Source organism: Apodemus sylvaticus, chromosome 2, assembly GCF_947179515.1.
Source record: "Apodemus sylvaticus chromosome 2, mApoSyl1.1, whole genome shotgun sequence".
Classification (NCBI taxonomy): Eukaryota; Metazoa; Chordata; class Mammalia; order Rodentia; family Muridae; genus Apodemus; species Apodemus sylvaticus.
This window is the reverse complement of record NC_067473.1, coordinates 67,254,514-67,398,692: the sequence shown is the minus strand read 5'-3', so window position 1 is coordinate 67,398,692 and position 144,179 is coordinate 67,254,514. Positions and strand designations below refer to the sequence as shown.

The 144,179-nt window shown below is 40.9% G+C and overlaps 3 protein-coding genes across 6 annotated transcripts; all 3 read left to right on the top strand.

Moving 5' to 3' along the window:
- Positions 1-17,245: 17,245 nt before the first annotated feature.
- On the top strand, positions 17,246-56,534 carry LOC127678557 (TRPM8 channel-associated factor 1). Of its 3 annotated transcripts, none has more exons than XM_052173578.1 (9): positions 17,246-17,364; positions 39,493-40,132; positions 45,747-46,741; positions 47,002-47,099; positions 47,618-47,831; positions 48,131-48,370; positions 49,611-49,948; positions 51,122-51,375; positions 54,213-56,534. In XM_052173578.1, the coding sequence occupies exons 2-9, from the start codon at positions 39,507-39,509 to the stop codon at positions 54,226-54,228; spliced, it is 2,781 nt and encodes a 926-aa protein (XP_052029538.1). In that variant the 5' UTR covers positions 17,246-17,364; positions 39,493-39,506; the 3' UTR covers positions 54,229-56,534. The 3 variants fall into 3 exon arrangements, with proteins under 3 accessions (XP_052029538.1, XP_052029537.1, XP_052029539.1); XM_052173577.1 differs by lacking the exon at positions 17,246-17,364 and adding an exon at positions 33,332-33,463; XM_052173579.1 differs by lacking the exon at positions 17,246-17,364 and adding an exon at positions 33,332-33,463 and having other exon boundaries at positions 51,122-51,401.
- Positions 56,535-72,057: 15,523 nt separating this feature from the next.
- On the top strand, positions 72,058-94,127 carry LOC127678554 (TRPM8 channel-associated factor 2). Of its 2 annotated transcripts, none has more exons than XM_052173574.1 (8): positions 72,058-72,148; positions 73,951-74,577; positions 86,243-87,234; positions 87,526-87,623; positions 88,632-88,845; positions 89,200-89,439; positions 90,270-90,607; positions 91,861-94,127. In XM_052173574.1, the coding sequence occupies exons 2-8, from the start codon at positions 73,955-73,957 to the stop codon at positions 92,104-92,106; spliced, it is 2,751 nt and encodes a 916-aa protein (XP_052029534.1). In that variant the 5' UTR covers positions 72,058-72,148; positions 73,951-73,954; the 3' UTR covers positions 92,107-94,127. The 2 variants fall into 2 exon arrangements, with proteins under 2 accessions (XP_052029534.1, XP_052029535.1); XM_052173575.1 differs by having other exon boundaries at positions 72,059-72,134.
- LOC127678556 (TRPM8 channel-associated factor 3) lies at positions 72,059-142,345 on the top strand. The gene is made up of 8 exons (XM_052173576.1): positions 72,059-72,134; positions 133,020-133,646; positions 136,044-137,008; positions 137,279-137,376; positions 138,196-138,409; positions 138,700-138,939; positions 140,231-140,568; positions 142,079-142,345. Exons 2-8 carry the CDS (start codon positions 133,024-133,026, stop codon positions 142,343-142,345), a joined length of 2,745 nt encoding a protein of 914 aa, XP_052029536.1. The 5' UTR covers positions 72,059-72,134; positions 133,020-133,023.
- The last annotated feature ends 1,834 nt before the right edge of the window (positions 142,346-144,179 follow it).

Here is a 144,179-nt window from a genome sequence, read left to right as displayed (position 1 = left end):
ACATCAAACTAAATGGAGAGAAACTTGAAGCAATCCCACTAAAATCAGGGACTAGACAAGGCTGTCTTCTATCTCCATATCTTTTCAATATAGTACTTGAAGTTCTAGCTAGAGCAATTAGACAACATAAGGAGGTCAAGGGGATACAAATTGGAAAGGAAGAAGTCAAATTATCACTATTTACAGATGACATGATAGTCTACTTAAGTGACCCGAAAACCTCCACCAGAGAACTCCTACAGCTGATAAACAACTTCAGCAAAGTGGCTGGTTATAAAATCAACTCAAGCAAATCAGTTGCCTTCCTATGCTCAAAGGATAAGCAGGCTGAGAAAGAAGTTAGGGAAACGACACCCTTCAAAATAGCCACAAACAATATAAAGTATCTTGGTGTGACTCTAACCAAACAAATGAAAGATCTATATGACAAGAACTTCAGGTCTCTGAAGAAGGAAATCGAAGAAGATCTCAGAAAATGGAAAAATCTGCCATGCTCGTGGATCGGCAGGATTAATATAGTTAAAATGGCCATCTTGCCAAAAGCGATGTACTTCAATGATTCAGTGCAATCCCCATCAAAATCCCAACTCAGTTCTTCACAGAGTTAGAAAAAGCAATTCTCGAATTCATCTGGAATAACAAGAAACCCAGGATAGCTAAAACTATTCTCAACAACAAAAGAAATTCCGGGGGAATCAGTATCCCTGACTTCAAGCAATACTACAGAACAATAGTGTTAAAAACTGCATGGTATTGGCACAGTGACAGACAAGTGGACCAATGGAATAGAAGTGATGATCCAGAAATGAATCCACACACCTATGGTGACTTGTTCTTCGACAAAGGAGCCAAAAACTTCCAGTGTAAAAAAGATAGCCTTTCTGCCCCCTTTCTCCTTATCTTTTCAATATTGTACTTGAGGTACTAGCTCGAAGGAGGTCAAAGGGATACAAATTGGAAAGGAAGAAGTCAAACTATCATTATATGCAGACGACATGATCGTCTACCTAAGTGACCCAAAGAACTCCACTAGAGAGCTCCTACAGCTGATAAACAACTTCAGCAAAGTGGCAGGTTATAAAATCAACTCAAGCAAATCAGTGGCCTTCCTATACTCAAAGGATAAGCAGGCTGAGAAAGAAATTAGGGAAATGACCCCCTTCACAATAGCCTCAAACAGTATAAAGTATCTTGGGGTGACTCTTACCAAACATGTGAAAGATCTGTATGACAAGAACTTCAAGACTCTGAAGAAGGAAATGGAAGAAGACCTCAAAAAATGGGAAAACCTCCCATGCTCATGGATCGGTAGAATCAATATAGTTAAAATGGCCATTTTGCCTAAAGCACTATACAGATTCAATGCAATACCCATCAAAATCCCAACTCAATTCTTCACAGAGTTAGAAAGAGCAATTATCAAATTCATCTGGAACAACAAAAAACCCAGGATAGCTAAAACTATTCTCAGCAACAAAAGAAAATCTGGGGGAATCAGTATCCCTGACCTCAAGCAATACTACAGAGCAATAGTGTTAAAAACTGCATGGTATTGGTACAGTGACAGACAGGAGGATCAATGGAACAGGATTGAAGATCCAGAAATGAACCCACACACCTATGGCCACTTGATCCTCGACAAAGAGGCTGAAAACATCCAATGGAAAAAAGATAGCCTTTTCAACAAATGGTGCTGGTTCAACTGGAGGTCAGCATGCAGAAGAATGCGAATTGATCCATCCTTGTCTCCTTGTACTAAGCTCAACTCCAAATGGATCAAGGACCTCCACATAAAGCCAGACACTCTGAAGCTAATAGAAAAGAAACTGGGGAAGACCCTTGAGGACATCGGTACAGGGAGAAAGTTTCTGAACAGAACACCAATAGCGTATGCTCTAAGAGCAAGATTTGACAAATGGGACCTCATAAGGTTACAGAGTTTCTGTAAGGCAAAGGACACCATCAAGAGGACAGATCGGCAACCAACAAATTGGGAAAAGATCTTCACCAATCCTACATCAGATAGAGGGCTAATATCCAATATATATAAAGAACTCAAGAAGTTAGACTCCAGAAAACCAAACAACCCTATTAAAAAATGGGGTACAGAGTTAAACAAAGAATTCTCACCTGAAGAACTTCGGATGGCGGAGAAGCATCTTAAAAAATGCTCAACTTCATTAGTCATTAGGGAAATGCAAATCAAAACAACACTAAGTTTTCATCTTACACCAGTCAGAATGGCTAAGATTAAAAATTCAGGAGACAGCAGGTGTTGGAGAGGGTGTGGAGAGAGAGGAACACTCCTCCACTGCTGGTGGGGTTGCAAATTGGTACAACCACTTTGGAAATCAGTCTGGCGGTTCCTCCGAAAACTGGGCACCTCACTTCCAGAAGATCCTGCTATACCACTCCTGGGCATATACCCAGAAGACTCCCCACCATGTAATAAGGATACATGTTCTACTATGTTCATAGCAGCCCTATTTGTAATTGCCAGATGTTGGAAAGAACCCAGGTATCCCTCAACAGAAGAGTGGATGCAAAAAATGTGGTATATCTACACAATGGAGTACTATTCAGCCATTAGAAACAACGAATTCATGAAATTCTTAGGCAAATGGATGGAGCTAGAGAATATCATACTCAGTGAGGTAACCCAGACTCAAAAGGTGAATCATGGTATGCACTCACTAATAAGTGGATATTAACCTAGAAAACTGGAATACCCAAAACATAATCCACACATCAAATGAGGTGCAAGAAGAAAGGAGGAGTGGCCCCTGGTTCTGGAAAGACTCAGTGAAACAGTATTCAGCAAAACCAGAACGGGGAAGTGGGAAGGGGTGGGTGGGAGGACAGGGGAAGAGAAGGGGGCTTACGGGACTTTCGGGGAGTGGGGGGGCTAGAAAAGGGGAAATCATTTGAAATGTAAATAAATTATATCGAATAAAAAAAATTAAAAAAAAAAAGATAGCCTTTTCAACAAATGGTGCTGGATCAATTGGAGGTCAGCATGCAGAAGAATGAGAATTGATCCATTCTTATCTCCATGTACTAAACGTCACTCCAAGTGGATCAAGGACCTCCATGCAAAACCAGACATACTGAAACTAATAGAAAAGAAACTGGGGAAGACCCTTGAGGACATGGGCATGGGAGAAAAGTTCCTGAACAGATCACCAATAGCTTATGCTTTAAGATCAAGAATTGACAAATGGGACCTCATAAAATTACAAAGTTTCTGTAAGGCAAAGGACACTGTTAAAAGGACAAAACGGCAACCATCAAATTGGGAAAGAATATTCACCAACACCACATCTGATAGAGGACTAATATCCAATATGTACAAAGAACTCAAGAAGTTAGACCCCAGGGAACCAAATAACCCTATTAAAAAATGGGGTACAGATCTTAACAAAGAATTTTCACCTGAAGAAATTCGGATGGCCTAGAGGCACCTTAAGAAGTGCTCAACATCATTAGTCATTAGGGAAATGCAGATCAAAACAACCCTGAGATTTCACCTTACACCAGTCAGAATGGCTAAGGTCAAAAACTCAGGATACAGCAGGTGTTGGTGAGGATGTGGAGAAAGAGGAACACTCCTCCACTGCTTGTGGGGCTGTAAGATGGTACAACCACTTTGGAAATCAGTCTGGCGGTTCCTCAGAAAACTGGACATAACACTTCCGGAGGACCCTGCTATACCTCTCCTGGGCATATACCCAAAGGACTCCCTGGCATGCAATAAAGACACATGCTCCATTATGTTCATAGCAGCCTTATTTATAATAGCCAGAAGCTGGAAAGAACCCAGATGCCCCTCAAAGGAGGAATGGATACAGAAAATGTGGTATATTTACACAATGGAATACTACTCAGCAATTAGAAACAATGAATTCACAAAATTTTTAGGCAAATGGTTTGATCTGAAAAATATCATCCTAAGTGAGTGAGGTAACCCAATCACAAAAGAATATACATGGAATGCAATCTCTGATAAGTGGATATTAATTAGCCCAGAAGCCCTGAATACCCAAGGCACAAATTGCATAACAAATGACACCCATGAAGAAGTATGGAGAGTGTCCTGATCCTGGAAAGTATTGATCTAGCATGGGAAGGGATTATAAGGACAGAGAAAAAGGAGGGAGGTGATTGGAGAAGGGATGGAGAGAAGAAGGTTTATGGGACATATGGGGAGGGGGGATCCAGGAAAGGGGAAATCATTTGGAATGTAAACAAAGAATATAGAAAATAAAAATATTTAAAAAAAAAAAAAGAAATCATCAAACTCAGGGCTGAAATCAATCAAGTAGAAACTGAGAGAACCATACAAAGAATCAACAAAACCAGAAGCTGGTTCTTTAAGAAAATCAGCAAGATAGATAAACCCTTAGCCAGAGTAACCAAAGGGCACAGAGACAGTATCCAGATTAACAAAATTATAAATGAAAAGGGAGATATAACAACAGAAACTGAGGAAATTCAAAAAATCATCAGATCTTACTACCAAAGCCTATACTCAACACAACTGGAGAATCTGGAGGAAATGGACAATTTCCTAGACAGATACCAAACACCAAAATTAAATCAGGATCAAATAGATCATCAAAATAGTCCCATAACCCCTAAAGAAATAAAAGGGGTCATAGAAAGTCTCCCATGCAAAAAAAGCATGGGACCAGATGGCTTCAGTGCAGCATTCTATCAGACCTTCATAGAAGACCTAACACCAATTCTCTTCAAACTGGTCCACAAAGGAAGCCACAGTTACACTGATACCAACTCTACACAAAGATCCAACAAAGAAAGAGAACTTCAGGCCAATTTCCCTTATGAATATCAATGCAAAAATACTCAATAAAATTCTTGCCAACCGAATCCAAGAACATACCAAAACTATCATCCACCATGATCAAGTGGGCTTCATCCCAAGGATGCAGGGATGGTTCAATATATGGAAATCCATCAATGCAATCCACTACATAAACAAACTCAAAGAAAAAAAACATATGATCATTTCATTAGATGCTTAAAAGGCATTTGACAAAATTCAGCATCCTTTCATGCTAAAAGTCTTGGAAAGAACAGAAATTCAAGGCCCATACCTAAACATAATTAAAGCAATATACAGCAAACCAGTAGCCAACTTCAAACTACATGGAGAGAAACTTGAAGCAATCCCACTAAAATCAGGGACTAGACAAGGCTGCCCTCTCTCTCCATATCTTTTCAATATAGTACTTGAAGTCCTGGCTAGAGCAATTAGACAACATAAGGAGGTCAAAGGTATACAAAATGGAAAGGAAGACGTAAAATTATCTCTATTTGCAGATGACATGATAGTCTACTTAAGTGACCCAAAAACCTCCACCAGAGAACTCCTACAGCTGATAAACAACTTCAGCAAAGTGGCTGGTTATAAAATCAACTCAAGCAAATCAGTTGCCTTCCTATACTTAAAGGATAAGCAGGCTGAGAAAGAAGTTAGGGAAATGACACCCTTCACAATAGCCACAAACAATATAAAGTATCTTGGTGTGACTCTAACCAAACAAGTGAAAGATCTATACAAGAACTTCAGGTCTCTGAAGAAGGAAATCGAAGAAGACCTCAGAAAATGGAAAAATATGCCATGCTTGTGGATTGGCAGGATTATGTAGTTAAAATGGCCATCTTGTCAAAAGCAATATACAGATTCAATGCAATCCCCTTCAATATCCCAACTCAGTTCTTCACAGAGTTGGAAAGAACAATTCTCAAATTTATCTGGAATAACAAAAAACCCAAGATAGCTAAAACTATTCTCAACAGTAAAAGAAAGTCTGGGAGTATTAGTATCCCAGACCTCAAGCAATACTACCGAGCAATAGTTTTAAAAACTGCATGGTATTGACACAATGACAGGCAAGTGGACCAATGGAATAGAATTGAAGACCCAGAAATGAATCCACACACCTATGGTGACTTGATCTTTGACAAAGGAGCTGAAAACATCCAGTGGAAAAAAGATAGACTTTTCAACAAATGGTGCTGGCTCAACTGGAGGTCAGCATGCAGGAGAATGCGAATTGATCCATTTTTATGTCCTTGTACTAAGCTCAACTCCAAGTGAATCAAGGACCTCCACATAAAACCAGACACACTAAAACTAATAGAAAAGAAACTGGGGAAAACCCTTGAGGACATAGGCACAAGGGAAAATTCCCTGAACAGAACACCAATAGCTTATGGTCTAAGATCAAGAATTGACAAATGGGACCTCATAAGATTACAAAGTTTCTGTAAGGCAAAGCACACTGTCAAAAGGACAAATCGGCAACCAACAAATTGGGAAAAGATCTTCACCAACCCTACATCTGATAGAGGGCTAATATCCAATATATACAAAGAACTCAAGAAGTTAGACCCCAGGGAACCAATAACTCTATTAAAAAATGCGGTATAGACCTAAACAAAGAATTTTCACCTGAAGAAATTCAGATGGCCCAGAAGCACCTTAAGAAATTCTCAACATCATTAGCCATTAGGGAAATGCAGATCAAAACAACCCTGAGATTTCACCTTACACCAGTCAGAATGGCTAAGATTAAAAACTCAGGAGACAGCAGGTGTTGGCGAGGATGTGGAGAAAGAGGAACACTCCTTTACTGCTGGTGGGATTGTAAGATGGTACCACCACTCTGGAAATCATTCTGGTGGTCCCTAAGAAAACTGGGCATGACACTTCCGGAGGACCCTGCTATACCTCTCCTGGGCATATACCCAGAGGATTCCCCAGCATGCAATAAGGACACATGCTCCACTATGTTTGTAGCAGCCTTATTTATAATAGCCAGAAGCTGGAAAGAGCCCAGATATCTCTCAATGGAGGAATGGATACCGAAAATGTTGTATATATACAGAATGAAGTACTATTCAGCAATTAAAAACAATGAATTCATGAATTTTTTAGGCAAATTGATGGAACTGGAAAATATCATCCTAAAGGAGGTAACGCAATCACAAAAGAATACACATGGAATGCAAATATTGATAAGTGAATATTAATTAGCCCTGAAGCTCTGAATACTGAAGATACAATTAGCATATCAAATGATTCCCATGAAGAAGGAAGAAGAGGGCCCTAATCCTGGAAAGGCTTGATCCAGCATTGTAGGGGAGCACCAGGACAGAGAAAAGGGAGGGGGGGAAGGCAGGAGAATGGATGGAGAGAAGAGGACTTATGGAACATATGGGTGGAGGGGACTGGGAAATAGGAAGGCTTTTCGAATGTAAACAAAGAATATAGAAAATAAATAAAAACATAAAAAATAAATAAAACAAGTAAAAAAAAAATCTAACACCCCATTCTTGCCCTGAGCTTTGTAGCAGACCAGCTGCTATAGCCTCACCTTCCTCTCCAGAAGATCACACGGATCTTCTCCTCCAACTTCACTTTCCACTTGCTGAGGCTCGCACCAGAAGAAGCAGACAGTTCAGTTTTCAGATTTGGTAAGTATTCTAGGTCTATTCTAGGCCAGGGTAGCAAGGGGGCTTCATTGCATTATGAAGTCTAGAGGACTACAATGATGTCTCCATAGAATCAATAGAACCAAATCAATTTTGAACGTTTTTCCAATATCGATCAACTCAGAGGCTAATTCTCAGAGATTACATAGGCTTTTTAGTACCTGTTAAAAATGTATGTTCTGCTCAGATTAGCCCATGTTTACTTCTGTGGCTCATCCCCAGGGATAGTAGAGGATAACGATGAGTGATGGAAACATGGGGTGTAAGCCACTGAGACTTTCATTTAACATATTTTTATGTGAACTATCAAACTAAAAGTTAAAAAGGAGAACTTTTGTTTAGTTTACTTTTCATTTGTTCATCTGAACTGTATTTAAAAGTGTGGTCCAATAAGGTTAAAGACTCAGGAGAAAGCAGGTGTTGATGAGGATGTGGAGAAAGAGGAACACCCCTCCACTGCTGGTGGGGTTGTAAGATGGTACAACCACTTTAGAAATCAGTCTGGTGGTTCCTCAGAAAACTGGACATGACACTTCTGGAGGACCCTGCTATACCTCTCCTGGGCATATACCCAAAGGATTCCCCAGCATGCAGTAAAGACACATGCTCCATTATGTTCATAGCACCCTTATTTATAATAGCCAGAAGCTGGAAAGAACCGAGATGTCCCTCAATGGAGGAATGGATACAGAAAATGTGGTATATTTACACAATGGAATACTACTCAGCAATTAAAAACAATGAATTCATGAAATTTTTAGGCAAATGGTTGGATCTGGAAAATATCATCCTAAGTGAGGTAACCCAATCACAAAAGAATACACAAGGAATGCAATCTCTGATAAGTGGATATTAATTAACCCAGAAGCTCTGAATACCCAAGGCACAATTAGCATAACAAATGACTCCCATGAAGAAGTAAGGAGAGGGTCCTGATCATGGAAAGGCTTGATCTAGCATGGGAAGGGAATATAAGGACAGAGAAAAAGGAGAGAGGTGATTGGAGAATGGATGGAGAGAAGGTTTATGGGACATATGGGGAGGGAGGAACTGGGAAAGGGGAAATCATTTGGAATGTAAACAAATAATATAGAAAAAGTGTGGCCCAAGCTATACCCACAAGGAAAAGGCCTTCAAATGATGATTGCAAAACAACCCTTGAGCCCGGGTCAGTCTGAGCTTTTTGCTGATGCAACTGCTAGATTCCATCACCCTTGCCCTAGAGATGATGACTCAGCCCAGATAAGGTGCACAAGGCCTCTCAGGCTGTCAGCAGTGGCCTCTCTGGACAGCTTTCCAAATCAGTCTTCTATTCCTAATCTAAGCACTCAGCAACAACTTAGAGAGATCCATTTAGATTTCTTTTATAGCTGTCTATGTTCCTTGGAAAACCCTCTAACACCCAGCTTTCTAAATTGCCTCAACTTTCCCCCTTTGTTTCCATAGGGAAGTTTTCTAGTTTTGTAAAATTATGTAATTCCTTAACACACTAAAGCACTGCCCAATTCCTTCCCAATGTAAAGTCTGGCATTTTTTTCTCTTTATTTCTTTCTTTTTAACCACAAACTCATAGATCTTGACAAAAAAGAATGGAAGAAAGATTTGTAGAAGACCATCCAAGACCAATGGGAGGTAGAATAGCTGCTGGAGAAAGTAGGTATAACTCCGTTGAGGCTGTTTTAAATACACAATAACTTCTTCATTGTTTTAATTTTCATATGCATAAAGTAAAAAATTTCCAAATTTGTCTTTCTTTCTGTTGTCTTATGTCATTGCAAGGCAAAGGGATGTATTGTAGTGCTGTGGTAGACAATTCTCTTATTAGGCTCAAGACCTAGGTTTCAACCGCTGGCACCTATAAAAAGCAAAAGCAAAATGAACAACAAACAGAACACACTCAAATGAAAATCACTGTAATCCTTGGTTATCTATTGGGAACTAGTTACCAGACTAGATCACTAAACATGAACAGGACAGCATAGCAGGTCACATGACCCATGTCTACCCATTCTCTGCCAGGAACTCCGTGTCACCTCTACAGTCCTTACAAGATGCAAGGCCCATGCTAACTAAATTCAGGGAGCAAAGGCAAGGAAGAAAGTCAGAAAATATTTGTACAGATGTACTTTTTCCCAAATATTTTCAAGCCTCCTGGGTTGAGATGCATGTTTATAGAAGCTTGTGGACAGAGAAGGATGGCTCACAGTAAAGGACCAGAAGACAGCTCTTGAGCCACTGTGTAGAGTGGCTCAATTTTCTTTCATAATATTGAATTATCAGGCTAATAAGCAAGCATAATAAATGCTATGTTGGATTTACCTAACAAATCTAAAAAGAAAGATCCAAAATGATCAAAGTAATTCCCAGGAATTTAACTGCAAGCCAGAACATTGCTCACAGCAATATAATGGATGTCAAAAAATATGCAGCACTGAAATCAATAAATATCACAGTGACATAGCAACTGTATATACACATGGGGCCAGATAATATGACCAATTTTGTGGGAGGAAATAAAAGAGAGAATAATGAAAGTCTTAGAACTCATAGAATAGCAGTACAGGTTTTGCCATAACCTACAAGACAAGAATTATTTTTTTAAAGTATTACCTTGTTTAGCTTGTGTCCTGGAAAGTCAACACAAATTACTGTGCAGAAATTAAAAGTAACATTTAAAAACAGCTAGTAATAGCCTGAACATAGATTATTTTTGCTGTAATGTTTATAAAATTAGGAACTTGCATATATAGTTTCTTTGTTTTACAGCCCCCAAGGAAACCATTTAATCACTATAAACCTTTATTCATATAAAATGCAGACAATAATATCTTCCTTATCTGACTATGTGAGAAAAAGTGGCACCTGTGTGTATACTCAATTCTTTGCCACCATTGTAAAAACTACTGCTTCCTGTGATGCTCATCTCTTAACATATACTATCCACATTTTAAATGATTTATTTATTTATCTACTTAGACGAGGACTTAGTCACTAACATACTTATAGTATCCAGAACAGTGTCTGGCATAACCATGTTCAGCCATTATATTTGTAGGGATGCATGAACTATAAGGAAATGTTCAAAAGAGTCTTGTTATGAACCAGTTCTGATGCACACAAACTTATTCACATAATAAAATGACATAAAATGATATAGGTATGTGTATAAAGGAGCACACTCAAAAGTGGGGAAGCTCCAATCAGCTATGCAAAATATGCTGACTCTGCTTGCTGTTTGCAATATATGAAGCTACACCCAGCATGGTTCTTTTTGCAGCTTCTTCTGAATCTCTACTCAAAATTTAATATCATGAATATTTTAAAATACATTTTATTTGTTGTATATGCACATACATGTGCCACCGTGTCCATTCTGACGTCAGAGGTCAACCTGTGATTGGGTCTTCTCCTATTACCATGGCCATCCCTGGGATTGAATCTAGTTGTCAGATTAGAGGAAAGAATTCTCTGAGCCATTTTGCCAACTCTAAAAGTCTTGAAAAGTTTAAAAGTTTAAATTAACCAGTAAGGTAAAGCTTAAAACTGTTTTGGGGGTTTTTGTTTTGTTTAGGTTTTTTTTTGTTGTTGTTGTTGTTGTTTTTTAAGAAAAATTAAAGGTTGAGTAACTTTCTTTTACAATGAAGATTTATCTTTCTATTTAAATTCTTAGTGGAAAAATGTAAGGAACTCTGATTTTTATTTGTTCTTTGATTTTTTTCTTTAACTATTCAGCCCATCTTCTTAACGAGAAGAACACTGAGATAATCCTTGACCTTTAAAGACATATCTACTCTCCCCAGCTCCAGCTCCTGAAGTCAAACTCCTAATTTTGACTAAGGTCAGGGTAACTGTACAGCATACCAAACCTCATGGATTGTTAGAAAAATGGCCTTGAAATTTTCTGATGTAAATATTCTTTCTAAAAAATGTTGCTCTTTTCCCTTCTGCCTTTCCTACAATCTGTTTGCCCAGAGTTTAAACATCACTGTAAGATCATAATTGCTTATTCCTGGCTACTTTGCCAAAAGGAAAATTTTCTCCTTCTCCCACCCACCTGAACATGAACACTGTCATTCAATCCTATCCTTGCAACATCAGGTTTCATGATTAACAGTCACATTCAAGGAAAGCAGCTCATTTTTTGACATTGTGTTTATTTATTTTAGTGGGCAGTGTCATGGACAGCCCTGGTGCTGTTTGTATTTTGACTCTAATTCTGCTTCCCCAAGAGGGGCTGCCTGGGTTGAGGAGTGAATCACATTCTCAGGACCTCATGTGACCCTTCTAATGAATAAAGAAACCAATCACTGGGGAGAGTAGGCAGGACTTCCGGGTCAGTCAGAGAGGGACCTCAGAAGAGGAGAGAAGGACAGGCCTTGGGGCAGGAGCCTGGAGGCAAAAGTGTAGGTAGCAAAGGTCCGGGTTTTAGGTGGTAGATCTGTTTATATCCGCTACCAGAGGGTTTAACTTAAAATGGCTTATAAATTAGGATGTTAGTTGCTCTATCCAGTGATTGTGTTGCTTTTTTATTCTAAACTAAGATTGTGTGGTGGTTTCCTTCACGACACTCGACTGAGTTCCAGGGAAAAGGTATGATGGCGGGGCATCCCAGCCAGCCACGGGAATTTGGAAGTGTAAGGCTCATGTGGCAGTGACCCACCATGGGAACTTAGTGAGCTGGATGGAGAGATTTTGGAGCTCTCAGTCAGAGAATCTCCACGAGGTGAAAACAAGGCCTGCGGTTCCTTGCTGGAGTTAGCGTGGATTACATTTTTTAATATGTCACACTACAGGCAATATCCTGCCTTTCTTTTTCTCTGTGTACTTCTTTATCTAATATCCACCTGTTGATCATTTTTGACAGCCTGACAGATGGAGAAGCTTCTAAGCATGCATTTAAAAAGTGCTTCCAAGAGAAAACTGTCAGATTCGGTATCTCAGACAGAACTTAATATTTTGAAAAACTAATTTAAGGAGGTCAATAGGACGTTAAGCACTTTTATTTAAACAAAACAAAAGAGAACAGGTAATGAAAAACAGCACTGCTCTGTGAATTCCCTTCACATTAAAAGCTCCTGTAAACTTCCTGTAGTCAGAAACACATCCACCCCAAGTGGCGATCCCTTCACCCACCCCATCCTGGCTCTGAAGATGTATCTCATCATGTAGCTCCTGTCGTGACAATGAAGCAGAAGCCTCACTTCTAGGCTAATAAGTAATGATCCTTCACTGAGGCTATGTAGAATCTTCAAAAGTGCCAAGGTTATCAAAGCCAAGGAAAGACTGAATGCTGAAGATATAGGATATCCAAACGTCTGAGACCCTGCAGCCATTAAGTGCCATTTTGTGGACAACTGGCCAACCTCAAATTGGATCTGAAAATTTGATATTGGTAATTTAACAGTGGTAGGCATTTTGTTGGTCTGTATTACTTATGAAAAGGGATTTCCTTAATACTCAGAGGGGATTGGAACATCATTTTAAATAAATTGATCTCAAATGCTTAGGTGTAAGTATTCTCTGCTCTTTACACTGCGCTACAATGTGGGTGATTTTCACAGCAATGGTGGCTTCCATCAGGAGCAGTTTCAAATAATCCTTTTTCCTCTCTAATAAAATGGAGTTGATTTTCTCTGCATTCAAAAGCATCTATTACTAGACTGTATCTCATAATCAGTGTTTAAAGAAGTAACTGCAGGCCATTGATTCTGTGTCTCCCTGGAACAGCCTGTCTTCTAGGTACATCACATTGTAATGTCATGGGGAGCAAGGGTTACTGTTCCTGCCCTTGTGTGAGATTATGGAGAAAGCCTGCCTTTTATTATCTTGTCTTTCAAGTTGAATTATTCACAAAGACAAAAACATGGATAAGTTTTTTGTTTTTTTTTTTCATTAAAATCCAATTTGGAAGCTTAAATGTACCAAAATTCCTAGAGATGTTGATTTTAAATAACAATTTTAATTGAAGTATATTTTCAATTTAAAAATTAATACAAATTCAGAAGTATTTGGTAGCTATTGTTTCCAAGGGGTATCCTAAAATGGAGATGGAGGAGTTGTCTTTAAGATTGTCATAGTTATACAATATAAAGAGTCACATGTGTAGACATGTGGGTCATATGCATGTATGTGTGCATGTGTGTGTGGTGTGTATGTGTGTGTGTACATGCATACATAGAAATCACCATGAAGAAACTAGTTATAAGTAATCTACTCTTACAGTTGTGAAGGCTAACCAGTTCTGAGGTCTTCAAGACTTGTTGATAAGCTTGAGACCTAGAAGTTCAATGGTTTGGTTCAGAAGTCCAAAGGCCTGAATCAGGGAAGCTGAAGTCCAACAGGGTCTGACCCAAGAAAGCATTTGTTTCTGTCCACATCCAAAGAGAAGAAAGAAACTAATGTCTCAGACTGAGTGTATCAGGCTTTGATTCCAGTACAGGGAGGCAGAGGCAAGTGATTCTCTGTAAGTCCTGAGGCTAACCCAAGCAAGACCTGTCTCAAAAAAGAAAGAAGAGAGGGAAAGGCAGTATTCCAGTAAAAAGGCAGATGGATATGAAGAATCTATTAGTTGTGGGAAATCTATTGGTTGTTTCCTTCCTTTCAGACTATCATTAGGAAGGACAATATTCTTTCATTACTCTCATAGAAACATATATAACTATGCCCATCCAAATAACCAGGTAGTACATGTCCCAGCTACATTGACCTACAGCATTATAGCAATGATACTGCAGAAAGAATCATGCTATGAAGCTATTAAAAGCATAAAGTACCATGACTTCCTTGTCAAATGCCAGAAAACATCATTGCTACAAATAACTCTAAATGTAAGATGCTGGTGCCCTAGGACACATCTAATTACCACTTGCTCCCTTGTCCTAGGGTGCAGTATTTGTCTGGTGACAGTCATCGGATCCTCAGTGTGAGGTGGGAACCAAATGAACAACTGTGTCTCCTACTCTCAGAATTGGGGACTGTAGTAGGAGTCCTTGCTACTTACTACTTCTAGTGTTAAAAGCCTAGGGATTCCACTAGATGCCTTATCCTTAGTTTTTCTTTTGGAGACCCTCAAGCATTTTGCATTTATGTGTCCCTTTCTCAACTCAAGTTGCCACATTGTTGGGATTGCCCTTTACCCACCAAGGAGAACGTCATGCAGTGAACCAACAGAAATGGAATTACAAACCTTCCTTCAAACGTCAGATACTAATTTAAATGGCCACTGCAGTGAGAGCTGCAGGGGTCTGGTGTGTCTGTGGTTCAGAATTGTGTGAGAGGAGCTGTGGAGATAGGTGTTTGCAGATTACCGACTATTTCCAGCAGACCAGGGCCCCTTGCAGCTGAGCTGGTGCTCAGCTGCCAGGACGGTTGCATTGCTCTCTTGCCTAAGCCTCCTTCTCTCAAAGGAGACAACCAACAGAATGCACGCCTGTAGGCCTCTCCTCACACACACAGCGGGCAAGGGCCCATTTTCAGTTTGGGTTGTCCCTCTGTGGACCAAAAAACTCCAAAATACAGTCAGCAGAGAGGATTTGTAAAGATAGAAATAGAGGGTGACAATGAAACCTAGGTGTGTGTGTGTGTGTGTTCATGTCTGTGTGTGTGTTCATGTGTATGTGTGTTCATGTGTGCATGTGTGTGTGTTCATGTGTGTGTGTTCATGTGTGTGTGTTGGTGGAGGCCAAAAGGTAACTTGGGTATACATATTCAGGAGCCATCCATCTTAGCTTTGCTGCTGTTTTGGTTCATTTTGTGTTGTGACAGTGGCCCCAAGCTCACCAAGTAGATTAGGCTGGTTGTCCGTTAGCCCACGGGGATTCATCTGATCCTGCCTCCTCGGTGCTGGGATTACATCCAGGTTTTTACTTACGCTCAAACTCAGCCCCTTATTCATGTGCGGCAAATAGACTGAACTAGGTCCTCTTCTCTCTAGCCAACAGATCACTGGGAAGCCACCCTCCTTCCCCCCATTTCTTCCCCATTTTCTTGGGGGGTCACACAGATACATTATTAGTCCACAGAGCTCCTCCCTGCTCGGTATGGAGAAAGCATAGCTTATACTGTCCTCCACCACTGAGGTCTTTGTCATGGCCTATCCTCTCCCAGCTCCAGTGCTTCTCCTGTTCTTCTGAGTGTCACATGCTCTTTTCTAAGAAGTGCTGGGCTCTGGAAAAAAAGAGGGAAGAGGGAGGCCTGGTAATTCTAGAGAACCTTTCTCACACATTATCACAGTAAGTTCCAATTCTTAAAGCAGCAGAATTTGAAGTGGTAATAAGTGGTTCTTAGAGACCAAGGCAAGTGTTCTGTTGATATGATCTGCCCTCTATAAATTCTGCCTATGGAAACTGCACTATCTCAGGGAGGAAACTGAACAATCCAGGGGAGAAAAGAGGACTGAATGGTATGAGAGACATGGCCTCAGAAAGAAGGTCAAAGAAGAGAGGCCAGCTAGAATTGGGGTAGAACAGGACCAGGCTACAGTCAATCAGGTTACAACCGATGCATGCTGTGTCAATGTGTGCAAAATATCTCCTCAAATTCCCAGAGGCTGTCAGAAACATGCTGGGAGCCTCATCCGAGCTCCCCTCTTTTCTCTTATTCTCCAGGGCCCAGCAGTATTTGGCAAAGAACATGTAAGTAACAGTCAGAGAAGAATGGGCACCTGGGCTGGGTGAATGGCGCTGTGCAAAGACCCCTGGAGAATGATTTGATATTGAGTTAGGTACCAGTGAGCTGAAGGTCAGTGATGAAGGGACCCACATTGCAAGGAGGACATCCTAGTTACAATAGAGTGAAGTCAATCAACGTGACAGTATGATGCAATCACCCATGTCTGGAGTTACCTGTCCCCTTTCAGGTTAAAGCAGACATTTGCATGATCTTTGTCACATGCACTCGTAAAGTCCCATTTTAACCCTGATAGAGACAAATATCACAGAACAGGAGAAAACGTCCTAACATACCTTTTCTGAAAGACACATGACCCCATAGAAACCATATATCATTCTAGAGCTTGTTAGGATGCAATGCTACAGGACCAAGAAGCTGTAGTCCAGATGGAATTAGGCTTAGTAGTTATCTGACCTTGAGCTGAGAAGTCATTTGGATAGAGTCAGTGGAATGCATACCAGGGTCCCCTAAGGAACTGAGGGCATCAGAAAGCTGAGACGATGCCATAGCGGAAGTATAGGGTGGAGTGATGAGCCCACCTCCTCTGCAGACAGGGCAGGTCCCTGAGCAGGGAAAGCAGCTAATGTGAGGCATTCTCTGGAACCTGGAGAAGGGAGGAAAATGAATCCTCCCATTGATTTTTCCTTACCATTCCTTCTAATGGTAGCTTTGCCCAGTGGGACTTGGGCCAGATTCTTGACTCTTTCGTTAAATTTAGTATAGGACCCATAGATTTAATTCTTCCCTGAATTATGTATAATTTCTGTTCTATCAATGTTCTATTTGTTCAGTGTTAAGCTGTATGTATGTATGTATGTATGTATGTGTGTGTGTATGTATGTGTGTATTTTACAAAGTGGCCAGCTGCACATCCAAGCGGTTGGTACTTCATCTCCATCTCAGATAAAGGATGGCATCTTGGAACAGAAATTGACACAAAGGAGAGCCTCTGAGATCTGGGGGCAGCGAGCCGAGCACCGCCCATATTCCCGTGTAGCCAATCAGTTCTCAGGAAGGCCCATTGCTTGCTCCCCCTTCTCGCCAGTGACTTTCCACGTCCCCCAGCTACTGGTCCACCGCCCATTCCCTTGCAGGCCTGAAGCTTCTTCCCCTTGGGAAGCTTCCTCCGGTGCGGTTGTGCGTCCGAATCAGCACTTCTGGGAACTGCAAGGCAGAGTGAGTCGGGGTCCGAGACCGGGTCTGCACTAGGAGAGGCCTGCGATGACAAAGGCCTCTGTCAGAAGGGTGGGATGCTTCCCGGGTAAGGGGGAGGGAGGTGGTGCGTGTCCTGGGGCTGCGTGGAGGACTGGTGTGGGCAACCCGGGCATGCAGGGGTGGCTGGTGCATTCCACAGTAAGACCTTCCTCTCTGTCCCTTTCTGAGCTTTCAGCAGCTTTAGAAATCTCCTTCAGTCTTCCTGCATTGTTTTCCCTTCGCCAGCCAGGAACCCCCTCCCCACCGTCCCCATTTCCTTGTTGAGTGGTTTTTGTTCAGCAGGGAGCCTTTGGGATTTTACCTAAGGAACCACAGAGGTTCCGGATGGAGGCTCCACACCGAATTATTTAAGGGCCACAGTCTCTGCTTAGCCTCCTGTCCCCGCCCGCAGGTAAAATTCTTTCCCTGTCCTTTAAGCACCCTGGGGACTGGAGAGGTGAGTGGGGCGGATGTGGGCAGGGTGCTGCTGAAATGGGTGTGGGCTGCTGGAGAACGCAGGCCTGGACCACCCTTGGCCTGCAGCAGTAGGGGCTTAGATTATCCAGTTGGCAGATAAACAACCCCCCCCAGCAGGCCTCTTGGATTGGTCCAACCTGAAATGAAGGGGAGACAAAATGGGAGAGGGGGAAAAAGGATCTTACCAGTGAGACAATGGTGGAAACGTGGAGGAAGAATCCCTTAAAGAGAGGACCGATGTCTCTTGTGTGTGGGCTGACCAGGCAGCCATTCCTACATTCTCCAAAGGATTTGGGACTAATTGCGTTTCCGCTAGCTCTTCATTTTGTTTTGCTTTGCTTTAAAGACTTAAGAATAAAAAGAATGTATATCATCCCAAAGTGGTCCAATCTACAAGATAATGAAATAAATGCTTGACCGTTTTGTGGGTAAAAAATAAGGCTTTAATGCCATAATGGAGGGTCTCACTTCTGCCCTTCCCTGCCTGAGACGTGGCAGCCTCCGCGATTTTCCTATGCTGTTCTGCATAGTCCTACGTTTGTGTGTAAAACATGCATGGGCTGCCTTATGATTTTGTCATGCTTTCAGATCATGAATATTATCCCGTATATTCTTATATTTCTAGGATCCACCCTTGCTTATACCCCTTTCATTTTTATTTCTTATGGTTTAATGCCTTATTCTCCCACTGGGCCTTTAGGTTTCTAGCTTTGGGGAATGTATTCATTTTTTTTTTTATGTGGCCAACTATCCCAGAATGTAACAGTATAAGATCAATAATAAACAACAACAAAGCCACTTCTAATATTTCTTTGCCACCTGCCAGTTTCTGTGGATCTAGACTCTGGTGTCTTTGGAGGTCCTCACCTGCGGTAATAAAGGGGTATTGGCTCAGCGTGACTCAAGGCTCAGAGGAGGTAACACAGGATTGTTGTAAACTTGGAATCTCCCTGATTTTGGCTGGGCATCTCTTTCTTGGTAGTGTGGGCCTCCTTACAGAGGCTTACTGTGACGTAATTTCTTGCTCCTTTTATCCCCAACCCCAGAATGAGGGCTTGCCAAAAGAAAGGCAAAAATGAGATTATCTTTCTCTTCTCTAATCTCAAAAATGCCATCTTTTTGTCACTTCTATTCCTTAGAAGTGATTGACCCCCACCCATATACACACTCAAGGGGTGGATCTCACATGAACACAGAGGACAACTGCAGTTAAACATTACAATGACTACCCACGATAGCAGCCACATAACGTCCTCCACCACCCATGACTATGTGCGCAAGTGCTTCTTGAGAGTGTGGATCCGAGAATGGAATAAATAGGTCAGAGGATTCGTATTTATTCAGCTTTATTAAGTCATTCCCAAGTTCTTCAAATGCCGAACTAGTTGGCACTTGCTCCAGCAAAGGACCAGAGATCTTGATGTTCCACAAACCTGTCAGAGCAAATTACATATTTAATCTGGCTAGTATGTAGTACTAGCATTCCAGTAGGATTTTACTTAGCATTTCCACACGGCTAACAAGGCAGGCTGCATCTTGAATACGCCAATCAAGTATTCAGCTTTCTGTCTGCATTTCTGACACCTGGCTTATACTTATTCTCCTAGTAAGCTGCTTTTTTCTGTACCTAATTGACTCATTGGAGTCTTTTTTTTATATATATACAATCCATGTCTCAATCAATATCTAAATCATTGTATGTGCTACAAATATCTGCTTCCAGGCTGCTTCTGAGATTTTATCTCTCCATGCCTCTCAGTGAAAAATTTATGTTTATGTTACTAGAACTTTCTTCATTTCTATCATTTGTTAAGAATTGTATCTTCGAGGGGTGTTAGAGACGGCTCAGTGGCCCTTGCTGTGTAAATGAGAGGATCAAACTGGAATACAAAACTGCCATCTTAAAGTTGGGCTGGTGTGGTAGCCATGTGCAAAGCCAGTATAAAGGGATGCCCCCCTCACCCCGCTCTCAAGGCAAGACTATCAGCTAAACTACCAGATTCTCAACTTTAAGTCCAGGAAGAGACCCTGCTTCAGTAAATAAAGTGAAAATAATTCCATCAATTGTTTCAGTGGCTGTTGAAAGCATTGTGTAATTCTTTGGGCTGTGATGACTCAGCTGTGCATGGCACGAACTCCCCGTGCTGAAGATGGACAACCAACTCCCAGTGCTCACAGGTGGCACACAACTGCCGGTAACCACCTTGTATCAACCTCTGGCCTCCACAAGTAGGAGCACATGTGCAATACACACACACACACATACACACACACATATGGATACCACACACACACACACAGAGGACACAGTTGTATCCTCTGGGTTATAAAGTAACTTACTGCGTTGTTTTCCAATGGTTTCTAATGGTGTCAATGGTTTCTGTGGCATCAATGGTTTTAGCATTTGGCATTCAGGCTTAATTCACATGAAAACCGATTATTTTGTTGTTTATTCCATGGAGTTGATCACCTGTCTTCACATCACTGGTCTGCATGAATCAAGTTTTCCATATGTGTATAAATTTATTTTAAGCTCCCTACTCTTCATTAATGTACTTGTCTTTATCTATTAATTTCTTGTCAATCAAATTTGATATAATTCATTGGTCATTTTATTTACCAGTACCTGCTTTCAAATTTGCCACTCGGACAATAATATCATCTAGAAATTATGACAACTTTGTTTCTCTCTTTATCTGCATATCTTTAATCTTTAATTACTTTTTCCTTCCTGCTTTGGCATGGCCCATCTGTACACTGCTTAGAAAAGTTTTATTATGTAGACTTTAAAAATTGCTTTTATCATGGTTATCAGGTAAATTCTTTATTTGGTGTATAAGTTTGTCATAAGTGAATGTTTTATCAATTGTTTCTGTGGCTCTTGGAAGCATCATGTAATTCATGGGGCTGAAAGAAGGCTCAGCCTTTGAAAGCATATACTCCCCCTTACCCAGGATTGGCGCTAGCTCACCACAGGCTGTAACTCTAGCTCCAGGGGATCCAACCCCTTTCACCTCTGTGGGATTCTGCACTCACATGCACACACCCAAACACATACACACAAAATAAAACAAGCCTTTTAAAAACAGACAGTATCATGTAATTCCTTCTCTTTAAATATATTTTGGAGGCAAGGCATAGCATTTAACTTCTAACAGTAAGCTAGCTGAAGTCTCTAGAATATCAGTGTATCTCTAGTGTGTATGCCATAGCATTTATTAATAGAACACTGAGACAAGCATTATTTACATTTATGTAAGCTAGCATTAGTCTATACTTAATGCTTTCTGTATTCTTCTGATCTGCCATTGGTATCATCTCAAAATAGCATGGGTAATGTTTTTTCTTTGGCTCTGTAATAGAAAATCTTCACAATATTGCAATTATCTAATCCTTGAATAGCAAAACCTTCTGGAGTGGGAATTCAGGGTATTTTAGGCTTGTTGGCTCATTTACTTTATTATAGTGAATGCTTTTCTTAAACTAGCTGTATGCTTTTACTTGTAAATTAATTAAAATAAAATAATTTCATTATTTAAAAATACAATTATAGACTAGGTTTTCTTACAGATTCAATTTTGATCAATTGTGCATATGTATTCAGTATTACTAAAATAAAATAAAATTTAGTATTACTAAAAACATTATTACTAAAATTCATTATTGGTTTAAATCTTTCTATGTTCGTTTGTGATGACCTTTTCTTTAGTAAAGTATTCCTACTTTCTTTTTCCTATAATTTTGTATACTGCTTCTTACATGCACACACACACAAACACACATACACACACTTTTTTTATCTCATTAATTTTTGCTTATGTTAAAGCCCTAAATTTGTGTACTTATCTCATTAATTCTGAACTTTTCTTTCTAAACTTTTTAAGTTGGAAGTTTCTGTTGCCACGTTTTTAACTATATTCCATAATCATTTATGTGAACATTTTTATTATGCAGCTTTATGGACTTACAATCATGGTCTTCTTTAAGTCACATTTTCTTTAGAAATGTGTCTTGAGTGTGTGCATACAGTGTGTGCATGTTTATGTGAAAAAAGAGTGCGCCTGTGACTATGCAAAGATCAGAGGTCAACGCTCAGGCTTTATCTATGTCTTGTTTTCATGACAAGGCTGCTCACTGGGACTTGCAACTCACCAACTGGGCAACGTTGGTTGGTCAGTCAGTTGCAGACACAAACCTGCCTTTGTTTCCCAGGTCCTGGAAATCCCCAACACATGTCACTGTGCTCAGCCTTTTACCTTGATGATGCAGTTCAAACTCAGGTCTTCATGCTTTCACATGGCCTTCTTATCAACCGAGGCCTCTTTAGCCCAAAAATGAATTTCCAATTGGTCATAAAAAACTAGGATTAGAGTTATTAAAACTAGGATTGAAACCAAATTGTCTTTGAACTTGGAAAGAACTTACAGTGTTTAATTATGTGATGCCATGTGTATATCTTTAAAATGTTATACATTCTAAACCTATGTATCCTGATCAAAATCTTGTCTGTAACAATTATCAAATACAGTAAGTTAGGTTAAAATTTCTCACTGTGAGGTAAGTTTGCCATTTCTTATTGTAGAACTACAAAAATGTGTTTTCTATAAGATATGTTATTAGTTAACTTTAGTGAAGTGGATGCAGGTATCCTTGAGAACTACCAATCTTACTTTAAAAATCTAAATTTAAGCTGGGGTTGGTGGCACAGGTGGCAAAAGAAAGTCACTCTCTATGAATCCAAGGCTGGTTTTGTCTACATAGAGAGTTCCAAGACAGTTAAGACTACATACGAACAAAGCAAAACAAAAAACAATCAAGATCAATCAAGGTTTTTGTACCTGATGCTTGCCTTATTTATTTGTCTTTCAAATGCAGATTTGTTTATTTCTAATAAAAATAGGTATAAATTACATATGATAGAAGTTTACCTATCTCAGCTGTACAGCTTAACAAATTTGATCTTTATACATTAAAATTTTTTATTTATTTTTTCAGAATTTCATAAATGTATACTATGATCATAACTAGAGCATTCCCCTCCCTCCAGCCCCTTAATTTTCTGCATGTTCGCCTTCCAACTTCATGTGTATTTTTATAAACACACACATATGTGTGTGCATATATGCATATACATATGTGTGCATATGTTGATGGACTTTTACTTTTGTTTGTTTTTTTTCTGTCCACCTCAAAGGAAAAAGTTACGAATCTATCTTTTTTTAATAGACCTAAACCCTCATTACTATTAAACATACATATAATTCATCTAAGTAGATATTGTCAAAAAGGTTTTACAAAATGACTATAGCAGTCTAGTGCCATAAGAAATGTGTGTAAGTCCCACCAATTGCAGACCTTTCTCACCAGTAGATACTGAACCGTTGTCATGGTTAGCACTCTAGGATTGATAGAAGTATCTATTGAAGATTTAATGTGCATTAAATGATGACTCATTACATTAAACAGTTTTTTTTTCTGGCCATTTAGGTTACCTATTTATAAAGTCTTCAGGTGTTTTGTTCATTTGGGGGTAAGACGTGGTTTTGCTTTATTTTAGAATATGGTATGTGTATATATATATATATGGATTTTTAACTTTATTAATGAATTTTAAATATCTTCCTTTTGCTTGCCTTTTCACTTTGATAAACTTCTAATAAAATAACTTTCACTTTACTTAATTTTAATTATATTTTTAAAAAGTAACATATTTTGAGACAAAGTCTCACTTGTAGCCCAGGCTGGCCCCAGATTCACAGCGGTGTTGCTTCTTCAGTCTTCCAAGTCCTGGTCTTTCTAGTGTGAGCCATAACACCCAGCTAATAACCTTTCACTTTTAGAGTTAAAGCTAAGCCCTTGGAACTGTGCCAGAGTCCTGTTTAAGAAAACTCTGCCTACCTTGTTCCCCATATCTGCCCTATGCTTAGCTACCTCCTTACTGAGTCTCACTGTATGCTCATTCATCTACGAGACGGATCTTTAGCCTCTTTTTCTTCCTACAAGAAAACTAATCACAGGTGTTCCTCATTTAGGGCATCATCAAAACCTCTATTGCCACCCAAAGTCTCCACATCCTTGTCAGTTTGAGAGTCTACAAGTGAGCTTTGGAGAGAAACAAACATATCCCTAACAATGGGATTGGAGTCTGCTAAATTGAGCCCTGTTTTCTCTTTGTGTGTGTTTATTTTTTGCTTTGGTTGGAATCAAATATTTTATAGTGTTTTCCCTCTATATTATTTGTGTGTTTGTGAATGTGTGTGTTTTGTGAGCACAGCTCACATGAGTTGGGAAGCACAGAGACTAAAGAACGAAATCAGTGTGTCTTACTGTATCGCTTATTCCCTGCAGAGTCAGTAACTCACTGAAGGCAGGACTTGCTATTTCTGCAATATTGCCTGGTCAAGAAAGTCAGGGAATCCACCTCACAACACGGGTTATAGATATGTGTTCTGCCAATCCCCCGATCCCGGATATTTAAGTGAATGCTAGGGATTGAACTCAGTTCCTCATCATTGGAGAGGAAGTACTCGTACCAACTCAACCATCTCCCAGCCCCTACATTATTTTTGAATAATATAACTTTTTACCGGTTTTAATGGTAGCTATACATATTACAGTTGCCACAGTCTTTATAACTGCAAATTATTACTTTCACCTATTTTAAAACAAAAATCTTCATCCAGTTCATGCCCATGAATCCAGCCATTCAGATATGTTGGGCATACATTTGATTTTGCTTTATACCCTACCACAAGATGTGATATTTGTTTATTTTTAAAAAGCCAACACTTGTGTATATCTGTTTCTAGTTTACTCTTTACAGTACACTATTTCCTCCCGCAGTGTGCTTTGTCCTTTTGGGATAGTTCTGCTTCATCCTGAAGAGCTCCTTTGAGTAGCTCTTGTTCTGTATTCTGCTGTTTCCGAATTTGCTCAGACCGTGGTTATTTAAAATTGTCTTTATTTTGCCTTTAATTTTCAGAGATACTTTTTGGTAAGCATAGATTTGTAGGCCGGCAGATTTTTATAGTTTCTTTCAACTCTATTTTTCTATTCTATTCCTGTTTCCATAATTTCTTTTGAAAGCCAGCTGTATTTTTGTTTCTTTGAGAAGAAAGTGTCTTTACTTCTGGCTGGTCTTCAGATCTTCTCTGTAAATTTGGTTTTCAGCAGCTGACTGTACAGAGTGTGGGTTTCTCTCTATTTATTCTGGTCAGGGAATATAGAGCTCTTTGTGTTTTAATGTTTTTCATCTGTCTTGGGTAATTCTCAGACATTAATTATGAACATATTGCTTCTCCTTTCCTTTCCCATAAAACACGAATTGTATGTGTTTGTAGCTTCTTGCCATGTCTCACTTTCAGCTCTGTTTTTCATGTATTGCCTGTCTGTTTGCACATGTGCGTGTGGAACATGCAGAAACCAGAGAAAGAGCTCAAATACCCTGGAGCCACGTGGCAGTGAGCAGCCTGGCAGGGACTGAGCTCCTGCCCTTGGTAATAGTAGTATCAGCTCTTAATTGTTGAGCTATCTCCTAGCTACTAGAAGGACTCAACAATCTTACCTGTTAGGTTTTTGTTTGTTTGTTTGTTTGTTTGGTTGGTTGGTTGGTTGTTTAGTTTGGGTTTTGCTTTTTATTTTGTTTCTGTTGTTTTGGTCTAGACAGCATTTTCTACTTATTAGCTTCCTTCAACTGAATTTAAGATGCTGTTAATGAAAAAATTCTAGATTCTAGCTGATGTTTTCATTATCCAAGAACATTGAAGATAGAGGTACAAAAAATATTTTGAGAACAGCAATTCTCAACCTGTGGGTCTCAACCCTTTTGGGGTTCAAATAACCCTTTCACAGGGGTCTCACATAAGACCATCAGAAAACACAGTTGATAACAGTAGCAAAATTACAGTTATGAATAAGCAACAAAAGTAATTTTATGGTGGGAAGGGGTCACTAGAACATAAGGAACTATATTCAAGGGTCACAGTATTAGGAAGGTTGAAAAGCTCTGGTCTAGAAGAAAACTTTCAAACATTATTTTTTGTTATTACTGGCTCACTTCAGGCTTGACTTTTCTGTGAAAACATTTGTGGGTAAAGTATGATCCTAACAGATAAATTATGACTTTTATGTGTCAAGTGAAAGCACTACGTGTGTACAAGAGCCTTCTTGCCGTAGCTTGATGTTGTAGCTTGAAGTACTACAGTACTGTATTGAAGGTGTGACCTTGTTGGAGGAAGTGTGTCACTGGGGTGGGCTTTGAAGTTTCAGAAGCTCAAGCCAGGCACAGTGTCACTCTTTCTTCCTAATGCCTCCCAAATGTAGAACTCTCAGTTACCTCTCTAGTACCATGTCTGCCTGCAGGCCACCATGATTAACCACCATGACAATAATGGACTAAACCTCTGAACTGTAAGCCAGCCCCAATTAAATATTTTCCTTTATAAGAGTTGCTGTGGTCACCGGTGTCTCTTCACAGCAATACAAATCCTAATTACTACACCTGTTTTTTTGTTTTGTTTTGTTTTATTTTGTTTATGTCAAAATATCATCATATTGTCTTTTTGTTTCTGAGAAATCTGTGTGCTTTGTAGCCATCAGCTATGTCTCAATAATCTTAACTCTTTTTGCCCACTGGAATTACTCTTACTTACCTACCACCACACTGATTGCTTCTTTATGCCTTTGGGTTTACTATGGTATACATCTGTAAAGATCATCTACCTTGTTTGAATGTGCTAGGCTTCCTAGATCTGAGAATTGGGTTTTTCAAGAACTCTAGAAAATGAATGGTAATCACTTCTGCCAAAATTAACTTTGCTATACTTTTCTCTAATATTTATTTAGAGGTCAGAACAAGTACATATTAAATTTTATTCCTGTGCCTTCCATATCTTTTATCCCTTTTTGTATTTTCCATATTCCTTTGCTTTACTCTACTCTAAATGCAGTTTAATAATTTTTACTTTATTTTCCTCTGTTCTGGATCCAGTGCAATAATTTATATTTAATTTTGTTTATTCTTCCATTTAATCTATTCAACATTTTTGTTTTGAATTTTATTTTAACTGTCCTATTCTTTTGATTCTGTTTGATATCTTATATATATAGCTATTTAATGCTCATATGTGTTTTGATGTCCCCTTTGTTTTCTCTCTGTTAAATGTGGATGTTTTATGTTCTATGCTTAATATATCTCTAAGTTCTAAATGTTTCTCATACCCTGTTTTTGATGATCCTTTTCATAGTCATAGAATGTCTGTTGATTTTATACAACTATTATTGTAAGTTTTATTCTCTGTAGCAATTCTTTATATACATTGAAGTTAATGTTCTCCAGAACCATTCTGTATTAGTTTCTACATGCTTGAAATATTACCAGCTGAATTATTCAAAATCATTTTATTTTCTTAGAGTTTTAGTAAAAGTAGCCATCATTCAGATTCCAAATCTATATGTGTAACTGATGGGAGGTTAATATGAGTCTCAAAGGCTTTTCCCACTCCTCAGGGAAAACTAAGATAGGCAAGTTGCATTAATTCCTTCTAGGAATAGTCTTCTAGTGAGTGAGCCTTCAGTTACACCCTTTACAAATGGGAGCTTGCTCACACCATCCTAGCCTATCATTCATTCTCCAAAATTTTTCAAATACATGTGAAAATCATGTGAAAGCTCTTACGTTTGTTTCTCAGTGTCCCCTAGTTTTAGTTTATTTTACATATTCCTTACTTTCACATCATAATGCTACATTTATATTTTGTATTTATAATATTTTATTATTGATTTAACATGGAGTATCTAATGAAATATAATCCTAGAACTAAAATAAAAATAGCTATGTTAACCTATTGCTAGCATAATACTTGCAAGAAAATGCATACATCTTTGAAAAGTAGATGTCTGTGTAGCTTTGTGAATTTTTGCAAACTTAACACATCCTTGGTTCAGCAATCAAAATGTTTAAAAATAACAAGCAAAACAATACAAACAAAAAACTTTAAGAGTAAGCCACAGCACATTTTGGGCCATTCACTGTTTTATCTAAAAATGAACATTATTCTAAACTTTATTCTTAAAGTTGACTTTCCTTTCTTAAAACTATTAGACTTTTCTTTAATGTATTAGATGTGTTTCTGTGACAAATACTACCTAAATAGCAACAGTTAAAAAGAAGAATGGCTGGTTTGGGCTGGCGAATTTCAAGGTTTCAGTCCACGGTAGACTTTCTCCTTTGCTGTGGGCTGAGCCAAGAATGAGACCACAGTGAGCAAATTTGCTCTTGACATCTTAACCAGGAAGCAAAGAAATGTAGAAAGAAATGGTCTGACACAAGGCATGTCTAACCACAAAGGTCCTCTTCCAGTGACCCACTTTTTCCAACTAGGCCCTGCTTCTTAATAGCCCATTCAGTTTAGAATCTGAAGTGAGAACCTTTATGATCTAAGCACCAGTCATCCACTAACTAGAAACAAAGCCTTCAACTAATGACCCTTTTGGGGTCGGCACTTCATATGTAACCACTGTAATGTAAATATACTCCTGTATCTATTCCTGGGAAAAGACATCATGACCAACACAGCTCTTAGAAAAAAAACTGTTTCCAGTGACACACTTCTTCCAGCAAGACCATATTCTCACCAACACAGCCACACCTTCTAGACCTTCTCAAACAGTTCCACTCCCTGGTTACCAAGCATTCAAATATATGAGCCTATGGGGTCATTCTCAAACCACCACATTTCTACACAGCGTGTAATCTGTCCTTTTTTCTCATTTCATGTTACTGCATTTGGTGACATTCAGCCATATTGGACTCATTGTCACAGCATAATATTCACTACAAATATACAATAATTTATATGAACACTACTATTGATAGTATTCAGGTAATACCTGGATGGTACAGTGCATGAGAAGGCAGGGAAAGAATTGAGTATCTTTCAGTTTTATAAAGATATATTATAGATTCTGCTTAGTTTATGTTTTTTCTTATAAATGTGTGTATGCGGTTCTTTTGGGTAGAGACCTAAGTGTGATTAGCAAGTAATAGCATTTTTCCATGTCAAAATAGGAGCACAAAAATTTCAATGAAAAAAAAAAACAAATTTAAAGAATTCATCAGTGTAAGAATTGAGATAATATTTTTAAGTAATATTTTCTAGTTTGGATTGTTTATTTACTCATATGACAGGTCACATAGACTTAAGGTCTCAATGCCAATTTGTGAAGTGCTCCATATTTTTGATTCAGTTTAGGATCAAGATTTTTAATAGTGGCAAATAAAAAGTCCTATTTGTGAAGAAAAAAAGTTATTTCAGTGCTTTCAGAATTTTGTGGCCGTGTCCCTTACTTTAAAGCAATCAAGGAAACTTGGGAAATAAGAAAGGGTCTGTAGAACTTAAAATTGATTTAGTAGTATGGACTCTGTGACAGAGGAAGAGAAAAAAATGAGCTTGTGTGTTAAAGAAGTCATTGAGGGGCCAGACAGATGGATCAATAGTTTAAAGTGCTTGCTACTTAGGAATTCCAGAGGACCTCTGTTTAGTTCTCAGCATCCACAATGAGCAGCTGACAACCACCTCTAACTTCTGCTCTGGGAGTTCCAGCGGCCTCTTCTGGCTTCCCCAGGCACTCAAATATGTGCACATGTACACGAACAACCACTCAATATTAAAATACAATGAAAAAGGTTTTAGAAGGCATTTGGAGATATATGAAGAAATAGAAGGCTTAAAGGGGAAAAATGAAATTTATTGAAGAAAAAAAGTGCACGGTGAAGGAAACTTATAGTAACTTCTACATCTGGCAACTATTGGTTTTGCTTAGAAATGATCCAATACATTTCCTTCCTCAGCTGCAGCCCTTTATCCTTTCTATCAGTCCAGTGGACACCAAGTGCATTAGCTACTTTTCTGTTGCTATTGTAAAAGACACTAACAAAAGTAACTTAAGGATGGTTTTGCTTTGTTTTGTTTTTTGTTTTGTTTTGTGTGTTGTTCCCAGTTTGAGGTTGCTAATGGTGGGGAAGTCATGGTGGTAGCTCCTTGTGTCGCCTCAGCAGTCAGCAAGCAGAAAATGGTGAATACTTGTTCTCAGCTCACTTTCTTCTTTTTATATAGGTCAGGATCCTGCCTAGGGAATGGCGCCTCCCGTAGTGGGAGAGCCTTCCCACCCGAGTTAACCTAACCAATCCAGACAATCCCCTACAGGCGTGCCCGGAGGCCTATCTCTACTTCTCATCAAGTTGAGAGTTGATACCAACTATCACTGTTGAACACCAGTATATGACCTAGAAAAAGTAACGAATAGCAAGAAAAATAAAGCACAGTTGTTAACTAATACTTCCTCCAGATTGGGGAGTGGTTATGAAGTCTTAAATAATGCACTATAACTCGTACCCTTTAACCGTTGAATCTGCCTTCTTGTAAAGATCTGATCTGAGAACTGCCTCTTCTACATGGTACCGAGGGAACCGAGGCAGAGAAGTTGAAGGGCAGGAAGCTGGAGAATGTGTGGGAGCAGCACAGACCTCCTTCAGGTTTTGGTGGCTTTGCCCAGGGGTTCTGCCCTTAAGAATACATGCCACATAGGCAGTCAAGGCTCAAGCAGGACATGGCACAAAGCCAAGCCATGGCTATAAGGTTGGATGTTGGATCCCAGCCTCAATTTTAAAAAGAGTTAGGACTACAAACAAAATTCAAAAAAGTACCAGCAGTTTTACCAGAAATTTTTAATTTAGGTTTAATTGATCAGGCTTATTTATTTTTATTTCAAAATAACATAATTATTGAAATGTTAATGAAGTGTATGAAAATAAATATTTAAAATATTTAATTAAATAGTTATACCAGCCATGGTGATACATGACTGTAATCCCAGAACTTTGGAGGCTGGGGTGTAAGGCTTAAGAGTTGGAAGCCAGCCAAAGCTATTTTAGCCATACTAATTGGGAGGAGGGGGCAAAACTTAAAAATAATTCACTTTCTTGTCTGAAATAGCTAATTCTAATACTTTGATACATAGTTTCTATATAATTTTCATGTTTCTACTATAAAATTAAAACTAAGTGTATTAGATGTTTTAAAAAATAATATTTAATAACATGTGGTTGTATGCATATAATAATATGATCTTGAAAGGGAAAGTGTAAGAAAGGGAGACAAGAAAAGGAATAAAAGAAAGAGCGAAGAGAAAAAGGAAGAGAGAAAAGGAAAGGAAGGAGGGAAGGCAGAAACAGGGATGGGAAGAGAAACGAGTATGCTCCGCAATACTCTTAACTACCGGTCATTATGTAGAGATATAGCTCATCCTTGGAAACAGTGTGTATTGTGTAACATAAAGACTTAGTGCAGCTGGACAAGGAGGCATAATGACAACACCAGGAGGGCAGAAGCAAGCCAAAGGTAGCCTATGCTACGTAGTAGTGAGAGTTAATCTTTAGAATCAGTCTTTCCTGCTGCACTCCCTGGATAAGCTCCTAGCCTGGGGTCTTAACAAGAATCAGAAACTGACACTAAGGTCCTGAGCAAACCAGAGTGACTGGTGGAGCTCCGCCCTCATCCCGAAGTGGCCAATTGGCTACCCGGACCAGCCCTTTCCCCTTCCACCACCCACCGACTCCCTAGGCTATCTGCTCTACTTCCTTGTCACAGCACTGCTGGACGACCGCCCTTCCTTTGGGGTGAGGGTAGTGGCCCGGGTGAGGGAATTGCTGGACCCATGGAGAATCTTCCAACCATGGTTTCTAGAACCATAGTATGGCAGGATCCAGGTTACGGGCTTTGGGGGTCTGCCGCAGCCTGGGTGGAAGACTGAAGTTTACTACATCCCTGGGAGACTGGAATGCTAACCCAGCTGGGAGCTCTGGCCTGAGGGCCCGGGAATCTGGTTTCTGTCAAAAGAGAGGTCTGTGGTTTTTGCCTCTCCCACTCTTGTTCAATGTGTTGATTTATTTTTTTCCCTCTCAAATTTAATTAACAAAAGTCTGATAAAACTGCCCTTAGACATTTTTCATTATGAAATATTTCAAAGTGACATAATGAAAAAGCAGTTTCTCAGATGCTGATATTCTGTCCATCCAACCCCCACGACCCTTTTCTGAAACCTAACCACAGAGCCCCATCCTTGGAGGCAAATTGGCTTGTACCCTTCCTAAATAATTTATACCTCTCTTTATTTTTATGCATTTTAATTTGACCTTTGTCTTGCCGACTGCTCCCCCACCCCCCAGCTCATTAAAGAGGTTTTATCCTGATGTCTCAGATCTGGATGGGAATTAGTAATGGGAGCATGCCAACAGCCTCCTCCTTTAGCTGGGAAGCCCGGGACCTGGACAAAAAAGGGGTTTAACTTCCAATCTCCTGAATGGTCTTTACGTGGTAGGACCTGAACTCTGCTTATTTGATTTTGTTCAAGCTGAGCCTTCTACCTAACCCGGCCACTGAGCTCATCTGCCCAAGGCTCTTTGCATGACATTCATATTATTTATTTGGGAAGAAAATCTATTAAAAGGAGATGAGGAAAGGAAGTGTAGATCACAACCCTACTTGGCGCGCGCACACACATACACACACACACACACACATACACACAAACACACACACAACACTGAATCTTGGACTGTCTGAATCTTTATTTTGTCAGATATTCACAGAGTTTTATTTATGTCTGGTATTCACTTAAGAACAAGTATCAGCCTGACTGCTTAAGCTCTCTATCTGTGCTATAGGTATTTATTTATGATCCCCAATTCCCAGAAAATAAGAGAGGTATAGATTGTCTTAAAACCAGCTGGAAACGTGTGTCACTTTTGATTTGAATCAGTTCCACTGATGCTATTCTCCGCATTTTGGTTGCTAGACCTGCCAGCATAACATCTGGAGTCACCACACAGATAGGGCCTGGCACTTCATAAGGAGAGGTCAGCTGCTTGTCAAGGAGGAAAGACTTCCCGGAACAATGCATTGCAGCTGTCTATTGTTCTGTTGAAATGCTATTTTGAACTTACCAAAGTCACACACCTAACAGTGAGATCAGTAAGGTTATATATACAGTGCCATCCAAGATTAAACAGTACGGATAGCTAGAAAGGTCTCTTTCCTTTCATCTCCCCCTCCAAAAAACGAAAGCATATTCCACAACCCCTACAATCCCTGTGTTTTCCTGAGCAATATACCAAGGTCGATCTAGCCTACACTTTACAGGAATGTAGGTTCTGTATAGGCATAGAATGTAAGAAGTCACAGAATTCACATGCCTTGGCTTTTTCATCCTTTACCTTACTTGCAAATAGAAAAGTTTTAATAAAAACGACCACCCACACTGCTAGGATGAGACCTACTCTAGGTGTCCCTAATCCACCTCAATGCCTTGAGCCGGCTACACAAAGAAGCGCTGTCTCTTGCCAAGCGCCGCCCCTCGGGCTCCAATTCCACCCCAGAGGAAGTGGGGAGGAGACTGGCTGGGAACCCCTCCTCTCCTCCGGCTCGGATCTCCTCCCCCCGTTAAGCTCCAGGCTTTCGGCGGCTGCTCCGAGGAGAATCCCCTGTTCAGCCCTCCTGGTGCGGTCCTAGAAGCGCCCAAGACAGCTGCCTGCTGGAATCGCAGGGTGAGTGGCCCGCAGGAACAGCCCTCGGGCAAAGGAGCCTGTGACCAGGGTTTGGTCCGGGGTTGGAGGCAGGTGGGGCGGAAAGCCAGTGCTACTCGGGGGACGCTAGAGACCTATGAGAGGGACCTGGGCTCTGTGGCCTGGGTGTGTCCAGATCTCGGCAGGGGTTTCCTTGGGCTTCCTGCCTACCTTCTCTTGGTGAATTTGCTCTTCTCTGTGACTGAGCATCCCACTCACACCGCCGATCTAGCGTTCTTACTGCTGCTGGCCTCGGTCTGACAGTGACGTTTGTGTGCCACCGCTTTGTGTGGGCGAGTTCCAGACAGGCCCCACCAGCAGTGGCCACATCTAATCTATTGAGCAGCTTCAGAGGAGGGGGTTGGGCATACTTGTCACACAGGTAGCTAGTGATGGAGCACCATTCCATACTAAGGCTTATTGAACCTGACAAAAGGGGTCACTAGGACCCAGATCGCTAGCTCACAGGGCATTGTTCACAGGGGCCTGGGGTGTGGGTGTGTTTAGAGAGGGCAGTCCTGGTCCGGAGGCCTGGAGAATCCACAGCCTGAGATTTTCCACTTGGCTGCCCTTCTCCTCTGTTAGCCGAACCTCTCTCCTCCTGCGCCCCCCACCCCCTGACGTCACCCACATGCTCTACAGAATGGCCATTAGAGGAAAAGGAAGGAGGGGAGAGGGCCTTCGCTAGACTCCTGCGTAGTTGTGACTGCCCCCAGTGGTGTGGAGAGATCTTTATCACACAGTTATTTGTTAAAAACCCCTCTAGGGCAAGCAGACTGACAGACTCACAGCTTGGTGGAGGAATCACCTGAGCACCTAATGACAAAGGGCGGGTCTAGTCACTCCTGAGTCAGAATCCTCTATTCCCTTGTTCTTAGTTACCCAGTGGGAAAACTGAACAAATGTGGGAACAAACAAAAAAAGTAGAAAAATGAAGAAGGTAGAGGGAGCCAGCCCCGGATTGCAGGAACGAGTGTGGTGAGACTGGAATATGGAACAGTAAAAACCCAGTTTTTGATCTTACTCCTGCAGAGTATAAGAAGGAGGGTTGAAAGGAGGGATCCGTGGGAGTCGGGGGAGGGCCTTGAGAGATACTTTACTGGGGTGTTGTTGTTGTGAATCTTACCAAATATATGGAAGTTTAACTTTTTAACTGGGATATTTTCATTTATTGTCTATTTTTTCTGTGTGCATTAAACATTCTTTCATGTGTGTGAATGAAACGATTTCTTAAGTTCAAATTAATAAGGATGTAATGGAAAGTGTCCCAGGATGGAGTGCAAAAGAAAGAACTGAGTCTATTTGAATTCTGGTTTACTAGAATGTGATGGACATTGTGGGAAAATCTGATGTATAAGGAAAAAGGAAAGTTTCTTAGTGGAAAAAGGCATGGAAAAGAGAAGACACGGAATTGTGTTTCTCATGTTAAGGCAAGGTCGGGCTAGCTGTTACCGAGAAGTATCCCCTAGTGGTACCCATACCCTCACACAGTCTCTCAGTCATACATCTATGGAATACATCTAGGGAATAAAATGCATTCTCTGATCTGTGATTCAAGATATGGAATGCAAGCTGTAAGAGACCCCTTCTCCCAAGATGACCCCACCTCCCCTTCCATAATTCCTTCACAGGAGAAGCCATATTTACGTCTCCAGGACTGCTTTGTGGCAGGGTTAGCATGTCTGCATTCTCCCCATTTTACAGGTTGGGCCTGGATACCATTTCCACTGAAAGAAAGTGTGGCAAGCTCAAGGGAGGCTGCAGATAGCACCAGTGAAAGAGTAGAGCAGCTGTGGGGGAACAATTTCAAGATGAAAAGTCAAATGAGGACAAACTGTTTACCTGTTCCTAATGTGATGAGGCCGCTGTTTAACCATGGCTTCCACAGAGCTTTTATGAATAAAACAAACAAACAAACAAACAATGCTGGAACTTAACAAATACTAACATGTTTGTCATATAAACAAGGACTGTACTTTTGGATAGAGAGATGGCTCAGTGGTTAAGAGTATTTTGGTTTGGTTCTCAGCACACATAGAGTGACTCACAATCACCTCTAACTCCAGTTCTGGAGCGCCTAACTCCTTCCATCCTCTGGTAGTTCCTGCACGCAGGTGGTCAGAGTACATACTACTCAGATACGTGTTGTCCTAGTTACAGTTATTGTTGCTATGATGAAGCATCATGACCCAAAGAAGTTGGGGAGGAAAGGGTTTATTTGGCTTATACTTTCACCTCATAGACCAACACTGAAGAAAGCCATGACAGGGACTCAAACAGGGCTGGAACCTAAAGGCAGAAGCTGAGGCGGAGACCGCGGAAAGGTGCTGCTCACTGGCTTGCACCCGATGGCTTGCTCTTCTTATAGAACCAAGACCACCATACCAGAGATGGCAGCACCCAAAACAGCTGGGCCTTCCCCTGTCAATGATTAAGAAAATGCTCTTACAGCTGGATCTTATGGAAGCATTTTCTCAACTGAGGTTCCCTCCATTCAGATGAGACTAGCTTGTGTCAAGTTGACATAAAACTGGAGGGCACACATACACATGCACGTAAAATAAATAAATATTTAAAAAGGAGTCACTTCACTTCTGCATTTCCTGTATTGGGATCCTAGAGTCACTACTTATCTATCTATGTGATATGAAGCAAGTGAAAAATTCCCTCACCACTGAAAAGATCTGAGGTTTTCTTCTCCAGAAACTATACAATGGGGAATATATATACCCTATAAGTTTGTCAGAATTTAATACATAATGTGTTACAACATGAGAAACTTGATAAGGAGTGTGTTGCTATGTTATTACTACAGTTGCCACACTGTTATCATTGCCTTAACCACAGAAAATATGTTCAAAACTTACTTATACATGGACTTGAAATTCTCACCGAAAGTATTATCTAGATCACTCTAAGTAGATACCAAATAGACTTATCACATGCACATACAGACTAGCTAAGAGAACAACCAACCAATGAGGTAGACATGAGTATGAATAATCTTCTCTGACTGCATGATTATCCACAACTTGGAAAGTGTTGGCCAATACACAAGAGTCTGATGGGTAGCTCTTGAGGGAATGAGCATTAGTGTGAGGAGATATGCAACAGGATGTCATTTGGTGTGCAAATGGAATATCTATGGAGGTTTTAGAAAATAAGTTACGATTGAATTTCAGATCCTGAACCCTCATACATAACAATGTTCCTAGGAAACTCCCTTGTCTTTGATCTATGTCCACTCTTGGGTTTCACATACCAGTGTCCATTTGTAGTTTTGTTTTAGCATCCATGGACATATATCTTTAATTCTGCCTCTCTTATTACAAGGAAGTATGGGTGGGTCAATCAATTATCTTCATGTTCTCCTTCATCTTCCCCATCATCTCTCCTCTGTCTCCTCTTTCTCTTAGTTCACCCTTTGGTGATCTAAATTATATTTCTCATTGCCCGACTCGTGGCAATAATTAATTTTTCATGGAAAATGTCTCAAATTTTCTCCTCTGTGTACATCTTAACCTAGAATAGTAGTTTCCATAGACAGAAAAGAAGCGGTGGGGATGTGAGAGGGAGACCGAAAAGGAATTGGAAATGGAAGTAGAGTCTGTCCTGGGTGGCACTTTCAGGAAGGATGGGAGGAGGCTGGAATCAGCTGTAAACTTGCTGGAGCTGGCACCCTAGCATGGGGAGGTCAGACTGGGAGAAAGGAGTCAGTCAGGTCTTCTCCAGCGGATAGATGTGAATCTCTGTGGATTTCTCTTCAAGAACAAGATATTATTAGAATACTTTCAGAATGATAAGGCTAGGAACCAACTGGAGAGACTTGGACAGTAGATTCCTTCAGTCTAGACATGAATTACTAAAGAACCAAACTGGGTTCATCACAGTGTCCTGGCAGATTGTCAGCGAGGACATTGACAGGGCTTGTAATGGAAATGGGACGAAAAGGAAGAGTGGATATTACCGTGGCTGTGCACAGTGTGTTATCCTGGATATTTGTGGACAAGAAGAAGGGTGAGAATGAGACAAGTTTATCACTAACTAGATATTGGGTGGTTGCATTCTTTAGATATTCTCTGAGGCGGGTAAAAGGTCAGCTCTGGTATTTAACAGCTAAAATCATCTGGTTTGTGTAATTTTACTTAGAAAAGCCTCTCACCACCCACCCACCCACCCCCCTTGAAGGAAGATTTTTCTTTTTTTCTGAGGCAGCTTCTCATGTAGCCAAGACTGGCCTTGAGTTCTTGACAGACCGGACCACTTTATCAAGTCCCAGAGGCAGCCACATTACATGAAAACACGTAAGGTGGGTAACATAATAGGATTTTATTTCCTCACAGTTTGCCTCTATCTGAGGCAATATGCTGAGGTTTCAGAAGTGTGCCACCATAGACAGCTGTAATTTTAAGGCTTCTGTAAGTTAGTGACACGCTCCAGGCAATCTCTGCTCTCTTTCAACAGGAACTTGAATTTATTAGCTACATGGGATAAAGTTCTTTCCATCCATGGCTGTGGAAATCATAGCCCACAGACCAAGGACTTGCAGGGGTCCAGCGAGATTTGTAAAAATAAATGCCACAGCCATTAAAATTGGTCTTAGCATTAACATTAATATTAGCTGCCAAATAGGAAAACTCTGAGACCACAGCCAGTAAACACAGCCTGGGTGTTGCAATAACCAACACCAGGTTAGACTATTTTGTCTACTTTGTGAACATTCCATCTTACTCACCAATATAAAGTAAATGATTTACCCTTGACCAAACAAGTTTCTGTGCAAATGTATGGTATGTGCACATGACTGAACACTCCTGGGAGATTGGAGAGCAGCATGGATGGGACACTCCCAGGGAAGAAGCAAAGCACATTTAGGAGCTGATGGACACAGGTACACCTTCCTCGGCCATGCCTCAGCTGCACGGAACAATCTGCCATCATTTCATAGCTTGCTAATTTCTGTGTCTTGGTGTCTGGGATATGGTATTCAGCTACGGAGAACTTTCTTGTTCCTCTTATTCAGCTTGTGACTGACCCAAGCTAGGGATCCCTGATTATTCATCCTGAGAGTCTAATGCTCCACACTAAGGTTAATATGACTAGAGAGGAAGCCAAGGTGGATGAGAGCGGTGTCGGGGGAGAGCAGTCTACACCACTACACCGGCTCTCAAGGAATCCGTACCAAATGATCACAATTACAATGGCTCAAAATGATGATGCTATTTTTTCCCCTCCAAGTTCTAGAGCCGTGGTTCTCAACCTGTAGGTCATAACCCCTTTGGGAGACTAACAACTTCTTCCCAGATATCATGCATGTCAGATAGTTATATTATTATTCATAGCAATAGCAAAATTACAGTTATGAAGTAACAGTGAAATATTTTTATGCTTTGGGTCAACACAACATGTACTGAATTAAAAGACTGCAGCATCAGTTGAGAACAACTGTTCTAGAGGATTAGAATTTTGGTGCCTAGACTTGAGCAGTGTTGATTTCTTCTAGAATTCAGAGGTAGAGTTTTTCCATGCCTCTATTACAGCTTCTGGATTTTGCCAGCAATCCCTGGTGTTCCTCAGTCTGCAGATACATCACCATATTCCCTGTCTTCTCTGATGGCATTCTAAGCTATGTTTCAACCTCTCAGTTTTCAAATCCAGCATGACGTCCTATTACCTTGGTAACATCTCCTTCCAGAAGATGTTATGAAGGGAGATGTTACCAAGTTAGACCCTATGTCCAAACTGTCATGTTCCTAGATAGCAGGTTAGGAATTCAAACTTTGCCTATGGGAGACACAATTCTATCATTATTTCTCCCTTCTGTGTTGCTTTCTTCTGTGGTGGCATAGAATCCTATACTCTCCATTGATGGCAATGGACTAAATGGGGTTGATACTGAGTCTTATCACACAGTGATGCCATTGCCATTCCTGGTGGAATAAATACCTTGCTCAGTTTTCTATTGTTTAATTATTCTTTGTTAAATGGAGTCTTTTTTTCCCCCTTTGCAGAAACCAACAGAACCATGGCAACTCCCTCAGCTGCCTTTGAGGCCCTTATGAATGGAGTAACAAGTTGGGATATCCCCAAGGATTCTGTTCCATGTGAACTTCTTCTTATTGGAGAGGCTTCATTTCCTATAATGGTGAATGACGTGGGCCAGGTCCTCATTGCTGCCTCTACCTATGGTAGAGGTCGCATGGTGGTAGCATCTCATGAGGACTTCTTTTTGGAAAGCCAGCTCTTTGTCTTTCTGGTCAATGCTGTTGGGTGGCTTCGTTCCTCCCCTGAGTTAGCCATTGGCGTGCACTCGTCTTTAGCACCACTGGTGAAAATCCTCGAGAGCTGCGGAATAGAGGCCAAGATTGAGCCGGAAGTGAATGACTCCCTGGGTGTTTACTGCATTGATGCCTACAATGAAACCATGACAGATAAGCTAGTCCAGTTTGTGAAACGTGGAGGGGGCTTGCTCATCGGAGGCGAGGCCTGGGATTGGGAACCCCAGAATGATGATGATGATGATAGAGTTCTGTTTGCATTTCCTGGGAATCTGGTGACCAGTGTGGCTGGTGTGTACTTCACTGACAACAAAGCAGACACAAGTTTCTTTAAAGTCTCCAAGAAGATGCCTAAGATACCCATCTTAGTTCGGTAAGTATCTTACCATAGCGGGAAGTCGGCCTCATACTGAAAACCTGACATGATTCCATCTTCAGGTTGCTTCCAGGCTAACAGAAAACAATTCGAAACTCAGACATGTATTTACCATAGCCAATTAGATGTTTTAATACTCTGAGACTTAGGAGTGACATTGTCTCCCCAGAACAATCTGTTTAGCTCTTTGAGGAGGAAAAAAATTTTGACTATGATATTCCTCAGAACTTAGCTTAAAAGTACTGTTGAACCCAAGAATTGGCCTGTTTTATGTAAGAAGGTTCACAGGAAGTTTCTTTGCCAAGAAAAGGAAACTATTAGGGAAAGAAAAACATAGAAAAGTCCTCTGGGCCAAAGTCAGGAGAGCTGTGAGAAGTATTTTGAAATCTTTATGTGCAGTTAGGATGGAAACAGGAAGCTGTGCATTTGGAAGTTGAGCTGGAAAAGAGACAGCACAATTCTATATACTAATACTGATCATTAGAAGAACATAAGTTTACCCCTGGAGTCAAATGATCTTCTGAGAATGGAAGAAACAGATGCTGACTGGGTACAAGGGCAGGCTTCACTGGAGAGTAGTGGAAAGTATTTCCAAGTCTGTTTTTTTCACACACAATGTTGTATATGCAGCAATTAATTAGCATTCAGTGAACATTTTTTGACTGTGTAGATAGACTAATAAATGAGGAGTATTTGAAGTTAAGTTCTGCTCAAGAACAGCAAATGGGCAGTAGACCACCTCCTATTATAACATTTCTTAGCTTCCTTGGAAACTGTTATTTCTTGTCACTGTTATTTCTGACTGATATAAACAAAGGAGTCAGATTGGGTGAGGAAGATACAGTGAGTCCTTTAGAGGGATGATGAATAAGCTAAATTAATAAGTATTCATGACAAATTAACCTGGCAATCTATGTACCCTATATTTTTGGTAAGAAGGAATCTTGTTTGATTTTAACTCAGAATTGTGGCTTCTGCAAGGAGTTCAATCTCTTTTTATTTACCTATTAGTTATTCCAGAGTTTATTGAATATATTCTGTGTCAGATATTTCATAAGATAAACTTCAGATTTGCATGTTAAGATGAGTTACAAAGTTACAAAAATCTAAACATGAAGTGTGTAGAAATATCTCTAATGACAATATCTAGAAGACATTTTAAAAAATGAATAACTGTGTAACAAGCTGTTGTGCATTATAGTGCAGAAGAATCTGGCAGCCAGAACCTGAGGCCAGCAATTGTACAGTCTGGCCTTTGAATGTCCTTCAACTCTTTCCGTCTAGAACAGGCCTGTTGGGGTAGAACCTCTGGGTCCCTCTTTAGGGCACCATTCCCTTTCAGGCTATGGATCCTCTGGTTAGAAAGATCCTTGGCTGTTTCCAAAGGCATCAGGCATTTGCAGAAATGGATGTCGGATAAATGTTCATGTTCCAAACACCCAAGTGCTCTAAATAAATCCTTTTGTGTAAACACCACACTGAAACCTGAATTAGCCAGCTTTCAAATTTGTTATGTGTGTCTTTTCCAGCCTGAATATATTAGTGAAATGATATTGGCAACAGAAAAATCTTTCAGATGACTAAAAAGAGTTCAGATTTTTAAAAGTTGAAGATAAACATTAGCCTATCTCCACAAGTGGCTTTGAAACTATCAGGACAGATGTAGACATGTATTTGTAATAGGGATCTGCAAATCCTCAGAGGTTGTTACTAGTTATGTGTCAATGATGTGTAGAGAAGAGTAAATCAGGAAAACCAATAATTGCTTAATTGAAAAAAAATCAATAAAGTGATAAGCCACTGGATAAGCTGATCATGACAAGAAATAATTAAGAATTTCAAGAATGGAAGGAGGGTCATTAATGTGGGTTTATAGACATTAAAGGGTAATAAAAGAGTTGATAAAACTTATGCTACTGAATTTGTTAACTTATATGAATTGGACAGACTTCTTGATAGACACAAGTATGAAACTAAACAGGAAAAAAAGACAATATGTTAAAATAAATTGAATTGTAATTAAAGCACCTCAATATTCTATGAAAGGTGGTTTGCAGGTTTGCATTGTAGAAGTCGTTTAAGAGAAAAGCAAGTAAAATTTATGGAGAGTTTTACAGGATGGTGGCTCATGCTTTTAATCTCATCACTCAGGAGGCAAATGTATGCAAATCTCTACAAAGTGAGTTCCAGACCAGCCTGACCTGTATAATAAGTTATAGTCCAGTCAAAACTACATAGTTAGTCTTTGTCTCAGTAATAATAGGTTAATAATAATAGCTTATAATAATGATGATAACAAAATGTTAAACGTTTTATTCATTGACAGAGCTCACTATGAAGTCCAGGCTAGCCTTAGACTAGTGAACCCTCTACTTCAGCATTCTAAGTGGGCTAATAGGCACTTGCTACCTGTCTAGCTAAGTACTTTAGTAACTAGTACTTAGCCTGTGTTAACGTTTTAGTTCTGCCAAGTGTAACCTGGCTGTTTAACACTTTTTCAGTAGTTGTGTCAAAGATATGAAGAAACCCCCTGTATTACACAACTTCCCTATTGTTTTGAATTTTAATATGTATATGTAAAATCAACAAGAGAACAACAGCATCCCAGTCCCTAATAGACTGACTAATTTTATGAAACTTTTAAGAAGCAAATGATGAGAACCCTACACAGAGACTCTTCCAGCGCATAGGAGGAAAGCACCCCAAACGTTATTGCTTCACCAGCATTTCTGTTGTACTGAAATTAAAGAAAGGGCTAGTGAGGTGGCTTTAGTAGGTAAAATGCTTGTGATGTAAGCAGGATGAAGACCTGAGTTGGATTCCATAAATTCCATGGTTCAGGGAGAGGAGTCAGCCAGAGTAATATACCTGTAATCTGAACATCGAGTAAGAAGAACAGGAGGATATCCTGGGCTTGTTGGCCAGGTGGTCCAGCTCAGTTAATGATCCTGGATCCATTAAAAGACCCTGTCTCAGGAAATAAGGCAGAAAGTGATTGATTGAAGAAGGTGCTTGACATGATACCAACCTTTGGCATTTGCATATGTGTGCACACACATACACAGAATAATAAAGTGAAAAAAGAGACTAAGGAAAAGAAACCTATAGAGCAATACTCATTGACATAAAGTTCTTGATTAAATATTAAGTGAAATAGCTAAATATAGATATTTGTGTGTATATATAAAATGGACTTTTCTATACATACCTAAATATACCAAAGTTTAATTTATAAATTAAGTACATTATTAGTATAACAATGAATACTAATAAAAATCTAACAATTTTATAATATATTCTAATAAAAGTTATGAATGTGGTCTCTCACAAACTATGTTTTGTAAATTTATTATTATTGTGTACATGAGAGAGATGTGGAGGACAGAAGGGCATGTGCAAGCACATGTGTGGAGGTCAAAATCAGTTGTTCTGTCCTTTGTCCTTTCCATGGACTTTAGGGCTTAAACTCATGTCTCTAGGATTCACTGAGCCATCTCACCTGCTCTCAGAGACCCACTCCCTATACTATAGGCAACCATCCAGTGAATGGATGATCCAGTGCCTGTGTACTGAAAAGAGTGAAATGAACAATGAGATCAAAACACTGATACTGGCATAAAGGTACACAAATCGGTCGCTGAAACAGACCACATAGTTCAGAGAGATTTGCTCAATGAGGAAAAAAGCAGTCTTTTCAGCATATGATTCAGGAACAACTCAATACCCTTATGGGAAAGATGAACTTTGATCCTTAACCTATTTCACACAAAATACTCAAAAACAGGTCTAGACCCAAGTACAAAAGAAAAATTGAAAAACTTCTAAACTATAGCACAGAAAAAAATCACTTGCAATCCTGCATTAGGCAAAGATTGCTTATAGAAGACAATGTACAGAACTACAAAATGGAAAGATTGGTAGCATCCAGCCATCTCCTTCCAAGGTATAACCCAAGGGAAATTAAATAATGTCCTCACCAAAACTTCACATAACAAGCTTTTCTCTCACCAACACATAGGCTGAGATATTCCTCTTTATCTTGGCTATTGTGTAAATGCTTCAAGGAACATGAGAGTCTGGAAGACACTGATCTTATTTGCTTTGGGTACACACCCAATGGAGAACTGCCTGGGTCATGTGGTAGCTCTATTTAAGCTTTTCAAGAACTTTCCAACCCATTTTCTAGATTGTTACTACTAGTTTACATTCCTTCCACCCATATGCAAAAATTCCCTGTTCTTCATGTCTTCATCAGACTTGATGTCTTTTGACATTTTGATAATACTCATTCTAGTAGATGGGGACCCATACCTCACTGTGAATTTGATTTCCATTTCCATGGAGAGTAGTAATGGCAAACACCTTTTTTTAGGCCTATTGAGCTTCTATATGCTGTGATGTTTGTGATTTTTGTCCATTATAAGGTGCCGAAGAATTCTGAGCTGATCTTTACTGGTTCCTGTAACTTCTTGTTACGAATGAATGATCATCCTGACCCTTTTGTTCCTTCACCATCTCTTACTCACATGCATCCCACACTCTTCTGTTCCTGGAGGTTTCTGATTCATCTGATTCCACCTACGTAGTGTCCAGTACAAATATCCCCCTCTCCCACTTGGCTGATTGTGCCCTGTTATACTGCAAGTTTATCTATTTTCTATCTCATCACAGGAGAGTATGAAAGGGGATAAAATCAGAGCCAGAAAAAGTGATTTTCATGGTTGTTGCCTCAAGGAAGGAGAAAGCCAGTCTGCTGCAATGCCCAGTTTCTCATCGCTTAGTCAGAGTTCCGAACAGCACTGGGACTACTATCTACCTATGTGCTGGCTCCTGACACATCACTACCATAGCTTGATCCCCAGCAGAAGTGACAGATTTGATTCTAGAATTTCAAGTGTGTGGAGGTCATCCTAAGCATCCAGGACTCAGTCTCCCTTTGGCATTTATAGGTGGCTTACGGTCCTCAGCAGGGGAGGGGATGTATTATGCATAGGAAAAGCACCAGAGTTGAGCAAAACCCCACAGCATTCCAGCATTCCTGTTGAGCAAGCATCAGACAGGTGATGTTTTAGAGGTAGGCGGTGGTACTCCTCCCACCAAGGAACCACAGGTCTCATGAGAGTTAAGACTAATGACTGACCCCAACCCTATCTTCTAAGATACTGACTCTTCGTTGACACCATGAACTCTGTTCTCCACAGACTGCCTTTATCACATTAAAGGTGTGAAGTGTATCCATAAGACTCATTCTAAGAATAAAAACATAATTCCTCACCTAATTCCTTGCATTCCGGAATACATGGGTGGAATAAACACGAACTTCAGTCTAGAATGTGGTGTCTAAAGTTTAGTATCAGAGAAACACAGCAAGATTTTCCATAGAATTTCCTTTTAAGAAATGGTAATTTGAAAATGAACATTAACAGAATTAATAGAGATCTTGTGTCTCCTACCCCCAAATTTTTCATTACTCTGTTCTTCCCAAATCTTCTACAATAACTGAAAACAGTATTAGTTAAAGTAATAGTAAGTACCCTTGTGTAGCAGGCAGTGTTCAAGGAACTAAACAGAGAGTGGTCCTTCTAATCAGGAGTGTGTGTGTCTTTTGCAGTTGTGATGATGACCTCTCAGAAGACAGAGATGAGCTTCTACGTGGCATCATAGACCTGGATATCACCAACTCGGACTGCTTCCCATCCCAGTTACTAGTGCATGGGTCTTTAGCTTTTCCTGTGGGGCTAGATACCTACCATGGCTGTGTGATAGCTGCTGCACGCTATGGCCGGGGTCGGGTGGTTGTAACTGGTCACAAGGTATTATTCACTGTGGGTAAACTCGGCCCCTTTTTACTCAATGCTGTCCGCTGGCTGGATGGTGGCCGCAGAGGCAAGATTGTGGTGCAGACAGAGCTGAGAACACTAAGTGGTCTGCTCGCAGTAGGGGGTATAGACACCAGCATTGAGCCCCACCTAACCAGGGATGCAAGTGTCTACTGCTTCGAACCCACGAGCGATGTGGGGATTAAGGAACTACAGGAGTTTGTAGCAGAGGGTGGTGGGCTGTTTGTTGGAACCCAAGCCTGGTGGTGGGCTTTTAAGAACCCAGGAGTGTCCCCTCTGGCTCGATTCCCAGGAAACCTGCTCCTCAACGCCTTTGGTATCAGCATCACAAGCCAAAGCCTCAATCCAGGACCTTTCCATATCCCTAAAGCAGGAAAAAGAATCTATCACTTCCGCTCTACCCTAGCAGAGTTCCAGATGATAATGGGCAGGAAGAGAGGGAATGTGGAGAAGGGCTGGCTAGCCAAGCTGGGCCCAGATGGGGCAACTTTCCTGCAGATTCCTGCAGAGGAGGTCCCTGCTTACATGTCTGTACACAGACTCCTGCGGAAGCTGATGAGCCGCTATCGGCTTCCAGTGGCAACCAGAGAGAACCCGATCATCAATGACTGTTGTAGGGGGGCCATGCTTTCCCTGGCCACAGGTCTGGCCAACTCTGGAAGTGACCTCTCACTGCTGATCCCAGAAATTGAAGACGCGTACAGCAGCCGCTACCTGCGCCCCTCACCGTCTCCCATCACCGTGAAGGTCAACTGCAACAATCCAGGTATGGCAGAAGGATGGGAGCTTGGTTTTATGGGCATCTGCAGAACAGGGACAGGAGACTGCTGCAGTGTTGCAAGTTTGATCACCTGCAGAGGTCATCACTGCCCTTCATTGCCTTGCTCTTCAGGATGATAGGGTTCGGGTTTGGGGCAGTATTTGAAAGGGTCACAGCAACATGTTAGGGAAAGGAGCAGCTGAAGTCATGAGGGAGAAGCACTGTATGGAGCAGGGATGAATCCTGCCCTTCCTGTGCTTTGGCAGGGACTCGATACTGCTGGATGAGCACTGGACTCTATGTACCTGGAAGGCAAGTCATAGAAGTCTCCTTGCCTGCAAGCGCTGTCTCTGCTGATCTGAAGGTAAGGCCTCTCCCCATCTCACCACATAGTGCAGAATTCAAATGGTCTTGCTATCAAAATGGGCATTGTAGGTGTCTGTGTAGAGTGCTACTGGCAGTTTAGGGCAATGTTAAACACCTTTTCCTTCTTAAAGATGAAAAAATGTGCTTTGATATATAACAAAATATATCAAAATGATACATCGTAGGGCTCAGGACTCTATACTCTCTTGTCACAGAATAGCAATCTCTACTCTTAAATTTGTCCTTTTAACTTCTGTCATATAATAAAGACTAAGAAAGGCCTCACATGGAAGATTCCCCGACATTTTGTAGGTATCCAGTCAGTGAATAGTGATTTGCTTTCCATCGCATATGTTTGAACTCATGAAATGCTACAATTTCAATATTCTTATACATGACATCATGAGTGGTACATGGGGTAATAACCTAATGGCCCTTCCGAGTCTACTTCCTATGCTCTCTTGTGCCGTGCCACTCACACACTCCGTGCGACTAAGGGTGATTTCTCTGCTCCAGATACAAATTGGCTGTCATACTGATGACCTGTCCAGGGCCAGCAAACTGTTCCGAGGCCCCCTGGTGATTAACCGGTGTTGCTTGGACAAACCCACGAAATCGGTCTCCTGCCTCTGGGGTGGTCTCCTCTATATCATTGTGCCTCAGCATAGCAAACTGGGTTCTGTGCCCTTCATTGTGAAGGGGGCTGTTCGTGCTCCATTCTACAAGCTAGGTAAGGAGACACTGTAAGGTTCACATAGGGAGATGGGAGAAGCTGAAATTGAAGCGGTTTCTGGGGCTACTCAGTACAGGAGACAGGGGTAAGCAAGTGGAGGGAGGTGACTGGTTGCTTTAAGTTTTTGGTGCCAAGAAAAATAAATAAATCACACCCCTAGGGGCTTCCAAAAGGGGTAGAGAAAAGAGATGTGGTTGTTTCTTATCTTGTGGTTCTCATCTGGAGTCAAAGTTGTATGTACGTTTTAACTTAAGGGATTTGGAGAAAGATATTTTAAGGCCATCCTGCCTTTATAGGGGAGACATCCAAGGAAGTATGGAAGCGGCGTCTCCTGGAATATCCAGGTCCGTGGGGAGAACTGGCCACTAAGAACATCATCCTGACTGTGCCCACTGCAAATCTTCGAACTCTGGAGAATCCTGAGCCACTGCTCCGCCTCTGGGATGAGATGATGCAGGCTGTGGCTAAGCTGGGAGGCGAGTCCTTCCCTTTGCGTCTGCCACAGAGGATAGTGGCTGATGTTCAGATCTCAGTAGGTGAGTGCTCCAGAAGCTCTTTGTGTTTGCCCCCAAGTGCCCTTCTCGGAGCTAGAAGGCAAGGAGAGTAAAACTGATTTGCTAACAAGACATACACATATATTCCTTTCTGTTTAAATGGAAAAGGAGGGAATTATATATGAAATAAATAGTAGCTTATGTCAGCCTGTCAAGAAGTATCATGGAAGACATCAAGAGATGTGACCCGAGATGCCTCTCAGGGGATTTTAACAAGTGGGAAAATATAGTAGAGGGACTTGACCTAATTGAGAAATGAACTATTTGAAAAATGAACCAAGAAGCCTAAACAAAGGCTGTGGGTACAACATGGAAGCACCACCAAAATCCCTGTAGATCCTTAGTTTTACAATGCATGAATAGTCTTGTGTCAATGTAGGTAGCTCCATACCTAAGGATGGGCTGGAGGCACCTTACACACCCCCACATGGACACCATCACCACCCTGCTCCCCAAAGCAGGACACTCACATAGCAGCATGAATAGTCCTCAGCAGCCTGTACTCCCCAGGGCTCAAGTCACAAGACAGGTGAAAATGTCAGGGCAGAATGAGTGGAGGGAAAAGCCAGGGAGGGGCTGGGCTTGGATGGTGCCTTGCAACAGTATGGGTGCTAAAAGGACCTTTGGGCTACTGGACGTTTTGGAAAACAAATGGTTCAGAGACAAATTTAGTGATGAGGTGGGAGGGTTCTTTTGTTTGTTTTTAAATTATTTTTCATCCTCTCTCATATATTACATCCTGACCAGTTTCTCCCACCCCCGTCTCTACCCCCTTAACCCTATCTCTCTTCCCTACCTCATCTATCCCCTATTTCCACCCCATCCACCTCCCTTCAAACAAGAACAGGTCTCCCTGGAATATCAACCAGACACAGCATAATAAGCTATATACCAGGCGCATGCCATCACATGAAGGCTGGGCAGGACAACCTTATAGGGGCAAATAGGTCCCACAATTGGGCAGAAGAGTCAGGAACAACCCCCATTCCTATTGGTAGGATTTCCACAAAACTACCAAGTTATTTACTCATAATGTATATGCCAGGGATCTAGGTCAGACCCCTATAGGCTCTATGATCTGTGCAAGTTCCCATGAGTCCCAGTCAGTTGATTCAATGGGCCTTGATCTCATGATATGTACCTGATGCCTCTGATTCCTCTGACCCTTCCTCAAGCTGGGAGGATTCTGACTTTCTTCTTTCTCTTTCTTCTGTGTCCCCAGGCTGGATGCATGCAGGGTACCCCATCATGTGCCATCTGGAGTCAGTGCAGGAACTCATCAGTGAGAAGCTCATCCGGACCAAGGGGCTGTGGGGTCTTGTGCATGAGCTGGGCCGCAACCAGCAGAGGCAGGAGTGGGAGTTCCCCCCACATTCTACGGAAGCCACATGCAACCTGTGGTGTGTTTACGTGCATGAAACGGTCCTGGGCATACCTCGAAGCCGTGCCAATATTGCACTATGGCCCCCTGTTCGGGAGAAGAGAGTACGAATCTACTTGAGCAAGGGACCCAGTGTGAAAAATTGGAATGCCTGGACTGCGTTGGAAACATACCTACAGGTACTGGGAAACACTGGAGGGTGATGGGACAAGTGGGACTACCAAGGCCCCATGATTAGATGATAAGCTGGTGACCTCAGAGACCACCACTGCATCTGCCTCCCACATTCAGCTATATAAAAATGAGAGAGTCTGGGGATGTATTGATGCCTGATGAGTAGTTATCAGACAACTGTCATCACATAGTCTATAATGGGCTATGATCCAATATTTCCTTAGATGTGTATATAGCACAGATTTCACCATATGTAGGCAACCCAGGATTCCTCTGTGCCTTGGATTTGGAGGGTCACCTTGCCTTTGAACTGTCATTCAGTGCCCTAGTTTTCAGCCCCAGTGCCTGAGATCATTCCTTCGATCACTCTGGGGAGTGACATCATGATAGATTCAAGCCAGGCATGATGTATTCTGATTCTTCCACATGTTCAGATCCTTCTCTGTCCATGTCCATATGCTCCTTTCTCCTTATGTGAGTTACTTTGCTTATCCAGAAAATGAAGACATGTTGGTTCCGGCAACTACCCATGTGGCCCCTTAACTGCAAAGCCTTGTAACCCTGGCTAGCCTAGGCTATTTCCAATAGTGTCGTGAAAGTTACTGTTAAAGAAGTCATATGACTCTTTCCAGTGGCACCTTCTAACACTCACTGTTTTTTTGTAATAGAACTCATTTTTTTGTTCTAATTAACTAGACTGTCTAGAGACTTCTACTTGATCCACTTTCTTTTCTAAAGGTCATTTTTTAGTGGCCTTGTGAATCCGTGTGAGGACGACTGAGGATTGTGGGCATTTCCAAGCTATTGGAATTTAACCTTGCCACTGGGAAAGATAATGAGGATTGTTCCACCCCAGTAGATTTTAAATCCCTGTGTGTAGATCTCATTACTCCATGCATGATCTCATGAGTGGGTGACCGGTGACCATGATGGGAAACACTGACCACTGGAGCTGCTTGTCTATCCATCCCTCACCAAGGGTCTGTAAGCACTGCACTAGCCTCAACATTTTTCTTATGATTAGTAAATGAGAGTAGACCATGAGGACAGCACACAAAATGCTCAGTGACAGATGCAAAGCTAGAGTTTAGCAGGTTGAACTCATTAAGTTCACTTGTGTATTGGACCTTCCTTTTGTAGATTTGATGTCTCACCTGCTTCCAACTTTCCCTTTCTAGCTCCAAGAGGCCTTTGGTTGGGAGCCATTTATTCGTCTCTTCACTGAGTACAGAAACCACACGATAAGCTCGCCCACAGACAATGTCGACAAAATGAATCTATGGGTCAAGATGTTCTCCCAGAAAGTGCAGAAGAATCTGGCTCCATTCTTTGAGGCCTGGGGCTGGCCTATCCAGAAGGAAGTAGCTACAAGCTTAGCCTCCCTGCCTGAATGGAAAGAAAATATAATGAAATTGTACATCCTCACACAGATGTAAGGAGTGCCCATCGAGGTGGCAGGTAGAGAGGTTTGGGGAGGTAGCAGAGGTGGGAGTTTAGTCCTCTACCTCTGTCTTCTAAAGTTCTGGCTTTCTCCTCTTAATTCATTGTTCCTGTGTCTTATTACTGACTTCTGTCTCTAGGAAGTGGGTTAAGAACACAGCACAAAATGAAGCCAGAATTCTGTAGGAACAAGGCCTGTGCTTATGAGCCCGACCCCTCTGCTTCTCGGTTTCAGGCACTCTTCTGGCCCTGTATTGACCTAGTACTGAGAGCTTGGGAATTTGTTTCTATCCAGCCTTTTTGATGAGCCGTAGAGGGCAATCCTTCCCTTGGCTTCCTTGGTTTGGGGATAGGTATAAAAGTCTCTGCCTCTTGAGGTGGTCATGGAGAGTCTGACTAATGGTGATTAAGAAGCTTGTGGACTATATGGTGGAGGCCAATGAAAGGGTTGTTCCATTTCCTGCTAGCCCATTAGCTCCCACAGCTCAGAAGTTAACATCAGCCTTTCTCTTAGACTCCTTTGTGCCCAAATTCTAGGTCTTTAAATGACCATTTGTATGTTACTAGCCAGATCCTTGACTTCTCCATGACTTTATGGCCTCATTCTGTACACTGGGATCTATTTCATAGGATTTTAGGGAGTTGTCCAACGCCTCTAAAAGTGATCACAAAGACTAGTGGGTATTGAGAAAACGTCATTTGCCATTTTTGTTATCTGATTAACCCAACAACATTCTCAAGCTAAACTTTAGTTTTAGGTGCTATAAACAAATACAGTCATAAACTTAATTTTTCAACTGATATATAAAATATAAAGCCCACATATATTAGCAAAATACCATTCAATGCGAATATATTTTTTAATACTTGAATTAGGCAAAGCACATCTGTCTCCTCCAATATTTATCATTTCTTCAGACCAAGCACATTCATTCACAATCATTTGTATTTTTTGACATATACAGTAAGTAAATGCTATTGAGTACCAGAGAGAAGGATCAGTGGGTAAAGACACTTGCTGCCAAGACCCAAAACCTGAGTTCAATCCTTAGAACTCTCACAGTGGAAGAAGAGACCTAATTCTTGCATGTTGTCCTCTGACCTCCACATGTGTTCTGTCATCCACACACAAACACACTGAATCAACTTAAAAGAAAGAACTGTTATCTACCCTACCCTATCCTGTACTATACATTTCAAGCTCTAAAATAATTCTGGTACATTGCTTTATGAATCTAAAGAAAGGATTCTAAATTTCCATTGGAGTTTTTTGTTGGCTGCTTGAGACAGTGCCTCTCTATGATAGGTAGGGCTTTTTACTTTAAAAGCAATGGTCTTTCATTCTTGGCATCAAGTGCCGTGTTACAGGTGTGCACAGCCACAACCCAATTCACAATGTAGTCCTTTTTCTTTTGTCTTTTACAGCTACTTATATTTGGCCTCTTTACTCTGTTTTTTTTTTTTTTTTTTTTTTTTTTTTTTTTTTTTTTTAGCTTAAATGCCTGCTTTGATAAAATCCAGAGAAGAGATCTTCACAAAAACTAATACAATTCTAAGATAGTGTTTAAACCATCAATAGACATTGTTTAGAAAACAATAGACACCCAGCTTTCAAGTGGTATTTATATTCCCATAGTGAGAGATTTAAGACATAATTGCTGTGGGGGCTTACTGACTGTAGATATATAGAATACTTCACTTTGGAACAAGAAATTCTATAGAGCTAACACAGCTTTCATTTAATCACTCTACATTCAAAGATCTCTTGGTTTTTCCCATTTGATTTAATTTTAAGGTTTAATTGTTATATCTAGGATTGATGTTTGTACACAAGCAGCTTTCTGATTTCTTTTTTTAATTTATCTTAGCATAATCTGTTTTATTTACATAGCTTGTAAGTAGGTGGATGCAGAGACTATAAGACATTTGTGTGTGTGTCTTTACTATATAAATTCTCAATCCTAGATTTATTTCACATATATCTACCATATAGATATCATATGAGGATTTTGAACATGTTTAAAATAATTATTATTATTAATTATCATGCATTGATAATATGTGTGTCAGGCATTATATCGGTCCCTATATGTAGGTTATGCCATTTAATTGTGCCAATAATCTTATGAAGTAGAAATTATTATTACTCTTATTTTAGGAATAAAAGAGCTGAATTTTATAGAGATCAAGTAAATTATATAAGACTCTACTGCTAATAGTGATAGGTCTATTATTTTGAAGCCATGCATTATGATTGCAGAATGGTATTCATAATTATGGTATTTTGAATAACCAAATAAAAAAACTAATCAACAACACAGAACATTTATACTCCTGCTTGCCAGAGTTTGGGCTCATTATACTTAGCCTCTATCTAACCTTAGCAGGACAAAAAGACTCTGTTTCTCCCAAACATCAGTGGACATGAAGAATTTAAATCAGGCTCCTAAAGTGCTTCCAGTACAAAAGAGTGAGCCATTCGCACCAGGCAACTCTTCTAGGTTCTGATTATTCAGATTATCATTTTCACTGAGTACCATGAAAGCAAATTTGGTTTATTAGATTTTTAAGTAATGTAGCTCATTAGTGAAGTCCCTAACTTCCCAAAGTCCTAGATGTTTCATTTTCTCAGAGAGACAATAAGACTCCAATCTTTTAGAGTAAGTTTTCTCCATTCCCACTCCCACCCCTTTCATCTACTTTCAGCAGTCAAGTCTGAGATCCTTTCAATAAAGTTACCTGTACTCTTCCCTGTCAATCGTCTCCAGTGGTACTCCAGATCTGAGGTGATGGACTAAACATATAAGTTTGCCTTCCCTCCTTTCTCAGGCCACGCCTAACCTGAACTCCAGGAATACAACAGAAAACTGAGACCTCTCCGCAAAGGAAACTAAAAGCATTTGGTTGGAGAAGATCTCAACAAATTTCTGGAAGAGAGAAAAATAAAAGAAGAGAAATTATGAATGGGAAACATGCGGTCGATTTCAGACAGAATTCACTGATCCGAACACTGGAACCTCAAAGAGACTTGAGCACTAGAAAACTCTAGCTACTAAATACTTGTACCAGTTATAAATTGACCCCCATTCTACTCAGCCCCGACCCTTGTACATAGATCACAGTAAACCTACCATCGATGCTAGTGAAACTGTTATTGTTATTGTTGTTTGAATAAAGAAATCAAATAAACCACCTGAGGAGAAGTAAAGAATTAGTGCTCCAAATGATATTCTTTTCACAGAATAACTGCCCCACTAACCTGTCACGTAATTTTTCTTCTCAGAGTTGAGACCTTTACTCACATGATCACAGCTTCTAGGTATAGCAGAGATCTGCGGGAGAAACAGGCGTCATTTAATGAGCCAATAGTTAACAAAGGCTCTCAGTGTGGATTTCCTCATAGAAATTTTCATACATGGAAGGGCCCAAGGAAGAAGCATAAGGAAAATTTCCTCTTAGACATAAAAAGCTTGAAAAATTATAAACTAAAGGAAACATAATTTATAAGAAAAAAATCAGTTAAGATTCTGATCATTTCTCCAGAGAGACTTGAGGTGCATTACAAATATACATTCAGGAGAGAAAATCCTGAACAGTTTAAAAGCAAAATTAGACTGCCATAAATATTCAGCAGATAAGCTGGAAAACAAGATAGAATGAATCTCCCCTTATATGCATCAAAATGAAATAACAAACAATAGGAAAGAAGGAAAAACACAATCCCTGTTTAACTGTTAAGAGTTTCCAGAAGTCAGGACAGAGATCCTGGACAGTTGAAGAATAAGAAAGACTTGAGAAACACCAGATTGAGAGGACCCAGTACTAGAAAACTCATCAACCACATCTAGGCACAGTCCTAAGAGAAGTTGGAACAGTGGAGCTACAAGGAGTAAGTTGAAAGTGCCCGGGGAAGGAGAAACCGCTAAGCCAAATCTGAGAATTCTAGCAGTGCTAAATGCCAGAAGTCAAGGAACCAGTGGTTGACATTTGAAAATTTATGCTCCCAGAACTCCATAAAGTACAGACTATCAGAAGTAATATAAAAAATAAAAACACTTTTGGGCAGGTGAATCTTTAGAAACTCTGCCTCCCTCCTTTGTACCCTTATTAAGGAAGTTTTCCATTTAAAAGAAAACTTTCTTTCCATATATATGGACGAAAGTCGCCCCCCCCAAAAAAAAGAAGAAGAAAGACAATGGGAGACCAGTGGCCCTCTTCCAGGATGTCTCTGTCTAAAGTGGTAGATATCAGAAGAGAGCACTACCCTGGGCTCTGGGAAGAATGTGCTAGAGTTGCACTGAGGAAATGGGACACTTGGAGATATGAAAGGCATACAGTCTTTAATCACAAAAATTAAGCAGAATGTCAAGAAATTTGGGCTGAACCATGAAGGAAAATAGAATGGGATAGGATTTCAAAGCCTCATGAAGTATGAGAAGAGACTTGATTGGACATTGGTGGTGGGTATGTTTGATATGCCCCTTGATATGGGCATCATGGCACTGGGAGTGTAGAGAAAATAAGTTTCTTCCACTTGGCTTGGTAAAAGAATTTTAATAGCCCAAATAATGTAGATGCCACTTATAGATTTTCAATGTTTTGATCAGCCTATCAAGCAAGTCTAAAAGGTTTAATTTTACACCCAGAACAGAGATGGAAAGGGATGTTGACAAGTTGATGCAGAAAGCAAAGTCTGAATTAGTTGAGAGAAGAGAAGTAGAAGGAAAAATGGAGTTACTTAAGAATTTGAGGTGGGGATGAAATGATGCTGTCTTCAGATAATAGAACACGGTTGTATGGTTAGTGTGCTGGTTAATGCTATAAATTAGACCCTCAAAAGAATATCTATCATTGGGGAAGGGTAGGCAGGGGAAAGGTGGTGCATGTTAAATCCTTATCTTTTGTAATGGTGAAATATTAAAGATTGTCTAATGTTAATAAGTCCAGAGATTATTGTTCAAATGTGTTATTTAAAGGTAGGAAGTTAGCCATCAGAAGATCCAAAAATAGATATGAAAAGCATCTAATAAATGAGACTAGAGGGGGTGGGGTGGGAACTGTGTTTTTATTCATGTACTTCTGTACTATTTACTTCTTTTTACTTTGTGCATGTATTATTTGGAAAAGTTTATAATAAAGTCAAATAAAAGATCCTTCAGAGGCTTCACATTCAGTAAGGTGTGGTTGAACCAAACCCACTGACCAGCTGACAAGGCCAGCAAGCACTGGGTTTCGTCTGATATGCCAGGCTAAGTAGTCACAAGTCCTCCATGATTCTACAGTTGTAGCCACTCTGTCTGCCAAGGCTTGAGCACGCTTCACCTTCTCTTATTTCTATGGATATTTTACAAAACCACAACAAAAATCAAACAAACAAAACCAAAAAAACAGCAAAACAACAAAGCCTGCTATTCTTGCCACATCTTGTGATTGTGCTTCCTGTCTAGCAAGCTTGTAATAGTTTTGAAATGAAGGAATCTTCAAAAGGGCATTGGTATTAGATTGTTAGCTTCTGTTCATTCCCCAGACTGTAGTGTATGAAACACTTCATGAAGATGCAAATAAAACTTTAAGATGTTCAATTCTGTTTGTTTATTAACTTTAACATGTTTTACTATTAAATTGGACCAGCTGTTATAAGAAGATTCCTACCCATTTCTCAGTGACTTTGCTATGTTTTTTGCCACTGTCTGTATATTATGGTCTAGTTTTCAGCTGTTTGCCCCCTGCCGTTAGGGAGACTATATGATAGAAATCTTCATGCTGCCACTTTTTTTTAAAATTTCTATTCTCTTAGTAGCTATTTCTTTGTCCTCAATTACCATCACAAACCAATGACAAATATTTACATGAAAGCCATTTGTTACCTGAGTTCACCTCTTCCTACTTGGCATAAGCCTGCTAGATATCCAGGACTGAGACAAGAAGAGGCATTGAATGAGGGGAGAATAGAGAAACCACTGAGGGACTGCAGATGGCTTTGTCAAAGCCCTTCACCCCACAGTAACACACTGAGACTGGCACATGTTGCATTTATTATTTATGTAGTGCAGGAAAATATACACAGTGGGAAGCATGGACATTTCCATCAGGGAATAGCAGAAGGGGACCACTATCTGACCTGGGCTTCAGTTTGAATACTTTAGGAGAAGGAGGGAAGAAGCAAGGCTTTCCTGTGGATTGGATACTGCCCGGGAACACTGGCAGTTCTTCCGACAGAATTTCAATAAAATCATTGGCAAGGAGGCAAACTAATGAGGAGGTAAAGCTGCTTCTAGTTTTGAAAAGGTTGCAGCTATTCATATTAGATGAGAGAGAAGGCGGTCAGTATTGTATGGGTTGCTCAGGCAACCTGCTTTTCTTTCATTTTATAGTGGCCTCTCAATGGCCTCGTCTGATAGTGTATTAGAGACCTGATTGTCTACAATAGGAAAATATGGTCTGGCTGAGTGTGCAACAAAAGTTCCTGAGTACATACATATATGTATGTACGTATATGAAATATTTTCTTGAGTACCCAAACTAACACACTATGTGTGTGTGACAGGAAACTAAGCAGATAATAGTTTTGGCTTCATTTGACTTTCAACTTCTTTGAAAAACTAAATAAAACCACATGAATAATCCCCAGGTTAAATCAGAATTACTTCATGGGGGGGGGGGGGTCTAAAGGGATATCTTAGAAGTGAAGAATACTTGCTACTCTTCCAGAGGACCAAAGTTTGATTCCTAGCATCTACTTGACAGCACACAATCATCTGTATCTTTAGTTCAAAGGGTTCTGGTGCCCTCTTCAAGCGTCTTCAGGGAACCATGCCCACATTTGTTACATAGAATTATATATCGGCAAACCACCCAAACCCATTTAAAAAACTTTTTCCAAAACATCCATAACTATCATAGAATCAACACAAATTTGGAACACGTGTGTTATAGTTACTCTAACATGTGAGTGTCCTATTTTACTCTTGCAAGTAAATTTATTCATAAATATTTATTTACATTAGCCTAATTGTTCTATGGTCTAGAAATTTAAGTATAAATAAAACAAATCCCTTGTTATTCTAGTTTTCTTTCAGTTGAGAAAGAAAGTTATAAAACACTCTAATCAAAAGCAGCTTGGTTAGGAAAGGATTTATTTGACTTACAATTCCAAGTCATACTCCATCATTGAGGAAAGTCAGTTCAAAAACTCAAGCAAGAACTTGAAGCAGAACCCATGAAGGAGCTCTGATTGTTGGTTTTGTCACTGGATTATACTAATCTACTTATACAGACCAGGATCACCTACCTACCCAGGAAATGAATGGTACTACCCACAGTGGGCTGAGTCCTTTGCATCAAATAAAGGCCACTCTAATACAGGCAATCCCTCAGTAAGACTCCCCTCTCAGGTGACTCTAAGCTGTGTACAGTTTAGGTAAAATTAACTAGGACACTGGCCCTCAGGCTGCTATGTTTCAATTTTAGCATCTAAAAGAGGCATATTGGATGTGATGTGTGAAGTATTGGGAAGAAAAATAGTGAGGACAAATTTGGGAGAGTGGATTTCTTGGTGTAGTCTCATAAATGGGCACACTTGCTGTTTTATGAAATGTGGTCTAGGGAAGCCTCTGAAAGTGGTATTTAAGCAGATTCTCAAAAAGAATGATTTGATCAACCATGCAATTAACTCTAAACAAAGGGAAGTAAACTTATATGAAACACATTAAAGAAACACCAAGACAGACTTTTTGACATGTCATTCCTAAGTAGCTCCTTTCCCAAATGTAAATATTCATTTCCTGTTTTTTATTTTTATCTATGTGCATGTTTATGCATCTGTAAATGTGTGTATATGTCATGTGTATACAGGTGCCCAAGGAGGCCAGCAAGAGACATCAGGTCCCGGAGTTATAGCTACTTGCGAGTCTCTCTAAATGAGTCTGGTTTCTCCTTGAGAGCAGCAAACATTCTTAACCGTTGAGCCATCCCTCCAGCTCCAACCAGATGAAAGGCTTGATCACAGATGTCTGGTCTAACCATTAGCAGGACTCACTGACTGTTACAGTTTGAAATATGTGTCCTCCCCCTGCACACCCCCCAAACACTCCTGTGCACTGGTTTGGACTCCAGAGGTCGTTGAATCTTTAAGAGCCAGGACCTAATAGAAATGTGACCATTAGGAGTATAGCCTTGAGAGAAGTATTGGAAGTCTGGCTCCTACCTCTCTCTGTTTCCCCAATGGCATGAGAACAAGTACACTACAGTACACATCCCCTGCCATGATGCTCTCATCCAAAAGCAACAGGAGATGGGCTGTGGATAGAAGTGTCTTAAACTTTAAGTCCAAAAATATCTTTTTGACCAATACATAGATGCAGTAGAAATGTACAACTTTTGAAATGCAGCTATGACACTTCCAAATGAACTCATATGATGCAGTAAAATTTTTAGTCTCTCCATTCTGAAATTACTGACTCATGGGAAGCAAAGTGGGTTCATTTTAATGGTTGCTATGTCTTCTATCAAGGGTAATGAATGGAAACAGAACTCTATACTTTAATGTACTAATATATGGGTGATGATCATGGTCTGATGCATTCGGGGAAAGTGGAATTTTGAACCAAGTTCATATGAAGAAGATTGATTTTAAAATGTTGAGTCAGTTTGCTCAGAAATAAAAGTTTAGTCTCACTTCTTAGAGCTCATATGGATGAAAAGATAAGGGCACTAAGCAACTCAAGCTCTGTTACTCTAGATTCTTATTTCATAGCCACCTTTCAACCTACTGACTAGAATAATGTCTATTTGGCTTCAGTTGAAATTAAAGATACAGCAGCAGTCATGTACTCTAAAGAACTTCTGTCCTAGGATATTAGTGGCCCCAACCACAGATGTTACACACACCTCTAATACAGGCAGAGAAGGAAATGTAGATTCCAGTCAATTTCTAGTTAATCTACAGAAGGAGAATATGGAAGCTTTTCTGAACATGACTTAGAACTGACGACCTGTCTAAAGAAGCAAAGAAGTCCAGGTTCCTTGTTTTTAGTGAAGCAGATCAGTGCTTGCCCATGAAAATAGACCATGAAATAATTTGAATAAAAGTTATCACAAGGCTGGAGAGATGGCTCAGTGGTTAAGAGCACTGACTGATCTTCTGAAGGACCCGAGTTCAAATCCCAGCAACCACATGGTGGCTCACAACCATCCATAATGAGATCTGATGCCCTCTCCTGGTGTGTCTGAAGATAGATACAGTGTACTTTCATATAATAATAAAAAATAAATCTTTAATAAAAAAAAGTTATCACAAATGTAGCAGAGAATGAAGTATGAAATAGTGAGTCTTCCACAAATATGTTCAACTTAATAATTTCCCTCTTGCTCCTATTAGAAGACAACTTCAATAACAACACTTGAGAGTTAGACTGTGTGGTACTATAACAGTTCTTTTTTTGCTCTCCTGTCTCCATCAAGAAGAAGTGAAGATATGATCGAGTGTGTTAGGCATTTATTAAGGGGATGTGACTGCTAGATGGTGTGAAGAGGGGAGCAGAGGAGGTTGAGAATGGTACTGCAGTGTGCAAGAAAGAAGACAGCAAAGGCTGACCTTGCATTCATGTCTTGGAAATTCTTTTCTAGGTCACTGTGGAGTTCTTGAGCCAAAATTACCATCATCAGCATCTCCTGTCTTATAGAAGTGCTGAGGCCTGCCTTTCAATCTCTGTTCTATTCAATCACTGACTGGGAGAAACCCTTGAGCAGAATTGCCCTGGCGCCAAGGGTCCCTGGACACACCAGCTGTGACCAATTGGCACTTGCATTTCCTGCATTTGGAAATCCGAGATGAGCACTTTCATGGCCAGCACATTATTCATTTTGTAGACACCTGTTTTGGAACATCTCTGTGGCTTAGTTAAACTCTCCAGTGACTCATACCAATAAATGCACATAGCTGATTTCAACCATCTCTTTTCCTAAATTAGATCAGAGCTAATCTTTCCAAGATTCTTAAGAACATAATTAAAAAGAATATAAAAGACCACATTAAGTTAAACACATGGCTAAAAATAATTGAAGAAGACCAAGGACAATTAATGGTAGTCCACAATTAGAAAGCATAAGTATGAAGCCATCCCGGCATTTAGCTTACTAGTAAACTGGAATCACTACAGACTTTCTAGTTGACAAAACTGGACCAGTATAAAACATGTAATAATAATTATTTAAATTTTCTCTCTTATGGTACACAATTAAGTCTATTATATATCTTTATTGCATTTCTTTACGATGACAAAACAACCACGACCAAAGGTAACTGGAGGAGGAAAGAGTTTCTTTCATCTTACAGCTTACAGTTTATCACTGAGGAAAATCAAAGCATGTACCTGGAGACAGAAACTGAAGCAGGGGCTATGGAGAAATACTGCTTACTGGATTATTCTATGTGGCTTGTTCAGCATACTTTCTAATACACCCCAGGAACATATGTCCAGAGGTAGCAACACCCCATCATGGGCTGGGTCCGTGCACATCCATTATTAATCTCAAAAATTTATTACAGAGTTCTCTACAAGCAATCAGGTTTAATCTTTTCAACTGAGGTGAGGTTCCATTTCCCAAATAACTCTGGCTTTCGTCAAGCTGACACAAACTCTTACCAGCACAACTGATCCCTCGTCATCTTGACACACCAGTACATTACCTCTAAGCCATAACCACTCCTCTCTTGTTTATATCCAAGATCTCACATTAATATCAATATCACATTATAAAACACGAACAACTTAAGAAATTCCCACAGCCTTCAAAATGGCAAACACTCTCAAAGTTCAGTCTTTTTTTTTTAGATTTTTTTTAATTTTTTATTCGATATAATTTATTTACATTTCAAATGATTTCCCCTTTTCTAGCCCCCCCCACTCCCCGAAAGTCCCGTAAGCCCCCTTCTCTTCCCGTGTCCTCCCACCCACCCCTTCCCACTTCCCCGTTCTGGTTTTGCCGAATACTGCTGCACTGAGTCTTTCCAGAACCAGGGGCCACTCCTCCTTTCTTCTTGTACCTCATTTGATGTGTGGATTATGTTTTGGGTATTCCAGTTTTCTAGGTTAATATACACTTATTAGTGAGTGCATACCATGATTCACCTTTAGAGTCTGGGTTACCTCACTTAGTATGATGTTCTCTAGCTCCATCCATTTGCCTAAGAATTTCATGAATTCATTGTTTCTAATGGCTGAATAGTACTCCATTGTGTAGATATACCACATTTTTTGCATCCACTCTTCTGTTGAGGGATACCTGGGTTCTTTCCAGCATCTGGCAATTATAAATAGGGCTGCTATGAACATAGTAGAGCATGTATCCTTATTACATGGTGGGGAATCCTCTGGGTATATGCCCAGGAGTGGTATAGCAGGATCTTCTGGAAGTGAGGTGCCCAGTTTTCGGAGGAACCGCCAGACTGATTTCCAGAGTGGTTGCACCAATTTGCAACCCCACCAGCAGTGGAGGAGTGTTCTGCTTTCTCCACACCCTCTCCAACACCTGCTGTCTCCTGAATTTTTATTCTTAGCCATTCTGACTGGTGTAAGATGAAATTCAGTCTTTTAATGTATCTATCCATCGTCTTTTTCAAAGTTAAAAGCTTCTCTCAGATATCCAAGTCTCTCTAAAGTCTCTTAGCTGTGTGTTCCTATAAAGTCTAAACACAAATTAAATGCTTGCTTTCTTATTCCAAGAGGGAATAACCAAGACATATTTACATTCAAATCAAAATAAAGCCTAAGTCTAACAGTGCAAAAAAAAAATGATCTTCTGGGTTCCAAGGGACTTTTCCTCTAGCTCTGCCCTCCAAAGCACACAAGGCTGTCTCCTAGGCTCAGTCCAGCTCCACCCTGAAACTGCTTCTGCCCTCTTGTGTGGAATGTAGAATATAATCTTAACTCCTTGACAGAGCAAAGACCCTCAAAACCCAGCACAAAAGTCTCTATGGAACTTCTTGCATATGAGGCCTACTGACAAGTTTACATGATGGTGGATATATTGTCTTTCATAAACGAAGTTTTTCACATTCATATATCTTTGCTTTTGGATATAGCACTGTTTCATACTCTTGAGTTCTTCGTTAGACTTTTTCCCGTGGACATTATGTATTTTTTGTTGTTGTTTTGTCTCCAAGTTCTTCTCTGACCCCTTGAACAGCAATAATTACTTCTTCCCTTTCTTCTCTTGTATTTAATTTGCAGCCAAATTTTGGCCCTTAGAAGAAGTTAGCTCTGATACTATATTTTTCATGCTATCTGTGCTCTATTACTAACTTAAATGTTTCCTTATAGACTCATTAACACTAGTATCATATATGTCTGACTGAGTGTCCTCAGAGTGGACATATAGAGAAGGAACAGTTCAACTTTCATGGAATAGTTTCTGTTTAAGCCTAGCTAGAGGGACATTCTGGGGTCCATATCTTTGCAGGAGCAATGCCCCTTTAAGCTCACTTCCATGCTATTCATCATCACTTATTCCCTAGTTGTTAATGATCTATGTTGATGCTTCTGTACTATTTTAGTTCCATTCTTCAGGAAGGATGTCATTTGGAATGGCAGGAATGTTAGCAATGGTAGGCTTCCTTCTGTACTCTAACCCACAGAAAGCCATTTCCCCCCCTTTGGAGCTGGCGAGGCGGCTCAGAAGTTAAAGTCTAAGGTTTATAGCTTGTGTAGTTTGAATAAGAATTGCCCTCATGGGCATATATAGTTATCAAGGAGTAGCACTACTTGAGAAAGATTAGAAGGTGTAGACTTCTTTGAGTAGGTGTGGCCTTGTTGGAGGAAATTTTAAAAGCCAAAGCCAAGCCCAGTGGCTCTCTCTTGCTTGTGTCTGTGAGTCTGGATGTAAACTCTTAGCAACCTCTTCAGCATTATGCCTACCCCTGTGCTGCGATGCTCTCTGCCATGACAGTCGACTAAGCCTGCGAAGCTGTAAGAAGGCCCAGTAAGCTTGGAATTTTTAAAAACCTACTTTTAATAATGGACTTTAAATGCTTTAATCTCCCTTCTAGCCCACCACTCACAGCAGGTGAAAAGAAAAGAAACATTATTAAGATACGGGGAAAGGGGGAAAGTGGACCTGTTTAGAAACCTCCTCACTTTCATGGTCTCTTTCAAGACTTCTCCTGAAAATACAGTGATTTTTTAAGATACTGGACATTACAACTTTATTTGACAATATGGGAGTGGAGGCACAAAATATTAAGGTTTACAGTACAAGATCTCAAAGTAGGGAGACTGCTCCAGAGAGAATTCAGCTTAACTGAAAATGTATTTGATAACGTTCCAAACATAAACACAGTCATCAATTGCCAGCTGTGAGGTGAAGTAAAAAGGGAATGCAGCCACCCACTGGTGACCAGGGAAGGACATGAAGTGCTAGAAGCAGAAGCTGTTTTGCAATGCTGACCCTTCTCCTTGACATAGCAGAATGTGGAGTGAAGGAACGGGCATCCTGTGTGTACCTGTGTAGACACCAAATCACAGAAGAGTTTAGCCAAGTAAACTGTTAGGGAACACAAAATAAAAATGCATAATTATGGGCAATTTTTCAGCAAGGTCCTGGGGAAGATTCTATTCATTTATAAAGGGACCAGGCAAAAGAACTGACTTGGCAAGACAGAGGAATTGCTGCAAAAATTCAATGTGATGTCTGTGAGAATAACCATGGCTTCTTAATAATGCAAATAAAAAAAGCAAGCACATTGCAATTTAAGATGAAATTAGCACATAATGTTATAAAGCTTGATGATTAAATGTATAGCTAGTGATAGCCCCAAATGATCTAAATTCTCTTTGTAAATATTTTTATTTCTTTCGTTGTCCCTTTCCTTCCCCTCAAGAAACCAAACCAAGCAACATGTCATAGAAGTAAAAACAATTTGATGGTGGCCACTGGCTTGGTGTGCATCACCTTTATTTTATGTACCTGTGTACCTTTTATCTCTCCAAGACTTGTATCATGAGTGGGCATTGAATTTTGTCAAATTTTGATTTTGACATCTAGTCAGTTGATCAAGTGTTTTTTTTTTATTTCAGTTTGTTTATTGAGTGGATTGTGTTGATGGATTTTTGTATATTGAACCAGCCATGCATCTCTGGGATGAAACCTTCCTGGTCATGGTAGAGGATGTCTTTGATGTGGTTTTGGATTAGGTTTGCGAGTATTTCATTGAGTGTTTTTGCATCAATGTTCACAAGGGAAATTCTCTTTCTTTATCAACTCTTTGTGTGGGTTAGGTGTCAGGGGGACTTTGGCCTTATAGAATGAGTTTGGCAGCTTTCCTTCTATTTCTATTTTGTAGAATAGCTTGAATGGAAGGAAACACTAAAATCAGGGGACAAGACAAGGCTGTCCACTCTCCCCCTATCTCTTCAATGTAGTACTTGAAGTTCAACTTAGAGCAATAAGACAACTAAAGGAGATCAAGGGGATACAAAATGGTATTCACAGAATACCATTTCTTCTGCTATTCACAGAAGAAATAATTGTATGCATAACTGATCCCAAACATTCTACCACAGAATTCCTACAGCTGATGCACACCTTCAACAAATTGGTTGGATACAACATTAACTCAAAGAAATCAATGCCCTTCCTCTACACAAGCAACCAAGGTGTTAGAAAGGAAGATAGGGAGACAGCACCCTTCACAATAGACACAAATAATATTACATACCTTAGTGTGACTCTAACCAAGCAAGTGAAAGATCTGTTTGACAACAACTTCAAGTCTCTGAAGAAAGAAATTGAAGAAGATATCAGAAGATGAAATGACATCCCATGTCTATGTATTGGTAAGATTAACATAGTTAAAAGGATCGTCTTACCTAGCAATCTAGATTCAATGCAATCCCCATCAAAATTCCAACACAATTCTTTATATATCTTGAAGGAAAATTCTCAATTTCATATGAAAAAAAAGCAAACTCAGGATAGCTAAATAATCTTTAACAACCAAAGAACTTCTGGAGGTATCACTATTCCTGATTTCAAGCTGTACTACAGAGCAATAAAAAAAAAACAAACCTACATGGTATTGGTATAGAAACAAAAAGGAGATCAATGGAATTGAATCAAAGACCCAGAAATAAACCCAAACACCTACAGATACTTGATATTTTGACAAAGAAGCCAAAAAAAAAAAAAAAAACCACATAATAGAAAAAGGAAAGCATCTTCAACAAATGGTACTGCTCTAACAGGATTTCAGCATGTAGAAGAATACAAATAGATCCATATTTATCACCATGTACAAAACTCAAGTCCAAATGAATCAAAGACCTCGACATAAAACAAGACATACTAAATCTAATAGAACAGAAAGTAGGAAATAGCCTTAAACTTGTCAGTACAAGAGACAACTTCCGGAACTGAACACCAATGGCTCAGACACTTAGATTAAGAATTAACAAACGAGACCTCATTAAACTGAAAAGATATGTAAGTCAAAGGACACCATTATTAGGACAAAACATCATACAGATTGGGAAAAGATCTTCACTAACCCTATCTCTGGGAGAGAGGGCTAATATCCAAAACACTTTGGAAGTTAGACACAAAGAATTCAAATAACCCAATTAAAAATTGTGATACAGAGCTAAACAGAAAATTCTCAACAGAGGAATGTCAAATGACTGAGAGGTGACTAAGAAAATGTTCAAAGTCCTTAGATATCAGGGGAATGGCAATCAAAATTACTCTGAGATTCTACCTTATACCTGTCTGAATGACTAAGATCAAAAACTCAAGAAACAGAACATTCTGGTAAGGTTGTGGAACAAGAGGAACACTCCTCCATTGCTGGTGGGACTGAAACCTTGTACAAGCACTCTGGAAACCTATTTGGCAATTTCTCAGAAGATTGGGAGTAGTTCTACCTTAAGACACAACTATACCACTTCTTGTCATATACCCAAAAGATGCTTCACCATCCCACAAGAACTGTGTTAACTTAGCAGCTTTACTGTGTTCATAGTAGCTTTCCTCATAATAGCCAGTAACTGGAAACAACATAGATGTCCCTTGACTGAAGAATGGATAAAGAAAATGTAACTCATTTACATAATGGAATACTAGTCAGTCGTTAAAAACAAGGGCATCATGCATTTTGCAGGCAAATGGATGGAACTAGAAAATATCCTGAGTGAGGTAACCCAGACCCAAAAGAAAACACATGGTAGGTACTCATTTATAAGTGAATATTAGTCATAAATTACAGAATAACCATGTTCTGATTATCAGTCCCAAAAAGAAAAATAACAAGAAGGGTCCAGGGAAATGGTTGAACCTTTCTTAGAAAGAAAAACAAAATAGATATTGGAGGTTGATCGAAGGGGGAAACCAGGTGGAAGAGGGGATGGGGCTGAGCAGGGTGAGGGAAGAGGAGATTGTATAGCAGGTGAGAGGGAAGGGATATTGGCTGTGGCATGGTACAATATCTAGGACGTTCCAGAGGCCTGGGATGGGAGTAGGTCCCACAGATTCTATGGGTGCCGAGATTTCTAGCAGTGGGGGATATGGATCTTGAAGTAGCCACTCCCTGTAGCCAGGCAGAATTCCCAATGGAGGGATAAGGACAGCAACCCACCCTCAAAATCTTCAACCCAAAGTGTATCCTGCCTATGAGATGTGCAGGGCCAAAATAGAGCAGTTACCAAGAGAATAGCCAACCAATGAATGGCCATGATTGAGGCCCATCCCACAGCCAAGAACCAATCCCTGGCATTATTAATGATTGTAACTGTATATGCTTAGCCCAGGAAGTGGCACTATTTGGAGATGTGGCCTTATTAAAGTAGGTCACAGTAGGAGTGGGCTTTAATACCCTAGTCCTAGATGCCTGGGAGTTAGTATTCTGCTAGCAGCCTTCAGATGAAGATGTAAAACTCTCAGCTCTTCCTGCACCATGCCTGCCTGGATGCTGCCATGTTCCCACCTTGGTGATAATGGACTGAACTTCTGAACCTGTAAGCCAGCACCAATTAAATGTCCTTATAAGAGTTGCTTTGGTCATGGTGTCTCTTCAAGACAAAGATAATCTGTGATTCTTGCAGAAAGGAACCTAGCATAACTGTTATCTGAGAAGCTTCACCCTCAGCCAATATAAAGAGATGCAGAGACTGACACCCAAATATTACATGGAGCTCAGGGAATCTTGCAGAAGAATTAGGAGAAGGATTGAGGGATTCGAAGAGGTCAGGGACTCCACAGAAAGATCAACAGAGTAAACTTACCTGGATCTGTTGGGGCTCCAAGAGACTGAATCACCAATCAAAGAGCAAGCATGGGCTGGACACAGGACCCTGCACATATATATATATAGGGGATGGTGACACCCAGAGAGGAACTTTCATGAGGGTGAGTTTCTGCATCTCTTTCTATTGCGTGAGGAGAAGAAAAGGTAATATAGAGTTGTAAAGTGAATAAATAAATCAATTAATTTAAAAGAAGTAAAAACAATTTATTACTATGCAAAGCAAAGCTGTATTCAAGCAGATGCATTAATTCACTCTTCTGCTTTCATTATTCTGACCCTCTTTGGGCAGAAACTTAGGCAGTATCCACTCTATAGCTTTAGTTGAATTTCTACAGCTCAGTCTTGTCTGAGTAAGTGACGTCACAGTCATGTTTTCTTTTTTAAATTTTTTTTCATTATTGATATATTTTTTATTTACATTTCAAATGATTTCCCCTTTTCTGGGTCCCCACTCCCCGTGAGTCCCATAAGCCCTCTTCCCTCCCCCTACTCCTCCATCCACCACTTCCCACTTACCTGTTCTGGTATTCGCCTATTCTGTTGCATTGAGTCTTTCCAGAACCAGGGGCCACTCCTCCATTCTTTTTGGACCTCATTTAATATGTGGATTATGTCTTGGGTATTCAAAGTTTCTAGGTTAATATCCACTTATCAGTGAGTGCATACCATGATTGATCTTTTGAGACTGTGTTACCTCATTTAGTATGATGTTCTCTAGCTCCATCCATTTGTCTAAGAATTTCATGAATTCATTGTTTCTAATGGCTGAATAGTACTCCATTGTGTAAATATACCACATTTTTTTGTATCCATTTCTCCAATGAGGGACACCTGGGTTCTTTCCAGCTTCTGGCTACTACAAATAGGGCTGCTATGAACATAGTGGAGCATGTGTCCTTATTGCATGCTGAAGAATCCTCTGGGTATATGCCCAGGAGTGGTATAGCAGGGTCCTCAGGAAGTGTCATGCCCAGTTTTCTGAGGAACCACCAGACTGATTTCCAAAGTGGTTGTACCATCTTGCAATCCCACCAACAGTGGAGGAGTGTTCCTCTTTCTCCACATCTTCGCCAACACCTGCTGTCTCCTGAGTTTTTTACTTTAGCCATTCTGACTGGTGTGAGGTGAAATCTCGGGGTTGTTTTGATTTGCATTTCCCTAATGATTAATGATGTTGAACCTTTCTTAAGGTGTTTCTCAGCCCTCCAAAGTTCTTCATGTGAAAATTCTTTGTTTAGCTCCATACCCCACTTTTTAATGGGGTTATTTGGTTCTCTGGGTTCTACCTTCTTGAGTTCTTTGTATATATTAGATATTAGCCCTCTGTTGGATTTAGGGTTGGTGAAGATCCTTTCCCAATCTGTTGGTTGCCATTTTGTCCTTTTGACAGTGTCCTTTGCCTTACAGAAACTTTGTAGTTTTATGAGGTCCCATTTGTCAATTCTTGATCTTAGAGCATAAGCTATTGGTGTTCTATTCAGGAACTTTTCCCCTGTGCCCATGTCCTCAAGGGTCTTCCCCAGTTTCTTTTCTATTAGTTTCAGTGTGTCAGGTTTTATGTGGAGGTCCTTGATCCATTTGGCAACATAAGGAGGTCAAAGGGATACAAATTGGAAAGGAAGAAGTCAAACTATCACTATTTGCAGATGATATGATAGTATACTTAAGTGACCAAAAAAAAAAAAAAAAAAAAAAAAAAAAAAAAAAAAAAAACTCTACTAGAGAAGTCCTACAGCTGACAAACAACTTCAGCAAAGTGGCTGGCTACAAAATCAACGCAAGCAAATCAGTAGCCTTTATATACTCAAAGGATAAGCAGACCGAGAAAGAAATTAGGGAAATGGCACCCTTCACAATATAAAGTATCTTGGGGTGATTCTAACCAAACAAGTGAAAGACCTATATGACAAGAACTTCAGATCTCTGAAGAAGGAAATCGAAGAAGATCTCAGAAAATGGAAAAATCTTCCATACTCGTGGATTGGCAAGATTAATATAGTTAAAATGGCCATCTTGCCAAAGGCAATCTACAGATTCAATGCTATCCCCATAAAAATCCCAACCCAGTTCTTCATAGAGCAAGAAAGAGCGACTCTCAAATTCATCTGGAATAACAAAAAACCCAGGATAGCTAAAACTATTCTTAACAGTAAAAGAACTTCAGGGCGATTCAGTATCCCAGACCTTAAACTTTACTACAGAGCAATAGTGATAAAAACTGCATGGTACTGGTACAATGTCAGGCAAGCGGATCAATGGAATAGGATTGAAGACCCAGATATGAACCAACACACCTATTTTCACTTGATCTTCGACAAAGGAGCTGAAAGCATCCAGTGGAAAAAAGATAGTCTTTTAAACAAATGGTGCTGGTTCAATTAGAGGTCAGCATGCAGAAAAAATGCGAATCGATCCATTCTTATCTCCTTGCATAGTCATGTTTTCTGCCCAGAGAAAATATCCCTGCACCAGATTTCCTCTCCCCCGATCCCGACAGCTGTACTGCCAGTGATGACCACTAGAGGGCAGGCTCTGCCTCCCGAGCTTGGAGATGTTAACAGAGCAGTTGGGTGCTGGTGTGACATCAAGCCAGTCGGAGTCAGATCCTGGTCTGGCAGTGCAACTGTTATATGATGTTCACACTAAATCTGATTAACTGGCGATTTGGAGTTTGATGGTTTTTCCCTCTTGGTCGGTCAATAGCTATGCAGAGATTACCCTCTCCAGGTAGAGTGGGGTCCAGAATCAGGCTGGTCTGTGCCACCCTACTCAAGGGGAAGCTAACATCATGTGGATCAAGGATCACTCCGGGTGAGGCCAGACTTCCCAGATACTGGAATAGTCAAGCTTCAAAGAAGGTTTCGCAGCCGGAACAGCCCCATAACTAACCAGTCGCCTGAGTATCTCATCCAATAGGACAGCACCGTCCACAACGAGCCCTGTTCCCTGGATAGCCCTGCCCTAGAAAAGATACGCCCCTGAGAAGCTCCGCCCTCGAAACTCAAATCCGCCCTCAAGAAAGCCATTCACGTAGACAGCGAGCTTTCTTTTTTTTTTTTTTTTTATTCGATATAATTTATTTACATTTCAAATGATTTCCCCTTTTCTAACCCCCCCCCCCCCACTCCCCGAAAGTCCCGCAAACCCCCTTCTCTTCCCCTGTCCTCCCACCCACCCCTTCCCACTTCCCCGTTCTGGTTTTGACAGCGAGCTTTCATAGTAGCTCCGCCCTCCGCAGTCCCGGCCCTGAAGGCCCTGCCCATAGAAGATCCTTATTCAAACTAAGCAGCACTCTGCTGCAGCAACTGTCTGCCGGCGGCTACCTCAGTGGTGTTGAGTTTTCAGTCCCGGTTTGTTCCAGTGTGGGGCTGGCTATCCCAGCACTTGGGCGGTGACGCAGGGAGGAAATCCTTAAAGTGCCAGAAAGCTACTGGACGCCATTCCCGACAATCAGTGTACGTTCTCACAGGTCTGTTTTTCTTTTAGTTTCATTTGACTGGTACAGTTTTCTAATTAACCCCGAACTCCTTAATCTTCACTCTTTGAACTTGAGTCACGAATTTGAAAATGCGTGCGAGCGCTTTTAGTTAGAGTGCTGGGGCTCTTTGTGTCTGCTTACTCTTCCTGCCAAACTGAGAAAAGTGAGGGGACTTTCTTCTCAAATGAACTTAATGGGACATTGAACGTGAGATTCCTGATCTATCTGCTGCCTTTTCCACCCCTAAGCAGAATTTCCCACAGCTCACTTACCTGAGAGCAGTGCTACGAAGTCGGGGTGGTGAGGTATATACTGACTGCCAACACCAATAAATATTTCACCTCACAGAGGAGTGGCTGAAAAGTGACCGGGGTTCTATACAGTTCTTAGTCAAGGATGCGGAAGGTGGGGGTACATTCCTCAGAGCCAGGCCAGGCCGGCTCAGCCTGGTCCCGGCCATGAGCTAAATGGACTGGCCTATGAGGACAGGTGAGAGGAGACGGGCAACATGTGCTGTTAACACGTCATGCGAACAGGATGAACAAAGGAAACAAGAGGAACACGGGGCTCTGATATGTGCAGGTTCTCCACAGAAGGCTATTTGGGAAGAGAGTTCTGAAAACCCAAATGAAGAACATGGGGAGAAACTAAAATGGAAGGAGGGAAGCCAGCAAGAGTGAGTGTTCGCTGTCTAGATCTAAAGGCTGCACAGCTCAACTCTTCCAGGATCCTTTCTACGATGCACCCCAGAGAGGCCCTGGGCAAGGATCCATGACTTCCTCCAGTACCTGAAAAATTACTTAGGATGTCAACTCTCAGCCATTGGAGGGGTGCCCTGCCAATCATGTGAGCGGAGGTGGAGGCGGTCCCGTATGGTGAGCTACTCAGAGGTGGACATAGCCAAGTTGTGTGGACCACCAGCTACGCTCCATGGCACTCAAGGAAAGGAGACAGGGAAGAGAGACACATTGTTCACTGTGCCTCTACTATTTACAGTCAAATCTGCAAAACAGAGGTCCTCAGCCCTGTGTGATTGGAAAGAGAGAAAGTCTGAAGCAGGTACTGGAGTAAGCCCAGCTCTCAGCATCTTCAGGAGAATTTGAAACGAACTTGCCCAGGCAGTCAAAAGGGGTGGCATGGGGGGTTTCCACGAGGGCAGAACTGATCATTTGGAAGCCATTTCTAACAATGTAAACAAAGCTGTCAGAATTGATGCCCTTTCTGAAAGGTCATGAGACCCCAGCTAATGCAGTTTGTAGCAGGTCATGGGACCCTTTTGTCTGCAAGAATAAAACAAACACCAAAGCAATCCCTGCATTTGATTCTTCAGATCCTACAGGAAGCTGCGCCTCTTTATCTACCTCAGGACTTGCTCCACTCTGTCTTTCGCTCTGCTGCTGCCCTGGTGTGCCTCTTACCAAAATGTTCCTCCCACACCATGTCAAGTTTCGGCTTTGTATTTGTATTCCTACCCGGTCTTTCCCGCCATGCTACCAAGAAGCATTCTTCCCGTTGACTGGTCCATAGTTCATCAACAGAGAACAACTGGAAATTGTTGCATTTGTATTTCTTTATAAGCCTACTTATGTATTGTCTTTACTCTTTATATCTGGAGTCATAAAAGTGGAATCTTTGTCTGTTTTGCGCTTCACTTTAGCTTCAAAGGGAGAAACTAATCTATTTTCTGGACTGAAAGCATTTAGTGTTATATAAGTAACATTTTGGTGTTAATTGCCTTTCTTCCTGCTTCTGCATTCAGTTTTGACCAACCGGAGTCTCTGCTTCCTCTGCAGAACCATGGCAACAACTCCTGATGCTGCTTTTGAGGTCCTCATGAATGGAGTGACCAGTTGGGATCTTCCTAAAGAACCCATTCCCAGTGAACTCCTCCTTACTGGCGAGGCTGCCTTCCCAGTGATGGTGAATGACAAGGGCCAGGTGCTCATTGCTGCCTCTTTCTACGGCCAAGGCCGCCTGGTGGTCGTGTCCCATGAGGGCTACCTGCTGCATGCTGGCTTGGTTCCTTTTCTTCTCAATGTGGTGAGCTGGCTCTGCCCCTCCCCAGCGGCTCCCATCGCAGTGCATTCTTCCTTAGCATCATTAGTTAACATCCTAGGAGACTCTGGGATAAATGCAGTGGTTCAGCCTGAGCCTGGAGAGGCTCTGGGAGTTTATTGCATTGATGCCTACAATGACACCTTGACTGAGAAGCTGATCCAGTTTGTGAAGCTTGGTGGGGGCTTGCTCATTGGAGGCCAGGCCTGGAATTGGGCCAGTCAACATGGCAGTGACAAGGTGCTGTTCAGTTTCCCTGGGAACCAGGTGACAAGTGTGGCTGGAGTATACTTCACAGATGTCTACGGGGATATAAGCCGGTTCAAGGTCTCTAAAAAGGTACCCAAGATCCCACTCCATATCAGGTGAGTGTTCCAGTCCAACCACTGATAGAGTCTAACTCTTTTTAAAAGGCGCTGATATCCCATCTTTATTTAGTATCTATTTCCATGCAAATGATTATTTTTACTGTCTTCTAACTGCTGCAAATAAAAAACATGGTCACTAAAATGGTCACTAATGTGCATCAAGGCCCAAGAAAGGCTGGTTCTCCTAGTCACTTCCTTGGAGAAACAATCATCCACTTAAGAGAAAAGCTCAACCTATGTCATTATGTCTCCACATGCCTGAAACTTAGAGGGCTACTCAGTGTCCTAAATAAATCAGGAAACACTGGTGTATCTATGGGAACATCTGCAATTGGGCCCAGCCCCATACTGGACACTGGGAATGTGGCAGAAATGAAAACCACGTGTACTATCATGAAGCCTACATATCAGTGTAAAAATCATCTGGTAAGCAAACCAATAGATAGGAATGCTGTCAGATGTTGATAAGAGCCCCAAGAAAAGAGAAAAGCACGGCATGAGGTATCAGAACGAGGTGGAGAGTGATGCTATATAATCCCTGCATGGAAGGCACAGAAATTACGTTGTATCAAATGCAACCCAGAAGATAGCAGACTATAGACAGGGGCCATGAGTGCAAATGAACAGCTTGGAAAGTAGCATTTGAAAAGGTGCAGGAATGGGCTGTGTTAACCACACAGAACAAAATCCTTAAACAGAAGCCAGCTTGGCAGGTTGTGGGAACATGGAGGAAGCCAGAGTGGTTGGAGATGGGCGAGAGAAGGTTGCCCTGCCACAGGTGAGCACAAAGACCAATTGTACTTTTTCCATAAGTAAGAGTTTCCCACAGTGGTTTAACAGTTTCTTACGTTCTATTTCTTAGGAAACGTGACACCCAGGTAGCCAGTCCAGGATCTCAGCAGTGTCTCTATGATGTTCCTATTTCCACTGTGGGTTGTTACTTTTACCCATTATTACAAGATGGTCAGCATTGCTCTAGGCTCTATAATTACACCCAGGCAACGATTGCTGGAGCAGACACACTAGCTGAGTCTATCCTAAAACAAAACAAAACAAAAACAAAAACAAAACTGGAAAATAATCTATTTTCCTGTAGTCCTGATCATCAAGTAGATCTCCATTGATAATTTAGTGATAAAAACTTAATCAAGCAGTCAAAATTTAAAGACCAAAGTGTCTGAGGGTATTTATAAATGATCATCATCTCTGAAGAAATTAAAATATTGCTGCAAAGAAGAAAGGGAAAGCCAGTGAGCTGTTAGTGGTTCCCTGCAATCCTCAGCCCCAGGGAAGGTGCCTGAGATTTTTTGTCCTTGCAGAGAGGATTGTGGACAGGGTAACCAGGCACACAGAGGTGAACCTAATTTGCTCTAAGTTTGCTTTAATTCTATAGCCAACTGACAAGCTCGGGCCTGTGGGCTAGCCCCCTGCTTTTGTAAGTAGTGTTTTACTGGAGCACGGCCATGACCACTTATTGTGAAATTGCTTGTGTCTGCTTCTAAGTCTCAGCAGTCTTTTCAGTAGAATCCACGAACCCCAAAAGTATTGATCCGGCCCTGTAAGAAATGTCTCCAGACATGAGACTCAGCATAATCGTTGTCTCAGTTGCCTCAAAGAACTCTTCCTTCAACAAAGGAAACCTGGTTCTCTTCCTCTCCACATATGTGTTTCACCTCTGCTACTAAATCTGAATTTTCCTGGTTTTGTGTTGTCAAGTTTCATTTTCCATGGAACTTCAAGTATGTACAAAAGTAGAAAGAACAGTACAATGCTCTCTGGGCAGTTGTGACCCAACATGGAGAACAGTCAACTCATGGTCAGTCTTGTTCACCTATGGAAGGAAATAAGTCAGTGGAAGAAAATGGAAGAACAGATGCAGGTCCACCTCAAAAGAGTGAGAGCAGACTTTATTGCTCTGAGAGATTGACTCTCCGATGCCCTGGGGCTCAGTCTGGGAAGGCCTAGGAGAACTTGCCCTGTAGTCTGAGAGTCAGCTTCAACACTGCAGAGTGGGAAGGGAGAGGGGCCAGCTGCAGCAGGCCCACCGTCAGCTATGTGCTCCGAAGCGATTAGTCACTGCCTGTTTTTGCCTCCTCCCAGGTCCAGGCTCTCAAATTCCATGGACGGCAGGTTTCTTGCAGCCTGTTTGATGGCCATGGTTTGGGGATTTAGTAGTTTTCCTTTCATCTACAGCCTCACTTCTGCTTATTTTGAAATAATAGTGCTAGTACATTCCATCTGCATTGCTATATATTTCTGAAGACACAAACTCTTGAGAACATAACCACAGGGGTGTCACCAAAGCTTTCTACAGTCACTGCCAGGCTTCCATACGGTTTGCTGTGAGAGGTTCCAGGCCACTCAAGTATGTTTTCTGTTTCATAGGTGGCATCCATGATTTCTAGAAGGATTCTGTTCCTTTTGTGGGACGTGTTTATTGGTACTAAGTTGGTTAGCATCTATAAACCTTCCAAGTGAGTGATCAAAACTAAGGAATATCTCCCTATCTTAGGATTAATATGTACACCAAAGAGTTCATATTGAATTCAGGACAGCAGGGATTTTATTGAATCTCCACAGTCTCCTGTTGAGAGTTGTTGATTTTTCCCCTCCCATTTCGTAAGACACCATCCTAATGAACTGCTTGCTTTACCATAATATACACCCAGCAGTTGCAAAATTCAAATGACAATGCTATCGACAGCAAAATGATGTGGGATTGATGAGTGACGGGAACATTGCAAGTAGTATTTGTTAGCATTGCCAAGTTTGCTTTGTAGGTTGGGTTTCCTAAGAAAAGAGATGGAGAGATTTCCCCTTTTCAGGTTGGGTTTCTCAGGAAACTGAGTTTGACAGGAATTGGTGTTAGAAATTCCTTTAAAAACTGCTGTCAGTGGGGAAAAGAAGAATGATGGAGCAGGAGAAGGTACTCAAATAGCAATAAACATTTCTCAGTAACTAACCATGGCAACAATTATTTCCTGTGCCTCTCATCCTCATAGCATATTTTCCTAGGGATATATTAAGTTAGATCAGTGTTTTTTTATGTCCTTTAGAATGATTCCCCCTTTGGCGCTCAGACTACTGTGTAATTGGAAATTTCTGGTCACTTGTTTATTTGCCTTTGCTATTTAACTTTTTAAAACTGTGTCAAATAGTTATACATGCAGAGAGAGAGAGAGAGAGAGAGAGAGAGAGAGAGAGAGAGAGAGAGAGAGAGAGAATACATTCTGTTTGCTTCCCCATGCAATCCTTCTTTCCTGCCTGTTTAAATCCATTAGTACTGCATCATTTCTTTATACACATAAGCAGACATATACATATGTGTCAGTATCCTTCTCTTTCTTCGAGAAAGTAGTGGTACACTCTATTTTCTCCACTTCCTTTTAATACTCAATAATATTCTGTATTATAAGACTGAGTAAGTCTACAGAGTAGAACACCAAGATACACTCTGTGATCTCTTGTGCTTCCGTGTAGGATTTCATGTACTCTATTCTTAAGTTCTTTAATGAGAGACATTTAAATTTCTAGTGGTTTTTTTTTTTTTTGTATTTTTACAGTTGGGCTGCAGTGAATACCCTGAGAGAAGTATCTTTATAACCTTTATGTGTCCGTGGAATTGGGATGGCTCTTTGACAGGGGTGTGAATGTGTACTTTTGTTAGCATTGCCATGCTACCCCATTACAAGTTGGGTTCCTAAGAAACTGACTCAGAGACAGAAATTGTGTTCTGCAACCTCATTAAGAGGCATTCTCAATGAAGAAAAATAAAAAAGATGGGCTAGGGACAGAAGGTAAACTATGAGACAAATATTTAGTACATATTTCTTAGCAATATTGTCTCAATTACATGAAGCACAGTAAGACACATATTGTATGCAATAGAAGACTCTTTAAAAATATATAGTATATATTACAGTTATCAAGTGAATAATTATGTGACCATTAAAAAATCATATGTTTAGTGCTCTTAAATGAATGTTCATGATTCAGTAAACAACTACCCATTATCACATTGTTTCATTACTCTAATTTCATGATACTCTATTTTAACAGAATGGTGTGTCTTAATATTGTTTAGCAAATCATGGGCATTCAGCTTTCCTTTTAAGAACACTGAATATATGATTCAGTACATTTTAAATAACTTTATCTTCTTAAAGCCCTTAACAGCAAGAAAACGCTTCTTGATCATAGCAAGATGCCATCCTATTCCTGATGTTGTGTTGTTATTTTAGTATGAAATGGTCCTCACAAGTGTATGCATTGACGCTCTGGGGTTTTAGCTCATGAGAGCTCTGACCTCACCAGGGGGCTAATCAGTTGATGGATTCATATTTTGATAGCGTTTTGGGGAGGCTGTAGAAACCAGGGCATGGACCACAGCCAGTGGCAATACTAGAACACCAAGACATTCCCTAGAAGGGCGTATCTTGTTCCCTGCCCTTTTCTTTCTTCCTTTGTGTACTTTCTGCTTCCAGGCATGCTTGAGTTGAGCAGGCTTGCTTCATAGCATGCTCCCAGCTGGCACGTCTGCCTCAGCACAACCCCGAAACAGTGGATCCAGCTGCCCTGGGCCGAAATGAAGAGCTGAAATGAACTTCCTCTTTTACATTATTTTCTTCAGGCATTTTGGCACAATGACAAAACAATTTATGTTGATTTTTATTTTTTAACTTGTTCTATCATAATATGTTTGTATACATATATATGGAGGACAATATGAAGCCATGATGCATATACATGTACTATATACAAATGGCATGCTTAAGTAAACATATTCATTGGTATGTATATTCTTTGCTTCACACGTTGATCCTTGCCCATAGTGAAGACATTACAATGTCCTCTTAGCAATTTTGAAGTACACAAAAGTGTATATAATCCCTATCATGGCGTGTGATAGACCACTAACACCAATGACTCTTCCTGTCCAACCTGAGCTTTTACTTTTCAGCTAATGAGGATTTGACTAAATAATTATAAGACAGTTCAAAGCAACATTTGAAAGCACTAATAGGCAAAAACTGCAAGTTGCCAAATAATCCAATAAAGTTATAATTCCTGTTAATATAAAATATGTATATTTTACATATACTCATTTATATATATATATATATGGATATATATATATATCCATAAAAATGTTTGAATTTGCCGGGAGGTGGTGGCGCATGCCTGTAATCCCAAGGCAGAGGCAGGCAGATTTCTGAGTTCAAGGCCAGCCTGGTCTACAGAGTGAGTTCCAGGACAGCCAGGACTACACAGAGAAACCCTGTCTCGACAAAACCAAATCCAAAAAAACCAAAAAAAAAAAAAAAGTTTGAATTTGAATTAAAACATTAAAATATACATTAATTTTTAAATTAATTTAATTTCAATATATTAACAAATACTTTTAGAAATAGAAAAATGACATTAGGTATTGCTTTATAATTTTAGAGAAAAGATGAAAGTGAAAAACATCTTTAATAAATTTAAGTAATCACTGGCAGTTAGTTGATGTCACTCAACTATTTTCTGCAAGCAAAAATAAATTCCCCTTAAGAAAAACTTTATGTTTATGTCAGTTTCTAATTAATGATCAGTGAATATTACTACAATTTTAGTTTGGGACTCTGGGCTTCCATACTTTTATGCTGTGATGTGAAGGCCACATTTGCAGATGTGTTACTATCTAGCTATTTATCTGTTGATAGTATTTCTGCTATAGCTAAGAAAGCCTTAACTAAAGCTGTGGGGCTTTGGGCAGATAGGCTTGGAGCGGATTCCCAGTGTTTCCCTTTGCTCTGAGCTCATGAGCAAGTCGTTCGGCTTCATCAAGCATCGTTTGTGCCACCTGATGTCAAAGCAACGACTGGAACAACCAAACATGAGTGCGTTTCGTTTTCCCCTCCTCCAGGATACAATACCTCTTACTTAGTTCATATGTAGTTTGTTGAATGCCTGTTAAATCCTACACATTATTCTCGGCAATGGTATTTAAACCTTGACAGAGATGACTGCTGTGAAAATAATTTTTCACATTGCTAGCTTTTATTCCTTGCAAAAGACAAAGGAAAAAGCAATGTGACACTAAGGTACCGGGATGTTCATAGCTTTTATTAATGTGACTCAAAGTGTTTGTTTATCTACATGCATCTTTCACCACTGTGCATCCAATTTACGGTCTCTTTTTAAATAATTTAATGTTTAGAAAGAATCTCCTTAATGAAAAATTTCAGTCACAATATAAGGCCCTAAATTTCCATAAGTACTTAATTATTTCCTTTTGTTGAATATGAAGGATTTTTTTGTTTGTTTGTTTTTGTTTTTTCGAGACAGGGTTTCTCTGTGTAGCCCTTGCTGTCCTGGAACTCAATCTGTAGACCAGGCTGACCTCAAACTCAGAAATCCGCCTGCCTCTGCCTCCCAAGTGCTGGGATTACAGGCGTGCGCCACCACCGCCTGGAGAATATGAGAGATTTTACAGTTTCGTACTTTGAGGGAGAATAAAAGGACACTCTAATCATTGTTCCGAGGCACAATCGATATCTTTGAAATAATTTGTCACTCTCTAGCTATGCAAATACCACAACATGTGGCATCAAATGTCTTGAAATTAATAAATCTGGGTATTTGGGAATCTGATTATTTAAAAAAAAAAAAAACCACTAAGCAATTAATATCAAAGGCTTGACTTTCAAGTTGCTTTTTCTTTTTCTTTTATTGGATATTTGCTTTATTTACATTTCAACTGTTATCTCCTTTCCTTGTTACACCTCCAACAAATACCACCTATCCCATGTCCTCTCCCGCAACTTACTACCCCTCCCCCACTTTGCTGACCTGGCATCGAGTCTTCACATGACCAATGGCCTCTCCTCTCATTGATGTCTAAAAAGGCCATCTGGCTACATATATAGCAGAGGGTGGCCTTTTCAAGTTGCTTTTTCTATTGTAGGTCTCTCATCTCTTCTGATGCAAATTCTCCTTATACAAAGTCAACACCACCACCCTAATTACAGGAACCCTCTCCCAGCCCCATTTAAACATTTATCTTAGAGTTTCACTTTATCATACTTATACAATTCCTGGACAGGACACAACAGCTAGCACCATCTCCACGTTAGTTAGTCACCGGGTCACTAGCTAATGTCTCTAGCCTGCCAGATTGATCCCTTGGACAATGTCTGTATGTTATCTTTCCAGTTTACTGTTGCATTTGGGTACACCTTGGAGTCTTGATTTGTTCATTCTGTCAGCAGAAAACGAAAAGACATGAAGAATACCTAGGGTGACAGCGTCAGGAAAAATCTCAAACAGCATCATCTGGTAAAGGAAGACATTTTAGGGTTGAAAACACACACACATACACAGAAATATACTGAAAGAAAGAAATCCCTGCAAAGGGGAGCAGGGAGGCCTCTCCTTGATGTCTGGAGTTTTTTGAAGTCTTTGAGGGATCTTCCTTTCCTAACTTAGCAGTTTGAAGAAAGGCAGCCCACAGCTTTTGAGGAACACATCCAGATCAGACCTTTAATTTGTTGGGCAAGTCCCTCAGAGGGGCCCCTACTTGTGGGAGGAAAACCCACAAGGCCTTTGTTTTAAACTGACAGGCTTTTGTCTCTGGTTAGGAGGGTGAGGAAGAAACCAGCCATTCTGGAACCACAATGTCTTCATCACCTAGTCCTGGCTCTTGTCTGATCTGTCTGCCTACCAGGGAAACTAACTCCTACTCTCGATTATAAGTACCCACTGTGTGAAAAAGACAAGGTCAACAGATATTTGTAAGGTATATAAATTAATGAAAGCCATACGAGCAATATGTAGGCAAAAAACAATCACAGAAAAAGGTCACCAGTCCTTGTAGTTCAGTGTCAAGACAACTCAGAGTAAATAAGGATTCAGCCTCTAAAGGGGGAAAAAGCAAAACTGCCCCCTGAACTTGCCCCCTGAAAGTGCTGTGTTTGTTTGAAAACAATGCCCTGAAATTGAGTCACAGCAGGGAGTCTGCGCTTCTCTGGGCTGCTATAGGACTGAGGAGGAATGTGACCCGTGATGCTCATCCTTTCTGAACTGTTTACTGATTGATTGAATGAATTAACTACTAATTTACTGATTAAATGAGTTAACTAATGTCACCTTTAAAAATATTTGACTTATTTAAAAGTATGTTGGTTTTAAAGTTGAAATGAAAGAATTATATAAAACTGATTAAAATGGGCTATAACTCTAATAGGATAATCCCAGTAGACATTATGACAGTTATGGGGTATATCCTGTTTTAATGTCTAGGGTTTTGTTTTTTTGTTTTTTGCTTTTTAGTTTTGAGGTTTTTAGTTTTGTTTTGTGTGTGTTTTTTTTCTTTTTTTAAATAATTAATTATTTTATCTATTTACATCTCAAATGTTGCCCCCTTCCCCTATCCCCCCTCACAGAGTTCTTCCTCCCACCCTTCCCCTCTGAGAGGGTGCAGTCCCCCAGGTATGTCCCCAACCTGGGGTATTGCATCTCTACAGGATTAGGTGAATCCTCTCCCACTGAGGCCAGACTAAGCAGCCCACTGCTGCCAAGGTCCTCTAACCAGCCTTTGTATGCTCTTTGGTTGGTGGCTCAATCTCTGGGAGCGAGCTCCCAGGGGTCCAAGATAGTTGAGACTGTTGGTCTTCCTATGGGGTTGCCATCCCCTTCAGTTCCTTCAATCCTTCCCCTGACTCTTAGATTGGGGTCTCCAACTTCAGTCCAATGCTTGTCTGTAAGTATCTGCATCCATGTAAATCAGCTGCTGATAGAGTCTCTCGGGGGACAGCCCTGCTAGGCTTCTGTCTGCAATCACAAAATAGCATTAGTAATAGTGACAGGGATTGGGGCCTGCCCATGGGATGGATCCCAAGTTGGGACTGTAACTTGTCCACTATTCCTTCAGTCTCTGTTCCATTTTTCTCACTGCATTTCTTTTAGACAGCAGCAATTTGGGGTTGAAAATGTTGTAGGTGGGCTGGGGTCCCCATCCCTCCACTAAGGGTCCTGTCTGACTTCTGGATGTGGTCTGTTCAGGTTCCATATGTGAGTGTTGGGCATTCCAGCTAAGGTCATCCACATTGTGTCCTGGGAGCCTCCCGCATTCCAGGTCTTTAGGGCATTTTAGAGGTTCCCTCCACCACACACCTTGCACCCTCTCACCCCCACTGCTGTATATATACATTCATTCTCCTTGCCCTCTGGGTTTCTCTCTTGGGTCTCTCCCCAAATACACAGCATCCTGCCCCCCATTTCCCTTCCCCTCTCCCACCCAGGTCCCTCTCTCCCTCTCCTCCCATGATTATTTTGGTCCCCCTTCTAAGTAGGATTTAAGCATCCTCATTTGGGCTTTCCTTCTTGCTACGTTCTCAAGGTCTGTGGGATGTATCTTGAGTATTCTATACTTTTTGATTAATATCCACTTCTCAGAGAATACTCACCACACATGTGCCAACAACTACTTGGTGGCTCACAACCATCTATAATGGGATCTGATACCCTCTTCTGACTCACAGGTGTGCATACAGACAAGCAGTCGTACAATAAAATAAACAAATGCAATGTTTCATGATTTCTAGATATTGGCATTTTTAAGAAATCAACTCAGTCTCTTGTGGGGGGGTCTAATTTCTACATTCCATTAAGTCTTTCTAATACTATTTAATTACTGACTTGCTATATAAGCACAGTTCACTTAATCCCGCTCCTATATAAATTGGTTTTTTAATTCCTGAAATACAAAACCTTATAAAAATGTATCTTTATGTTGACCACATCTCAGAAAAGAGGAGTAAATGCTCCTATCATATTTAAGCGAGGATTTTTAATTTCTTTTTAGACTTATTTAGAGAGTATTGTATGATGTTCATGCATGTGTGTGTGTGTGAGAGAGAGACAGAGGGACAGAGACAGAGAGACAGAGAGAGAGAGAGAGTGCCAGATGTGTGTGGCTGTGGATGTGGATGTGGATGTGTATTGGCTGTGGCTGTGGATGTGGCTGTAGCTGTGGATGTGGCTGTGGCTGTGGATGTGGCTGTGGATGTGGATGTGGGTGTGGATGTGGATGTGGATGTGGCTGTGGCTGTGGATGTGGATGTGGCTGGGGCTGTGGATGTGGCTGTGGCTGTGGATGTGGATGTGGATGTGGCTGGGGCTGTGGATGTGGCTGTGGCTGTGGATGTGGATGTGGATGTGGATGTGGATGTGGCTGTGGCTGTGGCTGTGGATGTGGCTGTGGCTGTGGATGTGGATGTGGATGTGGCTGGGGCTGTGGATGTGGATGTGGCTGTGGCTGTGGATGTGGCTGTGGCTGTGGATGTGGCTGTGGGTGTGGATGTGGATGTGGCTGTGGATGTGGATGTGGATGTGGCTATGGCTGTGGATGTGGATGTGGATGTGGCTGTGGCTGTGGATGTGGATGTGGCTGGGGCTGTGGATGTGGATGTGGATGTGGCTGTGGCTGTGGATGTGGATGTGGCTGTGGCTGTGGATGTGGATGTGGATGTGGCTGTGGATGTGGATGTGGCTGTGGATGTGGCTGTGGATGTGGATGTGGATGTGGCTGTGGATGTGGCTGTGGCTGTGGCTGTGGATGTGGATGTGGATGTGGGCTGTGGATGTGGATGTGGATGTGGGCTGCGGATGTGGATGTGGATGTGGATGTGGGCTGCGGATGTGGATGTGGATGTGGGCTGCGGATGTGGATGTGGCTGTGGCTGTGGCTGTGGCTGTGGATGTGGATGTGGCTGTGGATGTGGCTGTGGATGTGGCTGTGGATGTGGCTGTGGATGTGGATGTGGCTGTGGATGTGGCTGTGGCTGTGGCTGTGGCTGTGGCTGTGGCTGTGGCTGTGGATGTGGATGTGGATGTGGCTGTGGCTGTGGATGTGGATGTGCCTGTGGATGTGGATGTGGATGTGAATGTGGGCGGGTACACATGCCACGGTCAGAGTACTTCCAGGAGTTGCTTGTTTCCTTCCACTACATGGATCCCATGTATTGAACTCAGATCACCAGGCCTGGTAAAAAGCACATTTATCTTCTGAGCTATCTCACCTGCCCTTGGTAAAAATTTCTAAAAGATACGGCAATATAAATAAGTAGGAGAAAATTTGTTTTTATTTGTAACTTGTTCATTTCTGAGCAAGCCAGTGGGAGCCTTGTGTGATATTTCCATGCTCATAAATCTGAAGACCCACTCCAAAAGAGGCACTGTAGGAATGCGCTATCAGATTGTTGGGTTTTACAGCTTTGCTTATATGCTTTAATAATGTTTAAAACATGAAACTTGAGACAGAGTATTTACTTGGCTGACTAATCAAGAATTCTTGGAAAGATTCATTTGGAGAATGTGGATTTTAGTGTATATGAATACAATCATTAGCCCTCTCTTCAAATCTATAAAAACCTCAAGTATAAAAAGCACCAGTGTTTTGTTTGTAGCTAAGCAAGATCAAATATGAACAATTATATGTAATTAATTTTGAGGTGGTAAAAAAGCATTAGGTTGATTAGACATACACTATTAACTTACAAAAAAATAGTATGTGTAAGAAACAGAAGATTGATACAACTATGTCATTTTTCTTCACTCAGTGGGCTGTAATGAGGGCCTCATTAACTGAATACATCTTCTCAATCTCTCATCTTCTTCCCAGGTGTTGGGAGGAGCTCAGGCGTGACCAGGAACAGCTTTTGGATGGGATCTCTATGTTGGACATCAGGACTGGGGGTGTCCCCTCACAGCTGCTGGTGCACGGGTCCCTGGCCTTCCCTGTGGGGCTCGATAACTCCTTCCTTAGCTGCTTCCTAGCAGCTGCCCACTATGGCCGTGGTCGTGTGGTGTTGGCTGCACATGAGGCCATGCTCTGGGCTCCTAAGATGGAACCCTTTTTGCTCAATGCTATACGTTGGTTGTCCAGAGACCAGAGAGATAACATTGGGGTGAACAAAAGTCTCAAGAATCTGAATTCCCTATTGTTGAAGCATGGCTTGAAATGCAGCCTGGAGTCCAATTTGACCAATGATATGTGTGTCTACTGCTGTGTAGCTTATGGTGACCAGGACGCCAAGAAAATACAGGAGTTTGTAGCGGAGGGTGGAGGGTTGCTCATTGGTGGTCAGTCCTGGTGGTGGGCTTCCCAGAACCCAGGCATCTCTGCATTGGGTAGTTTCCCTGGGAATATGATCCTCAATACTTTTGGCCTCAGCATTTTGCCTAGGACCCTCAGCCCAGGCTGTTTCCCTCTCCTTTCTATAGATATAAGAAACTATCACTTTCGAAGGGCTCTTTCTGAGTTCCAGGCTATGTTGAACAACAAGAGTGGGAACTTGGAAAAGAGGTACTTGAAAAAGTTGGGAGTAGATGGGGCAGGCTTTCTTCAGATTCCTGCACAGGGGATTCCTGCTTATTTATCTGTGCACCGGATCCTGAGGAAGTTGGTGCGAAAGGCAGGCCTCCCAGCTGTGAGCAAGAATAATCCAGTGTCCAGTCACTCCTGTGAGGCTGCACTTCTCCATCTAGCCACAGAGCTGGCACATTCTGGGACTGATTGCTCCCAGATAGCCCAGAATCTTGGCACTCAGGCCTGCTCCAATCTCTGCTCCTCAGAACACCCCATTACTGTGGAGATCAATGGAACCAACCCAGGTATGGAGTGGGCAGAGAATGCCAAGACTTCTTGGCCTGGGAGAAGGTGGATTTGGCTAACTTCCTTCTAGGTTCTGATACTCAGGAAGCCTAGCTCCATGCTTTATTAGATCTTTCCAAGACAGTGGGAGCCAGGGTTGTGTTTAGTTAAGCCAGGGACAAGTGGGTCCAGGAAATGTGGACGAATGACTTGGAAGGAAAGTTGAATGCTTGAATGCTTGGAAGGCTCCAAGTAGAGTCAGGCTATGTAAGAACACATAGCTAAACTCAGCCTCCTCTCTGACCTGTCAGGTGACAGCGATGTCTGGATGAGCACTGGGCTCTACCTCCTGGAAGGACAAAGCACAGAGATCTCTCTCTCTGAACCTGCTGCCTCTGCTGGCCTGAAGGTAAGGCAACATATACAGAACCAGCACCTCTCCAAGCCCAGCCAAGACTCTTCCACACCACATGGGTGTCCATATCTCTCCTACTGAGTTTACCCAGCAGGAGCTCAGGGCAATGTTATTCTGCCTCTCTTGTAGATGGAACAGCAGAAAGTTCAAGCTACTAGTGACTCAAGCTCATTCCTAAACCTAATTTCCATGTGACACACTCTTACCTACTTAGATGGATAAGGAAGAGCAGTGACCTTATATACACCAGCACTCTCCAGTTTTCCTGGTAGTAGAGGCTTGAGTTTTACCTCTTCACCTTCTCAGTTCTGAAAATCATTTCCTAATAAAATTAAGTTTTTTTTTTTGAAACAGGGTTTCTCTGTGTAACCCTGGCTCTCCTTATGCTTGTTCTCTAGATCAGGCTAACCTCAAACTCTGCCTCCCAAGTGCTAAGAGTAAAGGCATGTGCAACAATCACCAGCTTATTAGGGGCTCTCTCTGATCTATCAACATAAATCAAAGGCAAAAAGGCAACCCCATGATTCTAGGAAAAGCAAGTAGGGTTGAGCTGGGCAGACAGGAGAGAATACGTTCTCTGCCTCTTGGCCTGATGCTGTAGCATATGGATGGACCTGTATCTGTTCACAAAGGGTAGAGTGGAGTGCCATGCCTCACTTACACCAGAGACACCCAGTGTTTAAGTTTCATAAGAGCCCAGGATTCTGCCTGGTAATGAGACTTCTCGAGTCCCTTATCAGTTTTGTCTGGTGATCAGTCCACCCACTCATATCAAATGGAAATTTATTGTTGGACTGTTTTACATCCCTAAAAAGTTAGCTAAACATACTGCGAAGTCCAGAAGACTTTGTATGCTACAGTTTTGTCGATTGTGTGCATCCTTCACAGAAGGGAGAAGTTAGGATTTCATATACAATCACCACCCTCTACAAGCCCCTAACAAAGTCCTGCATGTCTCTTGAATGCTGTACTTCCCTTCATGTGATGCAATTGTCTGTCCAGGTGCAGATTGGATGTCACACTGATGACCTTAGCCAGGCCAAACAGCTGTTTCGAGCCCCTGTGGTAACTTACCAGTGTTGTATGAACAGAACCCAACGGTCAGTCTCTTGCCTCTGGGGTGGTCTCCTGTACATCATTGTACCCAAAGGCTGTCAACTTGGCTCTGTATCTGTTACCATCACGAAGGCAGTGCCTGCCCCATACTTCAAACTAGGTGAGTACACTAGGCCTTAAGAAAAGATGGAGCTGTCGGTGTCTCAGTGACTGTGGAGTGTTAATAACCAGGATCAATAGAAAGAACAAAACCAGAACTAGTCAACATGAGTCTTCAGGCAGGAGTTCGATCACGCTGTGAGACTTTGGGTACATAGTCTAATGACTTGTCTTTTACCTGCAGCCTATGGACCTGCATGATCTCAGGTTATGTCAATGCTTTCTTCTGTAATTCCTCTCTCTCTCTCTCTCTCTCTCTCTCTCTCTCTCTCTCTCTCTCACACACACACACACACACACACACACACACACAGACACAGAAATAAGTGGAAGGTTCCATGTTATGTATTTCTAGGTAAGACATCACTGGAGGAATGGAAGATAAGCATCCAGAAGAACCTGGGCCCCTGGGGAGAGTTGGCCACAGACAATATCATCCTGACGGTGCCAACTGCAAGCCTCAAGACTCTGGAGGATCCAGAGCCTCTGCTGAAACTCTGGGATGAGATTATGCAGGCTGTGGCCAGGCTGGCAGCCAAGCCCTTCCCTTTCAAAAGGCCTGAGAGAATTGTTGCTGATGTTCAGATATCAAGCGGTGGGTGTTTCAGGGGAGTGCTCCTAGTGAGCAAAGTTCATTTTGTTATTACTTTATCTTTTCCAAGAGTTGTAAATCATAATTATGTTATTAATGTACAAGAAGGGAGCATGAAATCATGGACCATCATGGAAGTGAAAGAAGTTTACAAATAAAAGTCAAATCACTGATATCTTCCAAAATGCAGTTACCTAAGTCAGTAATCATGTCCAGAAACTTGGTACTGGGAGGTGACCAGTGTCTGTGAAGATCTTTTCAAAAAGAATTTTCAAAATGGACTACTCTCTTCAGATATAAGTCAGAATTAAAAAATGAAAGGGTAGGGTGAATAAAGATGTCTGTGGTAGGTATTGGTACCAAGTCCTTTGCCAAGAAGATACGTAAACGTAGGGAAACCATTCAGAGTCTTGATTCTCATGTAAGGAAGATACATTCTTACCTACAAAACTATCTTTATGTATGCAAATTTGGTTAGCATTGCTGATTTGAGCAAAAAAAATAAGATCACCCTAGTTTCTCTAATCCAGACATAGGGCATTGAACACGCAAAGAAAGCCGAGATAACAATGCATCAAATTTCAGGAAGGACAGTTAGGTAAGGAATTTTCTCAGCCTTTAGGGTCAAAGTGAGGACAAAGCCAAAGCTCAGTTGGGAGAACCTGGGAAGGAGTTAATTACTAGAGGAAAGCCATGTGCTTTCCAACCAGCTCAGGTATTCTGGAACCACTGGATATAGCCAGCAGTGTAGGAGCTCAACTGTGGAAGAGATAGAAGGAGAAAGTTGAAGCAGGCCCTGGTCTCATGTTCCATCTCTTTTTTTGCATGCCCAGGCTGGATGCATTCAGGATACCCCATCATGTGCCACGTGGAGTCCGTGCAGGAGCTAGTCAGTTTGGCAGACATAAAATGTAAGGGCCTGTGGGGACCCATCCATGAGCTGGGCCACAATCAGCAGTGCAGGGGTTGGGAGTTCCCCCCACATACCACCGAGGCTACCTGCAACCTCTGGTCAGTCTACGTTCATGAGACAGTCCTGGGGATTCCCAGGGCTCAGGCCCACCCGGAACTGAAACCTGAAAAGAGAGAGAAGAGAATTAAAGAACACCTTCAGAAAGGAGCACCCCTGCACAACTGGAATGTCTGGACAGCACTGGAGACATATCTGCAGGTACCAAGCGCAAATTCAAGGAGATGGTGATGACAGACTCCTTAGTCATGTAGTAGCCTATCTTCCTGGAGTTCTCCAACTCCTATATGACTCCCCAAAATCCGAGACCACCACTCCCACCACTGCCAGGTGTGGAACACTGGTGATACTTCTTAGATTATGTACTTGTATAATCAAAGTGACACCTATCCCACTTCCTGACCCATGATTTTTGGAATATGCATGAAAATGGAAAGTATGCTGAGAAATTACATAGCACGTTTATCTGTGCTGTTCTGAACCTTGATGTAGAGGGAAGGCTCTGCATTGATATCACTGAGAGTGTCACTCGTCTTGCTCTCACTGGCTTGTCTGTCATCTCCCAATAACTTCAGGAATTGTCATTGTTTTGCTATCCTCATCTTTATGAGATGACTATTAACAGCCTCTTATGACTGGGATATACCTACTAGGCAACTGCATTACACATAGCTACTGTAGAAAATAAGTCTACTAATTTAGATAGTAGCCTTAGGCTTTGACTACTCCACTAGAAGCAGATGCACTGTTTGACTAAATAATGACCAACCAATAGACAATGATGTTACAGGATAAGTTCCTTTCCTGTGGATAAGCATTTCCCTCTACCCCCTCTCAACAGTGTGCTTTCAACTTACATGTTAAGTCATCAAAGCTTCTGCCCATGTAAGACCTGGCACACTGTCTACTGAAGCCCTATGCAGAGGGCCTACATAGCTCACTTGTCACAGGGGCTCATAAGTCATAAATAATCCAACCCACACATCTAAAAGCAAACCCTCTTAAATGATAGATCTATACCTGAGAATCAGGAGTCACTAGCAAACTCTGGCTTCTTAGACTGCTGCACTCTAATTTTCCCCTCACTGATTTTGAAGAGTGAATATTTTCTCAATCAGTGTGTAACTCAACTCAGTCAGGCTAGAGAAAGTGCTTATGGTCTGGGTAACACATTTTTTTAAAATAAAGCTAGTAATAGTAACTATAATTTATTAAGACTTTTTTATACATTAGATTTCCTGAGAACACCTTTATTATATTGAGGGATAAGGTTTGATGGCCAGGTGCTATTGGGATTCAGTGAGATAGTATTGGGTCTGGGGGTGAGGTAAACAATGGGTTTGAAGATGATAATAGGAAGCTGGCACTGATAGTCAGATATACCTATAACCACGAACATGGGCAGCAGTCACTTTAACAAATTCAATACCACATTCTTCCCTTGCTTTTTCCAGCTCCAGGAGGTCTTTGGGTGGGAGCCATTCATCAACCTCTTTTCTGAATACCAAACCATTTTTCACATCCCTGAAGACAATGAGTGCAAGATGAACATCTGGCTGAAGTTGTTCTCTGAGAAAGTGCAGAAGAACCTGGTTCCTTTCTTTGAAGCCTGGGGCTGGCCTATCCAGAAGGATGTGGCTGAAGACCTGGCCTGCTATCCTTCCTGGCATGACCACCCCCTAAGGATGTACATGGAGTAGTAGGGGCCCTGGAATCTGCTGGCGTGGGGGAAGGGTACTGGAGTAGGGGAAGGATATTGGGGTGTGGTGAAATGGGTGGGATAAGACAGGACCACAGTACTGGTTTTACTGGGTTCTGGCTTGAGAAACTCACTGCCTTAACTATTTTTTCCACTATTTGGCTTCCAAACATATTTTGGGTTGTTTTAAATATCATTCCATGCTTTCTTGAGAAAGTTACTTGTGATAATGAACCTAGTGAATGTTCCTTTCCACATCCCAAACTCAGGGACCATTTCTTAAGATACAACCAGTATCCCCGAGTAGATGCTTTGCACATGAAAAACACAATGCTATATGAAAGGTCACTAAAGTCTCCTGACACAGAAGGAACAGTCAGTGCACTGTCTTAAGACTTGTGTACAATGTTTTCTCTGAGTTACATGGCTAATCTTCTATCAGTTAATATCTCCTTAACATACAAGAGAAACTGGCATGAATATTAAACAACTTCTTTTTTTTTTTAGTTATATTCTTTATTTATATTTCAAATGATTTCTCCTTTCCTGGCCCCCCCTCCAAAAAGTCCCAAAAGCCATCTCACCCTCTCCACCCCGTTCCCCAATCAAGCCCCTCCTGCTTCCCTGTCCTGGTATTCCCCAACACTGCTGCATCAAGTCTTTCCAGGACCAGGGGCCTCTTCTCCCTTTGAGGTCCAATAAGGCCATCCTCTGCTGCCTATGTGTCTGGAGCCATGGGTAACACCATGTGTACTATCTGGTAGATGTTTTTGTCCCTGGAGTACTGGGTGGCTCGTATCATTGTTCTTCCTATGGCGCTACAAACCCCTTCAGCTCCTTGGGTCCTTTCTCTAGCTCCCCCATTGGGGACCCTGTGCTCAGTTCAATGACTGTCTGAGATTGTCCCCCTCTGTATTTGTCATGCACTAGCAGAGCCTCCCAGATGACAGCTATATCCAACTCCAGTCAGCAAGTACTTGTGGGCATTGATAATAGTGTCTGGGATTTGTAATTGTATATGGGATGGAGCACTAGGTGGGGTAGTCTCTGGATGGTCTTTCCCTAAGTCTCTCCTCTACACGTTGTCACTGTATCTGCTTCTGTGGTTATTTTGTTCCTCCTTCTAAGAAGGACCATGTCAGACTTCACAGATGTTCATAACAGTGATAGACTGTGGATCTTATCTTCAACAGATTGATAATGTTAACAAAAATTTGCCCAAGAGATAGATGAAAGTTTAATGACATCTACTTGCTTCCCTATGTTCATTATTGAATTTTGACTAAATACCAAATTGAATCTCTAAGTATTTTTGGCAACTAATCTTCCCTTTACCTCAAGATTCATCTGTCTTGAGAGGAAACCAGACTTGGGAAAATACTTAAAACAAGGAATTTCATTTCCCACACTGGTGGTATTCTTAATCATACTGGGAGGGAGAGGTGAGTAGGGAGTAATTAATGCTGGAATGAATGGGTTATCTAAGAGACCAAACCAAATCCTAACCATGTGCACACCACCTCTGTAGGACCTGGAGCCCTGTGATGGTTTCTTCTTGTTCCTGCAGAGACTCTGGCTCTGCCTCTTGTCTTTATGCTCTTGGTTAATTATCTATGACTGAAATACCCATAGATAATGCTTGCAAACATAAAACAAGAATATTTTTTGCTCACAATTTTATAGTTCTATGTTTAGAAATCCTATTTAGGAGAAAGTATTGAAGAATAGTAAGCTCAGAAAAAGTCCCAGCACAATGAGTCACAAAGTTCCATCCCCAGTTAGAGATCTGTTGGCTGCTGGGAGGAGAGCCAGCTTTCTTCAGCTATGTGGTCCCTGAGGGGTTACCTATTCCATACACCTGCACACATATAGGTAGCACTATGACCTTTAAAATGAGCACATGAATTTAGGAGGGAATAGACATGTGGGGATAGGTGATGAAGGAGAAGGACATGGGAAATGTTTTGATCAAAGCACCTTATATACATGTATGGAATTCTCAACTAATAAAAATGAAGAAAATCCTAGATATAAATCCTGCTTTTCTTGTGATTTCTCTTAAACTAAAAACTTTGGCTTGGTTGCTCCCTGAACAGGACACTGGTTTGCTTGGGTTAGGTCTTTCATGAGCTCCCTTATTTTAGGTCAAAGCCTCATCAGTCCTCCTTTGTTGTCAATATAGAGTCAAGTTGGTTTGGACGGTTTTGATTCACTCACTCGTAGCAGAAAAGAGCACAGGATCCCAGCTTGGCACATCTTATCCACACTTTCTAACCTGGACTACTACTTGTAATGGAAGGTGATTTAGGTCAACATGTTTAAGTGTAAGTTGTGGATAGACTGGAAGCAGTCATTACCGTTGGTATTAGGGAGAAAAGCTTGATCATATTGCCCAAAACCTTAATCATTATAATTAGACCAGGACACAGTTGAGAGATGGTGTATTGGGTTCTCTAGAGTCACAGAACATATGGGCAGTCTCTATATAGTTAGGGAATTTGTCGATGACTTACATTCTATAGTCCAACTCTCCAACAATGGTCAGCAGCAGCTGTGGATGGAAGTCCAAGGATCTAGCAGTTGCTCAGTCCCATGAGGCAAGCAGGCAAGGAAGAGTGAGTAAATCTTCCTTCTTCCAATGTCCTTATATATATCCAGCAGAGAGTGTGGCCCAGATTAAAGGCTGTAGTTCTCCAGAAGAGGGTGTGGCCCAAAGGCATGTACCTCCATGCCTTTAATCCCAGATGATCTTGAACTTGGAGATCTTCTTGTCTTAATCTTCTGGAATTCATAGCCACTATGCTTCAAGATCTCCAGACCAAGATCCAGGTCAGAAACTTATATCTCTGAGCCTCCAAATTAGGATCATAGGTGAGCCTTCCAATTCTAGACAGTAGTTCATCCCAGATATAGTCAAGTTGACAACCAAGAATAACCACTACAGATGGTTATTCATTATTTTTTTGGATTAGAAATTTTGTAACATACTCATATTCCACACTTTGAAATTTCATAATGTAAGAATATTACTCATAGCTATGAAAATAATTTTTAATGATTTATTTATTTTTACTTTTATGTTCATGGGTGTTTTGCCACCATTTTTATCTGTGTGAGGGTGTCAAATCACTTGGAGTTGAACTACAGACAGCTGTGAGCTGCCACGCGGTTGCTGGGAATTGAACACGGGTCCTCTGGAAAAAACAGCTCACGCTGTCAACATCTGAGCCATCTCTCTAGCTCCTAGAAATATTTTTTTTCAAAAATAATTGAAATGATCTCTTAGGAAAAGGGAGTCTGAAAGAGTGGAGAGATGGGAACAGAAGTGCTGGAATGGACCACTTCTGTTTTAAGTTCCTTGCTGTTTATTTAATAATTTACTTCTGTTGTCCACTACCCTGATTATTTTTATTTTTAATTGTGTTTTTGTATACACTGTATTTTATTCAAAATTATTCATATTCATTCCCCTTACCCCAAATGCTCCCAGGCCCTCCTCTCCCCCTCCCACCCAGCTTTATGCTCTTTCTCTGTATATAATAAAAGCAGGTTCTTATGCTTTGATCCCTGGATATATTTCCAGGTTTGTGTCTCACACATCTGTCTTTCTTCTAGTCATGACGCCTGTGTCATTTATGCCAGTATTGCCCTTTTGCTCATCTCTAGACCGTCCTCTGCTTCTGTATTTTGCCTCTCTCTACATGGCTTCCTTGTACTTCATCAAAGAGTAGAGACAGCAAAGAGTGGCTTCCTCTTTGGTAGGAAAGAAATGAACAAACCAACAAAGCACGCATCTTACTTAGAATTGTATTTTCAAAACTGAAGACTCATAAGACATGACTTAAATTCATCATAAGAAAGAAACATTTGCCCCATTATATACAATTAACTCTTCCATGATCTTTATCCAGACAGCAAACATAAATGGCCTATAATTCTTTGTAAATGCAAATAATTTCAACTTTTATTTTGTTATCTAAATATTAGTAAAAAATAATCCATACAGTTTAGTACTGCATTTAATAAAATCTTACCCTGTAAGAAGAGATGTGTTATCTTGGAACCCATACTATAGGATCATGGTGCGGGCATCTAACCACTTGGGGTCAACAGAGAGGCCTTTTACATATGAAGGCATCACATAAGATGGTGTGGCTTGAAGGAAGAGACTTTTCCATATTAACTTGGATTAATATGTTGGTGCCTTTAAAGTCTCCTCCTCTTTCACTAACCCCTACTCACCCTCTTCTCTTTGTTTCCTTCTTCTCCAGATCCTAGGCTAAAGATCCTTTCCTTAGGCCGTGTCCTCATGCTTCAGGCTCTGAGACAGCCTGTGATTTTCCTTACATATCAGTCACACCCTTGATAATGACTTATGTAATGTCTTCCATTATATGAGGGCAGTCAAGGCAGAGGCCATGTCTCTTATTCATGGATGTACCTGCCACCCCAAGTATATACCAGGTTGGCTATGAATATTCCCTGCACTAGAATATGCCAACCAAGCCTGCAATTGTAGAGAAGATCAGATGCAGAGTGTCTATGCCTGTTTCTGCTTGGTCTTCAAAGGCTGTTCGTAATCATCACTGTTCAGGAAAATATTTTCACTCTTCCCAAGGAAAGTTTTAATGGCACTGTTGCTATTATCTATGTCTAGCCTGCTTCCCTATGAACATGGCTTTTCCAAATACTTTTTAAAAAAATTTACTGTGTATGAGTGTTCTGCTATTGCCTGGGGACTCCAGAGAACAGAAGATGTCATTGAATCCCTTGGAATGGAGCTAAAGATGGTTGTGAGCCAGAAAAACAAAGCTTACTTCATGAAAAATAAAAAGTCACATCTAAACATGCGCACAGGTGATGAAAGAAGGGATCATCACTTGTACATGTTAAGGGTACATTGATAAAGAAGGAATTATGTGGAGGTAATGATTTCAGCTGACCCCACCCTCTGTTTTTGTGGTTTTCAACAAATTTGTGTACACTGCTTGACTTTATTGCCTCTCAAATCAACAGAGTACAGAATGGGAAAATTTTTTTACCAACTACACATGTGAGAGAGGGCTGAGAGAGCGGTATATTAGAGTTTTCTAGAGTAACAATTTGGAGGAACACACACACACACACACACACACACACATATATATATGTATATGTATGTATGTGTATATATGTATGTGTACATCATATATATGATTTACTAGAATGACTCACAGGCTGTGGCTCAGATAGTCCAACAACAGCTGCCTAAGAATGGAAGGCTCAAGAATCCAAGAGTTGCTCTCAATCCACAAGGCTGTCTGTCTCAAATGGACCTCAGTACATGATGGGATCCCAAAGAAGTTCAGATGCCAGTAAGATGATGGACTTGCTAGGGAGACCTTCCTGCTGTTATGTCCTTTATGTAGGTTGGCAACAGAAGGTATGGTCCAGATCAAAGGTAAGTATTACTGCTTCAAAAGACCTGTATTTAAGGTTTACTTCCCCACCTTAAAGATCCAGATTAGAAGTGGGTCTTCCCATCTCAAATGTTAATTAAGAAAAATTCTTGACATATATATCCAGTCATTTAGGTGTTTATTAATTTCAGGTGTAGTCAAGCTGACAACTAAGAATAGCCATCACAGGGACTAATATCTAAAATATATAAAGAACTCTAAAACTGAAAATCGACGCAAAAGAAAAATTTAAAAATGGGGTGCAGCTCTAAACAAAGAATTCTTAAAAGGGAAAACACAAATGGCTGGGAAATGCGTGTTCAAAACACTTAGTCATTAGGAACATGAACTTAAAAACTACTTTGAAATCATATTTTGCACCAGTCAGAATAGCCAAGACCAATTAAATAAATAACAGCTTATGCTGGTGAGGATGTTGAGTAAGGGGAGCACTTATCTACTGCTGGTGGGAGTGTAAACTTGTACAGCCACTATGGAAATGAGTGTTGCTGTTTCTCAGGAAACTTGGACTGATCTACCTCAAGACTTAGCTATACCACTCTTAGGCATATACCCAAAGGACACCACTCTACTATATAGACACTGACTCAACCATGTTTGTAGCTGCCCTATTTATAATAGCCAGAGATTGGAAACAATTTAAAGATTCCCAACAGAAGAATGGATAAAGACAATGTCATAAGCAATAGAATATTACTCAGCTGTTAAAAATGACAGCATGAAATTTGCAGGTAAATGGATAGAGCCAGAAAAAAAAATCATAATGATTGAGGTAACTTAGACACAAAAGGATAAATATGGTATGTATTCACATGTATGCAGATGTTAGCTATTAAATCTTCAATGCATAGGCTATATTACATGCAACCACAGAAGTCAGATATAGAGTAAGGGACTAGGGGAGGATTGGATCACACTAAGAAGGGAAAACAGAATACATAGTTATAGATTGATGGGGGGTGCTAGAATAGAAGAATCAAATGGGAAAGAAGGGAAATGGAGGGTTAAGGAGAGAAATGGGGAGGAATACCTAAAACTGAGAGTTATTTGAGGGATTTATATGGAAACCTAATTCAGTAGAAACTTCTTAAAGTATACACACATATGAAAGTTATCTAAATGGAGTTACCAAATATCAAGGAAAACAGGACCCCAACCAGAGATTTCTCATCATCCAGTCCCAGGAATAAGTTACATATAATTACGTTTGGCCCAAGGGGCCCCATGGGAACCCAAAAACAACCCAGGCAATAGGTTGCTCTCCACAGGCAGATAGTTTGACTCTGTTGTTGAAGACAACACCTACAGAACTCATTGAACTTGGAGAATCTGAGCTGCTGCCTATCTAGAGCCTTCCCTCCTAATGACTATTGTTCATAGTACTTGGAGATACTCAGCACACTACCAAAGGAAAACGGTAAACACCGACACAGCTACAAATTCTTCAATCTGCAGGGCTGATCTGCATGCAAAATGTGCTCGTGTAAGGAATAAATGTAAGCAATATAAAAGAAATTGCAAATGTAATCCAGCCCAGAATGAGTGACTGAGTATGAAATGTGATAAGATAAACACCCTATCTCAATGGACACCTCAATTTTAATTGACTAAAAATATACCATGAAGACCAAGTCTGGAGAGTGTGTGTGTGGAGATGATAAAAGCGTAGCGTCAGATAAAGTGGTGCTGAAGGCCTGAGCTGAAAGAGACTTAAAAACCCTGCTATGGCACATTCCCAAGAGCGTCAACCTAGACTCTGTGTTGAGCCTGATTCATTCCCAGAGCCAGCCCACTGATTCTAGACACCTCAACTCTGGACTGAGGCTCCAGTGGGGATCCAAAGCACAGTGAGGAAACACCAAAGGCCTTGCCTGCACCTCCATCAGAACTAGGCTACAGCACTTACCAGACCAGAGGTGAGTGTGTGTGTGTGTGTGTGTGTGTGTGTGTGTGTGTGAGAGAGAGAGAGAGAGAGAGAGAGAGAGAGAGAGAGAGAGAGAGAGAGTGAATGAATGAATGCAATCCCTTTTTGCTTTATATTTGTTCATTGTTGCTTATGAATAAATATTAGTGTAACTTGATCCTCTGAGTCACTGTAACTTTCTTCCTCTCACTCTTGGCTCCATTCCTAAACCTGACATGAGACAGTTAGTGAAATAGTGGAACAAATTTTGTGATTTTGTGACTGTGACTACCAATATCTGATTGAATTTAGGGCCCACTGAAACCTGTCCCTGATACTACTTGAGAGGCCAAGAACCTGAAATTAGATAGGCCATGGACCTAGGGACAAACAAAATACTATTATTTTGCTAAAGGAACATGATAATAAAATGACTTTTAATAACATTCTGCTATACTCATAGATCAGTGCCTCTCCCAGCCATCATTAAAGAAGTAAATGATGGTAAATAGACCCACTACTAGACAAGGTACAAAGAGTGAGAAACCATGGAGCACTCAATCCTGTGTGGAGTATCTCCATCAATTCCTATCCCTCAAAGCCCAGGGAACCCAGAGGAAGAGGAGACGGAAAGAGTATAGGGGCCTGAAGGAATAGAGAACACCAAATAAAGGACTTCTAAATATCAGAGGACTGATGCATGTATGACCACACAGAGACTGTGGCAGCATGTACTGGTCTGCAAAGGACTGAGCCCAACGAGGTCCCAGTGCTGAGAGGGGATATGAACACAAGCCCCCGTGCCTAACCAGAAGCAATCTCCAAATGAAAAACACTTGAAAATGAAAAATTAGTTTTTCCAATGGAGTCTCACTAGATATACAAACCACTCTAAAAGACTCATGCCCAGCAGTAAATGACCAACACAAGATGAACTCAAGATGAACTCAAGAGTATTTTTGGAGGTTTTGTTGTTGCTGCTGCTATTTGTTTGTTTGTTTATTTTGTCTTAGAAGGATTTAGCTGATATTTGTTTTTGTCTTACAATGCTTTGGCTTTTTTATGGTGTTTTTGCTTGTTTTTTGTTTTGTTTTCCTTACTCTACAGGTCTTTGCTTATTTATTTTGATTTCTGACTTTATATTTTTAAGGCATTTCTGTTCATGCCAATGTGTATTTCTTATACTTTTTCTTTGGTTATTTGTTTTTCTGTTTATTTCTTTGTTTTGTTCTATTCAGGTTTGTTTGCTTTGTTTTATACAAGTTTGTTTTTATCTTATTTATTTTTCTTTTTTGTTTCTGGTAATTTTTTGTTTATTTTTTTGATACCTCTTTGTTCTCTGAGACAAAGCAAGAAAGAATGTAGACTTGGGTGGATATGGGGGGGGGGAGGTGGGGAGGATCTGAGAGGAGTTTGGGAGGGACAACCATAACAATTAAAAAATAATTATATATAAAAAGTTTGCTGTCCTTTTATGAAGAATAAACTAAGAAAATCAAATTATTTTTTATTGAGGGTTACATGTAGAAGGAAATAAAGCAATAAAAACAAGAAAAAAAGCTACTTCTTATTTCCAGTCCACAAGTCCAGCCCACAAGACTATGTGTCCATTGTTATAGCAAATATTTAATCTCAATCAATAGTTTCTACTCTGCCTTTGATTATTCTGTTCCCAGATGAAAGACACACAACCTTTATGTTTATAATAAACCTTTAATGCACTAGAGCTTGACAGATATCTACCCTCCAGGCTATTATGTCTACTTCCCTATCAATAACCCGGAGATATAACTTGCTATGTTCCAACTGTGCTGCTCCTAACTCATCAGGCAGCCTTCATGGCCATGTTTTCATTACTGACCTAACCTGTGGCATCTGTCCTCTCTCCATCTTTTTCCTTCTCCTCCTCATGGTCTTTCCTTTGACCCCACGCCTCAGAGGAGGGGGGGAGACAAACCCCTATCTTTCTTCTGCACAGCTATAGCATGTAGGCATCTTCATTCACCATTCAGGGATGACTGGAGCAAGGTTACTTTGTCACTTGGGTTTACGATTGGATTCTCTCATCCCTGGAGGCAACCAGACCTTGTGAACCAGTATTTAGCATTAAAATTAAAAGACCAAACATCAATATTCAAATACTGAATCAGCAAAGGATGCCATGGGAAATTAGCATCCTACTTAAGTGGCCTCACTGTGGAAAATCAAATCTCATAAGGTCACTCATAGTGACTAAAAATAAATTGTCTACACTTAGAAATGGAGTTCAGGCAAAAACAATGCTTTCTTGTTCCTGCAGGGACAGAAACTTAAGGTGTTGTGTGTTTCAGACCAATAAATTTAAGTTAGATGCAGGAGCCACCTTTATCAGGGATAGAGCCTTTAGGGTGTCCTTGCAGTCCACTCCTCAGAAATACAACTTTCTCTTGACTAATCCTTAATAGACCATTTGAACCGGTAGAGTGAATGGATGGTCATTAAGAGCCATTCTGAATTGTACTAGTTATTTGTGGATCCGATCAGGATGCTAGCCAGGAAGGGGGAAGGAATGCCTATAACAACAACCACACAAAAATATTTTGCCCTTATATAATTTCACTAAAACCAAACAACCTAAAAAATCTATATCTCAGCCTGTGTTGTCTACCGAGGATCTAGTGGTTTGCTGTTTAAAATGCTCTGTGTTGACCTATGGAGCATAGAAGGATGGAAGACCAGGGAGTGGATGCTTCAGTTCTGGAGTGGAGGAACAGGATGGAGGAAGAGGAAACAAGGGTGGCAGTATCAGAAACTGGAGGAGATGTGACAGAGGTACAAAGGGTCAGGAAATGGAATAAAAATAGGTAGCAGGGGGACATAAGGAACTGGGGATAGCCACTGGAGGGTCCCAGACACCAGGGAAACCTGAGGCTTCCAGGACCCAACGGGAAGGACTTTAGCCATAATGCACAGAAAAGCAGGAGAGAGAACCTGTGGAGACCACCTCCAGTAGATAGACATGGCCCCTGGTCAAGGGATGGGGCCACTCACCCATCTCAAAGTTTTTTAACCCAGAAATGTTCCTGTCCAAAGGAAGAACAGGGACAAAATTGGAACAGAGACTGAAGGAAAGGCCAACCAGGGAGTGGCCCCACCTGTTGATACATCATATCTGCAGACACCAAAGCCAACACTGTTGCAGTGGTCAAGAGGCGCTTGCGTACAGGAACCAAGTAGGGGCAGTTCCTGGGGAGGGCCAGCCAGCAACTGACCAATGCAGAGGCAGATGCTTAGAGTCAACCCTCAGACTGAACTCAGGGAACCTGGTGGAGGAGCTGGCTGAAGGACTTGGGGAGCAGAGGGGCATTGCAACCCCATTAGAAGAACAACTTAGGCTGGCCTGACTACCCAGGTCTCCCAAAGTCTAGACCACCAACCAAGGAGTGTACCTGGAGGGATCCATGGCTCCAGATACACATGTAGCAGAGGATGACCTTGCCCAACAGCTGTGGGAGGGGAGGCCCTTGGTTCCAGGGAGGTTGGATGCCCCAGAGTAGGAGGATGCTGGATGTCAGGGGAGAATGTGGGTGGGGGAGGGAACACCCTCATACAGGCCAAAGGGAGGGACGTGTGGGATGGGAGTTGGTGGTGAAGGGGTAACCGAGAAGTGAGATATCATTTGAGATGTAAACAAATGAAATGATTGATAAAAATTTTTTTAATTAAAAAATAAAATAAAATGCTCTGTGTTTATTTTTTCTCCACAGGAACCAAATAAGAAGTCATGTTACCACTCCCATTTTTGGAGGAAAAAATAGAGATACAAAGATGAGAAACAGAAAAGTTGAACTTCTGACTATGGCAGTTTGATTCCTGACAGGACAGTGCTAACCTGCTGTCAGACCAGCACAGTGCATGGTTCTGCCTGCATCAAGCCCTTCTCAGCTTCTGGACCACAGAGTCTGGATTCAAGCAGAAAATGATTATGGGATGGTCATCTATCCAAGGCATACATACCTTAGACCAGTGGTTTTCAACCTTCCCAATACTGAAACCATTTAATATAGTTCCTCATGTTATGGTGATTCCCCCAACCATAAAATTATTTTGTTTCTATTTCATAACTGTAATTGTGTTATTGTTATGAAATGTAATATAAATCTCCATGGTGTTAGGCAATCTGTTTAAAAGAATTGTTAGATTCCCCCCAAAAAGGGGTCAAAAGGTACAGATTGAGAATCTCTGCTTTAGGGTATTAACAACCTGTTCCACCTACCTGAGAGGGTTTAAAACCTGCCAAAATGAGAGTTCTCTAGAGTGTTAGAGAAAGTTGGTCATAAGTTTGGGGCCTATATCTTTTTTAGGGACACTCCAACTGCATTGTTACTATATTGGACAGGAAATCCTGACCTTTGTATAGGGTACTAGATCCCGTGTATGAGAGTTCTATATTACTAGCAAGATGGATGCAATTTGAGGTAAGAAGTCACCCTAACAAAGTTCAGGGAAGTACTTATTACTGGTTATAAAGAATACAAAAACAAACAAACAAAAAACAAAACAAAAACTAACTCTATACCCTTTGCAAAATGGGATATAGCCACTAACTTGTTAACAGAATGCATGATGAATATCAGAAAAACAGAACTTTGGTATTTTATCTCACTAAGTGAACCACCAAATAGGAAGTAAGGGAGATTGTTGTCATTTCTGTGGTGAATAGGCCCTACCTACCTACAGTACGTTCTGTGCCACACACTGTGTTTTTCTCTCCCCCTTGTGTCCACTCACAAACATTGCAGCTTCTCCCCATTAAATATAATGGAAACTGCTCTATCAAGGGAAACTCTTGTCCAACTTTTAGTTCAAAAGAAATGTTATGACACCCTTCTCCTGAAGCAAAGTATTTTTCAATATAATTTAAATTTTCTGCCTCTAAAATTCTCCCAAACTAATATGCATTACTTGGAGGAAAATGTTTACATATACTTTAGTTCACAATATTGTGCAAGAATGGATTTAGGATCTTAGGATACAACAGCTTTGTGTCCACCAAGTAAATACATGTGATATATCTAAATCACATATCATCAAGTTTATATCTTCAAGGAATAAATAATTATTAGAGGTAATCAGTTCAAGAACTTTGGAAAACGGATGTCATGTGATTTGGGCTATCTAGACTGTAAAGAAATATGCCCTGATAACAGACATGGCTTCTCTTACTTAAACATCATCTTCCAAAGAAAACACTTGCAGGTCATTATAACTTTATAACTAACAGAAATATGTCATTTAATATTTGAACACACTACTTCTATCCAATCCTCTGGGTGCAAGGGTCTCTGAGGGAGGCAAGAATGTAGTTTGATTCAACATGACTAAGCAACTAGTGTTAATTCAAACTTCAGGAGTCTGACTCCAAGTAGTATATTTTAGGCATGTTTAAGCACAGCACAATTTGGAGGAAGTTTTCCTGGTGATAAATAATTCAATCCATAAGCACAATGAAGCTTACCACATGACTGCATCAAAAATCATTGTAAAGTACAGGTGAAATCTTTAATAAAAATTAGTTCTATAGGTTGGTTACATATGACAGCTTCCATAAAGATGGGTTTTACAGATTGACAGGCTCGTAGTAAGGGTCTGAGGGAAGAGACAGTGTGGTCCCGGCCATGCAGTGTAAATGTCACAGGCTATTAACCACATCTGCTCCCAGCCTTTTAGGTAAAAGGCAGATTATACATCTCTCCCTTTGATCAGAGACACCGTCCATTTGATATTCCTGGCTCTCCCAGTGCCTATCTGTGAGCACAAGGACCTCCCACATCTGGAGTAGGCATAAATTGGTGACCTTCCTCTCATTGGAGAAAAAAAGTTATATGAAACCCAAGACATCATAGAACCACAATAAAAGCTGACTTTACATTTGACTCAGAAAAGGTCACTTGGCCAGATGCAACCACCTCTAGAGCTGAACAAACAAAATCACTATTCAGAGAAAAACATCCAATATGCATCACTCTGTTTCTCTTTGCTTTAAGAAAATACTAGAGGTAGCCACTTGACAAAGGTTAGTTGGTATACAGTTCTGGAGATGTAAAGTTAAAGTGCCAAATATTATAATGGCCTTCTTCATGGAAAATGTTTATGTGTACGGGACAAAAGACAAGGAATACACAGATGGTGTGTGTGTGTGTGTGTGTGTGTGTGTGTGTGTGTGTGTGCGCGCGCGTGCATGCGTGCATGTGTGTGTGTGTGTGTGTGTGTGTGTGAGAGAGAGAGAGAGAGACAGAGAGAGAGACAGAGAGAGAACGTGTACAAAATTCAATCACAAAGAATTTATACTAATAATGTATCATCATACCTTGAAGGTCTCACATCTCAATACCAGAATTAAATTAAGCTTCAATACCCCCACCCCTTTTTAGAGTTTATTCACTTTGCATCCCACTCTTTACCTGCCTCCAGGTCACCCCTTCCATAATCCTTCCCCCTCTCCTCCTCCCCCTGTCCTCTGAGAGGATGGGGGGGCCCTGGGTATCCCCCACCCTGGCACATCAAGTCTCTGCAAGGATAGGCACATCCTCTTCTTCCAGTGAGATCAGACAAGGCAGTCTAGCTACAGGAATATATCCCATGGACAGGCAACTGCTTTCAGGATAGCCCCTGCTCCATTTGCTTGGGACCCACATGAAAACTAAGCTGCACATATGCTTCTACTGTGCGGGAGGCCTAGATCTAGCCAGTGTATTTCGTTGGCTGGTGGTTCAGTCTCTAAGAGCCTCGAGGGTCCAGGATAGTTGACTCTGTTGGTCTTCCTGTTGAGTTCCTACCCCTTCAAGCCCACAATTCTTCTCTCTACTCTTTCATAAGAGTCCCCAAGCTCCATTCACTGTTTGGCTGTGGGTGTTTGGATACATTTGGGTCAGCTTCTAGATGGAGCCTCTCAAAGAACAACCATGCTAGTCTCTTGTCTGCAAAGATAAAAGAATATCATTAATAGTGTCAGGGATTGGGGTTTGCCCGTGGGATAGGTCTCAAGTTGGTCCAGTTCTTTTGGTTAGCCAGTCCCTTGGTCTCGGCTCCATCTCTGGTCCCTGCACTTCTTGTAGACAGGATAAATTTGAGATAAAAAGTTTTGAGACGCTTGCCACCCACTGTGGATCTCCATTCTCCCATTACCACTCTGCCTACCCTCATCAGTCCTGTGGATTCTGAACTATGCAGCTTAGCTTCCCTTCTTCTGCTCATCTGCTCTGCTGAGTTCTCTGGAGCCCTCCAAGCTGCTCTGAGCAGCCTGCAATTCCCTCTGGACTCCTATTCTCTCACCAGCTCTCTGCCCACCTTCATCAGACCTGCAGATCCTGAATAAAACACGTTAGCTTCCTTTCCTCCTCTCATTTCCTCTGCTATAAGAGTTCTCTGGGGCACCCCAAGCTGCCCTGAGCAGTCTATCCCCACCTCTCTGTCCACCTTCATCTGTTCTGCAGATTCTGAATGATACAGACCTGCTGATCTAGAACTATCAACAGATAGCCATCAGAGGCCTGCTATACCAGAACTATTGAGGTTGATCCCTTCCCAATGCCTACTACTACAGGATCACACCCAGGGACCTCATTACTTATTTCCTGTGTGTTCTTGGATGTAATTATCCTTCTTGGGTTGGAGTTTTCCTTCTAGTATTTTTTCTGTATAGTTGGATTTGTGGATAGATATTGTTTGAATTTGGATTTGTCTTGAAATATATTCTTTTCTCTCTCTATGGTGATTGAGAGTTTTGCTGGGTATAGTAGTCTAGGTTTGTAAGGTTGTAGGTCTGTGTCCTCCCTGACACAGAGTAAGGTTGCTTGGGGAGGCAGAATGTAGAATTCAGGGAGTTTGACTGTGCTTTGCCAGTGCTGCCACTAGGGCGGTACTAGGCTGTAAGGAAGCACTAAGGCTCCAGGGGTGGGAAAGTGTGATCTGAGAGATGGGAAAGCCTGAGCTGGTTCTCAGTCCCCAGGCCTGCGATGAGGCTGGTCCTGTGGGGTTCTCAGGTCCTTGGATATCCAGGTGCCAAGGGGGAGTTGAAGAAGAGCAAAGAGCATAATCTGGGGCCTTCAGTCTGGAGGGACAGCGTCTAGCCCAGGGGCAGGGTGGAGGGGTGAAGGGGAAGTTCTGGTTTGTCCCATGGGGTGGGGGGTGCCCTTAGCTTACTGGATGCATTCTTGGTGGCAGTTGTGGCTGAGAGGTAAGAAAGGCCTTCCTCCCTCGGGAGATTAGGCTCTGGCTCTGTAGGTAAAGGCTTTCTTCATGGCTCCCCACAGAGGATCTTGATGAAAAGAGACAGCCCATGGTTCCAAACAGTTTCTTGTCATGGTGGAAAATGGATGCATAAAACCATACCCCACTTCTCAGGGTGGCCCTGAGATTATACCTTCTGCAGAGAGGAATGTCTGTAAAGGGAAACTTATTGGCTAAGCCCTCCGGTATCTCATTAGCACAGAGAACTCTGTTTTGAGTTTTCATGACCACAGCCTGAATCTCATTTATACGGGAAGCATGCCACGTGTTCCAAGTCAGGAGTCTGGCAGGGAGCTGGGAGTCACCTGAGCATCAAGTGTGTGGCCATCTAGTCTCCAGGTCTTGACCTGTCCTACCTTACCAAACGTCCTGGCATAGTTTTATGTCCCACATAGGTTGACATCTATGGATTTTTTTAAAGGTTGCAAGATATCTGTCTAGGCTCTTCTAGCTTTTAGAGTCTCTGTAGAGAAGTCAGATGTAATTCTGATAACTTTGGGGTATGTTACCTACCCTTTCCTCCTTGCTGCTTTTAATATTCTTTCTTCTGTACATTTTGTGTTTTGATTATTATGTGGCAGAAGGATTTTCTTTTCTGGTCCAATCTAACTGGTGTTCTATAAGCTTCTCAATGTTCATAGGCATCTCTTTCTTTAGGTTGGGAAGGTTTTCTTCTATGATTTTGTTGAAACTATTTTCTGGGCCTTAGAGTTGGGCCTCTTTGTTTTCTTCTATTTCTATTATTCTTAGGTTAGGTCTTTTCATAGTATCTCAGATTTCCGGGATGTTTTGTATAAGGAATCTTTTTAGATTTAACATTTTCTTTGACTGGCATATCAATTTCTTCTATTATATCATCCACACTCAAGATTCTCTCTTCTGTCTCCTGTATTCTGTTGGTTATGCTTGCATCTGATGTTCCTGTTCTCTTCTCTAGGTTTTCCATCCTCAGGGTTCCCTTTGTGTTTTCTGTATTGCTTCTATTTCCACTTTCAGGTCTTGCCCAGGTTTCTTTATTTCCTTCACCTGTTTAATTGTATTCTCTTGTATTTCTTTAGTGAATTTAGTTGTCTCCTCTTTAAAGACCTCTACCTGTTAGATTATATTTTCCTGTATTTCTTTAAGAGATTTGTTCATTTCCTCCTTAAAAGCCTCTATAATTTTTATAAGATTGGATTTAAGGTCATTTTCTTGTGCTTCCATTGTGTTAGGAAAGCCAGGGTTTGCTGTAGTAGGGTAACTGTGCTCAGAAGTTGTCAAATTGCCCTGGGTTTTGTTGATTGCGTTCTTTCAAGAAACTTTAGCCATCTGGATGGCTTTGATCCCTAAATGTTCCTGTTGTAGTATGAATTAGAAGAAAGGTTAACCTCTATTCTCTTGGTGAGGCAGGAATCTGATGGGTATCGCTGGATTGTATGGTTCTTGTTGTGAAGATCTATGATTCAGGATCTGCAGGTCTGTATGGTTCAGGAGTCTCAGATCCATTGAAGGTGAGCAGAGAGGTGGTGGGAGAACAGAGGTCCACCTAGGCTAACAGGCTGCTTATGGCAGCTTGATGTGCCCAGAGGACTCAGGGCGCAGGGAAAATGGGTGGGGGAAGGGAAACTTACCTGTATGTTTCAGGACCCACAGGGCTGATGCAGTTGCCAGGAGAGGTTGGGGGAGAATTGAGGTCCACCTGGGATAGCAGGCTGCTCAGAGCCACGCCCCTTGCTCCAGAGGACTCAGCAAATCGGGAAGATGGATTGAGGAACCTCATATATGTTTTTAAAGTTGCTAAATAAGACTTTGTTTTCCAGATTTTGTAATCTCTGTTTTGAAATTTGTTTTTAAGTTTCTATATAATGTATGTTGCACATGTTTAACTTCATCACCCTACACTGCTTTCCCCCACTCCTTCCCACTAGTGCTCTTTCTCTCCCTCATACTTTCATTCACACACACATATGTATATATACATACACACACATCTATGTGTATATATATATATATATATATATATATATATATGGAGAGAGAGAGAGAGAGAGAGAGAGAGAGAGAGAGAGAGATCATAAAATAATATATGACGAAATGTATATACAGAGAAAGGCTTCCATGTTACGCATATACAGTACCTTACCCATAACTTTATTTTCAATCTATTTCAAATCTATATATACATTTAGCTCAGTGAATGGGCATTTTAAGAATGAAGGAAAAATAGCCTTTCCAGGGAAAGCAAAAATCAAGATAATTTGTTATACCATGCCAAACCTCCAAGAAGTGTTTAAGACACATCATTGTTCTGAGTGAGAGGAAGAATGATAGCCTCCACCATGAAAACAGTAGGAAGATAATTCTCCCTAGCAGATCAGATACACACAAGAGAAAGAGTATCAGAACTCATCAATAAAGAAACCACCAAATCAAAAGGGATGAAGGTATAAAGGATATGCAAAATAACTGAACAGTCATAAAATTATAGGAGACAGTCCTTTTTTCTTGAATATTTTCTTTATTTACATTTCAAATGTTTTCCGCTTTCCAGGTCTCCCATTTGGAAACTACTTATGCCATCTCCCTCTCCCTACCTCTATGAGGGTCCTTCCCCACCACCCACCCACTCCTGTCTTCCCTCGATGGCATTCCCCTACACTGGGGCTTCAAACACCCTCAGGTCCAAGGGCCTCTCCTCCCACTGATGTCCAACAAGGCCATTCTCTGCCACATATGCAACTAGAGCCATGGGTCCCTCCGGGTGCATTCTTTGGATGGTGGTCCAGTCCCCAGGAGCTCCAGGGGGTCTGGCCTGTTGACACTGTTGCTCCCTCTATAAGGCTGAAACCCTCTAGCTCCTTCAGTCCCTTCTCCAACTCCTCCATCAGGGACCCTGCACTCAGTCCAATGGGTTGGCTGCAAGCATCCACCTCTGTATTTGTCAGGCTCTGGCAGAGCCTCTCAGGAGACAACCATATCAGGCTTCCATCAGCAAGCACTTCCCAGCATCCACATTAGTGTCTGAGTCATCTATCAGCAAGAAGCATATATGTAAACAGAATTAGAGTATGGGTAGATCAAAAGCAAGACCCAATGTTGTTCTCTGAAAAGAAACTCTCTTCAATGGTGAAGGAACACATAGACAGAAATAGGAATTTACTATGGAGGAAAACGGAAGCAAGAGGGAGAGGCAGGTAAGTACAGCTGATAAGATTGCCTTTACACCAAAAATTATTCATTGTGTGTTAATCAGGATCAATTTGTTGTCAGAAAATAACAATTATAGACATAAATGTGCTTAATGTTGGATATACACAAATGTAGATTTCAAAAATTCTTAGATATAAATAGAGAAATCGACACCAATATAATAATATCTGAGGACTTTGACAGTCTATTTTATCAGGGAAGATTATCTGAACAAAATATAATAAATCTTTTTAGGGGGAATGAAATAACAAAGACACATGCATATATATGTAAATAAAATTGACACTCAGAAAGCAATACAAAATATTGATTTTGTAAACAGATTTTTAAATGAAATCACAAAGGTGATATATTTTATATAGACTAATAAGGAAGAAAGAAGGAATTTAATAGGTAAAAGGAAACATTAGAGTTGATACAATGAAATAAAAGGCTCATAGGAGAATCTCATGAGCAATCATGTGCCAATTAAATCTTAGAAAACATGGATAAGTTCCTGGAATGATGTAATCCACCATATGAGTTACAGGTGAACTGCTAAGACAAAATTCCTGATAGAACAATGTAAGGAGAAAAGAATTTCTTTTGGTCACAATTCAGAGGATACAGTTGTTCATGAAGAAAAAATCTTGTTTAAAATACATGCCAGTAGTAGTGTATATCTGAAGCTCCTCACCCTTCTGCAGACCAGAAAACAGAGACATCCTGGGAAAGAACCTTGCTAGATGATTACTGTGAGGACTTACCCCCAAGTAATGCAGTTTCTGCATTCTGGCTCCTCCAAATGGTTCCATAACCTCTCAAAGTAGCATTGCTTGTTGGGGACCAATTGTTTAGATATGAGACACTGGGTAACATTTCATATTGAAGCCATATCTATCATAACTGAATCATGAATGAAGACTAAGTGAAACTGAACAGGCCAATAAGAACTGCTAATTTGAATCAGAAATGAATAGTTTCTAAACGAAGGCTCGGGGATGACAGATACAGTACTCAATTGCATCAAAATTTTGTTGCTATACATTAATTATACAAAGTAAGGGACTTCCTCATGAAATTCACATACCTGCACTTATGTGCTTTGGTCTTGGTCTCTCATTTCGTTTCTTCACCTACTCTTTTGCTGTTGTTAATCTCACCTGTTCTCTCCCCATCCCCACTTCTTCTTCAACATCCTAACAGCCGCAGACTTTTGTCTTGTTCTTCCCTCCTCTACCAGAGTCCACACAAGACAGATCTAATACTAGTTTCTATAGGGCTGGTTCATTTCTTCTCCTACAATGATTTCCACTTGCATCCATTTTCTTAAAAGCGGCACAATTTTATTAATTTCATAGCTAGGTGAAAGTTCTCTGTGTAGATTTACCACATTTCCTTTATTCATTCATCCATTTATGGGCACTGGGCTGATTTAATAATTTGACCACTATGAATATTACAGCAGTGAATATGGATATTCAAATATCTCTGTAATAAGATGGCTTTGACTCTTGGTGTACAGAAAGAAGAAATAAATCCATTTCTTCTCAATCAGTTCCAAAGAATTGAAAGGGATATAATTCTTCCAAATCCATTTTCCCACACCAAAATTACTGGGGTGCCAAAATCAAAGACACAGCAACAAAGACCAATATCTCTGACAGATGGAAAGAACAACATATTAAAATAATTGTATTCAATAGCCCACCGAAAATAAACATTTATAGATAACTGATTCCAAAAATGTATGGATGGTTCAAAATATGCCTATTAATAATTTATTTTTTCACACTAACAGAATGATGAACAAAAGTCATACAATTGTCTTAATTGATGCAGGAAAAGAAATGGATAAGACACTTATAACTGAATATGACATGGGCACAGAAAAAAAAAACAAATAAAATGACTCCTAACAACTACTTCTATATTCATAGTTCCATGCGTTGCTCAGTCATCATCAGACAAATTCTTCTTGCAGACGATGATAAATAACACAGAAACTCAGAGCTGCAAAATGTGCAGAGTGAGAGAGACGTTGGAGCACTCAGTCTTACATGGAATGTCTTCATTGAACTGGTTCTTTCCTTGGGTGTCAGGGAGCTATATGGAAGAGAAGGCAGCAAGACCGTATGAGCCAGAAGTGATGGATAATTCCACAGAAACCATGCTGTCCAGACACAACAGGGCTTATGCACATATGAACTCACTGAGACTGTGACAATATACCCAAAGCCTGCACAATTTCAAGCCACATAGATTCCCAGCACTGAGAAGGGAAAGTATACAGACTCCCAGCCCCAACCAAGAAGCTATCTGCAACTGATACCCACTGGCAGAGGAAAAAAATCAAGGTTCTCCAATGGACTCACACTGGGTATAGTAACCATACTTCATAGTAGAAACAGTTTGATTCTCTACATCCATATTGGACCACTAGCGACTACCCCAGCTTCATGGAATCTAACAGAATGTTCTGGCTTCCATACACATATATAAAAATAATATCTTTAAAAATATCATTATGCATTCCCAAATTGTGTACAATTATTGTGTGTCAGTTAAAAATAAACATGGCAGTACACATGTTTCTCTTTTCCTGATCCTAAATGTCTTTTCACCACTTACCTATTCTGTTTAATTCATACTCTAAACGTGACTATTATCATATTTGAAAAGTTTGTATTTATTTTCTAAGAGATTTTTATGAAAAGTCTTTGCTTATAACAAAAAATATTTGTTCAACACTTGAGTCAGTAATTATTTTAATCTATTAAATAGGCGGACAGACGTAGTAATTTGTTCTCATTTTAAAATAATATTCAGTCCCAATTAGTGTTAACCTAATTAGTCATGTATATTGTGATCCATATAAATTATTGTTTACAGTTATAATGCTGTTCTTTGGACTCTTTAATCTAAATTTATAGGTAACACAGACCTGCAATTATCTTTTTAGTATTCTGACCATATTTTAATATCAAACTTACATCCTTCATAAAATAAGTTATGTGGTGCTCCTTATTTTTGCCCTTTTGGAAGGATTTCCTAATTTTTAAAATTGTCTGTACTTCGAACATTTCAAATAGCTCACATGACATGGCCTGGAATTTTCTTTACAATAGATTTTATTTTTTTATCAGTTAATATTTTTCAGTTCACTGAATCTATGTATTAAACGACCCATTTAGTTTTGTCTGAATTTCCAAATGTATGGGTTTAAAGTCTCTCACTGTGTCTCCACGCTATTCTTCCCTACTGTATCAGCCAGCGTTTCGCTCCTTTCCTGATTGTAATATCGGTTATCTTTGTTTTTCCCACTTCTCTGTTGTTTCTTTGCAAGGATGTGTTATTTCAGATGACTGGCTGGGTGCTTGCTTCTGCTTTCTCCTCCAGTACTGTCTGCTCTCAGTCTCACGCCACTCTCTCTGCTTTACGGGGTGCTGAGATCATACGATCATTTCATAAGAGCTTTGATGGTGTCTACCTTCATCTGCTTCCTATCTTTTTCTTCTTAAATGTTAGCTTTTAAAAGCATACATTTTCCTCCAAGTTTTCACCCCTTTTTTTGCCCAATAGCGTTTAATCTATATCCTGTTTCCCTAGAGCAACATGGTAAGAGGTCTTTGGTAGAAAGAATTACTGAAAAATCTTTTTGTTGGGGTTATGAATTATAAAATATGTGGCTGGAGAGAAGGCTTCACAAGTAAAGTATTTGTCATGCAAATATAAGGGCCTTCAAATCCCAAGTCAGTATTGGGTGGGCATGAAAACTTCTGTAATTCTGGCCTCCAAAGACACAGACAGGCAAGAAATCTCCAAACTAAGAAAGCTAGCCATGTTCGTGGTATTGGTGAGATCTGAGTTCAGTGAGAGACCTTGCAACAATGCATAAGGTAAAAGATCAGTTGAGGGGAATTCCCACACTCAACCTCTAACCTTGACATCTCACACACACACACACACACACACACACACATTTGTCCATGAGAACCCTGCAGAAAAGTATACAAACATGTACACCCACATGAATATGTCCCACACACATGAAAATGAAAAATAAGTTAAATTAATTAATTAAATAAAAACTAGCCCAAATTTAAATTACATAGATATTTTCATAATTCATTAAGATATATTCCTTATTTTGGTACAGTGAGCCCTTTACAAGCAGAAAAAGGAACAAATAAATTCAACAAACTAGGTTGTAGGCATTTGGCCATGGACTAGTGAGTAGATTCTAGGGAGTGGATGTTTGACCTGTTGTTTTTCGGTGAGTCAATTTATATGAATAAACCAGCACTCAGCGTGGGAATCTTAGTTAGAAGTCACAACTAAGCTGCCCATGACTTATCCCAGTACATCTTTATATGCTTCTCATCACAGTAACTATCACCCAACTCACAATTTCCCAGTTGGTCCAACTTGACTAGTAGTAATATTCCAGTTTCCTAACCAAAGGTCACAGGAAAGGAACAGGCTTTCTCAGGAACTTCTTCAGTGGAGTTTGCCCAGAATGGTTGCAAATCTCACTGCTTTCACTCATTTTAAAGCCTTTGCTTCAGTCCGCCACTATGGTTTATAGTATCTACCCATTGTCCAACTTCATTTTAAAAAATGAAAAGGGTCTATTCAGTCCAGTGAGCGAGTCAAGGTAATAGGAACTTGAAACAACCAATTGTATCCATAGTCAGGAGCAGAAGGAGAAGAAATGGTTACTTCCTCACTTGATTGCTTGTACTCAGTTCATTTCCTCTACTCTTTAATAGTTCTGGGTATACTGCCACAGTGGGCCGAATATTCCAATATCAACTCACTTTATTACGACAATCCATCCTAGAAGGTTCCTGATGACCCAGGTTTGCTGAGAAATTGTCAGAACAATGCTTTTGCCTATGTCTGGTCCCCAGTGACCCTGGCCAACCCCATTGCAGCAGTAAGTGAGTACGGTGATAGAGTGAAAGAAGCAAGAAAATAGGTGTCTGAACAATGGCGGAAGAAGAGAAGCCAAGAGGTTTATGCACTATGATGTGAGGTAGAACTGGAGACATGAAGATGGGTGCTGTTCTTGTTCCTTGGGAGATGATGAAATACACTGTCCACCAACAGAATCTGTAACAAACACAAGTGCCAGTGGGCCTGTGTCTTCTTCCTTTAAGAAAAGCAACCATTATGTGAATTACAGTACCTGCAGAATGGAGAGCCACAACTGTGAGGACATGTCCTTCTGTGTTTACTTCTCATTACTGGCCTATCTACTCATCTCTCTAGTTGGTCGTTGTGGCAGTTCAGCCATGAGACAGCTGACTCTACACTGAATGACAGTTTTACTGTGCTGTGTTTATGTTGGCCAGAGATTTGTCTCCTTTGGAATCTTTGGGTTGGATAAATATTTAAAGATACCTAGAGGCCTCTCAACCTCATGAGCCACCAGCAGCATAAGCCACTATGCTGTGCATGTATGGGGTGTAGGGATGGGAGAAAAAGAGTATGGAATGGCCTGAGCGAGATGAAGAGAGGCAGCTCTGGAGACACCAAGGATGGAGAGGAATAGCCTGATGTGAGTAGCCTGAGATGCCACCAGAGGGATGATAAAGCCCCGATCATGCTGCTTTTGAGGGACATGCCTATGTCTGTGGCCATGCATCCGCAGGGATCTTTATGGATCTCTATGGGGCATGTTACTGCCAAAGGCCATGTGGATGTCCTTGGTCTGAGCTGCTACCTGGGACCATGATGATGTCCAAGAACTGTGCAGAGACCCATCCCTCACTGATTGCAGCACTCAGGAGAGGTGGCACCAACTGTCACCAGCTGAAGCACTCAGGAAAGCAGGTCCTGAACCCTTCCTAGGCAGTATAGTAGAGCTGGCCCTCATGGCAGTGACAGGAGCCAGTCAACACTGAGGGCTTGAGCACAGGAGAGCTGTCCCTGCCCCTCATCTGTCATGCAGTGCCATGTGTGTAGGCAAGGGAGAGAAACCCTTCCCTGTCTCCCCTCAGAGATAGTTAGGCCTGGGGTCATTCAAGTGGCAGAGCTGCCCCTGCCATTCACGGGCTGCAGGACTCGGGAGGGAGGGCCCTGTAACGTACCTGGACAGCACAGTAGACCAGACCATGGTTGGGGATGGGGGCATGGAGAGCTGGCCTTGCCTATTGCTGGCTGCAGCATTGGGTGAACTGTCTGGGGCAGTGCTGGGGAACTCACCCTGGTAGTGAGGGCGTGAGAGAGCTAGCAGGCTGAGCAACTCAGCTACCACCCAGGTCCAGAGCCAGAGCTATGAATTTTCCCAAACCAACATCTACCACAACTATGATGTTGGAACTCATGAAGAGGCAGGTCTTTCTGCTCTACATCTAAAGCTGCAGGGTCTTCATGACACAGGGCAACAACAGAGTATCTGAGAGGAGTCCCAGTGAGGATCCAGTATTAATAGTATAACAGAAGCCAGAGGCCTTGAACCAGACCAATGTCTCATTGCAGTGGACATTTGAAAGTAAACATACGTAGGCAGAAGGGTACACTGTGCGACACACTAGGACACACGACAGCTTCCTCTCCAAGACTTTGTTGTTTGTGGTTGTTGTGTTGTTTTTCTTTTCTTTTCTTTGTGTACTTTGGATTTTTGTTTTCTTGGGGGAAGGGCATTGCAAGAACAGAGGGCTAGTATGAAGGCTCCAGGAGATAAGTGGGGCTGGAGTGTATGGTGTGAAATTTACAAAGAATCAATAAAAAAGTTTTAAAAGTGGTTCTTAGGAAAAGTATAATCCTCCATAGATATAACTAGAGACCAACCCCCAGTGGAGACAATTCTTTATTGAGACTCTCTCCCTGGATCATTCAGTGTTGTGTTGTGTTGTATCAAGTTGATAATTAAAGCTAACATTTTTCTTGTTTGCTGTTTAATATGATGGAAGCTTTGAGAGATCCCATCGCTTACCACAGAGAAAGACTAGTTTAAAGATGAGGAAACTGATTACAGAGCTACTGCTGCAAATGAAGGAGCTAGAAAATCTCAGAGCTCAAATCACTTCTGCAAGGGTTATGGATGCAGACCCCCACAAGAAATTACTCTAAGACTCACAAGAAGTACAGCTTGAGTGTCCCTCCAACATTCAACGAAGTCTCCAACCCAAGCACCACCCTTCCAAGAGGAAGCAGGAAGAAGGACAATACTAAAAAGTGATCACACCTCCCATCTTATGCACAGAATCTCCAGTTTGTCCACCCTACATGCACAGAGACACCTCTTCTCCTCAGGAGACACCAGCTACAGTCAGAAAACATTCAGGTGAGTGATGCAGCTCTTGCTGAAATATTAGGTCTTTGCTGTGTAGGCATGGACAGATTGGATTTTAGAGTTAAGAGCTATGCCTTGGGCTGTGCTAACACTACTGCTAACTATGTTCTCTATTGCTGTAAAAGAAGTGGTTTGCAAAGAAAATATGCTAATTTTGGCTCATAGATCTAAAGGTTGCAGAGTCCAGGATCTAGCAGCCACACTGGTAAGAGTCAGTCTTGTGTTGTTTTACTTCATACTAGAAAAAGGGCATGACAAACTAGCCCATGTGGGAGAAAAAGTATGAGAAGCCTCACTTTATGCAAACCTATCTTCTTGGGACATATCCAGATCTTAGAAAGGATGCTTCATTCCTGCCTGAATGAACAGTGTCCTTGGAAGAAGACCTGAAGATTAGGTCTCCCTCTTGAAGACCTAATCACCTATTAAGGCCCCACCACTTCTCAATAATACTACATTAGCAATCAATTTCTACATGAGTTCTGAGGGGAAAATTCATACTTAAACCACAGCACACAGAAAGGTGGGTGTGGACTTAGGCCCATGTATTAGGAAAGGTGTAAGTGTCGGACTTGGTTCAGTTAGTTCAGTTAGTGAGATGTGCGGCCGGCATTCATGAGTCCCTGGGTTTCATCTTCGGCACTGCAAAAGGTGGGTGCAGGGGTGGGTACATGGCTCAGGTTGCAGGAAGTAAAGGCAGGAAGATCAGAAGTTCAAGGCCATCATCAGTTAGAGAATTGAGGGCAGCCTGGGTTAGAGATCATACTTTTAAAAAACAAAGGAAGAAAGGAAGGAAAGAAGAGAGGAGAGAGAGGAGGGAGGGAGGGAGGGAGACACACACACACACACACACACACAGAGAGAGAGAGAGAGAGAGAGAGAGAGAGAGAGAGAGAGAGAATTTGGTGCCCATATGATGCAAGTCAGAGGACAGGAGTTTTTTTTTCAAGTTTTTAGTTTCTTTTTTTTTATTAGATATTTTCCTTATTTACATTTCCATGTTATCCCCCTTTCCACGTTACCCCTCCAAAAATCCCCTATCCTATCCACCCTCCTCCTGCTCACTAACCCACCCACTCTTGTTTCCCTGATCTGGCATTCCCCTACACTGGGGCAATGAGCCTTCACAGATACAAGGCCTCTCCTCTCGTTGATGTCCTACCAGGCCATCCTCTGCTACCCATGAGGCTAGAACATGGGTCCCTCCATGTGTACTTTTTGGTTGGTTGTTAAGTGCCTGGGAGCTCTGGGGGTACTGGTTGGTTCATATTGTTGTTCCTTCTATGGAGATACAAACCCCTTCAGCTCCTTGGGTCCTTAATCTAGATCCTCCATTGGGGACCCTGTTCTCAGTTCAATGTTTGGCTGAAATCATCCCCCTCTGCATTTGTCAGGCAGTGACAGGGCCTCTCAGGAGACATCTATATCAGGCTCCAGTCAGTTAGCACCTGTTGGCATCCACAATAGGGTCTAGGTTTGGTAACTGTATATGGGATGGATCCCAGGTGGGACAGTCTGTGAATGGTCTTTCCTTCAGTCTCAGCTCCACACTTTGTCTCTATATTTCCCCCCCATGGGTATTTTGTACCCCTTCTAAGAAGGACGAAAGTATCCACACTTTGTTCCTCCTTCTTCTTTACCTTCTCAACTGAGGAATACTGAATGGCAGAGAAGCACTTAAAGAAATGTTCAACATTCTTAGTCATCAGGAAAATGCAAATCAAAACAGCCTTGAGATTCCACCTCACACCAGTCAGAATGGCTAAGATCAAAAACTCAAGTGACAGCAGATCCTGTTAAGGATGTGGAGAAAGAACACTTCTCCATTGCTGGTGGGACTACAAGTTAGCAAAAGCACTCTGGAAATCAGTTTGGCAGTTCCTTACAAATTTGGACATAGTACTGCCGGAGGACCAAGCTATACTACTCCTGGGCATATACCCAGAAGATGTTCCAACATGTAATAAGAACACATGCTCCACTATGTTCATAGCAGCCTTATTTATAATAGCCAGGATCTGGAAAGAACCTATATGCCCCTCAACAGAGGAATGGATACAGAAAACATGGTACATTACACAATGGAGTACTAGCCAGCTATTAAAATTAATTAATTCATGAAATTCTTAGGCAAATGGATGGAACTAGAAAATATCATCCTGAGTGAGGTAACCCAATCACAAAAGAACACACATGGTCTGCACTCACTGATAAGTGGATATGAGCCCAGAAGCTCGGAATACCAGAGGGAGAATTCCCAAAGGCCAGCTCTCGAGAGTCAGCTCTTCCCTTCCACCGTGTAGATTCTGAATATCACACTCGGGTTGTCAGGCTTAATGACAAGCACCTTGATTCACTGAGCCATCTTACCCACCCTATTAAATGATTTTTTAATAGGGATGTGTACTATGTCCTTAAAACCGCCCATGCCCTTTCACCCAAGATGCCTTCTCCTCATCCTTTGCTTGCAGATGCTGAGGCCAGATTTTATAGAACATCTACCCTACACACCACCTCCATCTCTATTATTATTAGGACTGTGTGATTCTGTCTCCTAGTTCTGGACTGGTTCTATCACACCTAGAATTTATGATAAGATCTCCTAAGATGTGAGGAACCAAACACCCTTCCACCTTCAAGCAAAGACAGGGCATGAATCTTTAAACCTTTCTCTAACACTTAGACTTCATTCTGAAATAATGCTGAACGTGAGCAGTATTTCTCCTGCAGATTGACATTACCCATTTCTTTATTCATGTAATGGTTTCTTTGCATGTGTCTCTGATCACCTCAATAACAGTCCAAAGAACCCAAGTGGTAGTCAGAATATTGGCAAATCTACAGCCGTGGAAAGAGCATGTAGGAGGTAGCGTACTTACACCTGTTCTTTCTAAAACTTAGATGGGGTAAGCTTGTCTTTTAAACCAGTCATGCTCTCTCTCTCTCTCTCTCTCTCTCTCTCTATATATATATATATATATATATATATATATATATATATATATATATACACACACGTGTATGTATATTTATATTCAGTCAACTATAGCTGACAGGTCAAGCTAGTGCTGAAACTGAAGGGTCTTGCTTGGCCTTCTTTCTTCTCAAATGAACAAAGCTCTCCCTTCACTCACTTGGTTGGGAAGCCTCTCAGTGCTATCCTGATGTAGAAGAAACTCAAAGAAATAAAATTGATGTTACAAAGCAATGGTTCTCAATCTTCCTAATGCTGTGACCCTTTAAAACAGTTCCTCATGTTGTGGTGACCCCCCTCCCCAGCCATAAAATTATTTTGGTGCTGCTACCTTATAACTGCAATTTTGCTACTGTTATGAATTATAATGTAAATAATAAGTAATGCCATGTTAATATAATGTAAATAATAGAGAGAGGATTGACAAAGGGGTCACAACCCCTAGCTTGAGAAACACTATTATAAAGGATTTACTAATCAATTTGCTTAGGAGCCATTAGGTCACAGAAGTTGAATTTAGCTTAAGGAGCACTGCCCCCAAACACCCCCAAAGTATGCTAACAAGTCCTGTGAGAGAAAAGCTGAATTTAGGGTGCTGGGATTTACGACATTATTCACGTACTGTTAAGCTCCATTCCCATAACAAAAAAGACTGCCCTGATTTATAACCAGTCATATGCTCATCCCCAATGTCATACCGGTAAAGGCAGTTCAAGGGGGGCAGCACTGGCTCACAATCATCAAGTCCTAGTCTGCCATTAAGTCCTGTGTACTCTTATCAGGAAAAATATAATTCTGCCAGATGGACAAGATGACCCTAAGAAATAATTTTGGCAATAGCTTTGCTGTGTAAATCTCCTAACTACCTAAGCAGCCAGACTTGCAGTCTCCTGTCTCTGTTTAAATTGTTCAGCATATGACCTGGAGCCAGGACAAAGGAGATTTAAAGATGACAGTGTTTAGGAAATACATAAGCCTAGGAGTATTTAAGTTAAGACCTTTTTCTCAATCCTAATTCTTATATGGACATTGGCCCCAGCCAGCTAGGCACACGTTAGCACAGAGCTTGGTCTTCATATCTGAATGTGCAGTTACCTCTCACTGGGAAGGCAATGCCTGTTCACAATCTGACTGCAAAATGAATCAAAGCTATGTTTTGAGTCTAAAGATCCTGTTCCCTGCATCTTCTAAGAACAAGTCTCTGTTCTCCAAAATTGTGTTATCTGGCTTCTGTTAGTAAATGAGTATTGTAAAACAGCAGAAATGTGGGGTGGGGGTGGCATTTACAGGAAATGACCTCTTGTAGAGTAAAAAATCACAAGTCAAATTCTCGTCTTTCTTTTTTTTATTAGACAGTTACTTTATTTGCATTTCAAAGGTTATCCCCTTTCCTCATTTCCCCTCTGAAAACCCCTATCCCATCCCCCATCCCCCTGCTCACCAACCCACCCACTCCCACTTCCCTGTCTGAGCCTTCTCAGAACCAAGGGCCTCTCCTCCCTTTGTTGTCCAACAAATTCTCATTAAGTAGAGTCTTTATGTCCAACAAGTTCTCATTTTTTAAGTAGAGCCTTTATTGAGAATAGAATGGAATTTAAAGCAGTAAAGTCATGCAAAGAGAATCCCAGACTTCCATTCCTGGGCTGAAAGTAGTGTTCCTATTTCCCTGGAGTGAGGAGCCATCTCTAGTTACATGTCTCTTGGACTAACAAATATGCTGACAAAAAGTAACATAGGGAAGGATGGCTTTATTCGAGTTCACAATTTCAGGTTCCAGTCCGTCATGTCAGGGGTGTTGGAGGGTAAGGGGCTTAAGGATATCATACCACATGCACAGTCAAGAACACAGGCAGATATATGCATCCTGCCTACTACTGGCTTGCTGTAGAACTAGGTAGGATTCTCTACTCTTACATAGTCCAGGACCAACATGCTAAATGGTGCCTCTAGACATCAAATTGGGTCTTTCCATTTCAATTAACAATCAAGACAACTACTCCCAAGACACATTCACAGGCTAGCTTGATCCCTATAATTCCTGGCTGAGATTCTTTTCCCAGGTGGATCTGGGTTGTGCCAACTGGACAGTAGAAACTAACTAGCAGGGAAAGTTTCTTGCCAGAGGAGGCATTTGCGATTCATTGACTACAATTGGCGCCTGAAATCTGAAGATTCTGGAGCAGGCTAGAGGCACCAGTAGTGAAAAGAGATGTAATTTATATTTTGCAAAGTTTGATGATGGGTGTGTGAAGCAGGAAGAGGACAAAGGCAAATGTGATTCTAAAACTGTGCTGTCCCCCATCATTCTTAGCAACTGGGAGAATGATAAACATGCAGGAGTCAGTTTTTTATCTATATTCTTTCTTTACATTCCAAATGATTTTCCCTTTCCCAGTTCCCCCATCCCCATAAGTCCCATAAGTCCTCTTCCCTTCACCCATTCCCCAATTATGTCTTGATAATCCCCTACAATGCTGCATCAAGCCTTTCCAGGACCAGGGCCCTCTCCTTCCTTCTTCTTGGGAATAATTTGATATGTGAGTTGTGTCTTGGGTATTTGGAGCTTCTGGGCTAATATCCACTTATCAGTGACTGCATTCCATGTGTGTTCTTTTGTGAATGAGTTACCTCACTGAGGATGATATTTTCCAGTTCTAACCATTTGCCTAATAATTTCATGAATTCATTGTTTTTAATTGTTGAGTAGTATTCCATTGTGTAAATATACCACATTTTCTGTATCCATTCCTCCATTGAGGGATATCTGTGTTCTTTCCAGGTTGTGGCTATTATAAATTAGGCTGCTAAGAACATAGTGGAGCATGTGTCCTTATTGCATGCTGGGGAATCCTCTGGGTATATGCCCAGGAGTGGTATAGCAGGATCCTCCAGAATTGTCATGCCAAGTTTTCTGAGGAACCTCCAGACTGATTTCCAGAGTGGTTGTACCAACTTCCATTCCCACCAGCAGAGGAGGAGTGTTCCTCTTTCACCACACCCTCAACAACACCTGCTGTCTCCTGAGTTTTCAATCTTAGCCATTCTGACTGGTATGAGGTAAAATCTCAGGGATGTTTTGATTTGCATTTCCATAATGACTAATGAGGCTGAACATTTCCAAAGGTGCTTCTCAGCTATTCAAAGTTTTTCAGGTAAAAATTCTTTGTTTAGCTCTCTACTCCATTTTTAATAGGGTTATTTGGTTCTCTGGAGTCTAGCTTCGTGAGTTCTTTGTATATATTGGATAATAGCCCTCTATCGGATGTAGGGTTAGTAAAGATCTTTTCCCAATTTGTTGATTGCTGTTTTGTCCTTTTGACAGTGTCCTTTACCTTAAAGAAACTTTGTAATTTTATGAGGTCCTATTTGTCAATGCTTGATCTTAGAGCATAAGCTTTTGGTGTTCTGTTCAGGAACTTTTCCCCTGTGCCCATGTACTCAAGGGTCTTCCCCAGTTTCTTTTCTATTAGTTTCAGTGTGTCTGGATTTATGTGGAGGTCCTTGATCCACTTGGAGTTGAGCTTAGTACGAGGAGATAAGAATGGACCAATTCGCATTCTTCTGCATGCTGACCACCAGTTGAACCAGCACCATTTGTTGAAAAGGATATCTTTTTTCCAATGGATGGTTCCAGCTCCTTTGTCAAAGATCAAGTGACCATAGGTGTGTAGGTTCATTTCTAGGTCTTCAATCCTATTCCATTGATCTACCTGCCTGTCACTGTACCAACACCATGCAGTTTTTAACACTATTGCTCTGTAGTACTGCTTGAAGTCGGGGATACTGATTACCCCAGAAGTTCTTTACTGTTGAGGATAGTTTTAGCTTTCCTGGGGTTTTTATTATTCCAGATAAATTTGAGAATTGCTTTTTCTAACTCTATAAAAAACTGAGTTGGGATTTTAGATGGGGATTAGCATTGAATCTGTATATTCCTTTTGGCAAGATGACCAGTTTTACTATATTAATCCTGCCAGTCCACCAGCATGGAAGATTTTCCTTTGTGTGAGGTCTGCTTTTATTTCCTTCATCAGAGACCTGAAGTTCTTGTCATATAGATCTTTTACTTGTTTGGTTAGTGTCACACCAAGATACTTTATATTGCTTGTGGCTATTGTGAAAGGTGTCATTTTTCTAATTTCTTTCTCAGCCTGCTTATCCTTTGAGTATAGGAAGGCTACTGATTTGCTTGAGTTAATTTAATAACCAGCCACTTTGCTGAAGTTGTTTATCAGCTGTAGGAGTTCTCTGGTGGAGTATTTTGGATCACTTAAGTATACTATCATATCATCTGAAAATAGTGATAGTTTGATTTCTTCCTTTCCTATTTGTATTTCTTTTTTTTAAATTCGATATATTTTTTATTTACATTTCCAATGGTTTCCCCTTTTCTAGCCCCCCACTCCCCGAAAGTCCCGTAAGCCCCCTTCTCTCCCCCTGTCCTCCCATCCACCCCTTCCCACTTCCCCGTTCTGGTTTGGCCTTTACTGCTTCACTGAGTCTTTCCAGAACAAGGGGCCACTCCTCCATTCTTCTTGTGCCTCATTTGATGTTTGAATTATGTTTTGGGTATTCCAGTTTTCTAGGTTAATATCCACTTATTAGTGAGTGCATACCATGATTCACCTTTTGAGTCTGGGTTACCTCACTTAGTATGATGTTTTCCAGCTCCATCCATTTGCCTAAGAATATCATGAATTCATTGTTTCTAATGGCTGAATAGTACTCCATTGTGTAGATATACCACATTTTTGCATCCACTCTTCTGTTGAGGGATACCAGGGTTCTTTCCAGCTTCTGGCAATTATAAATAGGGCTGCTATGAACATAGTGGAGCATGTATCCTTATTACATGGTGGGGAATCCTCTGGGTATATGCCCAGGAGTGGTATAGCAGGATCTTCTGGAAGTGAGGTGCCCAGTTTTCGGAGGAACCACCAAACTGATTTGCAGAGTGGTTGTACCAATTTGCAACCCCACCAGCAGTGGAGGAGTGTTCCTCTTTCTCCACACCCTCCCCAACACCTGCTGTCTCCTGAATTTTTAATCTGACTGGTGTAAGGTGAAATCTCAGGGTTGTTTTGATTTGCATTTCCCTAATGACTAATGAAGTTGAGCATTTTTTAAGATGTTTCTCCGCCATCCGAGGTTCTTCAGGTGAAAATTCCTTGTTTAACTCTGTACCCCATTTTTTAATAGGGTTGTTTGGTTTTCTGGAGTCTAACTTCTTGAGTTCTTTATATATATTGGATATTAGCCCTCTATCTGATGTAGGATTGGTGAAGATCTTTTCCCACTTTGTTGGTTGCCGATTTGTCCTTTTGATGGTGTCCTTTGCCTTACAGAAACTTTGTAATTTTATGAGGTCCCATTTGTCAATTCTTGCTCTTAGAGCATACGCTATTGGTGTTCTGTTCAGAAACTTTTCCCCTGTACCGATGTCCTCAAGGGTCTTCCCCAGTTTCTTTTCTATTAGCTTCAGAGTGTCTGGCTTTATGTGGAGGTCCTTGATCCATTTGGATTTGAGCTTAGTACAAGGAGACAAGGATGGATCAATTCGCATTCTTCTGCATGCTGACCTCCAGTTGAATCAGTACCATTTGTTGAAAAGGCTATCTTTTTTCCATTGGATGTTTTCAGCCCCTTTGTCGAGGATCAAGTGGCCATAGGTGTGTGGATTCATTTCTGGATCTTCAATCCTGTTCCATTGATCTGCCTGCCTGTCACTGTACCAATACCATGCAGTTTTTAACACTATTGCTCTGTAGTATTGCTTGAGGTCAGGGATACTGATTACCCCAGAATTTCTTTTGTTGCTGAGAATAGTTTTAGCTATCCTGGGTTTTTTGTTATTCCAGATGAATTTGAGAATTGCTTTTTCTAACTCTGTGAAGAATTGAGTTGGGATTTTGATGAGTATTGCATTGAATCTGTATATTGCTTTTGGCAAAATGGCCATTTTAACTATATTGATCCTGCCGATCCATGAGCATGGGAGGTTTTCCCATTTTTTGAGGTCTTCTTCCATTTCCTTCTTCAGAGTCTTGAAGTTCTTGTCATACAGATCTTTCACATGTTTGGTAAGAGTCATCCCAAGCTACTTTATACTGTTTGTGGCTATTTCTTTGACCTCCTTATGTTGTCTAATTGCTCTAGCTAGAACTTCAAGTACTATATTGAAAAGATATGGAATGAGAGGGGAGCCTTGTCTAGTCCCTGATTTTAGTGGGATTGCTTCAAGTTTCTCTCCATTTAGTTTGATGTTGGCCACCAGTTTGCTGTATATTGCTTCTACTATGTTTAGGTATGGGCCTTAAATTCCTGTTCTTTCCAAGACTTTTAGCATGAAAGGATGCTGAATTTTGTCAAATGCTTTTTCAGCATCTAATGAAATGACCATATGGTTTTTTTCTTTGAGTTTGTTTATGTAGTGAATTGCATTGATTGATTTCAACATATTGAGACATCCCTGCATCCCTGGGATAAAGCCAACTTGATCATGGTGAATGATCATTTTGATCTGTTATTAGATTGTTTGGAATAATTTTATGGAGTACTTTTGCATCAGCCTTCATAAGGGAAATTGGTCTGAAGTACTCTTTCTTTGTTGGATCTTTGTGTGGTTTGGTATCAGTGCAATTGTGGCTTCATAGAACCAGTTGGGTAGTGTTCCTTCTGTTTCTATTTTGTGGAATAATTTGAAGAGTATTGGTGTTAGGTCTTCTTTGAAGTTCTGATAGAATTCTGCACTAAAACCATCTGGTACCATGCTTTTTTTGGTTGGAAGACCTTCTATGACCCCTTCTATTTCTTTAGGGGTTATGGGACTATTTAGATGATCTATTTGATCCTGTTTTAATTCTGATATTTGGTATCTGTCTAGAAAATTGTCCATTTCTGACAGATTTTCTAGTTGTGTTGAGTATAGGCTTTTTTTTCGATGTATTTTTATTTTATTCGATATATTTTTTATTTACATTTCAAATGATTTCCTCTTTTCTGGTCCCCCAATCCCTGAAAGTCACATAAGCCCCCTTCCCTCCCCCTGTTCTCCCACCTACTCCTTCCCACCTCCCTATTCTGGTTTTGCCTTATACTGCTATACTGAGTCTTTCCAGAAGCAGGGGCCACTCCTCCATTCTTCTTGTACCTCACTTGATGTGTAGATTATGTTTTGGGTATTCCAGTTTTCCAGGTTAATATCAACTTATTAGTGAGTGCATACCATGATTGATCTTTTGAGACTGGGTTACCTCAGTTAGTATGATGTTCTCCAGCTCCATCCATTTGCCTAAGAATTTCATGAATTCATTGTTTCTAATGGCTGAATAGTACTCCATTGTGTATATATACCACAATTTTGCATCCATTCTTCTGTTGAGGGATACCTGGGTTCTTTCCAGCTTCTGGCTATTATAAATAGGGCTGCTGTGAACATAGTGGAGCATATAGCCTTATTGCATGCTGAGGAATCCTCTGGGTATATGCCCAGGAGTGGTATAGCAGGATCTTTCAGAAGTGATATGCCCAGTTTTCTGAGGAACCACCAGACTGATTTCCAGAATGGTTGTACCAATTAGCAACCCCACCAGCAGTGGAGGAGTGTTCCTCTTTCTCCACATCCTCGCCAACACCTGCTGTCTCCTGAGTTTTTAATCTTAGCCATACTGACTGGTGTAAGGTGAAATCTCAGGGTTGTTTTGATTTGCATTTCCCTGATGACTAATGAAGTTGAGCATTTTTTAAGATGTTTCTCCGCCATCCGAAGTTCTTCAGGTGAGAATTATTTGTTTAACTCTGTACCCCATTTTTCAATAGGGTTATTTGGTTTTCTGGGGCCTAACTTCTTGAGTTCTTTATATATATTGTATATTAACCCTCTATCTGATGTAGGGTTGGTGAAGATCTTTTCCCAATTTGTTGGTTGCCAATTTGTCCTTTTGATGGTGTCCTTTGCTTTACAGAAACTTTGTAATTTTATGAGGTTCCATTTGTCAATTCTTGATCTTAGAGAATTCTCTATTGGTGTTCTGTTCAGGAACTTTCCCCCTGTACCGATGTCCTCAAGGGTCTTCCGCAGTTTCTTTTCTATTAGCTTCAGAGTATCTCGCTTTATGTGGAGGTCCTTGATCCATTTGGAGTCTAGCTTAGTACAAGGAGACAAGGATGGATCAATTCACATTCTTCTGCATGCTGACCTCTGTACTAGGATCTGATGATATTTTGAATTTCCTCAGTTTCTGTTGTTACATCTCCCTTTTCATTTATTATTTTGTTAGCTTGGATACTGTCTCTGTGCCCTTAGGTTAGTCTGGCTAAGGGTTTATCTATCTTGTTGATTTTCTCAAGGAACCAGCTCCTGGTTTTGTTGATTCTTTGTATGGTTCTCTTTGTTTCTATTTGACTGATTTCAGTCCTGAGTTTGATGATTTCCTGTCTTCTACTCCTCCTGGGTGAATTAACTTCTTTTGTTCCAGGTCTTTCAGGTGTGCTGTTAAACTGCTCATGTATTCACGCTCCAGTTTCTGTTTGGAGGCACTCAGGGATATGAGTTTTCCTCTTAGCTCTGATTTCATTGTGTCCCATAAATTTGGGTATGTTGTGCCTTCATTTTCATTAAATTCTAAAAAGTCTTTCATGTTTTCTTTATTTCTTACTTGACCAAGGTATCATTGAGTAGAGTATTGTACAGCTTCCATGTGTATGTGGGCTTTCTGTTGTTTTTGTTGCTATTTAAGACCACTCTTACTCCATAGTGATCTGATAGGAGGCATGGGATTAGTTCGATCTTCTTATATCTATTGATGTCTGTCTTATGACCAATTATATGATCTATTTTGGAGAAGGTACCATGAGGTGCTGAGAAAAAACATATATTCTTTTGCTTTAGGGGGAAATGTTTTATATACACATATAACATATATATAAAAACATATATATAGCACATATATAACATATATATATATATATATATAACAAATATATATATATAATATATATATAGGTTAAATCCAGTTTGTCCAAAGCTTCAATTTGTTTTACTGTGCCCCTGTTCAATTTCTGTTTTCCTGATGGGTCCATTGAGGAGAGTGGAGTGTTGAAGTCACCCACAATTATTGTGTTCAGCACAATATGTGCTTTGAGCTTTAGTAAAGTTTCTTTTACGAATGAGAGTGCCTTTGCATTTGGAGCATAGATGTTCAGAATTGAGAGATCTCCTTAGTGGACTTTTCCTTTGACCAGTAAGAAGTGTCCTTCTGTGTCTCTTTTGATGACTTTAGGTTGAAAGTCAATTTTATCTGATATTAGAATGGCTACTCCAGCTTTTTTCCTGAGACCATTTGCTTGTAAAATTGTCTTCCAGCCTTTTACTCTGAGGCAGTGTTTGTCTTTGACACTGAGGTGTGTTTTCTGTATGCAGAAAAATGTAGGGATCTGTTGATGTATCCAGTCTGTTAGTCTATGTCTTTTTATTGTAGAATTGAGTCCATTGATGTTAAGAGATATTAAAGAATAGTGATTATTACTTCCCATTATTGTTGATGTTATTTTTATATTTGAGTGGTAATCTTATTTTGGGTTTGATGAAAGAAGGTTATTATCTTGCTTTTTCCAGGGTGTAGTTTCCCCTCCTTGTATTGGTGTTTTCCACCTATTATCCTTTGTAGGAGTGGGTTTATGGAAAGATATTGTGTAACTTAGGTTTTATCATAGAATATCTTGATTTCTCCATCTATGGTGATTGAGAGTTTTGCTGGGTATAGCAGTCTTGACTGGCATTTGTGTTCTCTTAGAGTCTGTTCTAGAAGATCTGCCCAGTATCTTCTAGCTTTCATGGTCTCAGGTGAGAAGTCTGGTGTAATTCTGATAGGTCTTCCTTTATATGTTACTTGGCCTTTTTCTCTTACTGCCTTTAATATTCTTTTTTTTTTTTTAGTACATTTGGGGTTTTGATTATTATGTGATTGGAGGTATTTCTGTTCTGGTCCAGTATGTTTGGAGTTCTGTAGGCTTCTTGTATATTCATGGGGATCTCTCTCTTTAGGTTAGGGAAGTTTTCTTCCATAATTTTGTTGAAGAGATTTGCTGACCCTTTCAGTTGGAAATCTTCACTCTCATCTATGCCTATAATCCTTACCTTTGGTCTTCTCATTGTGTCCTGGGTTTCTTGGATGTTTTGGGTTACAAGCTTTTTGCATTTTGCATTTTCTTTGACTGTTGAGTCAATGGTTTCTATAGTATCGTTGGCATCTTAGATTCTTTCTTCTATCTCTTGTATTTTGTTGTTGATATTTGCATCTATGACCCCTGATTTCTTTCCAAGGTTTTCTATCTCCAAAGTTGTCTCCCTTTGTCATTTCTTAGTTGTTTCTACTTCTGTTTTTAGATCCAGGATGGTTTTGCTCAGTTCTTTCACTTGTTTGTGTTTTCCTGTATTTCTTTAATAGATTTTTTTGCTTCTTCTTTCATGACTTCTGCCTGTTGACCCAATTTCTCCTGCATTTCTTTAAGTAATTTTTGTGTTTCCTTGTTATTGGCTTCTATCTGTTGCCCCATAGTCTCCTAAATTTCTTTAAGTGATTTTTGTGTTTCCTTTGTAAGGGATTCTACCTTATTCATGCTCCCCTGTATTTCTTTAAGAGATTTATTTATGCCCTTCTTGTGTTCCTCTAACAGCATCATGACCAGTGATTTTAAATCCAAATCTTGTTTTTCTGATGTGTTGGGGTATCCAGGACTTGTTGTTGTTGGACAATTGGCTTCAGATGCTGCCATATTGCTTTGATTTCTGTTAGTAATGTTCCTACATTTACCTTTTGCCATCTGGTTATGTGTGGCATTAGTTTGTCCTGTTGTCATTGGCTGGTGCTTGAACCTCCTGTGAGCCTGTAAGGCTATTTCTATACCACTGGATGACTGGGTTTCCCCTGGCAGATTACTGATGTACTGCCCTACTCTTGGGTGCCATTGAAGCACTGTTGTTCCTTGCACCAAGCAATGTTATACCTGGGGTTGTCTCTGTGTACCTGGTGTTGCCTGTCTGGTCCACCTGGGATCAAAGACGGCAGACACTGCTGGGACCCCCTCCAAGTGCTGATCACTCTGCAGGGCAAACAGCCCAGGACAGTGCTGGCACACAGACAGCCTACAGAGCTGCCCAGGCCCTGGGCGCAGTCAGAAGCCTGGTGGGCTGCATCCCAAGCAATGTTAGACTCGGGATATCTCTGTGAACCTGGTGCTGCCTGTCTGCTCTGTCCAGGAGCAAAGATGGTGGATCCAGGAGTCAGTTTTTGACAGATACTTATACCAGTCTCTAAAATAATCAGCCTTTATATCAAACCTCTCAAGGTTGATAGTATCTTTTTTACACAGAAAGACATAAGGTCAAATGTTTGTTACTTTGAGAAGATGAAGATGAGCTCAGTTCCTCGCAAATAGCAGTTGGAACTGATATGCTTATGAAAACAAATGATTTTTGTGCACCAGAGAAGCCTGAGCTGGGGTCAGCCATGGGGATCATTATAGCTCTTATACATGAAGAGTATCTGTAAATACAGTGTGTGGTAGGCACCATGGAGCCAAAAGAGAGGAGAACTAAGACAATCCATAAGTGAGCATTTGGGTGGAAGTAAGGAAAGAAATAGCAAGAAGTAACTGAGTAGTGAAAAATACATCCTGAGGTTGAAGCTCCTCAGATGAAATCAAAGAAGAGGTAAGTATTGTAACTTCCCAAGCTTGAGTACAGGCTTAACTGTGTAAGACTCTGTGAAAACACTCCTTGTTTTCATTTGTTTAGCGTATGTCCATTCATCCTGAGTCTCTGCTTCCTCTGCAGAACCATGGCAACAACTCCTGATGCTGCTTTTGAGGTCCTCATGAATGGAGTGACCAGTTGGGATCTTCCTAAAGAACCCATTCCCAGTGAACTCCTCCTTACTGGCGAGGCTGCCTTCCCAGTGATGGTGAATGACAAGGGCCAGGTGCTCATTGCTGCCTCTTTCTATGGCCAAGGCCGCCTGGTGGTCGTGTCCCACGAGGGCTACCTGCTGCATGCTGGCTTGGTTCCTTTTCTTCTCAATGTGGTGAGCTGGCTCTGCCCCTGCCCTGGGGCTCCCATTGCAGTTCATTCTTCCTTAGCATCATTAGTTAACATCCTAGGAGACTCTGGGATAAATGCAGTGGTTCAGCCTGAACCTAGAGAGGCTCTGGGAGTTTATTGCATTGATGCCTACAACGACACCTTGACTGAGAAGCTGATCCAGTTCCTGAAGAATGGAGGAGGCTTGCTAATTGGAGGCCAGGCTTTGAATTGGGCTGTTCACCATGGCCATGATAAAGTGCTGTCCATTTTTCCTGGAAACCAGGTGACAAGTTTGGCTGGAGTATATTTCACAGATGTCTATGGGAATAGAGACTTGTTCAAGGTTTCTAAGGAGATACCCAATCTCAGACTCTATGTCCAGTAAGTGATGTTGTCCTCATGGGACTCTCATTCTTGTTAATAACAGCCCAATTACCCCATTTTAAAAGGAGATTTCAGCCTAACAGTGGATAAATTGGTTATCACAGAGTGAAATAATTATAACTACTAATGCAATTATCATACATGATAGTTTTCTTAGTTAATGTTTTATGGCATGAAGAGAAACTATAACCACAGAAACTCTTTAAAGGAAAAATTTAATTGGCTGGTTAGCATATTCAGAGGTTTAATCCATTATTGACACAATGGATATGGTAGCACACAGGCAGACATAGTGCTGGAGAACAAGCTGAGAGTTCTACATCTAGATTGATGGGCAGCAAGAAGGAAAAGACTCTGGCCTTGGCTTGAGCTTCTGAAACCTCAAAGCCCACCCCACTGACACACTTTATCCAACAAGGAGTGCCATTCCATATTGCAGTCTATTGGGGTCATATTTATACAGACTACCATAGTAGTTAAGCAACAATATCTTATGTTCTCTAGTATAGACTGGTTATTAACTACCTTGAGGTCAGGGTATTTTGTTGTATTTACAATTGAATAGCCTCATCATGAGTAATTAGAGAGGAGTGGTTCAACTTGAAAGGTAATTTATAAAAAGGTCAATAAAATATACAAAACACAAATTGTGTTTGTTTATATCTGGGGATATGGCTCAACAGAAACAGTGCTTGTCAAGCAAGTGTGAGGACCACAGTTAAATCCCAAGCAACCACATAAATGCTGGGTTAGCATGGAGGCCATCTGATAATCCCGGTATGTAGGTGGTAGAGATAAGGGATCCTTGGAGGAAGTTTAGTATTGGGCTACGTGAAACCAGATAAGCTCTGGTTTCAATTGAGAGATCCAGCCTTAATAGACAAGATAGAGTGATCAAAGAAGACTTCTAAATATCAGTTTCAGTCCACCATGTATGTACATGACACTCTTAAATCTGTGTCTACACACAGATGAGTACACACACACTAGTAAACAGGCATATATACACATACCCCCTCACATAGAGAGATTTTAAAAAGGAATTTTTTTCTATTTTGTTTTTCAATTATTCAAACATCATGCAGGACCTGGCATTGTAAATAGGGACTAAACATGAATGAATGAATGAATGAATGAATGAATGAATCAGTCAATCAATCAACCAATCAGTCAATCAAGTGCAATATCAGCCATCCCAGAGATAGCAAGGAAAATGTAACATGGATGTAGCTTTACATGCAGGAATCTTTCTCTTTCCTGGAGCAGAGTAGAACCATCAGGAAAAGGTAGTGTCTGAGTGGCAAAGGGTGCTGAGATAGCTAGTGTGAGCCCTGCAGCATCTTGTTCCATTTTCGAGCAGGATTCTTCATAAAGATTAGATTAAAATGGGACAAACAGTGGGGTTCCCTTGACTGAAGGTTTGGATCAACTGCCCAATGCATTTGACTCCAAAAAGAGTAAATACAGTGTTGTGTGGTGGTTGTGCAATCCCAGCCCTTGAAAGCAGAGACAGGCAGATCTCTGAGGCCAGCCCGGTCTACAGAACAGGCTTTAAAACAGACAGAGATACACAGAGAAACCCTGTATTGAAAACCAAATCCAAACCGAACAAAAAGGAGTAACTACCACATGGTGGAGGACAGCAGAGGTATGTTATTATGTGTTGTTAACGTTTCCACATGAGCATCTATCTGCTGCATATATCACATGCCAGTTCTCACACCTAGTCTATGAAGGTGAATTCTGGATTAATAAATATTTGTTTATGAAATGTTCATTGAAATTTAAAATTGCCATTTTAAAATGCCATATTAACTTATACTCATGACTAAATATAGCTTATACTATTACTAGTATTAAATATTATGAATTTTTGCTTGATGTTATTGTCACTATTCATTTGTGTTTTCTGATTACCAACTTCTTTATAGCAATCTCACTTCTTTCTTGAAGTGCTTGCTCTTCATTTTCGCTACTTTCATGTTTCCCTTGATTATTAAATGTTCTTCCTGTATTATGGATACTACTTCTTTGACATTTTTACATGTCGTAAATATTTCCTCTCATCTTTTGCTCAATATTTTGGTTTTGTCTATTTGGTTACGGTTTTGAAGTCTTTTGTTTTGGTAATTATTCATACGTACCCAGGCCTGCTGTGATCAATTTAATTAATTTTCTTTCCTTTCTTCCCATCCTCTCATCTTACCTTCCCTTTCCTCCCAGTTAAAAAATGATTTGAAGGTGCATCATGGTGAGGTAAAAGTATCACTCTCCTCTTTTCACTCTTGAAGGTTTTAGACCAAAAGAGCTGAGGTCCAGGCATGTCTCTGCTGGCCTACCAATATCATACTCACTTCTTTCGCAGACACTGATGTGAGAATCATCTCTTTCCAGGTGTGAGGATGAGCTCAAGTATGACCAGCAGCAGCTCCTGAAAGGGATGTCTGAGATGGACCTTGAGACAGGCGCAGCCCCCTCCCAGCTGCTTGTGCATGGACAGCGGGCATTTCCCTTGGGAGTAGACAATTCATTCCATTGCTTTCTTGCAGCTGCCCGCTATGGCCGTGGTCGGGTGGTGCTGGGAGGGCATGAAAGTTTGATACTTAATCAAACCATGCTGCCATTTGTGCTCAATGCTTTACACTGGCTGATGGGGAATCAGACAGGCAGAATCGGGTTAGCTTCAGAAATGAGAGCACTGAAGACTATGCTACCCAATAGCAGTTTCCAGTGGAGTGAAACCGAACTGCTAACCAGTGACTTGAGTGTGTTTTGCTGCTGCTCATTCGCCCGTGTAGACCCCGAGAAGATAGAGGAATTTGTTGCAGAAGGTGGAGGCTTGCTAATTGCTGCAGAGGCCTGGGTGTGGGGCCGCAGGAACCCAGATTCTAACTGTATGACTCAATACCCAAATAACATCATCCTGAAACGCTTTGGCCTTGGCATCATTAGCCAGGTGGTCCATCGAGGCTCCTTCCCAGTCCCCAATCCTGAGGTGATAAACTACCACATCCGTAGAGCCCTGTCCGAATTTGAGTCCCAGAACTACAGTCAGGGAAGTAGCTTACAAGAGAGCTGGCTGAATAAGCTCTTACAAGATTGTTTCTACGTGTTTCAAATGACGCACCAGAGGATTTCCATCTACGACTCTGTGAAGAAACATGCCCTGAAAATAATCCAAAGCAAGGGCTTCCCAAGTGTCACGGAACAACACCCGGTCACAAAGGGCAGCTCTCAGGCTTTTCTGCTCTCCCTTGCCTATGAATTATTCAAATCTGGAGTGGACAGATCTCAGCTACTTCCCCCTCCCGCCTTACTACCTCCTACAGAATCGCCAATGACCATTAAAATAAGCACAGGTAAGAAATGGAGAGCGGGCCCTGGGCATGCAGGACTAGAGAAAGAGAGCTGGCTAACTTCAGCGTCACTTCGGGGGCTCTTCCCCCAAGTCCATCTTCTTTCCATCTCTGTAATCTTTGGTGAAGGTAAGTCTAGGAACACAGGCAGCTGGGGCGGTCTGAGGAGGATCTGGGAGATCCTGTAGCTCTGGGATTGGGGGAACTTGGGGAATTCTGGAAGAAAGTGGAATCATGGATAGAAAAACTACAACCTTTCTTGTGAATCATTAGAAAACGACAACTCCTGGGTGAGCACTGGACTCTACTTACCTGAAGGGCAGGTGGCACAAGTAACACTTCCCAGGGAAGCCACTCACGCCAAGCTGAAGGTAAAGCACTTGTATCCCTATTGGACTTCTGACAAGTCCACAGAGCTTTACGTCCTCATCTACTCACTTTATTTTCTTATCTGAGACAAGGTTTCTTTAGGTAACTCTGGCTGTCATGAAACTTGCTATGTAGATGCTCCTGCCTCACTTCAGTAACAATTTAGATTCTCCCAACACCTCACCAGGCATAGGCCAGAAACACACCTATTTTAAAGACAAAGACAGTAATCACTAAAAAGCTGAACTGTGGCACATAATAGATGCTTTAAAAATGTACTTCCTTCATTACCTCTCCATCTTGTACTTACTGTCAAAGCTTCTCTCACTGGTTTTCTTTCCTGGGGTATCAGAAATACTATCCAAATATTTTCCAGGCTTCAATTCCATTAACCAGTTCCATAGTCTTCTCTTCTTGAAACCCAAGCAACATGGTGCAGACACAGGCAGTGCATTTTCTGAGTCAATATTTACCTTGGAAATCATTTTACTTTTTTTTTAAGCCCCAAGTACTTATGAACAGATATGGGTGCTCTAAAGAAAATGGATAAATGGTACTAATATTTTATTTACGCATGATATGAGACACTTATTGTTCTGAGGTTATATTCTTTCTACCTCTACCAGACCTCTTACATGTACACACACACACACACTAGATTCTATAGTTTCTGTCTCATTTATTTGGGAGCTAGGCAGGATAGAGAAAAGATTGTCACTTTTAGAAATGCATTTTTACTTCCCCAACTTTGACTCCATTTAATTATATATACGAGGAGATGGTACTGTCATTCTCATAAAGACTTATGTTCACTATAATAGGTCCTCATTGGATGCCACACGGATAACATAAGCCAAGCAAAAACTTACATCCGTCCCCCTGTGATGACCTATGTGTACCATTTGACTTCATCCCAGACATCCATCTCCTGGCTCTATGGGGGCCTTCTCTACATCATGGTCCCTGAGAAATACAATCATGATAATGTGTCTGTCACCATCAGTGGGGCTGTGTCTGCTCCATACTTCAAGCTGGGTGAGTAGGAGACCCAGTTTCATAATGGTACACAAAGGTGGGGGAAACCTAGAGGGAAAGAAGGGATCTGGCTTGAAAGAAAGCAATGGAGTAATTGGGGGGAAAGTGAGTCTCAAGACAGAAAGTGGACTAAGAAATATGCACACTCTCTTCTGGAAGGTCTGAAAGGTGACAGGGAAAGACAAAGGAGATTCATTATCAAGCTATCTCTCCGTGGGGTCTACAGTCGAAGGCCTACAATGGAACTCTAGAAAAAAGTGTGGGCCAAGCTGTGTAACGTTTATTTGCAGGTAAGACAACCCAGGAGGAATGGAAGAATCTTATTGAACACAGCAGAGCTCCGTGGGGAGAATTAGCCACAGACAACATCATCCTGACAATTCCAACAGTAAACCTCAAGGTTCTTCAGGACCCCTACCCACTGCTCCAACTCTGGGACGAGATGGTAAAGGCTGTAGCCAAGCTGGCAGCCCGGCCCTTCCCTTTCCAAAGAGCTGAGAGGGTTGTACTTGACAAGCAGATTTCATTTGGTAGGTACTTCATGGGAACACTCTGAGAGTTGACTTTGAATTGAACTGACATAATTTTATGGAGATCAGCTGGGGAATGGGGCATAGTTCACATCATTTAAATTTCAAATACATGAAGAGTTACAGGATACTAAGACTGAAAAGAAAAATCTGTAAATATTTTACATGTGTTATCAAGGAAGATAATTAAATGGAGTCAAAGTTGAGGAAGTAAAAATGCATTTCTAAAAGTGATAATCTTTTCTCTAGCCCAGATAGTTTTCAAATAAATGAGATGGAAACAATAGGATTTGTTTGATAAGCTTTACAGCACAATAACTGGGTAGTTATTAATCTATTCTAATCCTCAAGTTAATTGATTATGTTCCAGTCAAATCCCAAAGATACTGGCATTTTAGTATTGATTTGTCTATCTCTAACCCAGATGTTTTTCCATGGTGTCTTTTGAACCCTCTCCTCATGGTGAATTACTTCTCTCTCTCTCTCTCTCTCTCTCTCTCTCTCTCTCTCTCTCTCTCTCTCTCTCTCTCTTTCTCCTCCCCAGCTCCCCAGGCTGGAATCAGAAGTCCAGCCCTATTCTCTTTCTTCTGCCCAGCCATTGGCTGACCAGCTTTTATTGACAAATAAGAGGATAAATGAGAAGCAATGTTTGCACAACATTGAGGCAGGAGTTACTTAGAACTAGCATTACAGTGCCATGCTTGGAATGCAGCCAGATATTGTGACAGAGTAATCAGCATTTGAATAACACAAGGATAATCTTTACATGGTGTGCAAAAACAGTACACCTACTGGGAAGAGAAGACAAGAAATGGGTACTTGGTAGCTTTCAGCAGAGCCAAGGGGACTTACTAATGCTGAATAAAACAGAAGAAATAATAGGTGTGAAGAGGACAATGAGAAAAACTAATTGCCACCTACAGACTTTCAAAAATGATTCCTTAAGATTAAGACTAGCCTGGAGAAAACTCTTGCTGCTTTTTCTCATGTAGACACAAAACCTCACGACATGCATGCATCACCTATCTGAAAACACACGAAATAATGACTAGTGCCAGTCAGCATTACGTTCCATATATATCTACCATTCACGGTGAAATGCAGACGGTCATCAATGTCTGTCCAAGAAAAAGAGAAAAAAGTTTTATGGGCTGAAAATAAGCTTAGGTAGTGGGTAAAGCCCACATGAACATACTCATATTCTAGGTCTTCTGGGATGGTAGTGGAGGTGCAGACTATGAAAAGGTATCACATGCCATTTCGCTTCTTACTTCCTGGTATTTTTCCTCAGGTTTTCTTCATTCCGGATACCCCATCATGGGCCTCATTACTATAGTGGAAGGCATCATTAGCGAGTTCAAAATAAGGTCACATGGTATTTGGGGTGTGATACATGAACTGGGCCACAACCGTCAGAAGCCTGGATGGACTTTCCCGCCACACACCACTGAAGCTTTGTGTAATCTCTGGACTATTTATGTGCATGAGACGGTTTTAAACATTCCCAGGGAGCAAGCCCATCCTTCTCTGAATCCTGAGCTTCGGAAGCAGAGGATCAAAGACCACGTGAACAAGGGAGCACCTCTGAGTAACTGGATTGTATGGACAGCTCTAGAAACTTACCTTCAGGTACTGTGTATGTATGTTCACGGAGGCAGGAACCACCAGACTTCCTGGTATCCCAAGATCCCTTCACAATGAGGAGAGATGGGCAAATGGTGGCATCTTCTTGTAGAACAGGCATGACACATATGAAGTAGCTAACGCAATGTGTCTCCCCTTCTCTGCCACATAACTCTGTGGAAATAAATAAAATGTATTGGGTCATTAGCAGAATTACATAGCTGTGCTCAGACAATCTATGGTGAAATCCAGCTTAGCCAAATGCAAATAGTTTCTCTTGAACAAGCTTGGTCGTTTAGGAGAAATTAGTGTCACCTTACTACAACAATGCATTATGGAAGATAGATTATAGGAACAATAACATGGTAACAAATTATTCAAAATGCCATTATCTTAAGAAAACTTCAAATATGAATGAAATCATGTTTCATTGTAAAATCAAAACCCTTCCCTTCCATTCCTTACTACCTGTGGAAAATACATTGAAAAAAATTATTCACATAGCCATACTACATGCTCAAATTTTCAGAGCAACAGAGACGAAACATGCTGTTGACCTAATTAATTAGTAAAGACAAACCTAGAGGCTAGTTTTAATACTTTAGTCATTATAGCACACTGTCTCTGAGTTTTCATTGCCTTGTGATTTCAGTGGGTCTGAGATAACTTCTAGATCACATCAGCTTCCTTGTTAATAGGGAATCTGTCTTAAGATCTCTAGGACCCAGTCATGGTGTCAGTTAAACCTTGACATTCATGATCAGTTCAAAGTCTTTGGAGACAAACTGCTGCTCTGGGGCTGAATTCAGTCTGAGACTGAATTTCTGGCCAGGTAGCCGCCTCCCCCTATCATTGGTGTTCTGTATTCCAATGTCACAAGTAAGACTCAGTTCTTCAGCACCTTTCAATCTGGTTCTCCAGGACTCTTTTCTTAGTCTCCCTATTTCTCAACTGGACTAGTCTTGCAGAGTGCTGTCAGCAAACGCTGTAAACCTGAAACCCACCAGTAGCTCCCCACTCCTTTATGTAGAACAGCACACCGCCTGCATCCAGTTCCACTTCTCACCTGTTACACAGTCTGCTACAGCCACAAACCTTCAGAATGGCCCACGTTGCTGACATTTACTTACGATGCCTTTTCTACCTAAAACAGTTTTGTGTCCTTTAAATATCAAGAATCACCTATTTAGCTTTTAACATCAGTTTCTCTAAGGCCTCTGGGAACCTTTCCCGTATTAGTGTCCTGTGCAATATTTATTCCCTACCCCACATTCTAATACAGCTTGTATGTGCATTTGTGGATTGTCTAAGCATGTGCGTCTGACTCTGGTGCTTCGCACAGCTCCCACACACACAGGGATAGGATTCTGGAGAAAAAGAGAGAGACGCTGACAATTTAAATCACCATAACAGGATATCCGGTTTATAACTACACCCAGCATGTGGTTTTATGCATGTGTTCAGGAGCTGACTTCCTGGCTGTACATGTCACTCTGCCATTTCCTTCTCTTTCCAGCTCCAGGAGGGCTTTGGGTGGGAGCCGTTCATCCAGCTCTTTGCTGACTACCAAACCCTCTCTGGCCTCCCTCAAAGCAATGAAGACAAGATGAATCTGTGGGTGAAGAAGTTCTCTGAGGTTGTGCACAAGAATCTGGCCCCTTTCTTTGAAGCCTGGGGCTGGCCGGTCAAATATGCTGTGGCTAAAAGCCTAGCCTCTTTGCCAGAGTGGCAGGAAAACCCCATGAAAATGTATACAGCTGAAGGTACAGAAGGTAGAGAGTGAACCCACACTAGCTGTTCTCTCTGAGAGAAGAATGTTTATGTGGTGCAACAGGAAAGCCCTCATGATTCTTTTTTAGGGAATTCAATTTTAGGGAATCCACTCCCCCCACCTCCATTGTTAGAATCTACTTTTTGCAAGGTAGAGATCAAATTACACAGCAGCTTTCAAATTTTGTAATATAGATGATGCAGTCTATTGCCTGTAAATTAATCTTAAACTGTGAGATTTGTATCTTGACTTGTTTAGCATTTTTCATGTTTTCAGTTTATTTACAAAAGCTGCCCAAAGTCCAGAGACTTAGTTAAAGAATTATCTTTTATTGTCTCCACTTATAATATCTTTTTGCTATTCCTAAATTAATACACAAATATCATTTGTCTGAGTGGTTTGAAAAGAGTAGGTGATCAACATATGCTTTGATTAATATTGTGATTGAGACCTCTCTTACTTAACTCAGGTTAACCTCTGTACTAGAGCAAAATGACCACTTATGAACTATCACAGATGGGTCCTCTCTCAAGTTAGTATGCTACTGGAAATTAAAGGATTTATATAATAAGCTGAACTTCTTTGAAGGCAGTAGGTGATATAGATTCATATATACATATATGTGTGTGTGTCTTTATAATTTGCTGAGAATTATTTTTTTAGCATGAAATTTTTCCCTTAGCATGCAGTTTTTACCACAAATAGTCACCTCACCTCTGCCACACAGTGGCCAGACAGACTAACAAATATCAGACATTTTTCCTTTAGGAAATAACTGAATGATTCACTGAAAGTTATATCTGTTGTCCTTAAAATATTTTATTAATTAACATTAATCTATCTGATAGACTAATGCCAACAAAGCAAACTTTTGAGGTCAGAAACTTATGCTAGATTTCTGTGTTGAAGGGTAAATGTCTTTGCAACAGCGTGACACATAAATATTGCTAAACTATGTATATAAATAGAACCTCCAGGTGAAGGCACCTAAATTTCAAAGAGACCAAGCAGGAATGGAGCAAGAATTTAAAATAGATCATTAGCTAAGGGCTGAGAAGATGGTTCAGCAGTTAAAGCACATATCACACAAGCAAGAGTAGGATGCCCAGAGTTTACAAAATTATTGTGTGGGTAGAATGGCCTATCTGTAATCTCAGCTTTAGTAGGCAGAAGGAAGAGATCCTCAGATCAAGTTAGATAGCAAACTCACCATATCAGGCAAACTTTGGCTTTGACTGGGGGACTTTACTTTAAAAAATAAGAGTGGATGAGAAATGAGGAAGGTTCCTGACATAAACCTCTACCCTACACACCCATGTGCATACACACACACACACACACACACACACACACACACACACACACATAAACACACATGGTACATACATATGCATGTATATCTACATGTATGCACCTTATTACATACGCATAAAAATGAAAGAAATACTAAATCAATGATAGATCATTGGGTGCTAGCTCCACTGCCCTTATCTGAATATATGAATCCTTTATGTTTTTATGTGATTTGTAAAATTTCCACCTGAGAACTGACGTTTACCTCTACATGGCTGAAACGGGCTGTCAGGCAAGAGATCCTGATACTCCCATCACAAATTTAAGCATGAATCCATGAATGGTCATCCACAGCCCTCGACTTGCTGGATGTGACTTTACTATATATGCTTAAAGATTTAAGTTAAGCTGCCAATTACTGCACTTTTCTAATGCATCACAAAAACATAGTTGAGGGAGAGTTTCTTTTTAAAATCATGGTGTCTATGAATCATAGGAGCCTAAAATTGTTTTGTATTAGCACTATCTTCACACACACACACACACACACACA

Coding starts and splice junctions, on each gene's coding strand:
- LOC127678557 (XM_052173578.1), top strand. CDS start 39,507: ATGGCAACTCCCTCAGCTGCCTTTGAGGCCCTTATGAATGGAGTAACA. Junction 46,742..47,001: donor GGTCAACTGCAACAATCCAG/GTATGGCAGAAG, acceptor GTGCTTTGGCAG/GGACTCGATACTGCTGGATG. Junction 49,949..51,121: donor CGTTGGAAACATACCTACAG/GTACTGGGAAAC, acceptor TTCCCTTTCTAG/CTCCAAGAGGCCTTTGGTTG.
- LOC127678554 (XM_052173574.1), top strand. CDS start 73,955: ATGGCAACAACTCCTGATGCTGCTTTTGAGGTCCTCATGAATGGAGTG. Junction 89,440..90,269: donor TGATGTTCAGATATCAAGCG/GTGGGTGTTTCA, acceptor TTGCATGCCCAG/GCTGGATGCATTCAGGATAC. Junction 90,608..91,860: donor CACTGGAGACATATCTGCAG/GTACCAAGCGCA, acceptor TGCTTTTTCCAG/CTCCAGGAGGTCTTTGGGTG.
- LOC127678556 (XM_052173576.1), top strand. CDS start 133,024: ATGGCAACAACTCCTGATGCTGCTTTTGAGGTCCTCATGAATGGAGTG. Junction 137,009..137,278: donor GACCATTAAAATAAGCACAG/GTAAGAAATGGA, acceptor GTGAATCATTAG/AAAACGACAACTCCTGGGTG. Junction 137,377..138,195: donor CCACTCACGCCAAGCTGAAG/GTAAAGCACTTG, acceptor TCACTATAATAG/GTCCTCATTGGATGCCACAC.